Raw genomic sequence first — 144,179 nt, 5'->3', positions numbered from 1 at the left:
ACACATATTTGTCTTTGAGTGCAGCTCATTTTTTCTTCTCCTATTAGTGTGCATCCATCCGTATCCATCAACATTGGTTGGTTGCAAACACTATATAGGAGTAGATAGAGGAGCCTTTTTTTCTGGCTTGTGCCCTGCCGGCGCAGCCAGATTAGTATTACCCAATTTTTTTGGAGCCTCATCTTTTGCATTGTAGGTTACCTGCCTGCATTGTAATAGCTCCAAAAAGTTGGTGATACTATCAGTTTCAATTCTTTGTTCACATACTTTGAGTTTGTTTCCAAAAAAGAAACCACAAAAAAAGTTCACCAAACACTACATTTGGAACTTGTGTAGGCCACATCAGCTCCTATTAAAGTGTAGTCCACACACACACACTTCATAAAATTAGTGTTTCTTGTACCTGTAACCAGCTGTTCAGGAATAAGCACACTAAGGCCCCCCTTTGTACTTTTCTGCCTATCTTAAGCAGTCTTGCAAGATGAAGAAGGCAGGGAGTAAGGTGCGTGGGCGTGGGCGTGGAGTTTCAGCAGGGAGAGGACGTGGGGATTCTACAGGTAGAGGACGTGGGGATTCTGGGCCTGCTGCGGGCACCAGTGGATCAGCATCCCCCAGTTTTAGCAGGCAACAGTCCTTTATGCGCAGCTTTGTAGGACCTCAACGTACCCCACTGCTGCGGGAGGAACAAATTGAAGCCGTTGTCGGATGGATGGCAGCTAACGCATCGACTTCAATTACTTCCGCATCCTCTCAGGGTCAGAGCACCGAAGAGCAACCATCTGTCTCTTCACCACCTGCCAAAGTGCCCAGGCAGTCAGAGAGACATGGACAGGAGCCATCACAGTCTCTACTTCTGTTCTCGGAATCTGTTGGCTTGGAAAGAGGGGGCCAGCCAAGCAGCATTCCTGAATGTGAAGAAGAGGGAGTATGCAGTGATGCGCAACTTCTTTGTCCCTCTGAATCTGAAGAGGCGAGTGGGCCAGTGCCTATGGTCAGCACACCTCAGTACGCATCAGATGATGACGAGACTCAGTTGCCACTTTCTGGTGCGTACGGTGCTGGCGAGACAACCCCGGAGAAGCAGCTGTTTGAAGAGGGGAGGGAAGATGATGAGGTCCTTGACCCATCATGGCGTGAGGAACAGGAAGGTGGTGGGAGCAGCTCGGAGGAAGAGATTCCCCTACCGGCCAAAACAGGAGGCAGAGGGAGGGGGAAGACTTGGTTGCCTGTACCCTCCACTTCGGCACCCGTTAGGAGCATTCCTCATTCCAAAGGCAAACCGGGCGCTCCCAAGAGTTGCAGTGCGTGGTCCTTTTTTGACACAGTTGCAGATGACATTTGCTTTGTCAAATGCAAGCTGTGTCATCAGAGAGTCAAAAGAGGGAGAAATGTCAGCAACCTCAATACCACAAATATGTGGAAACATGTGCGCACCAAGCACGAGTTGGAGTTGCAGAGACACCCTGAAGACGTAGGCCAACGTACAGCACCACCTACCACCTCTTCAGTTCGTGTTGGGGCCTCTTCCTCCAGCTCACACACTGCTGGTTCGGCTTCCTCACAGGATCGCCAAGGAAGAACCTCTGCCACTGTTGTCCGGAGACCCTGTCAGATTACACCCATAGCAGCACGTTCCCATCCATCACAGCCATCGGTAGCACAGGCATGGGATAAAAGGCGCCCTTACTCGGCAAACCATCCCCGAGCACAGTCTCTGAATGCTGGCATTGCCAAACTTCTGGCAGTTGAAATGCTGTCATTCAGGCTGGTGGACACTGACACCTTCCGGGACTTAATGGCATTGGCAGTCCCCCAATACAACGTGCCCAGCCGCTTTTATTTCAGCAGGCGAGCCGTCCCTGCCCTGCAGAAACATGTTGAGGGCAAAATAAAACATGCGCTACTAAACGCCGTTAGTAGCAAGGTCCACCTGACCACCGATGCGTGGACCAGTAACCATGGACAGGGACGATACCTTTCCCTCACTGCCCACTGGGTCAATGTTGTGGAGCCGGGTACGGATCTGGAGAGTGGCGCTGTACGTGTTCTTCCAACGCCACGGATTGCAGGACTCCAGTCTGTACACATAGACTCCTCCTCCTACTCAAGTTTCTCAGAAACAGCAGAGCAGGAGCCTGTTACGACCGATATGAGCACAGCCATGGCCAAACGTCAACAGGCTGTACTCAAATTAATTTCTTTGGGGAATCGAAGCCACACAGCGCAGGAGCTCTGGAATGCTATCAAGCTGGAGAGCGATGTGTGGTTTGGGCCAGCGAATCTCCAGCCGGGCTTGGTAGTGTGTGACAATGGCCGAAATCTGGTGGCAGCTCTTGGCCTAGGCAACCTCACACACATCCCATGTCTGGCACATGTTCTTAACTTGGTCGTGCAGAGCTTTCTGAGGGACTATCCAGATCTTGATGCACTGTTGCACAAGGTCCGCATAGAGTGCGCTCACTTGCGACGTTCCAGCACGGCAAGATCGCGCCTCGCTGCTCTGCAGCGACGATTTGGCCTTCCGGAACATCGCATCATATGTGACCTACCCACCCGGTGGAATTCAACGTTACATATGTTGGAGCGGTTGTGTGAGCAGCAGGCAGCAGTCATGGAGTACCAGCTGCATCAGGCGCAAACAAGTCGCACTGTGCGCCGTTCACACTTCAGCACCATTGAGTGGGCCTCTATGAAGGACATCTGCCTCGTTTTGCGTGCCTTCGATGAATCCACGCGGATGGCGAGTGCAGATGATGCACTAGTCAGCATGACTGTCACCCTTATCTGCCTGCTTCAACAAACACTGCAAGCACTAAGGGATGAGGTTTCGGAAGAGGTGGAGGATGAGGAGTCCCAAATGCCATCTGCTTCTGGACAGTCTGCGCTACGTGTTTCCTCACAAAGGCCTAGGCAGGGGACACTTTGTGAGGAGGATGAGGAGGAGTCGATGGAGGAGGAAGACATCTCTCCAGAGGAGGGAGGTACACAAACCTCTACTCAGTATGTACAGCGAGGGTGGGGTGATGCAGAGCAGGCCGAGGTCACGCCTCAAACAGGGGACAGCGGTTCTTTGGCAGTTGGGAGTCTGCAGCACATGGTTGATTTCATGCTGCAGTGCCTGAGAAACGACCGCCGCATCGCCCACATTCTCGTCTCGGCTGATTATTGGGTGTACACCCTCCTAGATCCTCGCTACCGGGACAGCGTACAAAGGCTCATACCAACGTTGAACCGGGAGCGTAAAATGCGGGAGTACGAAGAGTCACTGGTGCAGTCCATAATGTTTTCCATTCCACCCGACAGCATTGTTGCTAGTGCTTTAAAAAGCAGCTCTGTGCGTCGAGGCAGTGGAGGAAACTCTGCACAAAGAGGGAGCAGAGGCAGTGCCGCAGCACAAGGCAAGACCACTATGGCCCAAATGTGGCAAAGTTTTGTGTGTCCACCACAATTGTCTACACCATCAGCGACGCCTCGAGTCAGCAGGAGGCAACGCTTCCGTCAGATGGTGTCAGACTACATGTCTTGCCCTGTCGCTGTACTCCCAGATGGCTCTTCCCCCTTCAAGTTTTGGGTCTCTAAGCTGGATACATGGCCAGAGCTTAGCCAGTATGCATTGGAGGTGCTGGCTTGCCCTGCTGCCAGTGTATTATCGGAACGTGTCTTTAGTGCCGCAGGTGGTGTACTAACAGACCGTCGCACGCGACTATCTTCCGATAATGTTGACCGGCTGACTTTTCTGAAAATGAACAAGGCCTGGATCTCCAAAGACTTTGCCATTCCTCTTACAGACTAAATTAGTGGTTGGCAACTGTATCCAGGTCTGCTGGTGTGTTCATTTTTCTACCACCTGAACTATAATCCCTGTGCTTCAACACAGCCAGTTGTCGCTCAGATGTGTCGTCTGCACAGAGAAACACACTAGCTCCTGTGTTAGTGGGGTTCAGTAATGCCAGCTGATCCCCTGCTGTGTGGACGGCAAAGTCACCAGCTCCATCAACATTCAAACCACTACTGATTTTTAACCGTGCCCAACTTAGGTCTCTGGCTCCACTGTCTCTACTATTTCCCCTGACCTCCAACCCCGCCATCTACATCTCTGAAGTGGCGTCAGCACAATCTACACTTGTTCCTGTGTTCCTGTGGCTCAGTCCCATCAGTTTATCCCCTGATGTGTGTCCGGCAAGGTCTCCTGCTCTGTCCACATTCCCATAACCAGTAGTGGGAATGAGGACAGAGCTGGCGAACTTGCCGGACAAACATCAGGGGATCAACTGACGGGACTGAGCACCAGTAACACAGGAACAAGTGTAGATTGTGCTGACGCCACTTCAGAGATGTAGCTGGCGGGGTTGGAGGCCAGGGTAAATAGTAGAGACAGTGGAGCCAGAGGCCTAAGTGGAGCATGGTTAGAATCAGTAGTAGTCCAGAACCTCCATAAAAACCGCTGCCCATTGGCCTCTGCATGCGGCATGCGTAATCCTGGGCTCCAACAGTGTCAGTTGGTGTTCAGAAGTGTCGTCTCCACAGAGCCAAACACATTCGTTCGAGTGTTAGTGGGTTTTAGCACTGCCAGCTGTTCCCCTGCTGTGGAGATGGCAAGTCTCCTGCTGCCTTCACCTGCCAAAAACAACAGGCCCCAGCCTGCTCCTCGCCTAATCCTGGGCTCCAACAGCGTCAGTTGGTGTTCAGAAGTGTCGTCTCCACAGAGCCAAACACATTCGTTCAAGTGTTAGTGGGGTTCAGCACTGCCAGCTGTTCCCCTGCTGTGGAGATGGCAAGTCTCCTGCTGCCTTCACCTGCCAAAATCCAGTAGGCCCCAGCCTGCTCCACGCCTAATCCTGGGCTCCAACAGCGTCAGTTGGTGTTCAAAAGTGTCGTCTCCACAGAGCCAAACACATTCGTTCGAGTGTTAGTGGGTTTCAGCACTGCCAGCTGTTCCCCTGCTGTGGAGATGGCAAGTCTCCTGCTGCCTTCACCTGCCAAAAACAACAGGCCCCAGCCTGCTCCTCGCCTAATCCTGCGCTCCAACAGCGTCAGTTGGTGTTCAGAAGTGTCGTCTCCACAGAGCCAAACACATTCGTTCAAGTGTTAGTGGGGTTCAGCACTGCCAGCTGTTCCCCTGCTGTGGAGATGGCAAGTCTCCTGCTGCCTTCACCTGCCAAAATCCAGTAGGCCCCAGCCTGCTCCTCGCCTAATCCTGGGCTCCAACAGCGTCAGTTGGTGTTCAGAAGTGTCGTCTCCACAGAGCCAAACACATTTGTTCAAGTGTTAGTGGGGTTCAGCAATGCCAGCTGTTCCCCTGCTGTGGAGATGGCAAGTCTCCTGCTGCCTTCACCTGCCAAAAACAACAGGCCCCAGCCTGCTCCTCGCCTAATCCTGGGCTCCAACAGCGTCAGTTGGTGTTCAGAAGTGTCGTCTCCACAGAGCCAAACACATTCGTTCAAGTGTTAGTGGGGTTCAGCACTGCCAGCTGTTCCCCTGCTGTGGAGATGGCAAGTCTCCTGCTGCCTTCACCTGCCAAAATCCAGTAGGCCCCAGCCTGCTCCTCGCCTAATCCTGGGCTCCAACAGCGTCAGTTGGTGTTCAGAAGTGTCGTCTCCACAGAGCCAAACACATTCGTTCAAGTGTTAGTGGGGTTCAGCACTGCCAGCTGTTCCCCTGCTGTGGAGATGGCAAGTCTCCTGCTGCCTTCACCTGCCAAAATCCAGTAGGCCCCAGCCTGCTCCTCGCCTAATCCTGGGCTCCAACAGCGTCAGTTGGTGTTCAGAAGTGTCGTCTCCACAGAGCCAAACACATTCGTTCAAGTGTTAGTGGGGTTCAGCAATGCCAGCTGTTCCCCTGCTGTGGAGATGGCAGTCTCTCCTGCTGTCTCCGCATTCCAAAGACAGTAGGCCTCTGCCTACACCCTCCTATTTCCTGGGCTTCAACTCAGCCAGTTGTAGCTCGGAAGTGCCGTCCACATGGAAAGAGATACTTGCTCCCGTGTCTCAGTGGGGTTCAGTAACGTCAGCTGATCCCCTGCTGTGTGGATGGCAGTCTCTCCTGCTGTCACCTCATTCAAAATACAGTAGGCCTCTGCCTACACCCTCCAATTTCCTGGGCTTCAACACAGCCAGTTGTAGTTCGGAAGTGCCGTCCACACGGAAAGAGATACTTGCTCCCGTGTCTCAGTGGGGTTCAGTAACGTCAGCTGATCCCCTGCTGTGTGGATGGCAGTCTCTCCTGCTGTCACCTCATTCAAAATACAGTAGGCCTCTGCCTACACCCTCCAATTTCCTGGGCTTCAACACAGCCAGTTGTAGTTCGGAAGTGCCGTCCACACGGAAAGAGATACTTGCTCCCGTGTCTCAGTGGGGTTCAGTAACGTCAGCTGATCCCCTGCTGTGTGGATGGCAGTCTCTCCTGCTGTCACCTCATTCAAAATACAGTAGGCCTCTGCCTACACCCTCCAATTTCCTGGGCTTCAACACAGCCAGTTGTAGTTCGGAAGTGCCGTCCACACGGAAAGAGATACTTGCTCCCGTGTGTCAGTGGGGTTCAGTAACATCAGCTGATCCCCTGCTGTGTGGATGGCAGTCTCTCCTGCTGTCACCTCATTCAAAATACAGTAGGCCTCTGCCTACACCCTCCAATTTCCTGGGCTTCAACACAGCCAGTTGTAGTTCGGAAGTGCCGTCCACACGGAAAGAGATACTTGCTCCCGTGTCTCAGTGGGGTTCAGTAACGTCAGCTGATCCCCTGCTGTGTGGATGGCAGTCTCTCCTGCTGTCACCTCATTCAAAATACAGTAGGCCTCTGCCTACACCCTCCAATTTCCTGGGCTTCAACACAGCCAGTTGTAGTTCGGAAGTGCCGTCCACACGGAAAGAGACACTTGCTCCCGTGTCTCAGTGGGGTTCAGTAACGTCAGCTGATCCCCTGCTGTGTAGATGGCAAAGTCTCCTGCTGCCTACACAGTCGTACCACTACTGATTTTTAACCGTGCTCCAATTAGGCCTGTGGCTCCACTGTCTCTCGTATTTCCCCTGTCCTCCAACCCTGCCAGTTACAGCTCCGAAGTGGCGTCTGCACAATCCACACTTGTTCCTGTGTTACAGGTGTTCAGTCCGGTCAGTTAATCCCCTGATGTGTGTCCGGCAATGTCGCCTGCTCTGTCCACATTCCCATTATGGGAATGTGGACAGAGCAGGCGACATTGCCGGACACACATCAGGGGATTAACTGACCGGACTGAACACCTGTAACACAGGAACAAGTGTGGATTGTGCAGACGCCACTTCGGAGCTGTAACTGGCGGGGTTGGAGGACAGGGGAAATACGAAAATCAGTGAAGCCACAGGCCTAAGTGGAGCTTGGTTAAAATTAGTAGTCTACAACCGATCTTAAAATTTCTCCAATGCAGCCTCAGCCTGCTCCGTGCTTGTCCCTGGGCTTCAACACAGCCAGTTGTTGCTCGGAAGTGCCGTCTTCACAGAGTAAAACACTAGCTCCTGTGTTTGTGGGGTTCAGTAACGTCAGCTGTTCCCCTGCTGTTTTGATGGCAATCTGTCCTGCTGCCTCCCAATTGACAGCACATCAGGCCTCAGCCTGCTAAGTGCTTGTCCTGGGCTCCAACATCGCCAGTTGCTGCTCATAACTGACTTTGGCACGGGTACTCCCTCCTGCCCAGCTTGGTTCCAGCCCTGCCTGCTGTTTCCGGGAAGTGTCAATGTCAGTTTGCCACCCCAAGTTGCCATGTCGTGTGTGTTGCGGTTGGGTTAGCCGAGGCTAGGGTGCCAGCAGTTTAGGTGCTTCCTATGTGGACTGCGGGTTCTGGTAAGAAAGGCTTGTTCCATAGTGCCAGTAGGACAAGCACCCCCTGTAGGACTGTGTGATTCGGTAACTGCGGCCAGCTTGCGGCATGCCAACTTTGCTTTTCAGGGGTAACTTCTGATACCCCTCCGGGTTCCAGCACCGTCAGCTGGTTCTCGTCAGAGCCTTTGGCCTAGGTGCCTCTATCTCGGTATCCGAGTTCCGGCAACGTCTGCTGGTCCTTGGTAGTGCTTTGTAGCACAGGTACCTCCTGCTTAGTAACCGGGTTCCAGCACCGTCAGCTGGTCCTCGGTTGTGCCATTGGCTCTTATTCCTTCTGCTGCCCCTCCGGGTGCCAGCACTGTCAGCTGGTCCTCGCTATTTCCATTTGCTCTTGCAGCTTATGCTACCCCTCCGGGTGCCAGTACCGTCAGCTGGTTCAAGAGGACAAAGAACAGGAAGACAACCACCAAGATGCAGAACAACAAGAGAGAGAAGACAAAGAAGCATAAAAAAACAAAGCAGAAGAACATTAAGCATAAGACTAATACTCTGAGCAAATGATATTATCTTATTTATAAGCAGAAGAAGACTAAGCAGTGTATGGGGGTGAGTCCGTTCCTCCTCGTGGTGCCCCTGGAAAAGGCCTGCTGCTGCAGGCCAAACTGAACGCGGACAAATCCTGTTGTAAATCTTTTGTGACAGGCAGAACGGAAGGTGTAAACTTCTAACTTTTCTAGATAACAACTACAGGAATGCCTGACACAAACAAGAATATGATGAAGAAGAATAGGAAGAAGATGAAGAAGTTGAATATGTAGAATAATAATTGTTGAATAAGAAGAATATGAAGAATGTAAGAAAAGGAAGAAGAAGAAGAATGTAAAAAAAGGAAGTAGAAGAATTTAAAAAAGGAAGAAGAAGAAGAATGTAAAAAAAGGAATAAGAAGAAGAATGTAAAAAAAGGAAGAAGAAGAATGTAAAAAAAGGAAGTAGAAGAATGTAAAAAAAGGAAGAAGAAGAAGAAGAATGTAAAAAAAGGAATAAGAAGAAGAAGAAGAAGAAGGTAAAAAAGGGAAGAAGAAAAAGAAGAAGAAAGAAGAAGAAGACATACATGTCTGGCAAAATATAAATGAGGCTAACATAGTCAATATCTTTGTAACTCCTAACGTCTTTAAAAAAAAAGTTTAATTCCTGCTATTCCTTTTGATTGGGCTAAAACTCTATGGCTTTAATGTCTCCTCCACCTCCCACAATACATTCTACATTATTCTTAGTTGTTTTTCTTCATGTAGAATTAACCTACAAGGAAAGAAAGGGTTTTTTTTAATTCCGATATTTTGGCCCCATTGACTTGCATTGGTTCCCGGTATCGGAATCGGCGATACCGATATTTTTTTTTAAGATCGGCCGATCCATTCCGATCCGATATTTTCAAGTATCGGCTGGTATCGCTCAACTCTACTCGTGACTGTTGTGCTGCAAGATGCCTGTAGCAGTGTGCACGCGCGCTTCATCTCATGGCTGCCTGCCAGTGCGCATGTGTATTTTACCTCATGGCTACATGCCATTGCTGTGTGACCAGCCGTCTCTGCTCTGCCTGCAGCAATCCTCTATGTGGTCCTGCCCCTGATCATGTGACCTTCCCTGTGCTCCAGCACTGTCTGATCCAGCTAACCTCTCAGTGTTTCTGGAGCCCCTGATCATGTGACCTTCTCTATGGTCCAGCCCAGTCTGATCTAGCAATGCTCTCTATGATCCTGGAGGATCTGAACCGGAAGTCTTTCCCTGGTTCTGACCTGGAAGTGCAGGTGCTATGGTGCTATATCAAACCACCCCTTCCTATGGTCGGGGACTGAGTATCATGTTGCTTTCCTGCATGGCTGCTTGGTCTGCTCAGTCACTCCCCGTATTCTGTGCCCCTGCACTCTGCCCTGTAGTGCTTCTCTGCACACGCTCTGTGCTTGTATTCTGCCTCTTGTCTCGTGCCATGTCTTGTGTTGTCTTTTGTGCCATGTTTTGTCTCTGCTATCCTTGGACTTGTAGTACTTCCTATGTTCTTTGCCTTTGCTTGTTTTCGCCATGCCTTGTCCTTGCTATGCTTTGCCTTGTAGTACTTCCTATGTTCTCTGCCTTGCCTGTTTCGCCATGTCTGGCCTTTGCTATTCTGAGTCTTGTAGTACTTCCACGTTCTCTGTCTCTGCCTGGTTTTCCGTACTGTCTTACGGTGCTCTCTTGCACGTTCCATGTCTATTCCCAAGGTTCTGCCTTGACCCGGCTCTGGGCTTCGGCCTACGCTCTGCTGCTAGACTCTATCCTATGGTGCTCTCTAGCACATTTCCTGTCTAGTCTCAAGGTTCTGCCTTGACCCGGCTGTGGGCTTCGGCCTGCGCTCTGCTGCTAGACTCTGTCCTATCGTGCTCTCTAGCACATTTCCTGTCTAGTCTCAAGGTTCTGCCTTGACCCGGCTGTGGGCTTCGGCCTGCGCTCTGCTGCTAGACTCTGTCCTATCGTGCTCTCTAGCACATTTCATGGCTAGTCTCAAGGTTCTCCCTTGACCTGGCTCTGGGCTTCGGCCTACGCTCAGCTGCTAGTCCTTTACTCTCTCTGACCCCGCTCTGAGCTTCTGCCTACGTTCCGCTCCTTGTTCCGTACCTTGTCTAGCTTTGCCTTGTTTCTTGCCTTGCCTTGTTTCTTCGTGTGCCCTTTGCATGCGCCTAGCCTTCCAAGCCTCCTGTCTGTGCCTCAGCCATGCCCACCCTAGCCATGCCGTGCTTGTCGGCCAGTGACAGCTGTGTCGCCTGTTATGCCCCAGCCGGGTTCGCCAGAGTCTTGCCCGTCTGTCTATGCCTCAGCCCGACCAGCTAGCCAGTGCCCCAGCAGTGCTCTCTGTGCTTCCTTGCACCCACGCTGTCTCTGCACTGTGCTCTGCGTGCTTTTCTAATAGCTCCTTGGCATACCTCCCCTGTAAAAGTACGCACAGGTCTTGCCATGTACCCTGTCGTGCCCTCTTGCATGCACAGGCCCTAGCCTGTACCCTGTCGTGCCCTCTTGCATGGACAGGCCCTTGCCTGAACTCTGGCGTGTCTCTTAGCACGCACCCTGACTTGAACCTGATCCTGGTGTGTCCCTCGGCACGCGCAGGACCTTGCCTTGAACCCTGACCCTGGCATGTCCCTCGGCACGCGCAGGACCTTGCCTTGAACCCTGACCCTGGCGTGTCCCTCGGCACGCGCTGGACCTTGCCTTGAACCCTGACCCTGGCATGTCCCTCGGCACGTGCAGGACCTTGCCTTGGACCTTGAACTCTGGCGTTTCCCTACACACGCACCGTGTCTCGTATTTTGAACTTTGAACCCTGGCGTGTCCCCTACACATGCACCATGTCTTGTAGTTTGAACCTGGCGTGTCCCCTACACACGCACCTTGCCCTGGACCCTGGTGTGCTCCTAGCACGCACCCTGCCTGGAACCTTGCCTTGGACCTTGGCACGTTCCCTAACACGCACCATGTCTGGAGATCTGTCGTGCCTCGTTGCCTGAACCCTGGTTTGCCTGCCGAATGCCCGGAACCTGCCGATCGCTGCCAGAGATTGTAAGCCTGATGACTGCGGCCTGATGTCCGGAGCTGATGTCCGCAGCCTGATGCCCTGATCCTGTCGATCATTGCCAGTTGTCCGGAGTCCGATGCCATTGAGCCCTTGCCTGTACCCAGGCGTGCCACCTGGCACGCACCATGCCATGGACCTTGGTGTGCCACGCACGCACCTTGCTGTGTTTTGCCTGTTATCACGTTTTGCACCTGATGTCACCTTGAGTTTGCCTTAATGAAGATACCTTGAATTCACGTCTTGTCTTGTCTTGTTTCCTGCACGTCATTTGTCGTCAGACACTCGTACTTAGTGTTTACCTGGTCCCAGCTGTCGTGGTGGCTCACCCCCTTGGTCTTGCCCCTGACACTCGCCGGAATAGGGGGTGGTTCCTCACAAGGTCAGCTCGCCCTAGGTGGGTGGGTGCCACGACCCAGAGGGTCCACTCTAAAGAAAACGACTCAGCGTAAGCTGACTCCGTCACAATTACATGTGCCACACATGGTGTAATATACTGCATGAAATGCCCTTGCGGCAAATTATATGTAGGGCCTACTAAATGCCCATTGCATGCCAGAATAAGTGAACATTTGCAGAACATCAATAAGAAATTCATTGCTCATCCACTATCTAACCATTTTCTGATCCACCATGGAGGTTCAATCAAAGGCATTGTAAATACTAGCCTCCAAATAGTTAGAAAAGGTTGGAGGAAAGGTAATTATATTCATCAAATGTCCCGAGAGGAGAGCAGGTGGATCTTTGAACTGGACACTTTGATACCAATGGGCCTCAATAGTGAGATCGAGTTGTTTGCTTTTAATATATAATTTATGGTCACATGATATGTGTTTTAGTTATAAAGGTACTCAGGACACCCACTGGACCATCCCTGATGAAGGAATCAGAATTCCGAAACACGTTGGATTGTTGGTCCAGATCGCGCTCCATAGCCAGTCATGTGATTTATCACGTGACCGTGACGTCACGCAAGGTCCTGCAGTGGACACTGTTTATTCATTGGACACATTCACCTTCAAAAAGGTGAAACTATTTATGTAGAAATGTGGCTCCATTGATTCATCAGATTTTATATTAGCATGCAGCTTTTTAATCACGCAGCTTGGCTTGTTTTCATGTTTGCTATTACCTAAGAGTCGTGTCTTGACTAAAGCCAATTTTGGCATTCTAGGATACACATCAGCGCAAACAACATTTATATATGGTTCAACTGATTGCCTATAAAAGGGCTACCATGGTGCCACACAAGAAACATCTCATGATGAATAAAACTAGTGAACTGTCTCAAGAACATCGCAACCTTATTGTTGCCAAACATACTGATGGCATTGGTTTCAGAAGGATTTCTAAACTACTGAAGGTTCCTGTGAGCACTGTGGGGGTCATAATGTGGAAGTAGAAAGAACAACATTTCACCATAAACCGGCCATGGCCAGGTGCTCCCTTCAAAATTTCAAATAGAGTGAAACGAATTATCAGAAGAGTTGTCCAACAGCCAAGGACCACCTGTGGAGAGCTGCAGAAAGACCTGGAATCAGCAGGTTCAATTGTTTCAAAGAAAACTATAAGTAATGCACTCAACCTCCATGGCATGCATGCACGCTCACCATGCAAGACTCCATTGCTAAACAAAAAGAATGTTCAAAGGCGTTTAAAGTTTGCCCAACAACATTTAGACAAATCTGTGAAATACTGGTAGAATATAGTGTGGTCAGATGTGACCAAAATCTTTGGATGCCATAATACATACCATCTTTGGAGACCAAAAGGCACTGTATATCACCCCAAAAATGCCATACCAACAGTGAAGATTGGAGCAGGGGATATCAAGGTATAGGGCTGTTTTTAAACATACGGCACTGGCAAACTTCTTATAATTGAAATAAGAATGAAAGGACAAATGTACAGAGATAGCAGCAGATTTTTTTTCAAGACTATCTACAAGGATGATGAAGATGAAACAAGGGTGGATATTTCAGCAAGACAAAGCTCCCAAACACACTGCCAGTTGCGTTCTTAATTTCTTAATTGCTTTCAGAGAAAGAAAATATAGCTGTAGAATGACCCTCACCTGAATGGGCCAAAATCACACCTGAGCAATGCATGCAACTAGTTTCTCCATACAGGAGGTGACTTTAATCGTCATCACCAACAAAGGCTTTTGTACAAAGTATTAAATAAATTTCAGTACATGTGTTCAGTACTTTCCCTGTGTCATTTTTCACTATTACACATAACAATTTATGGACATCTGTGGTTTGATTTATTTGCCTGGGTCGACTGGATGCATCATTATTACCGGCTTCTCGTGAGAATTTCATGTCAGTAGCACCTTAAGAAATATATTTACTTAGAAAATTGGTAACGTGTTCAATACTCATTTCAACCATTGTACTTATAATTAAATGCTAAAAAAATAAATATATTAAATATATAGCAATGCTTTCTGGCTGATGCTTTGGTCACTTTTGAATGTTGGTTGTGCTTTCACACTCGTGGTAGCATGAGACGGACTCTACAACCCACACAAGTGGCTCAGGTAGTGCAGCTCACCCAGAATGGCACATCAATGCGAGCTGTGGCAAGAAGGTTTGCTGTGTTTCAGCGTAGTGTCCAGAGGTTGGATGCGCTACCAGGAGATAGGCCAGTACACCAGGAGACATGGAGGGGGCCATAGGAGGGCAACAACCCAGCAGCAGGACTGCTACCTCTGCCTTTATGCAAGGAGGAACAGGAGGAGCACTGCCAGAGCCCTGCAAAATGATCTCCAGCAGGCCACAAATGTGTATGTGTCTGCACAAACGGTTAGAAACTGACTCCATGAGGATGGTCTGAGTGCCCGACATCCACAGATGGGGGTTGTGCTCACAGCCCAACACTGTGCGGCCCTCCAAAGAAATGCCACCCCACACCATTACTGACCCACTGCCAAACTGGTCATGCTGAAGGATATTGCAGGCAGCAGATCGCTCTCCAAGGTATCTCCAGACTCTGTCACGTCTGTCACATGTGCTTAGTGTGAACCTGCTTTCATCTGTGAAGAGTACATGGCACCAGTGGCGAATTTGCCAATCCTGGTTTTCTGTGGCAAATGCCAAGCGTCCTATTCGGGAGAAGTCTTGGAGGCGGTTGGGTGAGGAGCGAATAAGTGTGGAGGAGAGAAGGAGGTCTTGGGAGGATTACGTGAGGGAAGATATCGGGAGATTAGTTCAGAGATATATGGAGGAGACAGGTTATGGATGGTCTTGTAGGTCAGTATTAGTAATTTGAAATGGATATGCTGAGGGAATGGGAGCCAGTGAAGAGATTTGAACAGGGGAGAAGCGGAGGAGTAGGGAGGTGAGAGATGAATTAGTCGGGCAGCAGAGCTAAGGATGGACTGGAGAGGTGCGAGGGTGTTAGCAGGGAGGCCACAGAAAAGATTGCAGTTGTCGAGACAGGAGATGATGAGGGCATGCACAAGCATTTTAGTAGAATGAGGGTTGAGGAAGGGACGGATTCTGGAAATATTTTTGAGCTGGAGGCGACAGGAGGTGGAGAGAGCTTGGATGTGCGGTGTGAAGGACAGGGCAGAGTCAAGGGTTACTCCAAGGCAGCGGACCTCCGGTACAGGGGAAAGCGTGATGTCGTCAATTGATATAGATTGGTCAGGTAAGGAAGATCTGTGAGATGGGGGAAAGATGATCAGTTCAGATTTGTCCACATTCAGTTTGATGAAGCAGGAGGAGAAGAAAGAGGATATGGATGACACTCCGGGATTCTGGACAGCAGAGAGGTAACGTCTGGGCCAGAGAGGTAGATCTAAGTATCATCGGCATAAAGGTAGTACTGGAATCCGTGGGACTTTATGAGTTGCCCCAGGCCAAGTACATAGATTGAGAAGAGTAGGGGTCCCAGAACAGAGCCTTGGGGGACTCCAACAGAGAGAGGGTGGGATGAGGAGGTAGTGTGGGAGTGGGAGACGCTGAATGTGCGGTTGCAGAGGTATGAGGAGATCCAGGATAGGGCGAGGTCTTTGATGCCAAAGGAAGAGAGGATCTGTAGTAGGAGGCAGTGGTCAACTGTATCGAAGGCAGAGGACAGGTCTAGAAGGAGGAGTATATAGTATTATCTGTTCACTTTGGCTGTAAGTAGGTCGTTAGTAATTTTGGTCAGGGCTGTCTCAGTGGAGTGATGGGGGCGGAAACCAGATTGTTGATTGTCAAAGAGCAGGTTAGATGAGAGATGGGAGGAAAGTTCAGCGTGGACGTGCTGCTCCAGGAATTTGGAAGCGAGTGGGAGCAGCGATATTGGGCGATAGCTGGACATATCGGTTGGGTCAAGGGTTGGCTTTTTGAGAATAGGCATGATTGTGGCATATTTGAAAGCAGAAGGGAAGGTACTGGAAGTTAGTGATAGGTTAAAGAGGTGGGTTAGAGATGGGATAAGAGTGGTGGTGAGGTTGGGGAGGAGGTGGGATGGGATGGGGTCGAGTGCACAAGTGGTGAGGTGTGAATTGGAGAGAAGATAAGCAAGCTCCCCTTCAGTGATGTTGGATAAGGAGGTTAAGGGGTTTGGGCATTGGTCTGGTATACAAAGGGGTTGTGGTGGTTGAATAATAAAGACTTGCCGTGTTTGGTCTATCTTGTTTTTGATGTGCGTGGCAAAGTCCTCAGCAGATATTAGGGAAGTCGGAGGTGGGCAGTGGTGGGCGGAGGAGGGAGTTAAAAGTATTGAACAACTGTTTGGGGTTGTGGGATAAGGAAGATACAAGGGATGTAAAGTAGGCCTGTTTAGCAGAGGTGAGGGCAGATTTGAATGCAAGTGTTGCTTGTTTGAGTGCAGTGAAGTCGTCTTGGGAATGCGTTTTCTTCCAGCGCCGTTCAGCAATTCTAGATGCTTGCTGAAGCTTTTTAGTGGTGTTATTGTGCCAGGGTTGTTCACTGACAAACTTCAGACAGGCCTGCACATGTGCCTTCTTGAGCATGGAGACCTTGTGGACGCTGCAGGACTTTAAACCTTTACGGCGTAATGTGTTTGTTACCAATGGTTTTCTTGGTGACTGTGGTCCCAGCTGCCTTGAGATCATTAACAAGTTCCCCCCATGTAGTTTTAGGCAGATCTCTCACCTTCCTCATGATCACGGATACCCCACGAGGTAAGATTTTGCATGGTGCCAATTTCTTCCATTTTCTTACTACTAGCTTGGCCCGTGCGAAAGTTTCACACATTGGTCGTCGGGGGTGCAGGCAATTTCAGAAAAAGCAAGTTGGTCAAATGTAAATGCATTTCATGAGCTGATGAACACAGACAGGTATTTATATATGTAGATTGGTAATACAATAAACTGTTTTGATAAGTAGAGGCCAAAAAATGTTTTCCGTTTGAGTGCCACCTGCAGATCATAGTGTCTTTCTGCAGGTTTATGAAAATGAATGTTTAAACTGTATTTAGTGATAAAATCGTGAATGTGTGGTTTGTTTGGCTGTTTTCTTGCTGAAGGGAACAAGTTTACCTATCAAATGGTGTATCATGTGTGTGTGTAGGGCGAAGTAATCAGCGAAAAGGCAGTGCATGTTTACAAATGTGTCGGTAGTGTGCTTTGGGGTACTGTGGTGCCACCTGCAGGTCATTTTTCCTTACTGCAGGTTTATGAAAATGAATGTTTCAACTGTATTTTATGATCAAATCGTGGATGTGTGGTTTGTTTGGCTATTTTCTTGCTGAAGGGGGCAAGTTTACCTTTCAAATGGTGTATGGGTGCAGTATGAACGGGGATACAAAGGAATCACCAAAAAACAGTGTTTAGAAATAATAGAATAGATTGCACCAACACTTGCCTCCTTCTAATCCAGCATCTTATTTATGGTTTTGTAGCCCATTCCAGCTTTGTGCAGGTCTATGATCTTGTCCCTGACATCCTTATAAAGTCTGTGGATAGGAGTCTTTTATAAAGGTGACTATGTAAGACAGCTGTCTTTAATGCAGGTAACAAATTGATTAGGAGCGTCTAATTGGTCTGTAGGAGCCAGAACTCTAATGGTTGGTAGGGGATCAAATACTTATTTCTCACTGCAAAATCGAAAGAAATTTATATAATTTATAGAAATTGATTTTCTGGATTTTATTTTTGATATTCTATATCTCAAAGTTAAAATTAACCTACCCTTAAAAGATAAGTGGCAGTTTTCAATCACAGTGTCGATTTTTTACCTTACAATGAACTGAGAACTGGGAAAAGTGCTGTCATGGGTTTACACAACAGAAAGGAGCCAGAAGACTGCAGCATCTGATTTCTCCTACTCCTGCACTGTTTAGAAGCACTTCCTCTTCATATTAAATGGTTCAGGGTTATTTTAGCAGTGCAAGGGTTAATCTGCTCAGTTGAGAGCTCTTGGAAGCTTTCCTGCATTAAGACTCTTTGCTGTTCACTGTTAGCCACTCCCCTCTCCTTTATAATCTGGGCCCTGGCTAGCACTCAGAAATAGCTTCTTGCTGCATGGTGATGGATGGTGGTTTGTTGTTGCTGTTTGAGATGTTTCTGCGACTGTTGCAAGGTTTTGGTTATGTGCTAATTTCCTTCCTTCTACTACTTTGGTTTTCCCTATCCTCCACTCCTTGATGTTTACCTCTGTTGTTTTTGTGAGTATAGTTGTATGATTAGTATTTTCCTTTATCTCTGTTTGTATTACCTTGTTCGTCTGGTTGGTGTATTACAGTACACTACTACTTCCCTCTTCCCTGGGTGGGGGAAGGATACAGACTGAGGGTGGATTCAGGATCTAAGGAAAGGTACGTGGCCATGGCGTCTTCACCATCAGAAGTAATCAGGGGAACAGGGTTAGCTAGGGTGCCCTTAGCGTTAGAGACCAGGAAGGAGCCCCTGGTCCCGAGACACCCAACAACAGAATCGTGACAATGGTGTTACGCCCAACGGTGGCGCATGTGGATTTGTGGACCCATTGTGACACAGGACCTAGGAATTAAACAAATTTCATCTATTTGAACACCTTGACTTTATATCAATATCGTCAGCGCAGACTATATCCACAAAATCCTCTATCTTGTCATATAGGACCTAGGAAAGGGTGTAGCTAAGCGGCTACCAAGTGTTCACTGGAGCTCCTGATGGTGGAGACAGACTGGGCTGTGCAGATAGCTGCAGGTACCATTCCTAGGTAGAACCCAGTACTGCAGCCGCTGACCCCAGGGGTAAGGTTCGATAACACCGATAAGGGCTATGTTCAAACACTATGATCAAGGATACTGGATCAGGGACTGGCCGCACATGGACTGGGGAAAATGTTGGGCGCTGGCCACACTGGGACCAGAGGACTTTGGAACATGACTGGCTGCATCGGGAATAGGGAACTTTGCAAATAGGACTGACCGCACCAGGAATAGGGGACCATGTTCAGACACTGGCCGCACCGTGACCAGGGGACTTCGGGAACAGGACTAGCCACACCAGGACCAGGGGACAACATTCAGGCACTGACCGCACCGGGACCTGGGATTTGGGTTCACGAACAGGCTGCATCGGGACCAGGGATTCGGGTTTAGGACAGTGGCCGCACTGGGACCAGGGGACCTCACAACTGCCCTGGTAGAGTACCAACTACCTAATGACACAACTCATTGCTTGGTGACTCCCTAAGGGAGAGGGAGTCTTTTATGCAGGATGACTAACAGCAATTGGCTGGGAGCCATCTTGCAGGTGTACACATTATACTAAATGCCTCTCAGCAACAAGCTGAGGGAATTTACTACTGTATATGCATGCTGCCCCTTTAAGAGCAGGGGAGCACGCACACTACACTGTGTTCCAAATTATTATGCAAATTGGATTTAAGTGTCATAAAGATGTAATTTTTTGTTTATCAAATAAACTCATAGATGGTATTGTGTATCAGGGCTCTTTGGATCACTGAAATCAATCTCAAATGCCTGTGATAATTAGTTTACCCGGTGAGCTCAATTAAAGGAAAGCCACTTAAGAATGATGTTCCACATTATTAAGCAGGGCACAGGTTTCAAGGAATTTAGGAAATAAAAAGGATCTCTCTGCTGCTGAAAAGCATCAAATAGTGCAATGCCTTGGTCAAGAGATGAAAATATTAGATATTTCCCAAAAACTTAAACGTGATCACTGTACCGTTAAGAGATTTGTGGTTGATTCTGAGCACAGACATGTTTGTGCTGATAAAGGCAGAATGAGGAAGGTTTCTGCCAGGCAAGTTCATCGGATTAAGAGAGTGGCTGCTAAAAAGCCATTACAAACCAGCAAATAGATATTTAAAGCTGCTGGTGCCTCTGGAGTCCCTCGAACCTCAAGGTGTAGGATCCTTCAAAGGCTTGCTGTGGTGCATAAATCTACTATTCGGCCACCCCTAAACAGTGTTCACAAGCAGAAATGGTTGCAGTGGCCCCAGACATACATGAAGACTAATTTTCAAACAGTCTTGTTTACTGATGAGTGTCCAGCAACCCTGGATGGACCAGATGGATGGAGTAGTGGATGGTTGGTGGATGGCCACTATGTCCCAACAAGGCTGCGACGTCAGCAAGGAGGTGGAGGAGTCATGTTTTGGGCCGGAATCATGGGGAAACAGCTGGTAGGGCCCTTTAAGGTTCCTGAAGGTGTGAAAATGACCTCTGCAAAGTATATAGAGTTTCTGACTGACAGCTGTCTTCCATGGTATAAAAAGCAGAAATGTGCCTTCAGGAGCAAAATCCTCTTCATGCATGACAATGCACCATCTCATGCTGCAAAGAATACCTCTGAGTCATTGACTGCTATGGGCATAAAAGGAGATAAACTCATGGTGTGGCCACCATCTTCCCCTGACCTCAACCCTGTAGAGAACCTTTGGAGTATCATCAAGCAAAAGATCTATGAGGGTGGGAGGCAGCTCACATCAAGACAGCAACTCTGGGAGGCTATTCTGACTTCATGCAAAGAAATACAAGCAGAAACTCTCCAAAAACTCACAATTTCAATGGATGCAAGAATTGTGAAGGTGACATCAAAGTAGGGTTCCTATGCTAACATGTAACTTGGCCTGTTAAGCTATTTAACTCCAAAACATCCTTTTTGTTCAGTGAATGTGACCTCCTAATGCTGCAAATTCCAGAAATGAACATTTTCAGTTCTTTAAAACATATCAAATTTAAGAAATTCTACTGTGCCTAATAATTTGGAACAGTGCAATTTGAGTTTTTATTCATTTTGGAGATTATACTGTTATTATTGGGAGGTCTCTTCAATAAAATTTGATGTATACTCTAACCGGTGATGACTTTTATTAGACTGACTGTCATTTGTACCGACTATTTAGGAAAATCAGAGAAAAATATCATTTGCATAATAGTTTGGAACACAGTGTAGACGCACCGCTGGTAATTACGGAATGCACACCAGGAAGTAGCAGGAGCACGCCAAGGAACTACACCATGGGGCCAGGGTGTGAGTAAGCCGGCGTCTGCATGGAGGAAGAAGTGGACACCATGCAGGGGAGCCGGCAATTGCACCACAAATTTTTCTTGCATTCATTGTGCAGCAAAAAATGAGCTCACAATGACCAGGTTTTTCCCACACTGAAATCTGTGGCCTGGTTTTCGCCAGCTAATCTGACAGGTGCATGATGTAGTGATGCAGACCCCAAATTCACCAGTGTGTCACTTACTGGTCTGATTGGTGCAGTTTTGGTAAAATCTTGGACATGTCCTGACATACAGCAGGAATAAAGATATGTCACATGGCGTAGTAAAATATACAGGGATGCAAAGCTCAGTTTCCATCATTTATTCATAAAGTTGCAAATGCTGCAGCTTTCTTACATGCAAAGCCAAATATTAGAAAACTACAATGTAATTCTGCATCTATCCACTAGGGGGCAGTGTTTGAGCACTGTATTCTGCAGCTCTAGACCTGCAATGTTAAATTTTAATTTAGTGTCTCAGGATGAACACACACACTGCTCAAAAAAATAAAGGGAACACTTAAACAACAGAATATAACTCCAAGTAAATCAAACTTCTGTGAAATCAAACTGTCCACTTAGGAAGCAACACTGATTGACAATCAATTTCACTTGCTGTTGTGCAAATGGAATAGACAACAGATAGAAATCATTGGCAATTATCAAGACACCCTCAATAAAGGAGTGGTTCTGCAGGTGGGGACCACAGACCACATCTCAGTACCAATGCTTTCTGGCTGATGTTTTGGACACTTTTGAATGTTGGTTGTTCTTTCACACTCGTGGTAGCATGAGACGAACACTACAACCCATACAAGTGGCTCAGGTAGTGCAGCTCATCCAGGATGGCACATCAATGCGGGAAGAGGAAAGAAGGTTTGCTGTGTCTGTCAGCGTAGTGTCCAGAGGCTAGAGGCGCTACCAGGAGACAGGCCAGTACACCAGGAGATGTGGAGAGAACAACTCAACAGCAGGACCGCTACCTCGGCCTTTGTGCAAGGAGGAACAGGAGGAGCACTGCCAGAGCCCTGCAAAATGACCTCCTCCAGCAGGCCACAAATGTGCATGTGTCTGCACAAACGGTTAGAAACCGACTCCATGAGGATGGTGTGAGTGCCCGATGTCCACAGATGGAGGTTGTGCTCACAGCCCAACATCGTGCAGGATGGTTGGCATTTGCCACAGAACACAAGGATTGGCAAAGTCGCCACTGGTGCCCTGTGCTCTTCACAGATGGAAGCAGGTTCACACTGAGCACATGTGACAGACATGACAGAGTCTGGAGATGCCGTGGAGAGCGATCTGCTGCTTGCAACATCCTTCAGCATCACCGGTTTGGCAGTGGGTCAGTAATGGTGTGGGGTGGCATTTCTTTGGAGGGCTTTACAGCTCTCCATGTGCTCGCCAGAGGTAGCCTGACTGCCATTAGGTACCGAGATGAGATCCTCGGTCCCCTTGTGAGACCATATGCTGGTGCGGTTGGCCCTGGGTTCCTCCTAATGCAGGACAGTGCCAGACCTGACGTGGCTGGAGTGTGTTAGCAGTTCCTGCAAGATGAAGGCATTGAAGCTATGGACTGGCCCGCCCGTTCCCCAGACCTGAATCCGATTGAGCACATCTGGGACATCATGTCTCTCTCAATACACCAATGTCACATTGCACTACAGACTGTCCAGGAGTTGGCGGATGCTTTAGTCCAGGTCTGGGAGGAGATCACACAGGAGACCATCTGCCCCCTCATCAGGAGCATGCCCAGGTGTTGTACAGTGGGGAGGTCATACAGGCACTTGGAGGCCACACACAATACTGAGTATCTTTTCCTTGTCATGAGGCATTTCCACTGAAGTTGGATCAGCCTGTAATTTGATTTTCCACTTTGATTTTGAGTATCATTCCAAATCCAGACCTCCATGGGATATTAATTTTGATGTACAATGATAATTGTTATGTTTTATTGTTCTGAACACATTCCACTATGCAATGAATAAAAATTTTGCAAATGGAATATTTCATTCAGAGATATCTAGGATGTGGTATTTTAGTATTCCCTTTATTTTTTGAGCAGTATATATATATATACACTCACTGGCCACTTTATTAGGTACACCATGCTAGTAAGGGGTTGGACCCCCTTTTGCCTTCAGAACTGCCTCAATTCTTCGTGGCAGAGATTCAACAAGGTGCTGGAAGCATTCCTCAGAGATTTTGGACCATATTGACATGATGGCATCACACAGTTGGCGCAGATTTGTCGGCTGCACATCCCTGATGCGAATCTCCCGTTCCACCACATCCCAAAGATGCTCTATTGGATTGAGATCTGGTGACTGAGGAGGCCATTTGAGTACAGTAAACTCATTGTCATGTTCAAGAAACCAATCTGAGATGATTCGAGCTTTATGACATGGCGCATTATCCTGCTGAAAGTAGCCATCAGATGTTGGGTACATTGTGGTCATAAAGGGATGGACATGGTCAGCAACAATACTCAGGTAGGCTGTGGCGTTGCAACGATGCTCAATTGGTACCAAGGGGCCCAAAGAGTGCCCAGAAAAAATTCCCCACACCATGACACCACCACCACCAGCCTGAACCGTTGATACAAGGCAGGATGGATCCATGCTTTCATGTTGTTTACGCCAAATTCTGACCCTACCATCCGAATGTCGCAGCAGAAATCGAGACTCATCAGACCAGGCAACGTTTTTCCAATCTTCTACTGTCCAATTTCGATGAGCTTGTGCAAATTGTAGCCTCAGTTTCCTGTTCTTAGCTGAGAGGAGTGGTACCCAGTGTGGTCTTCTGCTGCTGTAGCCCATCTGCCTCAAAGTTCGACGCACTGTGCGTTCAGAGATGCTCTTCTGCCTACCTTGGTTGTAATGGGTGGCAATTTGAGTCACTGTTGCCTTTCTATCAGCTCGAACCAGTCTGCCCATTCTCCTCTGACCTCTGGCATCAACATGGCATTTCCGGCCACAGAACTGCCGCTCACTGGATTTTTTTTCTTTTTCGGACCATTCTCTGTAAACCCTAGAGATGGTTGTGCGTGAAAATCCCAGTAGATCAGCAGTTTCTGAAATTCTCAGACCAGCCCTTCTGGCACCAACAATCATGCCACGTTCAAAGGCACTCAAATCACCTTTCTTCCCCATACTGATGCTCGGTTTGAACTGCAGGAGATTGTCTTGACCATGTCTACATGCCTAAATGCACTGAGTTGCCGCCATGTGATTGGCTGATTAGAAATTAAGTCTTAACACACAGTTGGACAGGTGTACCTAATAAAGTGGCCAGTGAGTGTATATATATATACATATGTGTATATATATATATATATATATATATATATATAGTGAGAATCATGTGGGAATAGTGGATGAGGGCAGGTATATCTCGCCCAGATTCCTTTCCTATGTGGCCTAGTCTGGTCAGTATCGCACCTGCTTACTAATGGATAACGGGAGGTGGATATAAAAGGATGCAAGGTGGTTGTGTGAGTGTCTCAGCCTGGGAACACAGAGAGCCTGTCTGTGTGAGAGACACACGTGAGTGGAAGCAGTGCCCACTGCAACTGAGGTTTGGCTGGATGGGAGAAGCCCGCCAGTTGGTAGTTAGGTTGTACTTTGTTTAGTTAGTGCCGGACAGGCAAGGATTTGTTTTATGTTTTATTTCCTTTTGCATTGCTTTCACCGTTAATAAACCTGACCCAGGGTCAGTTATACACGAATCCCAGCTCTGCGCCTGAGTTTCATGCTGAATGCACGTGACCTTTGACCCCAGCAAAGGCGATCCCGGAGTGTTTTATCACATTGTGGTGGAGAACGCGGGCATCACGTTGCAAGCATGAGCATGGAGGACGTGGTGAAAGCGCTGGTACAGTCCACCGCCATCCAGCAAGAAGCTAATCGGGTGATGATGGCCCAGCTGAAGGAGTTGGTGGACATGACAGTTACCGATCGTTCGCTTCTCCAGCAGGTGGCGCAGCGCTTGGCAAGCCTACAGGAGGTTAACCTGGAAGCCGAGTCGAGAGTGATTCACGTGAGTCGGTACTGGCAGAAAATGACGACCGAAGATGACATCGAGGCATACCTGACCACGTTTGAACGGACGGCGGTGCGAGAAATATGGCCGAAGGCACGATGGGCCGGCCTGATTGCCCCGTTTCTTTCCGGTGAGGCCCAAAAGGCTTATTATGACTTAGAGCCTGAAGCCGCGCAGGACTTTGACAAATTGAAAGCCGAGATCTTGGCCCGGCTGGGAGTGACGACCGCTGTCCGTGCACAGAGAGTGCATCAATGGACTTATTAGCCGGATAAACCACCGCAGTCACAGATGTTCGACCTGATCCACGTGACGAAGAAGTGGCTACAACCCGAGGTGTTGACAGCGCCAGAGATAATCCAGAGAGTCGTCATGGACAAGTACCTGAGAGCTCTACCGCCAGCCCTGAGGAAGTGGGTAAGCCATGGAAATCCTACGACGGCAGATCAACTGGTGGATCTGGTTGAACGTTACTCCGTGGCGGAAGGACTCCGAGACGACGCTACCCCACCTCGTTCTTCATCATCTCCACGTGGAACCGGTAAGACTGTTCCAGGGAGTAGGGGAGATGGAAAAATCCCTAAGACAGTGGGGGAGGAAAACAGGACTGCCCGCACTGCGAGGCCGAGAGTAACGAACTATGGTCTAAGCAAGGGGCCCGTTAGGTGTTTCCGCTGCCAAGAGATGGGACATATTGCTGCGAACTGTCCGGTCACTACTGAACCCATGCAGTGCGACATCACTGACTCTAAAAACCGCATGTCTATGGTTGCACGGGTAGTGAGTGTGAATGCCGGTCAAAAGGATGTGGAAAAACACTTGTGTGATTTAACTGTTGATGGCAAAAATGTGGTGGCATTGTTAGACTCGGGAAGTGTGGTGACTCTGGTGAAGGCCAGTCTGGTGTCAGCCCCGACTGGACCATCAGACAAATTTTCTGTAACGTGTGTGCATGGAGACACCTGTTCGTACCTCACCACGGTCATATGCATTACTACTTCCTATGGGTCTGTGCAAGATAAAGTGGGACTCGTCCCGGCGTTATTGCATGATGTTATCCTGGGCTGGGATTTTCCCCACTTCTGGCAATTGTGGGAGAATCAGTTGATGCCCTGGGGTAATAGTGTACATGATTCTTCTCCCAGGGCGCGTGTGGGTCCCGAACCCCTGGAAGAGGTCTCCCCGGAAGACTCGGGGGAAGAGTCTGCTGGAAATGACCTACAGTTCCCGTTTTCAGTCATGGCGGGTGATACGGAGGAGACCGGGGAAGAGGAGGAGGCCGACAGCCGTCCACCTCCCCGTTTGCCGGATTTGGAAGTTCAGAAAGATGACTTCCAAAGTGAGCAAATAAAGGATCCTACCCTTTCTCAGGCGAGGACAAATGTAAAAGTGATAAATGGGGTACCCGTTGAACCTGGCTCTAGGCTGGCATATCCTTACATGGTTCTGGAGAATGATTTACTCTATCAGATAGAGAAAAAGGGGGAAGATACGGTGCAACTATTAGTCGTGCCAAAACCCTACCGGCGGCAGGTGCTGGACCTGGCCCACGGACATGTGATGGGAGGTCACCTGGGAGTCCAGAAAACCACCGAAAGGATATTACACTGTTTTGTTTGGCCAGGCATGCATCACGATATTTGAGTATATTGTGAGTCTTGTCCTGACTGCCAAGCCTCTGCACCTAAGCCCCGGTTCTGTAGCCCTTTGGTACCCCTACCTATTATTGAAGTCCCGTTTGAGAGGATTGGGATGGATTTAGTTGGGCCCCTTCCACGGTCTGCACGTGGACACCAACATATCCTGGTCATCTTGGATTATGCCACTCGTTACCCGGAGGCCATCCCTTTGCGTAACACGGCCACCAAGACGATTGCCAAGGAACTGGTGCATGTGTTTAGTCGGGTCGGTATACCAAAACAGATACTCACCGACCAGGGGACCCCCTTTATGTCCAGGGTAATGAAGGAGCTCTGCCGATTGTTACAAGTTGAACCATTACGCACATCCGTGTATCACCCTCAAACAGACGGGTTGGTCGAACGGTTCAATAAAACTCTGAAGCAGATGCTGAGAAAGGTGATCGACAAGGATGGGAAGAACTGGGACTATTTACTTCCGTATTTGCTTTTTGCCATCAGGGAAGTACCCCAGTCTTCCACGGGATTCTCGCCTTTTCGAGTTATTGTACGCCCGACGTCCTCGCGGACTGTTAGACGTTGCAAAAGAAACCTGGGAGGGTCAGGTCACTCAGTTTAAAACAGTGATAGATCACGTCACACAAATGCAGGACCGTATTGCGGCTGTTATGCCTATCGTCAAAGAACACATGATACAGGCTCAAGGAGCCCAAAAAAGAATCTATGATAGGGGCGCCAAGATCTGTACGTTTGCACCCGGAGATAGGGTGTTGATCCTGGTCCCCACGGTGGACAGTAAGTTCCTGGCAAAGTGGCAGGGCCCCTTTGAGATCAAGGAAAGAGTTGGTGAAGTAAACTACAAAGTATACCAGGCAGGTAAACGGAAACCTGAACAGATTTATCATGTAAATCTGATAAAGCCCTGGAAGGATCGGTCTGCCTTGTCAGCGGAGCTGGCCCGTCCTGTCTACTCGCATACCGTACCGGAGTTACGGGTTGCAGAGACTCTCTCGGAGCGGCAAAAGACGGAAGTCAGGCAGTTTCTACTTCACAACCAAAAGTTTTTCTCAGAAAAACCCGGGCAGACTATGCTAATGAAACATGACATCGTAACAGAACCTGGTGTCACAGTTCACGTAAAGCCCTACCGAATCCCGGAAGCGCGCCGTGAAGCCGTTTCCCGAGATGTGAAGGCAATGTTAGAGTTAAGAGTCATTGAGGAATCGCACAGTGCGTGGTCCAGCCCGATTGTGCTAATTCCTAAACCGGACGGCACCATCCGGTTCTGCAATGACTTCAGGAAACTGAATGCGGTCTCAAAATTTGATGCCTACCCCATGCCCCGGGTCGACGAGTTAATAGATCGGTTAGGAAAAGCCCGGTATATTACGACCCTAGACCTAACAAAGGGGTATTGGCAGATCCCTCTGGTGGAGGCTGCCAGAGAAAAGACAGCATTTGCTACGCCGGAAGGTTTATTTCAGTATGTGTATATGCCGTTTGGACTGCACGGGGCACCGGCGACCTTCCAGAGACTGATGGATCGAGTCTTGAGGCCACATAGGCGGTATGCATCGGCCTATTTGGATGACATTGTCATTTACAGCTTGGACTGGGAGACTCATCTCCAGAAAGTACAAGCTGTGATTGAAGACCTGTGGGAGGCAGGTCTAACCGCGAACCCCAAGAAATGTCACATCGGGCTAGAAGAAGCCCGGTATTTGGGGTATGTAATTGGGAGGGGTGTTGTTAAACCCCAGGTTGATAAGATTCAGGCGGTTCAGGACTGGCCACAACCTGTCAACAAGAAGCAGGTGCAAGCCTTCCTGGGGATCGCCGGTTATTATCGCCGGTTCATACCCAATTTTGCAGCCATCGCTACCCCCCTGACGGATCTTACAAAAGGGAAAGACTCCGTCATGATTAAATGGAGTTTAGCGGCTGAAGAAGCCTTCCATAGCCTAAAACGGGCACTTTGCTCTCAGCCCGTACTGGTGACTCTGGACTTCCGCAGTGAGTTTGTGGTACAAACGGATGCCTCTGATACCGGTATCGGGGCTGTACTCTCACAAGTGAGGAACGGAGTGGAACACCCAGTCCTCTATCTCAGCAGGAAGCTGAATAAACACGAGCAAAGGTATGCAGTCGTAGAAAAAGAGTGCCTCGCCATTAAGTGGGCTCTAGAGGCCCTCAAATATTACCTGGTGGGCCGAAAGTTCAGGCTGATCACTGACCATGCCCCTCTCAAGTGGATGCACTTGAACAAGGAACGGAATAGCCGGGTGACCCGGTGGTTCCTTGCCCTGCAGGCCTACACTTTTACGGTGGAGCACCACCCAGGGGTACAGATGGGAAATGCAGATGCCCTGTCCCGAGTGCACTGTTTGGCGGGTGTCATTGCTCGACCGGAGTGGTCTGAGCAGAAGGGGGGGATATGTGAGAATCATGTGGGAATAGTGGATGAGGGCAGGTATATCTCGCCCAGATTCCTTTCCTATGTGGCCAATCTGGTCAGTATCGCACCTGCTTACTAATGGATAATGGGAGGTGGATATAAAAGGATGCAAGGTGGTTGTGTGAGTGTCTCAGCCTGGGAACACAGAGAGCCTGTCTGTGTGAGAGACACACGTGAGTGGAAGCAGTGCCCGCTGCAACAGTGGTTTGGCTGGACGAGAGAAGCCCGCCAGTTGGTAGTTAGGTTGTCCATTGTTTAGTTAGTGCCGGACAGGCAAGGATTTGTTTTATGTTTTATTTCCTTTTGCATTGCTTTCACCGTTAATAAACCTGACCCAGGGTCAGTTATACACGAATCCCAGCTCTGCGCCTGAGTTTCATGCTGAATGCACATGACCTTTGACCCCAGCAAAGGCGATCCCGAAGTGTTTTATCACAAGTATTGATAGTATTTTATTTTCAACTCAGCACTGGTACACGGAACACAATCGGTGCCATTTTGTTGAAGCAAATTTTTTTTTTACACAATATTAACCCCCTTAACGACTGCTGATACGACCTGTAACGGCGGCAGTTCACACGTTATTTGGTCAGTATTTTTACCTCAGTATTTGTAAGCTAAAACTTGGAGTAAAACAATTAGAGGAAAAGTATATTAGAAACACATCACCACTTCTGTACTTTTCTCCCACTCGTGGCTTAGGCCAGAGCCAGCTTCAGGTTTTTGAGGGCCCCGGGTGAGAGAGTCTCAGTGGGCCCCCTTTTAACACATACCACGATTCATACCGTGTGGCATCCGTGGTGCCGGCCAAAAACGGACTCGTCTCTGTGTGGATCACACGGACACACATGTGTTCACTCTGTGGAAAAACACATTCATGTGAAGGAGGCTATTGATTAGTAGTGTACGTATGAAAGAAAGATGAGAAAGAATAGAGAGAGAGAAAGAAAGAACAGAGAGAGCAGAAAGAGATAAAGAAAGAACAGAGAGAAAGAAAGAAGGGAAAGAACGAACAGAGAAAGAAATGAAGAACAGAGAGAGAAAGAACAGAGAGAGAGATAAAGAAAGATTAGAGCGAGAAAGAAAGAGGGGAAAGAAAGAGAAAGACAGAACAGAGCAAAAGAAAGAACAGAGAGAAAACAGAAAGAAAAAGGGGAAAGAAAGAACAGAGAGAGAGAAAGAAAGAAAGAGGGGAAAGAAAGAACAGAGAGGGAAAAAGAAAAAGAACAGAGAGAAAGAAAGAGTGGACAGAAAAAAGAAGAGAGAAAGAAAAAGGGAAAAAAGAATAGAGAGGGAGAGAGAAAGAAAGAGGGGAAAGAAATAAAGAAAGAACAGAGAAAGAAAGAACAGAGAGAGAAAGAAAGAGTGGACAGAAAAAAGAACAGAGAGAGAAAAAAGAAAGAGGGGAAGAAAGAAAGAACACAGAGGTAGAGAGAAAGAGAGAGAGGAAGGAACAGAGAGAAAGAACACAGAGAGAGAAAGAAAGAAAGAAAGAACAGAGAGAGAGAGAAAGAGAGGGTAAAGAAAGAACAGAGAGAAAAAGAAAAAGAACAGAGAAAGAAAGAGTGGGCAGAAAAAAAGAACAGAGAGAGAGAAAAAGAAAGAAAGAGGGGAAAAAAAGAACAGAGAGGGAGAGATTAAGAGGGGAAAGAAATAAAGAAAGAACAGAGAAAGAAAGAATAGAGAGAGAAAGAAAGAGTGGACAGAAAAAACAACAGAGAGAGAGAGAAAAAGAAAGAGGGGAAAGAAAGAGAGAAAGAGGGGAAGGAAAGAAAGAAAGAACAGAGAGAGAAAGAAAAATGGGAAAGAAAGATGGAAAAGAAAGAACAGAGAGAGAGACAAAGAAAGAGAAAGAAAGATCAGAGAGGGAGAAAGAACAGAGAAAGAAAGAAATAAAGAAGGGAAAGAAAGAGAACAGAGAGAAAGAACAGAGAGAGCGAGTGAAAGAAACAACAGAGAGAGAGAAAGAACAGAAAGAAAGAAAGAAAGAGAGGAAAGAAAGAACAGAGAGAGAGCGTGAAAGAAAGAACAGCGAGAGAAAGAAAAAAAAAAGATTAGAAAGAAAGAACAGAGAGAGAAAGAAACAGAGAGAGAAAGAAATATTCTATAAAGATACCATAGCAGCCAGGCTCCCATTGTAGTGCCCAACTGAGCCTCCCGATGCAGGACATATCATGATCTGCTCACATGGCCGGCATCCCCGATTCCAAGGCGATCCCGCTGTCGGAGGAGGACACGGTGATGGATCTGAAGCATTCCTTGAAGTGCCTCCATGTTTCTGTCAAAATCTCCTCCCGAAATTACCTCATTTCCGGTCAGCTTCCAGCACGTCACTTCTGGTAGAACGTCACGTGCAAGTTTTAAAGTGCTCCTTGGGGCTCCGCCGTGTACTCCTGTATCCGTGGGAAAAGTAAGCTCCCGGCTGGGGCAGTCTCTCTCTCAAAATCGGGACTGTCCTGCTGGATCCGGGACGGTTGGGAGGTTTAAAAGCTTCCTACCATACACCTTGTGCATGCAGTTTGTATGCCTTGTACACACACAGCTCCGCTCCGTACACACACGGCTCCGCTCCATACACACGTGGCTTCACTCCGTACACCCTGTACACACCCGGCTCTGCTCCGTAAACACACGGCTCCACTCCATACACACGTGGCTTCACTCCGTACACCCTGTACACACCCGGCTCTGACCGGAAACACACGGCTCAGCTCCGTACACTTTGTACACACAGGGCTCCGTTCTGTACACCTCGAACACCTGCGGCTCCACTCCATACACCTCGTACACACACGACTCCGCTCCGTACACCTCGTACACATCAGTCTTCGCCCCATACACCTTGTACAGACGCGGCTCCGCTCCGTACACCTCGTACACACATGGCTCTGCTTTGTACACACACAGCTCTGCTCCATACACACACAGAGCTCTGCTACATCCACCCTGTAAACCCCTCCTGACCCCACACATAAATTTTCCTCGTCCAGCACCATGACGACCACCAGCACAGCAGAGTCCTGCAGACACAAGGCTTCTGACTATGTGACCCCTGACTCCTCCCCTCCTGTTACCTCATCACAGGTCCTGTGCCAGAGGAGAACACAGCCTAGCGATGACTCATTGCTGACTGCGGTGGGTTTCAGGGAGGGCGAGGATGGGGTCGGTGCATGGGGGGCGCGGTGGACAGCGTGAGTGGGCCCCCCGTCGCGCCAGGGCCCTGGCACATGCCCAGGTGCGCCGAGTGCTGACTCCAGCCCTGGTTTTGGCTTATAAATAGTGAGGTAAAATACTGACCAAATACTGAACGTGTGAATGTGGCCTTATACACAGCCTCCACCTGCAGCGCCTTATTTTCTCTATACATAGCTGTTGTGAGTTCATTTTTCCCTTCACGGTTGAGGTCTGATGAACTCCCTCCTCTGGTGAAGGAAGGTAGTGAGGCTGATTACCAAACACCTGGTCAGCTAGATGATGACTGGGTGGCTGGAATTGAGGACTGGATATAAGGCAGCCGACGCCCTTCTGCCTTGCTGGTGATCCTGCTGGATTCTTGGAGACCAGTCTGATTCCTGCATCTCAAAGCTAAGTTTTTCTGCTCTGCTTTGTACACTTCAGTTTTGTTTTTGTTTTGCCTTGTTTTTTGGGAGTTCTGCCATTCCCGGCCGGGGGTGAGCTGTATTCCATTTTTGTCTCTGATCTTTTGATCTTTGCTCTGTCTTCAGAATATACCTGAGTGCTGATATAGTCTTTTGAAGCCTAGCGACTTCAGGGCCTGTTTTTCCTATCAGTCGGTTGGCACATTTTGGATAGGGTTTTTGCGGATGGCAGACAGCAGCTTTCCTATACTGTCCTATTTTAGTTAGCTTGGGCCCCATCATTTGCTCAACCTATCTTTCTATCTGTGTTAGTGTTTTCATCTTGCTTCACCGTCATTATATGTTGGGGGCTGCCTATTGCTTTGGGGTCTGCTCTGGGGCAGTTTAGTTTTTCCCCTTTTCTGTCTTTAGGCTATGTAGTTCTCCGGCTGTGATCGAGGGGTCTAGGGCACCGTAGGAACCCCCCACGGCTACTGCTAGTTGTTGTGGATAGGTTCAGGGGTCTGCAATCCGATAGCTGCCAACCTCTCTGGTTTTTCTGGACTTAGCTAGTATTTTGTTTTTTCCTCCTTCGGTGACTCATAATAACACACAGCCTCATACTGCAGCAGCACCTCACTTCTCTCATTTTCCCATCACACCTCCCATTTTCCCCCTCACAGCTCTCATTTTCCCTCACTCCTCTCTTTCCCTCACATGTGCACAGCAACTTCTTGTTATGAGCACAGCAGTGTATTCCATGAGGCTCCACCCTTTCCCTTGACATCATGCCTCACAGAAGCAACTCCATTCTAGACACGATGGAGCTAGATGTGGCCTGTGCCTGCCGCGCACTGATACTCTGAAGGTGGCGGCCCTGATTGTAGCTCGCAGTGGCTCGGATGTCGCAGCTGGTGAGTTTTGCAGGGTGGCTTTCGAGGTGAATGTGTCTTCAACCGTGTGCACTAACAACGTGGGCCGTAGGGACGGGGCTTAGCGTGTGGAGTGAGTTTGGCTAGGCAGAGTGGGTGGGATTGTGTGAAGTGGCCGTGGCTTTATACATACACACACACATACATACACTCAGCTTTATATATATACTGTATTTCAGTAGAAAGCAGCAATAAAAAGTCACCCCCACTTACTTAATCACACTGCCTAGAAAGGCAGCGTAGAGTTAAATACACTGCCTATAGTGGATCACAATAGTTCTGCCATTATATTCATCAACCAGGAGGTGTTTAGAAGATTATCTCATATCATTGACAACTAAATTGGAGCATGGAAAATGCATTAGACCTGATGGTACTGACATTGGGGTTTTGTGGAAAGAGGGAATTGGTTTGCATGGTACAGTGATGTTGGCACTTTGACTATTCATCGCAGTTACAAAGGCACTGCGATTCGCACTGTTAAAGGGGTACCCTGGTTATGCTATGGGGTAACAGTGTCTGGCTCGGGACCAACATACCATACGTGCAACTTCTGCAGCTGTTAAGTTATTGAAGGCAAAGAGGTCTCCAATAACTTAGATGTTTGTGCCCGCCTTTGGTGTCATCTCATAGGGGCATCACGGCTATCTCTTGGTCTCATGTGGCACTGTGCTGTTTGGTAATATGGGAGCACTGCAGCTAAATAGAATTACACTACAGTAGCAGTCAAAAGTGTGGATACACCTGCTCATGCAATGGTTTTCCTTGTTCTTATTGGAACGTGCACATTGTAGATCCAGACTGAAGGCAGAAAAACCACAAACATATGGAAACTAGGAGTAAAGAGACGTGTGACAAGAAGCATACCAGAATCTATGTTACAACTTAGCTTCCTCGCAATACCCCATTTAAGTCTGTTGACGGCTTAACACGCTCTTGGCATTGTCTCAAGAAGCTTCATCAGGTCATCACCTGGAATGGCTTCCAACAGTCTTGAAGGATTTCCCAGAGGTGCTGAGCACTTGTCGGCTGCTTTGCCTTCACTCTGCATCCAACTCATTCCCAAAAATTTCAATTGAGTTGAGGTCAAAGAATTGTGGCGGTCATGTGAGCTCACGCAGCCTCCATCATTCTCCTACTTGGTCACAGCTCTTACATAGCCTAGAGTTCAGTTTCGGGTTATTGTCCTGTTACACAAATAATGGTCCCAATGGATGCAAACCAGATAGGATGGCGATTGTAGCAGAATGCTGTGGTAACCGTGCTGGGAAATGTGCCTTGAATTTGGAATAAATCATCAATGCCCGGGACACCATCATACCTCACCCTCCATGCTTCTCAGTGAATACTCCACATCTACAAGTAGATACCATCTGCTCACATTTTCTGTGTTTCATAGAGGCATAGCAGTTGGTATAAAAAAAATCCCACATTTTGACTCAACAGACCATGGAACAGATTTCTACTGATCTAATGTCAAATCCTTGTGTTGCTTGGCCACCAAAAAGTATCTTGGTTGTTTGCAGTCCTCAGTACTGACTTTTTGCAGCAATTTGATCATAAAGATCACTTCTTCCAGTCTTCTTGAACAGTTGATGTTAAGATGTGGCTGCTACTTCATGTCTGTGCATCATTTATGAAGGGTATTTTCTGAAGTGCTGTTAATTTATGTTTTCTGAGATGAGTTCGGTAATTCTGATGAACTTATCCTCTGCAGCAGAGGACATTTTTGATCTTGCTTTCCTGGTGTGGTCCTCAAGAGACACAGTTTCATAATAGTGATTCATGGTTTTCATGATTACACTTGAGGATACCTTCAAGATTCTAGCTATTTTCCAGATTAACTGACCATTGTGTGTTAAAGTAATGATGGATTGTCATTTTTAGTCACTTAGTTGAGTGCCACATTGCAGAATTGGGCTCAACACTGTATGGAACTATGTACAAACTTTGCCTCTGCAAAACTTACCTGATGGCCCAAACACTTTCTGAAGTCCGGCGATCCCACAAATGAACTCTGCTCATAGGAGCCATTCAAGCTGAGGACCCGATGAAGCTGCTTGAGAGATGCCAAGTGGGTGTAATGCTGTCATCAGAGTAAGAGAATGGGGGACAATTTGAGGAATCTAACGTGTAACATAATCTGGTTTGTTTCACACTTTTCTTAACTTATCATTTCCATATGTCCCCCTCTGTCAATCCCTGCACTGGCTCCCCATTATCCAAAGACTCCAGTTCTAAACCCAAACCATGACATACAAAAAGCCATCCACAACCTCCATACATCTGTGACCTTGTCTCCCGGTACTTACCTGCACGAAACCTCCGATCCTCACAAGATCTCCTTCTGTACTCCCCTCTTATCTCCTCTTCCCACAATCGCATACAAGACTTCTCCCGTGCATCACCCCTACTCTGGAACTCTCTACCACAACATATCAGACTCTCGCCTACCATGCAAACCTTCAAAAACAACCTGAAGACCTACCTCTTCCGACAAGCCTACAACCTGCAGTAACCACCGATCCACCAAACCACTGCATGACCAGCTCTACCCTCGCCTACTGTATCCTCACCCATCCCTTGTAGCTTGTGAGCCTTCACGGGCAGGGTCCTCTCTCATCCTGTACCAGTCGTGACTTGTTTTGTTTAAGATTACTGTACTTGTATGTATTATGTATACCCCTCATCACATGTAAAAGCGCCATGGAATAAATGGCGCTATAATAATAAATAATAATAATAATACATGCTTCTCCTGTGGTTTTGCTGCCTTCAGCCTGAATCTACAATGTGCACATTCCAATAAGAACAAGGAAACCATTGCATTAACATGTATGTCCAATCATTTAGCTGGTACTATAGGTGCAGGTTACAACTGGTCGCTGGCTGGGAGGCAAACTTAAAAGGCAAGTTGGCACTAAAGCTGGGTATGTTAAGAGAGCTGTATGGCTACCACTGTTAAGAAGGCACCTGTGGCTTGTGCTTCTTCTAATTGTGACAGCAGGAGCATAACTACAGTAGCTGCTGGAGTTGCAGTTGTGCCAGGGCCCTGGAGCCTAGGAGGGCCTAAAAGGTCTTTTTCAAATATATCAGAAGAACATGATAGTAAGGGGCCCTGTTGGAAATTTAGCATTGAGTCTAGCAAGCTTTATATTATACCTCTATGGCTACAGTCAGAATTATAAGGATAGTATATGGGAATCCCGTCATTATCATGGCCGATATGTGACTATTGTGACTAACAAGGACTGTTATGGGGGCACTGTAGTTGGTTGGACTTGGCATGGGCAATATGGGTGGCACGACTATGAAAGTATCGTTGTTATGAACTGGCACAGAACAGAACAGGAGCAGATGGCATCATGGAAAGTGGGGCAGAGATTCTATTTGTTCTTTGTTGCAACTACATATGGACAGCAGTGGACAAAGCCAAGGACCATTTACATTACATCAAAAGGAAGGCGGCTTCCAAACTTCTGCTTTCTTATATACTGACGCTTTCCATCGCCCACTGATGAACCTTACCTTAGTTATATCCATATGCCATCCCCCAGGGAAGCCGCTCAGAGAAGTCATTCCTCCCTACCCTGATGAGTTCCTGATTCTTTCTTATTTGATTTCTTATCTCCCCAGGGTGGGGAAATCCAATTTGGAACGACTGAATATATTGATTTTTGCCATAGAAATGCCAACACACTTATCTGCACTGAGGGCAGAGATATCCTAAAACTCATCTAATTTCTCTATTTTTCATGTTCTAATTAAAAGGTCTATTCCACCAAGTAGTAATAGGTGCAAAGACGCGACTATTATAGACGAACAGATACATGATGATGTTCAGGACAAGACTGTTAGACACTCAGCCAAAGCCAAGAAGGTCTGAGCCAGTCCAGCACTATGTCAATAATATCATGCCTATTCTTGTACATAGGGGCAGTATTATAGCAGTTATATTCTTGTACATAGGGGCAGTATTATAGTAGTTATATTCTTGTACATAGGAGCAGTATTATAGTAGTTATATTCTTCTACATAGGAGCAGTATTATAGTAGTTATATTCTTGTACATAGGGGCAGTTTTATAGCAGTTATATTCTTGTACATAGGGGCAGTATTATAGTAGTTATATTCTTGTACATAGGGAGCAGTATTATAGTAGTTATATGCTTGTACATAGGGGCAGTATTATAGTAGTTATATTCTTCTACATAGGAGCAGTATTATAGTAGTTATATTCTTGTACATAGGGGGCAGTATTATAGCAGTTATATTCTTGTACATAGGAGCAGTATTATAGTAGTTATATTCTTGTACATAGTAGCAGTATTATAGTAGTTATATTCTTGTACATGGGGGCAGTGTTATAGTAGTTATATTCTTCTACATAGGGGCAGTATTATAGTAGTTATATGCTTGTACATAGGGGCAGTATTATGGTAGTTATATTCTTCTACATAGGAGCAGTATTATAGTAGTTATATTCTTGTACATAGGGGCAGTTTTATAGCAGTTATATTCTTGTACATAGGGGCAGTATTATAGTAGTTATATTCTTGTACATAGGGGGCAGTATTATAGTAGTTATATTCTTGTACATAGGGGGCAGTATTATAGTAGTTATATGCTTGTACATAGGGGCAGTATTATAGTAGTTATATTCTTCTACATAGGAGCAGTATTATAGTAGTTATATTCTTGTACATAGGGGCAGTTTTATAGCAGTTATATTCTTGTACATAGGGGCAGTATTATAGTAGTTATATTCTTGTACATAGGGAGCAGTATTATAGTAGTCATATTCTTGTACATAGTAGCAGTATTATAGTAGTTATATTCTTGTACATAGGGGACAGTATTATAGTAGTTATATTCTTGTACATAGGAGCAGTATTACAGCAGCTATATTCTTGTACATAGTAGGAGTATTATAGCAGTTATATTCTTGTACATAGTAGCAATATTATAGTAGTTATATTCTTGTACATAGGGAGCAGTATTATAGTAGTTATATTATTCTACATAGGGGCAGTATTATAGTAGTTATATTCTTCTACATAGGGGCAGTATTATAGCAGTTATATTCTTGTACATAGTAGCAGTATTATAGTAGTTATATTCTTGTACATAGGAGCAGTATTATAGTAGTTATATTCTTGTACATAGGGAGCAGCATTATAGTAGTTATATTCTTGTACATAGGTAGCAGTATTATAGTAGTTATATTCTTGTCCATAGTAGCAGTATTATAGTAGTTATATTCTTGTACATAAGGTGCAGTATTATAGTAGTTATATTCGTGTACATAGGGAGCAGTATTATAGTAGTTATATTCTTGTACATAGTAGCAGTATTATAGTAGTTATATTATTGTACATAGGGGACAGTATTATAGTAGTTATATTATTCTACATAGGGGCAGTATTATAGTAGTCATATTCTTCTACATAGGGGCAGTATTATAGCAGTTATATTCTTGTACATAGGAGCAGTATTATAGCAGTTATATTCTTGTACATAGTAGCAGTATTATAGTAGTTATATTCTTGTACATAGTAGCAGTATTATAGTAGTTATATTCCTGTACATAGGGAGCAGTATTATAGTAGTTATATTATTCTACATAGGGGCAGTATTATAGTAGTTATATTCTTCTACATAGGGGCAGTATTGTAGCAGTTATATTCTTGTACATAGGAGCAGTATTATAGTAGTTCTTGTACATAGGGAGCAGTATTATAGTAGTTATATTCTTCTACATAGGGGCAGTATTATAGTAGTTATATGCTTGTACATAAGGGCAGTATTATAGTAGTTATATTCTTCTACATAGGAGCAGTATTATAGTAGTTATATTCTTGTACATAGGGGCAGTTTTATAGCAGTTATATTCTTGTACATAGGGGCAGTATTATAGTAGTTATATTCTTGTACATAGGGAGCAGTATTATAGTAGTTATATGCTTGTACATAGGGGCAGTATTATAGTAGTTATATTCTTCTACATAGGAGCAGTATTATAGTAGTTATATTCTTGTACATAGGGGGCAGTATTATAGCAGTTATATTCTTGTACATAGTAGCAGTATTATAGTAGTTATATTCTTGTACATAGGGGGCAGTATTATAGTAGTTATATTCTTGTACATAGGGGGCAGTATTATAGTAGTTATATTCTTGTACATAGGGGGCAGTATTATAGTAGTTATATGCTTGTACATAGGGGCAGTATTATAGTAGTTATATTCTTCTACATAGGAGCAGTATTATAGTAGTTATATTCTTCTACATAGGAGCAGTATTATAGTAGTTATATTCTTGTACATAGGGGCAGTTTTATAGCAGTTATATTCTTGTACATAGGGGCAGTATTATAGTAGTTATATTCTTGTACATAGGGAGCAGTATTATAGTAGTTATATGCTTGTACATAGGGGCAGTATTATAGTAGTTATATTCTTCTACATAGGAGCAGTATTATAGTAGTTATATTCTTGTACATAGGGGGCAGTATTATAGCAGTTATATTCTTGTACATAGGAGCAGTATTATAGTAGTTATATTCTTGTACATAGTAGCAGTATTATAGTAGTTATATTCTTGTACATAGGGGGCAGTGTTACAGTAGTTTTAGTCTTCTACATAGGGGCAGTATTATAGTAGTTATATGCTTGTACATAGGGGCAGTATTATGGTAGTTATATTCTTGTACATAGGAGCAGTATTATAGTAGTTATATTCTTGTACATAGGGGCAGTATTATAGTAGTTATATTCTTGTACATAGGGGCAGTATTATGGTAGTTATATTCTTCTACATAGGAGCAGTATTATAGTAGTTATATTCTTGTACATAGGGGCAGTTTTATAGCAGTTATATTCTTCTACATAGGGGCAGTATTATAGTAGTTATATTCTTGTACATAGGAGCAGTAATATAGTAGTTATATTCTTGTACATAGGGGGCAGTATTATATTAGTTATTTTCTTGTACATAGGAGCAGCATTATAGTAGTTATATTCTTGCACATAGGGGGCAGTATTATAGTAGTTATATTCTTGTACATAGGGGCAGTTTTATAGTAGTTATATTCTTGTACATAGGAGCAGTATTATAGTAGTTATATTCTTGTACATAGTAGCAGTATTATAGTAGTTATATTCTTGTACCCATATATAGCTATAGAAGAATGCTGGATCTCACTTGCTTGTGCTACTCGCTGAATGGTATGCAATATCTGTCCATGCACCTGCTCCAAAGGTGAGCTAGCCGTTTTCTTGATTTGTTGGCTGGGCTCTTGCCTGTTGATGGTTTTTATCATGGCTCATGAAAGGTCCACTAATCCAACAGTACCAGACCCTGCCCCTATCTGCTTTAAATCAATATTTAAATCGACAAGAACACCAATCTTGAGCGGCTAGAGTCAGGTAATACTCGAGATTTTTTACATTTAAAAATGATTAAGACAAACCCTGGAGAAATTAATTATTCAAGAATTGCATCAGAAGATGGTATGTGCCGCCGAGAACGCTGATCTTTTGGGCTTTGCAAAATTTCATTTCGCCCTATGAACTAACGGTTTATTCTAATGATGGTATATTGGCTTGGATATCTGCAGTCAGGATCAAAACTAAAACAAATGTTTCTAATCCTACACTGAAAGCATTCATGAATGAGCGTATAGCGGGTGAGCATGGTGTGCTAATAGTGTATTGTTAGAAACAGCCTGATTGACTTTACACAATCACTGTGTGGTCGGTCTTTTCTCAGCCCTGATTTCTTCCCTACTTTCATGGGAAGGGTTTCCTTCACATCAATAGATATTGGAGATAGGGATAATTTATTGTAGCAAGGGCAGCTTTTCTTCAACATCAAAAACAGGATAAACCCCCCCCCACCTATAGTTTTAATCTGGACCTACCTATACATTTCTAAAATGCAAAAACAAATTCTTATAGGGTGATGGGTTATTAAAGGGAGAAAAATTTAGGAATAGGGCTTCAGATGATCTCTATGAATCTTTTTCAACCATCATGTGACTCTTCTCCCGAGAATGAGAAGCAGCACTGAACAAACCCTGGTCGCCATAGCAATAGAATCTTCCGTAGCGACCTTTGTACATTGAAACGCTGCTTGCTTTTACCCAGTACTAAATTAATCGAGTAATCGCTGCGTGGCTGGCTCCATTTTTTTTTTTCCTACATACACCACATACAGGAATGGCGGTCTGGTAACGTTATTTTCTGTGCGAAGGCCAAATTTGCATACTTTAGGACACATTTCGACTAGATGTAATTCAGTCAGCAAGTGACCGCATGTAGACAACCTGCATACTTGCGGTCACACGCCTGCACGCTCCCGCAGAATCCTGGCAGCGGATATACCTACATTATATTAATAATGTTCAGGGAGCGGTACGGTGATTAAAGGGGTTGTCCAGGTTTGGGAGCTCAAGTCTGCAGTCACTCTATGCGACTGCAGATTTGGGAATCCTCAGAGCGTGGACAGTGTGCGCTGTCAGGATTCTCCGGCGCCAGGAACGTGACTGCATGTATGTGAATTGTATACATGCGGTTACATGCAAATTCAATACAAGTAACTTAAACAAGGCTGGATATGTCTGGTCAGAATGTGGACAGAGGTATGAAATTTGCATGACCGCCCGCTCAGTCATCAGAGAATTTCTGACAGCGCACCCTGTGCGCGCTGCGAGGTTTCACAAATCTGCAGTCATATGAAGTGACCACAAACTTTAACCCCAAGACTGGACAACCACTTTAAATCACCCAACTTTCCCTTAACACTATTAATATATATATATATTATTGGTATCGCCAAGTGTGTAACTGTGTGACTTCATAATATATTGTAAAGTTCATCCCATATGGAGAATGCCAAAATAGAAAAAATAACTAATCAAATGGCTGAATCACTGTTTTCAAACCACTTTGACTTAGGGCAGTTTCACACGTCAGTGTCTCCGGTACGTGTAGTGACAGTTTTCTCACATACCGGAGACACTGACACACGTAGATACATTCTTATGAATGTGTCTATGCAGATGTCAGCGTGTTTTCATGGACCGTGTGTAAAACACGCTGACATGTTCGTTTTTGTGCAGCAGTACGTATCACACACAGACCCATACAAGTCAATGGGTCTGTGTAAACATGTACTGCACACGGATGCTGTCCGTGTGCGATCCGTGTGTGTTTTTAAAAGTCAAAGGGTTAACATTGAAACTAATTTTTCCAATACACGGACACGAACACCCGGACAGCATAAGGACAGCACACGGATGGCCTACGTATTCACACGAACACACGGACAGCTCCGGGACCGGTTTTTCCGGTACCGGAATTATCTGGACGTCTGAAACTGCCCTTCCCAAAACAAATGTAATAAAAAGGGATCAGAACGTCATAATGCCCCCAACTGGTGCCAATAAAGAAATGCAAAAAAAAGCCCTTATACAGCTTCATCATCTTAAAAGAAAAAAAGTTATAGCTGTTGGAAGGCGAAAGAAACATAATGAAAATAAGCAAAAAAAACAAGCAAGTACCCCCCAAGCGTCTCAGAATATGCGGGACAGTCCGGAAGTCGGGGAGTTTTGCCAAGTGGTTGGGGGCATGTCCTGTCTTCAACTGAAGCAGAATGGTGGAGCAAGTAACCAGCAGATCCCTGCTACATCAGACCGCCGAGACCCGAACCAACCAACAGAAGCTCCTATGCAATGACTGACACCACAACCATCAACTTGAAACTCTTAATTTTCTTTAACATCAGTAAACCAGACTTAGGCTGGTTTCACATTAGCGTTCTTGTGCGCAGCGTTTGCTGTGCATCCATGCGCATGCGTCCCTATGTTTAACATGGGGGCGCATGGTCTTGCGTTTGCACACGTCCGTATGCGTTTTCGTGCGCATGTGTTTTTTAGTCGTGTGCGCCTTTGCACTCCAGACGCAACATGTTGCATTTTTGGGTGCGCCGAAATTTGTCAAAAAATTGCATGCGCACGCTTGCACACGGAATGCGACAAAAAAACGCATTACAGTCTATGGGAACGCAGGCGTGCCCATGGAAATGGGCACGCCTGCATTTTGATAAACATGTGTTTTTGTTGTAAAAATGTGTAGACACTGGGTTTACCCATAAAGAACGAATGCGCCTAAAAAACGGAAACAAAAGCAAAAACGCATGATGCGTTTTTTGCATGCGTTACTATTGCGCACGATGCGCTGCGCACAAAAGCGCTAATGTGAAACCAGCCTTAGTTATCTTTTTTGGCAGGGGTCGGTCACAGCTTTAAACATACGGCCCGAGGGGCCTATAAACTTGCCATGAAGCACTTTGCATCGGCAGATATAACCGATGTGCCCCACATTCTACATAGTTGGAAACTAAGGACATTTAGGTCACGTAACATTCTCAGATCACATGAATGGGCAGCAGAGAACTGCTATGCAGGCAAGGGCAATGCTTGTGTGAGGGCCACTATGGGGACTTCATTCTCTGTGTGTGGAGGGCATCATACTTTGTTGGGGAGCCACGGGGGAGTTATACTTTTTTGGGTGCCTATGGAGGGCGTCATACAGTCTTGGGGACTGTAGGGACCCTATAATGTGTGTGGGGGTATCATACTATATTTGGAGGTTAGGGGATCATTATATTGTCTGGGAGTGTTATGAGGGCATTATACTGTCTGGGGGTGCCTTGGTGACAACATACTGCGTATCGGCCTCGTTAGATTTACCATCAGTGTTTGGTCAGTGTGTCAGTTTTCACCATCAGTGTTTGGTCAGTGTGTCGGTTTTTACCATCAGTGTTTGGTCAGTGTGTCAGTTTTTACCATCATTTGGAAGTGCATTGAGCAGCAGGATGGTGTGCTGGTAAAAGGGAAAAAAAAAACAACCTCTTTTAAATCTTCTGTCTGAGCTAGTGTGAACGAGTTGAGTGTGACCTGAGCGTAAGTGCGAACTGTGGTAAGTGTGTGACTTGTGATTCAGTGACTTTGGATTCAGGGAGTTTCCAAGGAAGGTATTACTGAATTGCTGTTATATTATATTAATACTTTTTATTTTATTTTTGCTTATCTTTTCTGTCTGGTGCAATCCCCATTAGGATGTGCTCCACTATTGCCAATGCCATCCAGTGCACGTCTTGCCGCATGTATGAAATCCTTGAACAGCCGGTCGAGGGTGCATACTGCTGTGCGAGATGTGAGCACGTTGTGCATTTGGAAGCCCAGATACTGGATCTAAATGTGCAGCTGGCAACACTGAGATCCATAGACAATATGGAAAGGAGTCTTCTGCTCACTGAGCAGACGCTCAATGGGACAGATGAGGTGCAGGACAATAAAGCAGCTAGCTGGGTGACAGAAGGCGGGGTAGAGGGAAGAGCACCAGGGAGGCTAGTCCTGATCTGGCACACCCCAATAAGTTTGCTAAGTTGGCAGATGAGGGGAGTGTTAGTGCAGGGGTAGCACTGCTGCAGCAAGGCATGTCCTCTGAAATCCGGAGGAGTGTCTGCTCCAGTAAGGGAGGAAATAGGAGAGCAGGGCAGGCCAGACAGGTTCTGGTAGTGGGAGACTCAATTATTAGGGGAACAGATAGGGAAATCTGTCACAAAGACAGGGATCGTCGAACGGTGTGCTGCCTACCTGGCGCTCGAGTCCGACACATCGCTGATCGGGTTGACAGATTACTGGGAGGGATTGGTGAGGATCCAGCGGTCATGGTGCACATTGGCACAAATGACAAAGTCAGAGGTAGGTGGAAGGTCCTTAAAGATGATTTCAGGGAATTAGGCTGCAAGCTTAAAGCAAAGACCTCCAAGGTGGTATTTTCGGAAATACTTCCTGTACCACGTGCCATGCCAGAGAGGCAACGGGAGATTAGGGAGGTTAATAAGTGGCTCAGGAACTGGTGTAGGAAGGAGGGGTTTGGGTTCGTGGAGAACTGGGCCGACTTCTCAGTTGGCTACAGGTTCTACGCTAGGGACGGGCTGCACCTCAATGGGGAGAGTGCAGCTGTGCTGGGGGAGAAAATGGCTAGAAGGTTGGAGGAGTGTTTAAACTAGGGACGGGGGGGGAGGGTATTCATTTTATAGGAGGGGAAGACAGTGCAGATAGAGACCTGGGCACAAATAAGGAAAAATGGGGGGTGGAATTAGAACAGTTAATAATTTAAGAAAGAATAGAGGTACAGAGAGATACATAAAGTGCATGTATACTAATGCCAGAAGCCTCGCCAACAAAATGGAGGAATTGGAGTTAATGTTGTTGGAGCATAATTCTGCCATGGTGGGGATATCTGAGACATGGCTGGACGAGAACCACGACTGGGCGGTTAATTTACAGGGCTATAGTCTGTTCAGAAATGACCGTACAAATAAGCGAGGGGGAGGCGTGTGTTTATATGTAAAATCATCCTTAAAACCCATCCTGCGTGATAATATATATGAATCTAATGAAAATGTAGAGTCCCTGTGGGTAGAGATAAGGGGAGGGGGGAAAAATAATAAATTACTGATAGGGGTTTGTTATAAGTCTCCAAAAATAATGGAAGCAACAGAGAATATCCTCATAAAGCAAATAGATGAAGCGGCGACTCAAGGAGAAGTCATTATTTTGGGGGACTTCAACTACCCTGAAATACATTGGGGAACCGAAACTTGCAGCTCCAGCAAAGGTGATAGGTTTCTGACAACGATGAGAGACAATCACCTTTCACAACTGGTTCAGGACCCAACAAGAGGGGGGGCACTGCTGGACCTAATATTAACCAACAGGCCAGACCGCAGATCAGATGTAAGGGTTGGGGGTCACTTGGGTAATAGTGATCACAAATTAATAAGTTTTCATGTATCCTTTAATAAGATGTGTAGTAGAGGGGTAACAAGGACACTAAACTTCTGGAAGGCAAATTTCCAACGGATGAGAGATGATCTTGGTGCAATTAACTGGGAAGATATCCTGAGACATAAAAATACACAAAGAAAATGGGAGACGTTTATTAGCATCCTGAATAGGACCTGTGCACAAAATATACCGTATGGGAATAAACATGCGAGAAATAGGAGGAAACCACTATGGCTAAATAGAGCTGTAAGGGGTGCAATAAGAGATAAAAATAAAGAATTTAGAGAATTAAAGCAAGTAGGTAGTGATGAGGCATTAACTAAATACAGAAGATTAAATAAATTCTGTAAAAAGCAAATCAAGACAGCAAAGATTGAGACAGAGAGACTCATTGCCAGAGAAAGTAAAAATAATCCCAAAATATTCTTTAACTACATAAATAGTAAGAAACTAAAAAATGATAGTGTTGGTCCCCTTAAAAATAGTCTGGGTGAAATGGTGGATGAGGATGAGGAAAAAGCCAATATGCTAAATGACTTTTTTCAACAGTATTTACACAAGAAAATCCCATGACGGATAACATGATCAGGGATAAAAATTCTCCATTAAATGTCACCTGCTTAACTCAGCAGGAAGTACGGCGGCGTCTAAAAAATCACTAAAATTCACAAATCCCCGGGCCCGGATGGGATACACCCCCGAGTACTGCAGGAATTTAGCACAGTCATAGATAGACCATTATTTTTAATCTTTAATGATTCCATAATAACAGGGTCAGTACCACAGGACTGGTGTATAGCAAAAGTGGTGCCAATATTCAAAAAGGGGACAAAAACTGAACTTAGAAATTATAGGCCAGAAAGTTTAGCCTCAACTGTGGGTAAAATCCTGGAGGGTTTTCTAAGAGATACTATACTGGAGTATCTGGAGAAGAATAACCTCATGACCCAATATCAACATGGGTTTACAAGGGACCGTTCCTGTCAGACTAATCTGATAAGCTTTTATGAAGAGGTAAGTTCTGGACTGGACCAAGGGAATGCAGTGGACGTGGTGTACATGGACTTTTCAAAAGCTTTTGAAATGGTGCCACACAAAAGGTTGCTACATAAAATGAGAACAATGGGGATAGGGGAAAATATGTGTATGTGGGTTAAGAGCTGGCTCAGGGATAGGAAACAAAGGGTGGTTATTAATGGAGCACTGTTATGGTCGGCGGAACTCACCAGATATAAAATAATAGGAGGTGCGTTCGCCGCCCAGGGTCCACCGTGCAGTAGATGGTAAGACCGCTGATGGGTAATGGCAGATGCACCAGAAGGTGAAGTAGTGTGCACGGGTTAACGGCAGAAATAAATGTAAAGACGCTGGCCCTGTTAACGTCACAGGAGCCGGCATGTGGAGTCGCAGCCACGTACACCAATAGCTGCTGTTAATGCAGCGCTGCGGCAACTATAGCCGCAAGCGTCGGCGCCGAGAACCGGGCACCGACGGACGCTAGTGCTGGCGTGGAAAGCACAGTGGCGTGTAGCTTGCCACAATCTGGAGCTGACTAACCCAACACATAGTCACCATTCGTAGTATCCAAGGGAAGTGGTTTCATAATAAGTCAGTCACCAGTCCATGCATCCATCACCATACATACACAGCATAATATGCTACACTAGCGCATGGTGGAACGGCCATGCGCACTTTTTATAGCGCATGGGACCTTCCGGAAATCTCCAGGAGTCCAGGATGAGCCAATAGGATCCGGAGCAGGACCTAAACACCTGACTCCCGAAGTCCAATAGGAGCTCGTCTCGTGAGCATGGCCAATAGATGGAATAAACGACTTAGCCTCTGGAGACAGTTGTTGTGAGACAATCTCCTCAGCAATCCCTTCTGCTGCAGCAAATGGGCAAGAGACTGCAGCATGTGAGAATCTGGGTTTCTGTATAGACATGTCAGAAACCAGATTCCTAACAAGCACACTCGGACTGGGTCACGGTTAGCAGTGGGGTACCACAGGGGTCAGTTTTGGGCCCGCTTCTTTTTAACATATTTATTAATGACCTTGTAGGGGGCATAGAGAGTACAATTTCAATATTGCAGATGACACTAAACTCTGCAGGGTAATCAATACAGAGGAGGACAATTTTAGATTACAGGAGGATTTATGTAAACTAGAAGCTTGGGCTGATAAATGGCAAATGAACTTTAATGGGGATAAATGTAAAGTCATGCCTTGGGTAGAACGAACAAGATGCTTATATAATTATGTGCTTAATTGTAAAACACTGGGCAAAGCTGTCACTGAAAAAGACCTGGGTGTATGGGTGGACGACAAACTCACATTTAGCGGCCAGTGTCAGGCAGCTGCTGCAAAGGCAAATAAAGTAATGGGATGCATTAAAAGAGGCATAGATGCTCATGAGGAGAACATAATTTTACCTCTGTATAAGTCACTAGTGCGACCACACTGTGTACAGTTCTGGTCTCCGGTGTATAAGAAAGACATAGCTGAACTGGAGCGGGTGCAGAGAAGAGCGACCAAGGTTATTAGGGAACTAGGGGGTCTGCAGTACCAAGACTGGTTATTACACTTGGGGTTATTTAGTTTGGAGAATCGAAGGCTTAGGGGTGATCTTATTACAATGTATAAATATATGCGGGGACAAGACCAAGACCTTTCTAATGATCTTTTTACTCTTAGACCTGTGACGGGGACAAGGGGGCATCCTCTACGTCTGGAGGAAAGAAGGTTTAAGCATACTCACAGATGCGGATTCTTTACTGTTAGAGCAGTGAGACTATGGAACTCTCTGCCATATGATGTTGCAATGAGTGATTCCCTACTAAAATTTAAGAGGGGACTGGATGCCTTTCTTGAAAAGTGTAATATTACAGGGTATATACACTAGTTTCCTTAATATTGCGTTGATCCAGGGAGCTAGTCTGATTGCCGTATGTGGAGTCGGGAAGGAATTTTTTTCCCCAATGTGAAGCTTACTGTTTGCTACATGGGTTTTTTTTGCCTTCCTCTGGATCAACATGTTAGGGCAAGTTAGGATAGGATATGGGTTGAACTAGATGGACTTAAAGTCTCCCTTCAACCTTAATAACTATGTTACTGTTTAGTCAATGTGTCAGTGTTTACCATCATTGTTTAGTCAAGTGTGTCAGTGTTTACCAACAGTGTTTGGTCAGTGTGTCAGTTTTTACCAACAGTGTTTGGTCAGTGTGTAGGTTTTTACCATCAGTATTTGTCAGTGTGTAGGTTTTTACCATCAGTGTTCGGTCAGTGTGTCGGTTTTTATCATCAAAGTGTCTCCTATTCACTATCAATCACGGACAGCACGCGGATTGCAGACTGATGCTATCCACTTGCTACTTGCTGTTTGTGATTTTCATGCACCCATGGACTTCTATGGAAAATTTTGATCCAATATTCCAATTAAAAGCAAACACCAGATGAGTAAAAAACACGGATTTGGGGATAACACTGCAGACTTTAATGGGTAAAAACAGGGATAGAACACGTACGTGAAAAATGGATGTCTGAATGTTGCCTTAAAAAAGGATAAAAATGCAGTTTATTAACATGTTGCAGTCATGTAAGGCCATGCTATGACAGCGGGATAAACTAAAGTATACTTCAGCAGTCTGCTCTGAATATTAAGGAGTTTTATGCATTATCCCCTTTATTGTTGCTGATTTTACACGTTTTTAAATGCATTTTTTAGGGTAGAAACAGTAGATTCTGCACTTAAACATGCAATTGCATTTTTTTTACTTTTTTTGGGGGGGGGGCTCCGAATCAAAGTCAATACTCACCAAAAATGCACAGTTCATTTTAAAAGCAAATTGGGCACAGGTTTTTCATGAAATCACCTGCACTTTGCCTAAAGTGTTAGGCCACATTTACACGTTCAGTATTTGGTCAGTATTTTATATCAGTATTTGTAAACCAGAATCAGGAGAGGAACAATCAGAGGAAAAGAATAATAGAAACACGTCACCACCTGGATTTATCACCCTCTCCTGGTTTTAGCTTACAAATACTGAACATGTGGATTACATATCAGGAAGACACATTTTTTTTTCCGGTATCATGGATGAAAAGTGCCAATAAAAGTCTATGGGTCCGTGAAGAACAGGTAGAGCACATCTGTGTGCTGTCCGTATTTAACACTGCAAGGAACAGGAGAAGTGTTGTAATTTATTTATGCATTCATGAAAAACACTGATGACACTGGCGGAAAAAACAGAAACACGGACCGTACACTGATGACACACTGATCCAAAACACTGATGTAAAAACAGAAACATGGAACGTACACTGATTCAAAACACTGATAGCACACTGGTGATAAAAAACAGAAATGCAGACTGTACACTGATGACACACTGATCCAAAGCACTGATGGTAAAAACAAAACCACGGACCGTACACTGATGACACACTGATCCAAAGCACTGATGTAAAAACAGAAACACGGACCGTACACTGATGACACAGATGTAAAAACAGAAACACGGACCGTACACTGATGATACACTGATCCAAAACACTGATGTAAAAACAGAAACACGGACCGTACACTGATGACACACTGATCCAAAACACTGATGTAAAAACAGAAACACGGACCGTACACTGATGACACACTGATCCAAAACACTGATGTAAAAACAGAAACACGGACCGTACACTGATGACACACTGATCCAAAACACTGATGTAAAAACAGAAACACGGACCGTACACTGATGACACACTGATCCAAAACACTGATGTAAAAACAGAAACACGGACCGTACACTGATGACACACTGATCCAAAACACTGATGTAAAAACAGAAACACGGACCGTACACTGATGACACACTGATCCAAAACACTGATGTAAAAACAGAAACACGGACCGTACACTGATGACACACTGATCCAAAACACTGATGTAAAAACAGAAACACGGACCGTACACTGATGACACACTGATCCAAAACACTGATGTAAAAACAGAAACACGGACCGTACACTGATGACACACTGATCCAAAACACTGATGTAAAAACAGAAACACGGACCGTACACTGATGACACACTGATCCAAAACACTGATGTAAAAACAGAAACACGGACCGTACACTGATGACACACTGATCCAAAACACTGATGTAAAAACAGAAACACGGACCGTACACTGATGACACACTGATCCAAAACACTGATGTAAAAACAGAAACACGGACCGTACACTGATGACACACTGATCCAAAACACTGATGTAAAAACAGAAACATGGACCGTTCACTGATCCAAAACACTGATGACACACTGGTGATAAAAAACAGAAATGCAGACCGTACAACGATGACATACTGATGGTAAAAACAGAAACACAGACCGTACACTGATGACACACTGATCTAAAACACTGATGTAAAAACAGAAACACGGACCGTACACTGATGACACACTGATCTAAAACAATGATGTAAAAACAGAAACACGGACTGTACACTGATGACACACTGATCCAAAACACTGATGACAACAATGGTAAAAACGGAAATGCAGACTGTACACTGATGAAACAGTGATCCAAAACATTAATGAACACACTGGTGGTAAAAAACTGAAACACGGACCGTACACTGATGACACACTGATCCAAAACACTGATGTAAAAACAGAAACACGGACCGTACACTGATGACACACTGATCCAAAGCACTGATGGTAAAAACAGAAACACGGACCGTACACTGATGATACACTGATCCAAAACACTGATGTAAAAACAGAAACACGGACCGTACACTGATGACACACTGATCCAAAACACTGATGACGCAGGTAGAATTTTTTGTGTGCGTGACAAATACTGATGTGTGAATGAGGCATAGAATGCAGCGGAGAGATAAATGTAACGTTTATGCTTTGTGAGAAACATGGCCTTGCACTTTTGTATCAATTTTGGAAAAACGCAGACAAAACCAAGATGTTTCAGAAAACCCCTTTGAATCCCCTAAATATCTGAGGCCTAATCTGCGCAGATTGCGAAGCCTTTTTGTGTAGAAACCTGAGTGGCCCTGCCAGATCATGTTTCCCGGTCATGGCTGCAGAGGTATAGCTCATTATTCCAGGGATGGCCTGCAGGCAGCACAGCTCCTTTGTGTCAGCCCAGGCCTGGGCTTCCTTCCTCCACATGCCCAGGACTCCCTCCCTTCCATGACTGCCTCAGCCAGCAGTGTATATAGCCCTTCTCCTGGAGAGATCTGCAGGTAGGTGGTTGGAACCTGAGCATTTACTATGTCGCCATTAATCCCATATTATTATTTTAGGAATCACAAGGCCACATTCTTATTTATTAGTGGGGAAGGATGGAGTGAAAGACTTTTAGATTTGTAAATTTGAATGCAGAAAGAAATAAATGTCATCTACGTGCAGAGTCGGTGGCTAGATGACAGGCTGCACGATCTGTAACCATTTGTGCACCATTCTCCTTATTTTAGGGGCTTTGATTACGGCTGATCTCAATCGTTGCACTTTCATATTTTAATCCGTCGTATTGGCGCCTTCGCGCCAATGTATCGGATTTGGCAACATATAATTGTTTTATATGCAATTGCACATATTGACAATGTCCCCTTCCCCCCCTTCCCATGCAGAATCATCCCTCCCTGCCCCCCATCCCCTGGGGATTTGCTCCTGCATGTGAATGAGCTTCTTAGGGCTGCAGTTTTTCCTGTTCTCTTTAAATAGAGCTGAAGATGGCGAACCCATACAATGGAGCAAATGGCCGGGTTCTTCTCAGGCTCCCTTTTTTTTGAGAGGCCTAGGCTCCATAGGATCATCACACCGTCAGATCACGGTATCCTGTCCATTGCTTATATTGCATGTGAATGTGCAACGAATCTAGCGGCCCACATGGTAAAATGGCACCATGGAGCTGGACCAAGTGCCTCTTTGGGACCGTTTAACCTCTTAGATGCCACTGTCAATCATGACAAGGGCATTTCAATGGAATGCCCCTTTCGGTAAAATGTTTCCTATAACCTCTGTTGGTTGTAAAACCAAAAAAAAAAAACTAAACTCTGCTTTACTCCCCCTTCCCAGGTCCAACGCTGAGACTCCACCACTGCTCCGAGGGCCAGTCGCCTGCAGAGCTGACATCTTGTTGACAGACAACTGAGCTAAGCCAATGCAGATGGCACGAGCCGACTTTTATAATTAGCTGCAATGACATCAGCGCTGGGAGCAGAGGTGGAGACTCAGCGATGGACCGGGGAAGGGTTAGTAAAGCCCATGGTTGTTGTTTTTTTTACTCTTATGTTAAAAACTTTTCAGAAAAGGGACAAGCCCTTTAACTTGCTGCCAGTGGAGGAAGGAGTCCCTTACAACACTCATGTATACTGCCCCTTCCCGAGCAACATGATCGTGGATTTGTGGGGCCTACGTTCTGCCATGTCTGATCAGTAATTTTACAATACACTGCCATAATACAGTATTGCAATCACGGGTCACCTGAGGAGCGAATAAAAAAAAAAAATGCGGAAAAAAGTGATTATTACAAAAAATATTATTAAATATATGAAAAAAAAAACATATAAATTACACAGCGGTGTTATTTGGTATCACCACTTGCAGAATTGTCCTACTGATAAAATGTCAGAATAATATTTACCCAATACAGTCAATGCCAAAATGGGTAATAGTGAAAAATAGCGCAATCACTGTTATGTAGTCCCTTCTCCTCCCTAAAAAAAAAATGGAAAAAAAAAGATCAGAAATGTATTAAAGAAAAAGAATAAAAATGACTCAACAGAAAGACAAGCATACAACTCTATCCACCCCTAAAAAATTTTAAAAAAAAAGGTTTTAGCTCCTGGAAGACTTGGAGGAAGAATTGAAAAGGAAGAAGGACCCCAATATAAACAAGGAGCCGGGCCGGCATAGAGGCTTGGCCTAAATCTGTTTATAATGAAGGCCATGATGCTGAAACCGATTGCGAAGGCGATCTGTGCGTCCTATTGACTTATACTATAGTTCCTCCATTTTGAAGGCTGCGTCCCTTGTGTTTGTAAGTGATGCAACACAGATGGCATCCACGTGCCGCCCGTTCTCATCACAGACCCATTCACTGAGTTTGGGCCGCACACCTGGCCTATCTTTGTCACGCCCCGCTTGGGACACAGCCATGGCCTATAACATGTCTGGGGGGGATATGTGGAATAGTAACAGCATACGGACGAGAAAAATGGGGCCTTAGGAGAATAACATCTGGACCGTGGATTAGCAAATGACCCTAGAACAGAAAATGGAGGCGGAAAATGAAATAGATTTGAATACAGTGATCAGTTTCATTACACTCCCAGCTGGAAACATGTGCCGAATTAATGGAATTTCTGGACTATTAAATGCCGGGAATGTTAACGCACAGGAACAAGAGCTGCACCTTGTCTGTCACAGGACTTGATTTATTTATTTCATTTTTTTTTTGCGGCTACACAGTCCGCAAAAAAGCACAGACATGTGAACAGCTCCATAGAGTATAGCGGGTATATATTCTATCCGTGGAAAACGGATGTCTGACTGAGGCCTAGTGCTAACTACAGCTTATAAATCTGGGCCTACTTGTAGTAAATCTGTTTCACAGTTGCCCATAGCAACCAATCGGAGCTCAGCTTTCATTTATTAAACAGCTCTGAAACAATGAAAGCTGCGCTGTGATTGGTTGCTATGGGAAACAAGGCCCGTGTTACTTTCTAGTATTTAGGGGTCTTGTCTAGTTGTGAATATGCTTTTATGTAAGGGGAAAAGGTCTGGGTTTGGGGTCTATATGTGTTTAGGGGATCTGATCTGTCTTTGTTCAAGGGTCTGAATTGATTTAGGGTGTGAGGGGGGTCTGTATTTATTTAGCAGATTCGGTCTTGTTTTATTCAGGGGTCTGTATTGATTATGGGAGGTCAAGGGACTTTATTAGGTTTGATATACCGTATCTGTATTGCTTTTGGTGGTCTAGGGGCTATATTCGTTTATGGGGTCTCTTAGAGGCCTATTTTGGTTGGGGGGGGGGGGTCTGTATTTGTTTTACTGGATCTGGTCTGTATTTGTTCAGGGGTCTGAATTATTTGGTGGTTTTGGGGCCCATATTTGATTAGGAAGTCTGTAGTTAGGAGGTCTAGTCTTAGGTCTGCATTGGTTTGGGGGTGGAATTAGGCATCTGTATTGATTTTGGGGGTATTAGAGGTCTGTATTTATTCACAGGATCTGATTTGTGATTTGGGGGGGGGTCTTTGCCGATTTTTGGATTCTGGGCTTGGGTTGGGAATAAATAAAAAAAAAAATAAATGTGTGTCTCCACCTTGTCTCCCCAGCTTTCACAACACTGTGGCCATCAGGGCCTGTTGAGAGTTGTAGTTCTGCAACAACTAGAGAGCTGCTGGTATGTAAAGTATCAGTATTCTGTCTGGATTATTAAAAATTAATTTATTTTTAATTTGCACAATGAATATAAACACAAGCGGCATCATCCGGCCTTATAATCACCCCCCCCCCCCTTATAAATTTCCCCCCTGCTGTAACAGGAGCCATACACACTGCAGTGAGCTCTGGTGATGAGGGGGCCTGCTCCATTCTGCTCCATCCTTCCCTTCAAAACTTATCAATGCATGATAAATGGTTAATACTCCTGTGGAGGAGGAGGGTTAATAATGCAAAAATATTGCTGGAATTAGCTAAGCGAGGCCTATGATTTTGGGACTAATGGCTTGTATCCCAGGGATGCCATAGCCCCTTTTATGTACGGTGTCCAGATCCAGCTGGAACTGGTTTCAGGCAGATCAGATTCATGAACAATGCAGTGACTGAGCTGAGTTGGGATGGATCCTACATGGCAGAGAGGAGAGATTGCAACAAGGTACCTCTTCTACTGAGTATGCATTTTAACTGTAAGACACACAGCGCTGGTACGTGACATTTGCAATAATAAAAAAACACGTTATCATGCGTGCTTTCGCTGGGCAGGGGTGGGCGACATTTTATATTCCGCTGCAATAAACCTCAGGATTTTTCTAAATGCAGAAAAAAAAAATATTGAAATTAGCAGCAAATTGCACAGGGGAAAAAAAAAAAACGAGGTTGGGTAGACCCGGGGCGTAAAAAAATATAATAATTCAAATTGCATGTTTTGTAAATAATGTGCATGTTGTACTTGTGCTGGTTAATGGCGCCATACAAATAAATGACTGCTATCGTGTCACATACTAAATGCACTATGGCCTACAATGCCTGAATTTAACTCCTTAGCCACTGCAGAGCCATATTGAAAGGTCAAAGGGCGAGATTCTTTTTTAACCAGTTATGTATGTAGCACAAATACGCGTGTGTCCGTGTATGTGTCTTCACAGAGTTAGCAGAGCTGAATTTGTCAGGATTGCACAAGGATAAAAATTCTGAGCTGAGCTGCAGTCCTACGTAAAACTATGTCTAACCCTAGGTAATAAAACCTTTGTGATGTTGTAGGGCCAGATGACAAACTCTGCTGTGCTATGTCTGATCGCACTGGAGTATCATATGTTACATATGATATATTATGTATAATAACATCGCCTCTTATAAATATATTACTTTTTATTAGTTCCAATGTTATTACATACACATAATCTGCTACATTATTTATCAGATTGCTATATTTTATCCCCATAGTGCACATTATACCATTTAGACTTTATTTGGCATTTTACAGTTGCATAAAGATTGCAAAAACATACATAGTATAGTATACTATTTAGATTTTGTTTGTCACTTTAGTGTCTAAAAAAAAAAAAGGCAACTCTTTGAATTCTCAATCCTTTGGTTGCTTTCGATTACGGTATACGTTCCCTTTTGCGACGCCAATGTGTCGTCGATGTAACAATCGCTTATTCTTCACTTATTCCCCCCCCCCCCCCCCCCCCCCCCTCTGTTATCAGGTCCAATTTAATCAAGACTGCCTGGAATGAGTAACAACTTGTGTCCGAATTACGTGCAATTTCCAAAGCTCCAAATTAAAAGGTGCCGGTCTTGTTAAAAGAAAAGAAAAAAAAAAAAAAGTGTGCATGCATTCATGAGAGCCGGCTTGTGCATCTTGTCTATAAGCTGGAGGCCTGTGGGAGATACAAGAGAAGGGAGCGAGCGTGGCAGACGAGGGACGCACAAGAGACAGCTGGAATGAATGACAAAAAGACCGGAACAAAGGCTTTTGACCGGCTACTAAGAAATGGACCTTTCACACATTCTATCTCTTATTGAAATGGACCTCTGACACATTCCGCCATCTCTTATTACTTCCTAGAACTGGAAAAAAAAATCGCATCCCCCCCCCCCCCCTTTTTTTTTTTTGAGTTGACGTTTAAGTCCTATTGTCCAGTCCCAGGTCTCTGAATCAAGAAAAAATGGAGAACAATAGTGAAAAATGTCTCCACAATGTGAAACCAGGCTCCTCACCATAAGGCAGCCTTGGGGATATTTGCACTGGGTAAGTGGTTAATGATAACACCAGGGTCACTGCGGCCACTCATTGTTTCTGTTGACCACCATGTCTCGGGTTTGAACTCACTTTTTGTTTTTCACGTGATTTTGGAATAGAACATTCCATACATTCTTGTTTTTTATTTTGTTTTTCCAATGCAATCCTTTGTTTTGTTCGGATCTTTACATACCCTTTTACCGTGGACTGTAGGTAGGTTGTGTATGTGTGATTTTTTTTATTTATTTATTTATTTTTCCCATCGACATGTCTTTCCGCGTTTCCTAGGCTGATTGCATACACCACAGGGGGAGGATTGACGAGAAGGCCTCTGCTTTTGTCGTTTGCGTTGCTGCTGCAAGCCCTTCTGCATTTACATTCACGTCCCTTATGTGTGCGTGCGTGGAGCTGGGCTTTTCATGAATTACTCTGCGGATGGGTTCCTTATTAAACCTACCCCCACCACCTCCTTTTAAGCTTCCACTGGGGAACCCGTGTAGCTATAATTGGAGACACATGCATGTAGGTGGCTTCACTAAAAAGGACACTGGATTGAGATTTCAGGGCCTCTTGTTGACTGCCGGCTCTGCAGAGAACAGGCCCTGCCTGGATTTTTTTCGTCCCCCCTCTTTTTCTCTTCTTTACTGTGATTGCCAACAGCTGTATTGGAGCAGGAACCCACGTCGGCCCCCATGAAATCTGTAGAGGTGACCAGATGACACGAATAATTAAAAAAGAACATGTAAGTGCCGTCCTTACAAAGTAATCACCTTTTCTTTTTTTTTTTTGCATTTTTCATTTTAAATGATGGGTTAAATGCAGGAATCAGGGACTGAATGCTCCTTGTGTTGTGCACGGCCTGGTGGGGAGTAGGCCTTGTTTGGAAAATTCAGGCCTTGTGAGGAGGCTGCGGAGGTCTTTGTTGTTTGACAGAGGGGCCTATGTATAGTCATGAGATCCCATAGCCTTAAAGGGGGGTTGCATGGAGACTAGATATGCATGAGTTAAGTTAGGGGAGATCAGGGGTTGCTGACGGATTCTTTTTTGGCAGGTTTATCTTAAGACATTTACATACCAGGGGTGCCAGGATTGAGGGCTGTGATTGTCTAAATCCATAGCAAACACACCATTGTGCACCACTTTATCCTCTAATCATTCTTAAATCTGGATTGTCACAATGTAGATTTGCAGCTATCATGTGCGGGTTCATGGAAATCCAAAATGCCTGAATCTTTCCCCCAGGTTTCTCTATGGTAAAAAAAATGCATGATTCCAATATGGCACAAATGCGTTGGCGGAAACACAACCTGATGGTGCCAATATACACTAGAGCTGTTCCTCTAAGGTTTATTGGCATCTTTAGGTTGTGTTTCATGACTCCTCCAAACGTGTACACCTGACAGCTGATCTCTCTTTACTTTTCAATGGGGAGGGAGTACAGTCCGCGATTTCCAGGCTGGCCACGTACAGTCCGCGATTTCCAGGCTGGCCACGTACAGTCCGCGATTTCCAGGCTGGCCACGTACAGTCCGCGATTTCCAGGCTGGCCACGTACAGTCCGCGATTTCCAGGCTGGCCACGTACAGCCCGCGATTTCCAGACTGGCCACGTACAGACTGGCCACGTACAGTCCATGATTTCCAGACTGGCCACGTACAGCCCGCGATTTCCAGACTGGCCACGTACAGACTGGCTACGTACAGTCCATGATTTCCAGACTGGCTACGTACAGTCCATGATTTCCAGACTGGCCACTGGCCTCCTGACCCAAACTAATAGCCTCATTGTTACATATGAAGCTATTGGTTCTTGTCAAGAGACCCACTGATCTGAGCCAGACTGGCCACGTGCAGTGTGCGACTTCCAGACTGGCCACTGGCCTCCTGATCCAAACGAATAGCTTCATTATTATATATGAAGCTATTGGTTCAGGTCAGGAGACCCCCCCTCCCGGTCCAGAAATCACAATCTGTACACCAGCAATGAATGGATGTGTGAATCCGTGCTACAGCTGTTTTTTACCTCCAAAATATGGATATTTTTGCGGCCAAATTACGGTCACAACAGCTAACTTCCCTGTTGTCCAACTCAACTGACCTTAGATGGGTTTGGTTGGAGTAGTAGACCCGGTGTAAGGGTGTGTGCCCACGGTGCGGATTGTCCTGCGGATTTTTCCTCGTGGATTTGGCTAAATGCGCAGGTAAATCCCCAGGTAAAATGACCTGCGTATTACCTGTGGATTTAGTGCGTATTAGCCTGTGGATTTCCCCTGCGTTTTGACACCTACGGATTTCTATAATGGAGCAAAACGCTCAAACACACCAAGAAGTGACATGCTGCGGATTTCAAATCTGCAGCATGTGCACTGCGTTTCCCATTTTCCATAGACTTTAATGCTACGGTACAACGCAGCAGAATCCGCAACAGGTGCACACACCCTAACAGGCCAGATTAACCCCCCGCCCAGAATATATCCGGGGTTAAAGTGGCCTAGGCCAGATTATACCCCTCCGGGTCAGAATATACCCCAGCTGCTGATGTACTCATTAACGGGGCCCCAGGCAGCGACGAGGGGGCCCCAGGCAGCACACGGTGCCCCAGGCAGCACATGGAGCCCAGACATCGCACAGGGGGGCAGAGACAGCACAAGGGGCCCCAGACATGGCACAGGGGCCCAAGACATTGCACAGGATTGAGTGATATACTCAAGAACGGGGCCCCAAGCAGTGCACGGGGGGGGCCTAGACAGCACACGGGGCCCCAGGCAGCAACGAGGGGGGCCGAGTCAGCGAACGGGGCCCCAGGCAGCACACAGGGGGGGGCGGGACAGCGAACGGGGCCCCGGGCAGCACACGGGGGGGGGGGGGGCAGAGACAGTGAACAGGGCCCCAGGCAGCACACGGGGGGGCCCCAGGCAGCACACAGGGGCCCCAGGCAGCACACAGGACTGACTGATATACTCAAGAACAGGGCCCCAAGCAGCGCACAGGGGGGCAGAGACAGCGCAAGGGGCCCCAAACATGGCACAGTGGCCCCAGACATGGCACAGGATCCGAAGACATTGCACAGGATTGAGTGATATACTCAAGAACGGGGTCCCAAGTAGCGCACAGGGGGGCAGAGACAGCGCATGGTGCCCCAGACAGCGCAAGGGGCCACAGACATGGCACAGGGGCCCCAGACATCGCACAGTATTGAGTGATATACTCAAGAACAGGGCCCCAGACAGAGCACAGGGGGGAAGAGACAGCGCGCAAGGGGGGAAGAGACAGCGCGCAAGGGGGGAAGAGACAGCGCGCAAGGGGGGAAGAGACAGCGCGCAAGGGGGGAAGAGACAGCGCGCAAGGGGGGAAGAGACAGCGCGAAGGGCCCCTCTGCGCTGTCTCTTCCCCCCTGTGCGCTGTCGGGGACCCCCTGTGTGCTGTCTGGGACCCCCTGTGCGATGTTTGGGGCCCTGTTCTTGAGTATATTACTCAATCCTGTGTGGTGCCTGGGGCCCTGTGTGCTGCCTGGGGCCCCATGTGCTGCCTGGTACCCCGTTCAATGTCTCTGCCCCCCCGTGTGCTGCCTGGGACCCCGTTTGCTGTCTGTGCCACTCGTGTGCTGCCTGGGGCCCTGTGCAATGTTTGGGGCCCGTGCGCTGTCTCTGCGTCCCTGTGTGATGCCTGGGGCCCCATGTGCTGCCTCCGACCCCGTTCGGTGTCTCTGCCCCCCCGTGTGCTGCTTGGGACCCCGTTCGCTGTCTGTGCCTCCGTGTGCTGCCTGGGGCCCTGTGCGCTGTCTCTGCCTCCCTGTGCATTGACTGGGGCCCCGTTATGTATATCACTCAATGGTTCTCAAAAGCGTGAGAAATCAGATCTACAGCAACTGGGGTATATTCTGACCCAGAGGGGTATAATCTGGCCTAGGCCAATTTATACCCCGGGGTATAGTTTGGCCTAGGCCAGAATATACCCGGGGCATAATCTGGCCTAGGCCACTTTTAACCCTGGGTATATTCTGGGTGGCGGGGGGGGAGGTGTTAATCTGGTTAGCTATTTAGAACAATCCCTTTTTCTTAGAAGGGTCTCCAATGGGTAACTCAATCACTTGATCGCCAGTTTTTTTTTTTTTTAAATCTCTGGGGCTAACTTGTCAGCTAATGTACAATTTCCCTACAGCACTCCCATAGGTCAAATTTAGTATTACATAGTACAAATTAAAAATGGTGGGCTGTGTCTTTTATCCATTGGTTTGCCAAGTCATCCAGGGGACTAAGGACATTAGATAGCTGTCAGCTAAACTCATTTAGAGGCCCCCCATACTCATTAGATTAATGTCGGCTGAACCTACCGGTATGAACAGGTACGGCCGACGGTCTAATGTGTTTGGCTGATTGATGGTTGAAAAAAATGTTGATCAGGCATGCCAATTGCATTGTTCTCCCTTTCCCAGGCGCTCCTGTGTATGGGAGTGTCGGATGTGATGGCTGTTGGTCAAAAGATGAGTCGAAGCATCGTTCGACCAACAGTCAATCTATTGTGAATGGCCAGGCTAACTCTCCGGGGTCCCCCATACTTAAGAACGCTCAACTAGGCCTAGCATTCATGCTTCTTTAATTGGGAAAGGGGAGAACAAAAGATTGGTCCTTTCTTATTCAAAATGCCTGATTCTTTTCTCCCCTGACATCAGGGGAAACTCGCCTACACATTACATGGCCGGACGATTCAACCTTCAGTCTAACTTGTATGATGAATGTGTCATCAGAAAATGACCTATTGTTTAAATCAAATTTTTATGCATTGCAATCCTGTCTCTGATGATGATAATAATAATAATAATCTTTATTTATATAGCGCCAACATATTCCGCAGCGCTTTACAGTTGAACAGTTTTAAACACAATAGTCATAAGTAACAACGTTAACAATACAATAATTAAAGCGAAATAAGATGACCCTGCTTGTGGGAGCTTACAATCTACAATGAGGTAGGGGCGATACAAAGCACAGGTTTGTAATTACAATGATGTATTTACAATGATGGTCCAGCCATCTTCAGGGGGTGGGGGTTAGATTGAGATAGTGAATGGGCTACACACACACACACAAACATAACATGACTTTGATTACTGAATGTGATAGGCCGCTCTGAACAGATGTGTTTTGAGCGAGCGCCTAAAACTATGCAAATTGTGGATGGTCCTAATATCTTGGGGTAGAGCATTCCAGAGAATTGGCGCAGCACGGGAGAAGTCTTGGAGTCGGGAGTGGGAGGTACGGATTAGGGCAGAAAGTCATTTGCAGAGCGCAGCGGTCAGTTAGGCCGATAGACAGAAATGAGGGAGGAGATGTAAGGGGGTGCCGCACTGTGGAGCGCTTTGTGGGTGAGAACAAGTACTTTGAATTGTACCCTGTAATGAATTGGCAGCCAGTGTAACGACTGGCGAAGAGCGGACGCGTCTGAGTAACGATTAGCCAGATGGACAACCCTGGCTGCTGCATTAAGGATAGACTGGAGAGGGGAGAGTCGAGTGAGAGGGAGGCCAATTAATAGAGCATTACAGTAGTCCAGGCGGGAGTGGATCAGGGCGACAGTGAGAGTTTTTGTTGTTTCCATGGTGAGAAAAGGGCAGATTCTAGAGATGTTCTTTAGGTGTAAGCGGGCAAGAGATTGTATATGGGAGGTGAAGGAGAGATTGGAGTCAAACATAACACTCAGACAGCGCGCCTGCTGTCGGGGTGTTATTATGGTGCCACCCACAGAGAGGGAAATGTCAGATTTAGAAATGTCTGATGATAATGAGACTGCTGAAAAATTGTAGGATTTATAAATTAAGAGTCTAAAATAGCTCTGGCGGCTAGCGTGAAACTTACAAGATTACTAATATATATATATATATATATATATATATATATATATATATATATATATATTTTTTTTTTTATAAAAATTGGAATATAATAAAAAAAAAAGCAAGAAAAAGTTTGCCTAACTTTTTAAAAACAAAAATACATTGGTTATTTCCTGGTAACACATTCCCATCAAAATACTCTTTGTAACCAAAAAAAATGGTAAGGGTCCTAATTATTCACTCAAATTCCTAAATTAGTTATTTTTGTCCATTAGAAATGAGCATTTTTCTTAAATAATAATAATGTTGCCCTCCGAAAAAAAGGAATTAATTTTTTTTTTCCTTTTTTATGCCTAAATGTATTGGGAAATTTTAGTGAATGGGTCAGCTAAGATACCTTTTTTGGATAGTGTGGCACGATATAAAAGAAAAAAAAAAAAGAAAAATAGTCACTGACAAGGTGGCAAAGTTTCTGCCACACTGACAGACGGACTTTCTGGGTAGAAAAATTAGCATAGTTCAGCTGCGACAGTAATGCCACTAGCCACACCATTTTATGTGCACACTACCCGGTTGTGCTGGACAAACTGGACCCATGTGCCAACGATTACTGACCCCTTTTGTTAATTTTATGTCTTTTTACCAAACCTCAATATCCATTCTCTGCTCCCAGGTTAAAGTGCGCGTGTCCTGAGTAAAACAAACGTCGCTCAAAGATACCTGTGGAGTGGGGCAGCAGCGGTGAAGATGCGTGCTTCAGACAAACAGGACCTGAAGCACCTGACTGCCAAGGGGCAGAGCCAGCCACAGGTCTCTCAGAGGAAGCAGGAGCAGAGAGATTGCTTCAGGCCAGCTAGGACCTGAATCACCTGACTGCTGGGGGTGTGGCCTAAGCTCCAGAGAGCTAGGAGCTGAAGGAAAACTCCTAGAAGGGTAACTACGGGACAAAGTTACCAAGGAGCATAGACAGGGATGTAAACCAGATCAGGCCCGGGTCAAAGCACGAGATAGCAGAACAGTACCAAAGGATTAGACAGAATGGATAGTCAGGACGTAGCAATAGATCAGAAAACCAGAACAGGCAATAGACGGTACAATAGAGACAAACTGTAATGGAGTAACAATAGCCAAACCAGGAGGTCAGAACCGGAGAAGACAATAGTACCAAAACGAGAGACAGAGAACAGAGTGAGCGGGCAGACCAGGTCATACACGGGAGGCAATTAAGCAAAGCAGAATACACGCACACCAGGGGTCAGACACACAGCCAGAACAACAGTATAGCTGACAGGGAATCCTAGTCTGGAGAGGGTATAAATACCCCTCCCAGATCCAAAGGGAGGCCAGCAAAAGTTAACCCTGAGAGAGCAGGACATTAACCATGACACATGATGAATCAGCCCCAAACTGTGTCAAAGTCACATAAATTAACATTCATCTCTCGGCATGTCACAAGAATAAATCAATCGGTCAAGGTCCGAACATTGGAATCCCAACTAATCCCAAAGATAAAGGGGTATTTGCATTCCACACTGTTCTCAGTTCTTCACTGCATTCTGTGCTCCTTTAACCCGACTGTTCTCCGAGCGACCCGACTGTGCTGCCAGCGACCATACTGTGCTGCTAGCGTCCCGACTGTGCCCTCCGAGCGTCCCGACTGTGCCCTCCGAGCGTCCCGACTGTGCCCTCCGAGCGTCCCGACTGTGCCCTCCGAGCGTCCCGACTGTGCCCTCCGAGCGACCTGACTTTTCTGCAAGCAACCTGACTTTTCTGCGAGTGACCCGACTGTGCTGCGAGCGTCCCTACTTTGCTCTGAACGTCCCTTAAACATGCACCAACCTAGTTTATACAAAACATCTAGTAAAGTAGTGAACAATATGGGGCCCTTCGGCGTGCCATGATAAATGACTGCTTTAAGGTCATGTTCGGAGATGTAGTTTTTATAACAGCTGGAGGACAGAGTCGGCTTTACTGGGAGACAGACTGGCTTATTGCCGAGGGACACCATCCCAAAAATGGCCCCCAGCAAGACCCTACAAAGCCCAAGGTTCAATCTGCCAATCGGTATGTGATTCCCCCAGTCTTTACAGACCACAAACTGGTATAAAACGTTTTGAATAGCTGTAATTTTTTTTTTTTTTGGTTATGTTTCGTGCAGCTCCACCAAGATGGGGACTAGCCCGGATAGGGCTAGTTAAATTCATCAAAAGTGTCAGTGTCTCTTACACCAGGGATATTACTCCAGTCCCTGACTGCGAGGCACACACCAATGATAGCATGCACCAAACACAAGTGGTGTGACTCCAGTCTTAAGAAATCGGGGTCTATGCTTTTAACATGCAGTGTGTGTAATGTAAGGTGTGACGGTAGAGTGTAACCAGCAGTGTGTTCGTGCAGCATGGAGTGTGCATGTAGCATGGCGTGTGCAACAATATGTGTGTGGAATAGAGTGTATAACATCCATATTTACAAATATTATAATTCATTGGTTGATTGTAGCACATCAAACGGAACATGTGCTGCCGATAGATATCATGATACTGTGTGACGACAGAGCGATTGTATTTTTGATCATCCATCATTCTTCGTCAGCCTGGGCACAGAGGCCGGTAATCAAACGCCAAACTACTTAAATACTGTCGATCAGTGGGTGTAAATGCAGCATAAATGTTTGTGTGATGTGTAATATGTTACCATTTTGTCTAGGGTAAATTTTGTCTAAAACCGTCCCCTCTGGAGAAGCCGGAGATGTTTTACACCAGTGACTTGAGATTTACTGCTCTGCATTGCAGCCATGTTCCTTCTGACCGTTCATCATTTTTCTGTCCCCATTCATCCAGTGCTGCTTTGTCTTGGGTGGGGTCGTGCTGCACATCAGTCTCTGACCTCCGTGCTTTAAGGATTATTAATAGCTAAATTCTGCACCAGATCTTTACACCCCTTTACTAAACATATTATATACCTAACTGTGTAGCTGCAGTGTAAAGTATAGAGGGCAGAGGAAGACTAATGACTCATGCCTTAGGCTTTTGACTACTCTTAGATATATGGTATTAGGGCACATTTTGCCTCTCCTACCCTCTTTTCAGCACTTGTGTTCCCAATTAACAGTGTGAGCCACAGGAGCCTACAGTTGTCAGCAGCAGGTGCCCATGGGAGTGTCAGGTGTAAGGTGCCAAAAAGTTTAATCGGCAGGTGCCCACAGCAGTGTCAGCGGCAGGTGCCCACAGCGGTGTTAGCCGTTCACTAAATGAAGTCTGATTTTACAAGAAGATATGAATATTTGATGCCATGCATGACTCACGCATGTGGTCTAAAGCCGGCCATACACATTAGATGGCTATAAGCCGAACATTGCTTTGGGAGATCGTTCCGCTGACAGCCATCTTAGCCGTCTATCCTATACATAGGAACATTAATTCGGCTGAGCATTCCTGTCTTCTAGATGAGAAAGACGCAGGTTGACATGTTGTTTGGGGGCTTATCGCCGAGAGAACAATGCAAAAGGAAGTCTGAAATCGGACATGTGCGGCCGACATCTCTGCCAGCCATCCGTTGACCGGTGCCCCCATTATACCGTGAGCCAAACCCATACATATTGAGGGGGGGGGGGCTCATCTGACATTAGTCTAATGTGTATGGGGACCTTCAGGAGCCAAACAATCTGTCTACAGACCCTCGACATGTAAATCCCCTAAAACCGATAGCTGTGGGATTTCATGCAGAACCTTCTCATGCCACTTATTAATGGTAGTTTATGTTTATTCCTCACTGTTTTCAAGATCTCCACTTGATATCAATGATTGGAAATATTCTTGTTCACATCCAGAAGATGAAAACCTACAGACCTAAGGCTATGTGCACACGTAGTTGGAAGTGCTGTGGATTTTTCCGTGCAGATTTTGAAAAATCTGCAGGTCAAAATACCTGCGGTTTACCTGCGGATTAGCCTGCGGTTTCACACCTCACAGTGGAGAAGGTGTGAAACCGCAGCGGAATCCGCACAAAGACTTGACATGCTGCGGATTGTAACCCGCAGCAAATTTGCAGCATGTGCACAGCGATTTTGGTATTACCGTTGAAAACAATGGTACTGTACAACGCAGCAGAAACTGCTGCGGACCCGCAGGGCCAGAAACGCTGCGGATCCGCAGTAGAATCCGCAACGTGTGCACATAGCCTAATAATAATAAATTTTATTTTTATAGCGCCGACATATTCCGCAGCACTTTACATTTCAGAGGGGATTTGTACAGACTATAGACATTACAGCATAACAATAATCACATACAGTAGATTATAACAAATACCAAGAGGAGTGAGGGCCCTGCTCGCAAGCTTACAGTCTATGAGGAAAGAGGTAGACACAAAAGGTGGGTGGTAACAGTTGCCCTGATTGTATGGACCAGCCATAATGTTAAGTGTGTAACAGTACAGACACAGAGGGCTAATGGATGCATAAAGCATGTGGGAACATGATGCTGGGAACCTGGTTATGGTAAAACTTTTGGCTCTGCCACACAGGGATAGGTTAGGTTAATGTGTTGAGGCGATAGGCCAGTCTGAATAAATGCGTTTTCAGGACACGCTTAAAATTGTGGGGATTGGGGACTAATCGTATTGACCTGGGAAGTGCATTCCAAAGAATTGGCGCGGCACGTGTAAAGTCTTGGAGACGGGAGTGGGAGGTTCTGACTATTGAGGATACTAACCTCAGGTCATCAGCAGAACGGAGGGCGCGGGTAGGGTGGTATACTGAAACAAGGGAGGAGATGTAGGGTGGTGCTGAGCCATGGAGGGCTTTGTGGGTGAGGGTAATAAGTTTATACTGAATTCTGGAGTGGATGGGTAGCCAGTGTAATGACTGGCACAAGGTAGAGGCATCGGTGTAACGATTGGTGAGGAATATGATCCTGGCTGCAGCATTCAAGACAGATTGGAGAGGGGAGAATTTTGTAAGAGGGAGACCGATTAGAAGAGAGTTACAATAGTCGAGACGAGAATGAATAAGAGAAACAGTAAGAGTTTTTGCAGAGTCAAAAGTAAGAAAAGGTCGAATTCTAGAAATGTTTTTGAGGTGCAGATGACAAGAGCGAGCCAGTGATCGAATGTGGGGGGCAAAGGAAAGCTCGGAATCAAGTATGACCCCAAGACAGCGGGCATGTTGCTGGGGAGTAACAGTGGAACCACAGACGGAAATGGCAATGTCGGGTGTAGGTACATTAGTAGCGGGAGGAAACACAAGGAGTTCAGTCTTTGACAGGTTCAGTTTCAGATATAGTGAGGACATGATATTAGACACAGCGTTTAGACAATCGCCAGTGTTTTCTAGAAAGGCTGGCGTGATGTCAGGAGAAGAAGCGTATAATTGGGTGTCATCAGCATAGAGATGGTAATGGAAACCAAATCTACTGATTGTTTGACCAATAGGGGCAGTGTACAAGGAGAAGAGGAGGGGGCCTAGAACCGATCCTTGAGGAACCCCAACAGTAAGGGGAAGGTGAGAGGAGGAGGAACCGGCAAAAGAAACAGTAAAGGAGCGGTCGGAGAGATAGGAGGAGAACCAGGAGAGAACGGTGTCCTTGAGGCCAATGGAACGGAGCATAGTGAGGAGGAGCTGATGATCCACAGTGTCGAATGCTGCAGAGAGATCCAAGAGAATTAGCATGGAGTAATGACCATTTGATTTAGCTGTTAGCAGATCATTAGAGACTTTAGTGAGGGCAGTTTCAGTGGAGTGTAAAGAGCGGAAACCGGATTGGAGAGGGTCGAGAAGAGAGTTATCAGAGAGATAGCGGATAAGACGGGAGTGGACCAGGCGTTCCAGGAGTTTAGAGATGAAGGGAAGATTAGAGACAGGTCTATAGTTAGCGGCACAGTTTTGGTCGAGGGATGGTTTTTTAAGTAGTGGATGTATGATGGCATGCTTAAATGAGGAGGGAAAAATACCAGAAGAGAGAGAGAGGTTAAATATTTTAGTTAGGTGAGGGGTGACAGCAGGGGAAAGGGACTGGAGGAGATGTGACGGAAATGGGTCACTGGTGCAAGTAGTTGGGCGAGAAGATGCAAGGAGCCTGCTTACTTCTTCTTCTGTGACTGGTTCAAAATCAGAGAGTGAGTTAGATGCAGTGGGGGAGGGAGGACAGTGCATGGTATGAGGGGATTTGGAGATAATTTCCTGTCGGATCTGGTCAATTTTTTCTTTGAAGTAATTGGCCAGATCGTCAGCTCGGAGCTCCGTGGTTGGGGCCTGTACTCTTGGATTGAGTAGAGAATGAAAAGTGTCAAAGAGACGTTTCGGGTTATTGGACAGTGAGATGATGAGGGTGTTGAAATAGGTTTGTTTGGAGAGGTGAAGGGCGTGTTGTATGTTCTAAGCATAAACTTAAAATGGATGAAATCTTCGTGTAGATTGGATTTTCTCCACAGACGTTCGGCGCACCTGGAGCACCGCTGCAGGAAACGTGTTTGCACCGTGTGCCAGGGTTGTCGCCGTCTGCGTTGTGGTGTTCTATTTATAGGGGGTGCAAATTCATCCAGGGCAGTTTGAAGTGTTTCATTGTAATGACCCGCAGGGCCAGAAACGCTGCGGATCCGCAGTAGAATCCGCAACGTGTGCACATAGCCTAATACTTCTCGCTGCTGATAGTTTGTTACAATTGTAGCCAGTATAGAAATAAACAGCTTGGACCCCAGACTGATACATTCTGTTTGCAAACTTGTAAAGAGAGAACTTTGTGCTGCTGATGTGTTTATTGTCAAAACTGGGTAGAGTTGTAGCAAACCCTCAGCTGTGAAAAGTAATCGTTTTTTGTGATTTGTAAGAGAAATCCCATCCACTGACAGCAAATGGAGAATTTGAACAAAGTTGGAAACTGAAACACAAATTTAGCTTGATATATAGCCTCCGCAACAACTACCAGTGGGGTCATTCACATTTCCGTGATTTTTTATTTTTGCAGACTTAGCGGTCTGTGCAAAATTGCAGAGATATGTCCGATTTTTGATCCGAGTGTCAGATCAAAATCGGCAGCGCAAATCTATGGGTTCGTGAAAAAAATCGGACCACGATTGGATGCCATTCTAGGGCGAACCAGTTTTCATGGACTGTCAGAAAGGTGAAGGTGGAGAAAAGCTAATGACCTTTGGACTATTGACATTTCATGAATCTTGGTCCTTTCTTTCTGTGCTTGAAAAAAACTGAAAAACTGATGCGTGAATGAGGCCTTAAGGTGGCCACACACATTAGACTTATGTTAGCTGAACCCACCCATGAGTTCGTCCGGCGGTGTGTGGGGGCGCTGGGCAAATGATGGTCAGGAGTGATGTCGATCAGGCATGTCTGATTTCGTACTGCCAATCTCCCTGTTCGAAGTGTCAGTCAGCTGCTTTCTCATAGAGCGCTCCTGTTTTTGGGAGAGGCGGCCGAGATGTCTTGTCAGATCTTTTGGCTATCTAATGTTTATGGTGAGGCCTTAATCTGCGCTGAGGATCTGTGAGAACATCTGTCCGCCTTTGCTGAGCCACAGCGGAATTCGCAACAAACTCTGGCAAAATTCCGCAAATTAAAAAAATGCAACAAAAAAAAAATCTGAAAAATTCTGCAGCTTTTAGATGTGATTTGTATAAATTCCAGCCATGCATGTTTTCTCAGTACAGGTAAAAGCTGCAACTCTGGGGCCCATACCGGGGCTTTATCGACTACGTTTGGTGGTATAAAGAAGGAGGGGTGGATATCTCCGTATGCAGAGTGATGAAGCCTGTACATCAGGGCCGTCTACACCGGATTCGGGTGCCGCTTGTTCTTGTGCAGGAGGCCATAAAACCTCGTTAAAGTGGCAATTATAGTTAATTAACCTAATTAAATTAGTTTTCTATTTTCAGCGCACAATGAAGGGCGTGCCATGCACCTGGTCATCACTCATCCTGCGAGCTGGAGGAACCTGCCGATAGAGGTTACCGCTGTCCATCTGTCAGGATGCATTAAATCCACAGATGTGTACAAGAAGACGGTGATAAATAAGTTACAGTAAGTAGCGAGAGCCTCACATGCCACGTTACCCGTAAAGTGTTCCAGGTCCTTTTGGCAGTAGCAATAAGGGGGTAACCCAGCTCCACTCACTTCCTCATGCAGAAGACCGATGGAGCACGAGCAGTAGGTATGGCGCGCCTGTCCTACTATTATTCGCACTCTCGATCCAATAGATGTCGTAGATACATCGCCATCAGCCCGCTCGGGAAGTGAGTAAAGCCAGATTACCCCTTTAATACCGTAAAGGACAAAACCATTTCCATTTTTTAAACCCATTATGATTCCCGATTCATTAAACCGTTTTTACCCGAATGCTGGCGTAAAACTGTTTGTCAAGTCACCGACTTTTTGTGCAACTTTTGGCGTTTTACTGGCAGTCCCGGCCAGCGCCGCTAACTCTCTGAGAAGGGTGAAGGTCAAGCATGGCCAACAAATTCACCATAAATTTACGCGTAGGTTACAAGACTGGAGTACAGCTCTTGTGGTGAGGCATGGAGGCTGAAAGATGCGCCAAATTCGTGATGAGGCACATGCCTCTTAAAGGGTTGTTTTTTTATCTACTATCTTCAGGAGTCCATGCTCTCCAGCTTCCCGCTTGAAGGTGGGCGGTGCGCTCCTGAAGATGGCCAGTGTCATGGATGAGCCGCTGCGACCAAACTGTGTACTCACACACATGCTGCAAGCCGGGTCAGTTTCGCCTCTGCAGCATAGGAAATTCACACGAACACTGAAGATAACCTCAGGGCAAACATTGGGGATAGGCAAACTAGTTAATTGCCCTGGACCCCCTATCCACAAAAGGGCCTCCAGCCTTTACAAGTCAGTAACTACACTGATAATGCCAGTCCTGCCTTACCAGTGCAGTTTCCAAGGTTGGATGTATAGAAGGACCTTTGTTGACTTCATGGTCATATGACCAAAGGTCCAACACCCTGCAGGAGTATGAAGGAAATGAAGAGGAGGAGAGCGCCTCGTATGTAGAGGACAGTGTGTATGTGTGTCTGCGCCTCTGCAGACCTATGTGTATCCATGGGTACAGGTTACACGAAAACCCTACGTAGTCTGATCCACTGCAACTGACCCCTCTTCTGGCTGAAACTTTGCAAAAACAGGGACTAGCCGGCCATTTAATATGTTGATCTCACGGGTTCGGGATAAGCTGAGTGCGGCTGGTCACACATGCTCAATCACTCCCCCCTATAGCCAGGATACCGCACACCAATCCTCCATTCACTGCACAGCAGCTAATAGATATAGCGTTCTGCCTGCGTTGTCAGGGAAGAGCACAAGCTTCACAGCAGAATAGGACTGACTAGGGAAATTGCAGTATACAGCTTCTAGAGGGGGAAGGAGAGTGACTGAGCCAATACTCGAGACAAGAAGGAAATTTGTCAAGGATGGCATTTCATATGCCCACTGTTATAAGATGCCCCAAACTTATCATATTTAATACATTTTGTTGCATTTTGGGGGCTGTCCGTTCACCAGAAAATGAAATCTATACTAGTTAGATATTAATGATAATGTATGCCAGTTTTGTGCCAGACACCATGGTAAAATTGTAGCCCCGCAACGTGTGTGGGATAATGACTGGGAACCTACTGGGTATTATATTTATTGCTGCCTGAGGGGGAAAGAGACTGACTAAGCAAATGAGGGGACCATATTAACAGAGGGAAGGAGACTGATTAAGGAACTTATTGGGGAATACTCTTCAGTTTGCAGATGGAAAAGGAGACTAACTGTGGTAGACTATATTTAGGCTTTTAAAGATGATTGTAGTCTGGGTGGGGAATTTACAGGGGACTATATTAACAGCTGCGACACTGGAAAGGAGTCTGACTGGGGAATTTATTGTACACTACATAAACAATTTCCAGAGTGGGAAGAAGACAAACTGGAGAATTTATTTGCGACTAGATGCACAACTTCCAGAGGGAGGAGGAGACTAACTGGTGAACTTTTTGGGGGCTACATTCACAACTATCAGTTGGGAAAGAAGGCTAACTAGATACTTTTTGGTGACTAAGTTCACAACTTCCATTGGAGAAGAAGACAAACCGGGGAACGTATTGGTGACTACTTTCACAGCTTCTAGAGGGGTAACTTATTTGGGACTACCTTTAAAACTTCCAGAAGGGGAAGAAGACTGACTGGGGAACTTATTCGGAACTACATTCTCAGCTTCCAGAGGGGAAAGGAGACTAACTGGAGAACTTACTGGTGACTAAATTCACAGGTTTCAGAGGGTAAGAGAGGAGTGGCCATTTTAAGTATGAGGAGGTGAAATATACAGAGTGCTTGGAAGAGGTTTTGGGACTTGTAGTCATAAAACAAAGCGGGTGAAGTGACCAGACCCAGCAGCTTGTCCACCGCAGTAAAAATTAGCAGTGATCCTGACAGGGAACACAAAGAAGGAAAAGAATAACACAGATTTATTTTTGAGTGAAAACCGTGCAAATTGGTTTAAAAGTGCTGTTAGTAGTTGTTTTTTAAAGAATTGTTATTTATGGGATAACCCTTTTATAGGTTAAATAGTGCAGGAAACATCACATAACATAACAAACACAAAAATGAAAATAACAGTGCATTGTGCTTAATTGGTCCAAGGTCTCCACTGTTCTTCAGTCTTTACAAGAAGAGTCTTGTACTCCCCCCAGGGTATCGAAATGTGTAATGTCTTTGGTATTCAGGAGGAGCATAGCAGACCCTGGCAGACAGTCTGGCCTCCTTCCTGTGGAGGATGAGTGGGGGATGGCGCTCTACCTATTCACTGACACATTCCCTGCTTCTGTGAGTAACTAGGCCAAAGATCCCCCATTAGCTTGTCACCCAGCTTTCCCGGTAACAGATACGAGAATTGGTTTAATGTTAATAGTAATCAGCTCGCCATAAACTCGCCTTGTCGTAAGCTTGGCCTTTTGCAAAGTAAATAAGCAGAGCTGCAGTGTAAAGCATTGTGCAGGAAACTTCTAAATGCTCCTGCTTTCAGATTTATGCGAATATCATTAAATTCAATAATCTGTCATCATTAAAGGGGTTTTCCAGTCTTATTATATTGATCACCTATGTTTTAGGATAGGTGATGAATATCAGATTGGTGTGGGTCCGCCACCCTCACCAATCAGCTTTTTTTCATTTTTAGAACTGAACCAGCACTGCTCAGTACACAAACTAGTGGCTGGTATCAGGTACTGCATCTTGGTGAATAAGCCAGAGCTGCAATACCCCGGTGCGGCCCCTTCACAGTGTACACAGCTGTGCTTTTTCGGCTCCATTGAAAGATACCATTTGGACAGAGCTGCAACCTGTCCCGATCTCACCCACCTGACACTGGCGCACAATTCTTATTACAAACCCTGTACTTGGACACGAAAAAGTCTCAGATGGAGGGAATTTACTAATATTGGGGTTCCACCTAAAGTGCCGAAGAATAATAAGATATTGATTTAAAAAAACAGACCTAATAAAACCCTCCTGGTCCTCGACACTGATGACAGTCTTTGGAAGAAATAGTCTTTGAGATCTCTCTTCCAGCTTTATCGGCAATAGACCGCTTGCAGCCGATCAGTGGCCATAATCATCACTTGACACCCTTCACAGAGGGAGCAAGGAGGCTGAAACAGGCAGGGGACCAGTAGAAGAGTGTTGTTTTTTTTTTTTTTTTTTTTATTGTAAGGCCATAATGGGCCCAATCTTAAAGTACCGTAATAAATAATAGTGGACAATCCCATTAAGAGGCAAACTAGATCCACAGGAAACGAAAATTGCAATGAATATATAATTTTTTTTTTTTTTTTTTTTTACACAAAGATCCTGATGTGCAATAAAGAAATAAATAATTCACAAAAAGGGATTGCTCTTAGAACACTTTTGGCCTTTTGGGCATAAATGTATTTACCTAATACCCCAAAAATCCTGAAATATCAGCTTGTTAGCCATTGTAATTAATCCCTCTCTTCTTTTTTCTGTATGACAGGATTGAATGAATACTAGCGTATGATCATGGGAGATATGAAGACCCCGGACTTTGACGACCTTCTTGCAGCCTTTGACATTCCTGACATGGTAGATCCGAAAGCAGCTATTGAGTCTGGACACGACGAGCACGATAATCACATTAAGCAAAATGCCCAGGGAGATGACGACGCTCACGTCCCATCCTCTTCTGACGTTGGTGTAAGTGTCATAGTTAAAAATGTAAGGACCATCGAATCCTCGGAAGCTTCAGAGAAGGACACTCATCACTCCGCAGGTAATGGCTTACACAATGGCTTTCTTACCATCTCAAATCTGGAACGTTTTAATAAGGAAAGCCTTAAATCTCTCAAAGAGAAAGCAATGATCTCTGGAAATGTTCAAAAGGACTCAGTTTTCAACCAGTTCAGCCCCATTTCCAGCGCTGAAGAATTTGACGAAGATGAAAAAATTGAAGTTGACGATCCGCCCGATCGCATTGATTTAACCACGGGTTTTGGTGTCAACCTTTTGCCTGCTACTGCATTCGAAAGAGATAAAATACAGATGGTGGAGCACTTGATAAAATCTGCAAATGTCGTTCCCAGTAATGGAAGCAAAAGCAAAGAGTGCCAAAAAGGTGTCTACGATGTAAAGTTAAAAAAAGATGAAAAACTCAAAGATGGCGCTCATGGAAAAGTGCAATCGGAGAAAGGGGAAGTCAATGGAGAAAGCCTATCACAGTTGAAGTTGAAGTCTTCTGCAAAACTTTCTTCGTGCATTGCTGCAATCGCTGCGTTGAGTGCTAAGAAGACGGCATACGATCCGAAAGATATGCAGTCCAATACGGAAGAGTCGACTCGAGTGCCTAAAGAAATTAGCAACAGTCCGTTGGCAAATGTCAAGTGTCCTGATGCTCAATTGACTGTACAAAACCTCATTGATGGAACAAAGAAGACGCCCGTGAAGCCAAGCGATAGCCCAAGGAGCGTCTCCAGTGAAAATAGCAGTAAAGGTTCACCATCGTCTGGCGGTTCAACCCCGGCTATCCCAAAAGTGAGAATAAAGACCATTAAGACATCATCTGGTGAAATCAAGAGGACTGTTACAAGGGTGTTGCCAGACTTTGATGCAGAAGGGACCAAACAACCTTCTGATCAATCACCCTCTACGGTGGCTTCACCAGTTTTGTCATCTCCTACATCGGCCGCGGCTATGCTTTCTTCTCCTTCAAGACCCTCTGTGCAAACCATTCCTACTACCAACCCAGCATCTTCAACAGATGGTACTCCAAAACAGGTCACTATCAAACCTGTGGTCACTGCCTTCCTACCGGTATCTGCAGTTAAAACGGCAGGCTCGCAAGTGATAAACTTGAAGTTCGGTAACAACACTACAGTGAAAGCAACGGTCATATCTGCTGCATCAGTCCAAAGCGCCAGCAATGCCATCATTAAAGCTGCCAATGCCATTCAGCAGCAGACGGTGGTGGTTCCAGCTTCGAGCCTTGCCAATGCCAAACTTGTGCCAAAGACGGTGCATTTTGCCAACCTCAACCTGCTGCCTCAAGGCTCTCAAACGACGACAGAGCTTCGACAAGTGTTGACTAAGCCTCAGCAGCAAATCAAGCAAACCCTTGTGCCCACCACAGTGGTGACGCCAACCAAAAAGGTGTCCAGAGTCCAAGTGGTAGCGTCCTCACAAAGTTCTGTGGTGGAAGCCTTTAATAAAGTATTGAGCAGTGTTAACCCCGTTCCTGTCTACATTCCCAATCTCAGTCCTCCGACCAATGCGGGAATTAGCTTGCCGGCCCGTGGATATAAGTGTTTAGAGTGCGGCGATGCGTTCGCCCTAGAAAAGAGTCTTCTGCAACATTATGACCGTCGCAGTGTTCGCATCGAAGTCACCTGCAACCATTGCACAAAAAACTTAGTTTTTTATAACAAATGCAGTCTTCTGTCACACGCACGTGGACATAAAGAAAAAGGGGTCGTCATGCAATGTTCGCACCTTATCCTAAAGCCGGTCCCAGTCGATCAGATGATTGCGTCTTCATCCCAGAATAGTGTTTCCACTCTGACGACACCAGCGCCTCGACAAGGCCCCGCTGTGGTGGTGGCACATACTTTAGCAAAGGTGCCAGCTGGAGCTTCCAGCCCGGTAATATCGGCTCCAATCAATGCCCCAATCACTCCCGCTATGCCTTTAGATGAAGATTCCTCCAAGTTGTGCCGACACAGTCTGAAGTGCTTGGAATGCAATGAAGCTTTCCCAGACGAAACTTCCCTAGCGACCCACTATCAGCAAGTGGTGTACACCAGTGGGCAAGTATGTAAAGTGTATACTTGCCTATTTGTTGTGATGATTACAGCCACAAATTGCTGCATTGAAGTTCATACAATGAGTTATGGACCCTGCATGTTTTTTGCTGTGCAAAAAAAACGCAAAGTCTTACAGTTCCAGCAAAATGGATGGGATTTATAGAAATCTCATGCCCACTATGATTTTTTTTCCCCTCTTAAACTGAATTGCAGTGAGTTTTTCAAATCCACAGCATGTCAATTTCTTTTGTAGGTACGCTGAGCTTTAAGTGCGGATTTCCCCCATAGATGAGGACAATGCACACATAAATGAAAAAAAAAGTGTATGCAAACGCTTAGAATCATAGAATCATAGAATCGTAGAGTTGGAAGGGACCTCCTGGGCCATCTGGTCCAACCCCCTGCTCAAAGCAGGATTCGCTAAATCATCCCAGTCAGATGTCTGTCCAGCCTCTGTTTGAAGACTTCCATTGAAGGAGAACTCACCACTTCTCGTGGCAGCCTGTTCCACTCATTGATCACTCTAACTGTCAAAAAGTTTTTTCTAATATCTAATCTGTGTCTCCTCCCATTCAGTTTCATCCCATTGCTTCTAGTCTTTCCTTGTGCAAATGAGAATAAAGTTGATCCTTCTACAATGTGACAGCCCTTTAGATATTTGTAGACAGCTATTAAGTCTCCTCTCAGTCTTCTCTTTTGCAAACTAAACATTCCCAAATCCTGCAACCTTTCCTCATAAGACAGGGTTTGCAGACCGGTCACCATTCTGGTCGCTCTTTTCTGAACTTGCTCCAGTTTGTTGATGTCTTTTTTAAAATGTGGTGCCCAAAACTGGACACAATATTCCAGATGAGGTCTGACCAAAGAGGAGTAGAGGGAAATAATGACTTCACGTGATCTAGACTGTATGCTTCTGTTAATACATCCTAGAATTGCATTTGCCTTTTTTGCTGCTGCATCACACTGTTGACTCATATTCAGTCTGTGATCTATTAGTATACCCAAGTCTTTTTCACATGTGCTGTCACTTAGCCCTATTCCTCCCATTCTATATATGCTTTTTCCATTTTTATTGCCCAGATGTAGTACTTTGCATTTCTCCCTGTTAAAAACCATTCTGTTAGTTGCTGCCCACTTCTCCAGTTTATTTAAATCTTTTTGAATCCTCTCTCTCTCTTCTCTAGTATTAGCTATCCCTCCTAGCTTTGTGTCATCAGCAAATTTAATCAGTTTACCCTCAATTCCTTCATCTAAATCGTTGATAAAGATGTTGAACAATACAGGGCCCAGGACAGAGCCCTGTGGTACCCCACTTGAGACATTCTTCCAACTGGATGTGCAGCCATTTACGACCACTCTTTGGGTCCGATCACTAAGCCAGTTATGAATCCACCTAACAGTTGCCTTGTCCATTCCATACTTAATCATTTTTTCAATAAGGATTGTATGAGAGACTTTGTCAAATGCTTTGCTGAAGTCAAGATATACTATATCTACAGCATTTCCTTGATCCAACCAATCAGTGATACCGTCATAGAAGGAAATTAAGTTAGTCTGACATGACTTATTAGTTACAAACCCATGCTGACACTGTTTAATCACTTCATTCTTATCCAGGTATTGACATACATGTTGTTTAATAATTTGTTCAAAGATCTTTCCTGGTATAGAAGTCAGACTCACCGGCCTATAGTTACCTGGGTCCACCTTCTTCCCCTTTTTGAAGATAGGAACAACATTTGCTCTTCTCCAGTCTTCTGGCACTTCTCCTGTTCTCCAAGAATTTTCAAAGATTATAGAGAGGGGTTCAAAAATTTCTTCTGCTATCTCCTTCAGTACTCTGGGGTGTAATTCATCTGGACCTGGAGACTTGAATTCATTTAGGCTAGCTAAGTGTTTCCTCACTATCTTTCTGTTTATAGATATCCTGGATTCTTCTATTCCCTTAATAGGACAGTGAATAACAGTTGATGTTACATTTCCTTTCTGAGAGAAAACAGATGCAAAATAGGAATTTAAAAGTTCAGCCTTCTCAACATCCTGTCTTACCATTTCATCATTTTCATCCTGTAAAAATCCTATAGCATCTTTGACTTTTCTTTTACTTTTGACATATCCCCAAAATCCTTTATTATTGCTTTTGACATCTCTTGCAAGCCTCAATTCATTTTCAGCTTTAGCTAATCTGATTTGTGCCCTGCAGGTTCTGCAGACAGCATTATATTCTTCTTTAGATATGCCTCCCTCTTTCCATTTTATAAACATTTTTTTCTTCCTTTTTAGCATGTGCTTAAGTTCTGTGTTCATCCATCCTGGTTTCCTTAACTGCTTCCTATTCTTCCCTCTTTTCGGAATTGTTAACAACTGTGCTTTGAGAATTTCATTTTTCAAGATTTCCCATCCTTCCTGGACATTTTTGTCTTTAAGGATATCCAGCCATTGGATCCCTCCAATTCTCTTTCTGAATCCCTTAAAATCTGCCTTTCTGAAATCTAACCTTGACGTCTGAGTCTTCACAGGTCTTCCGCCTCTAGTTATCCAAAATTCTAAAATAGCATGGTCGCTACCTCCTAGGGTCCCAGCCACTTTTACCTCCTCAACCATTTCCTCCCTGTTTATAAGGATTAGATCCAAGGTAGCAGTTCCCCTTGTTTTCTCCCTTACCTTTTGGAAGATAAAGTTGTCAGCAAGAGAGGATAAGAATTTCCTTGACCTGTTAGTTTTGCCTTAGAAGAGTAACGAGTGGGCTCGCTTACGAGTGCACCGTCCAAGGTGGGCGTGCTTGTGAGTGCACCGTCCAAGGCGGGCGCGCTTACAAGGGTACATTATTATTATCATTATTTATTATAGCACCATTTATTCCATGGCGCTTTACATTTGAGGAGGGGTATACATAATAAAAGCAAGTGCAGTAATCTTAAACAATACAAGTCAGGACAAGTACAGGAGGAAAGAGGACCCTGCCCACGAGGGCTCACAATCTGCAAGGGATGGGTGAGGATACTGTAGGCGAGGGTAGAGCTGGTCATGCAGCGGTTAGGTCGATCGGTGGTTACTGCAGGTTATAGGCTTGTCGGAAGAGGTAGGTCTTCAGGTTCTTTTTGAAAGTTTCCATGGTAGGAGAGAGTCTGATATGTTGTGGTAGAGAGTTCCAGAGTAGAGGGGATGCGTGGGAGAAGTCTTGTATGCGATTGTGGGAAGAGGAGATAAGAGGGGAGTACAGAAGGAGATCTTGTGAGGATCGGCGGTTGCATGTAAGTAAGTACTGGGAGACGAGGTCACGGATGTATGGAGGACACAGGTTGTTGATGGCTTTGTATGTCATGGTTAGGGTTTTGCACTGGAGTCTTTGGGTAATGGGCAGCCAGCGCAGGGATTGACAGAGGGGAGAGGCCGGGCAATAGTGGGGGGACAGGTGGATTAATCTGGCAGCAGAGTTGAGAATAGATTGGAGGAGTGCGAGTGTGTTAGAGGGGAGGCCACAGAGCAGGAGGTTGTAGTAGTCAAGGTGGGAGATGATGAGGGCATGGACCTGGGTTTTTGCAGATTCTTGGTTGAGGAATGTAGAGATCCGAGAAATATTTTTGAGTTGAAGTGGAAAGGGCTTGGATATGTGGTTTGAAAGCGAGATCAGTGTCAAGGATTACCCCTTCTGAGGCAGGTGCACTTACGAGCGCATATCTGAGGCGTGCACTTACTGGGTCACCATCTGAACCCAGCTTGCTTACGAGAGCACTGTCTGAGGCAGGTGTGATTACGAGGGCACTGTCTGAGGCTGCCATCCTTACGATGGCCTCACCTGTGGCCACCGCTCACGAGGGGCTTCGCCGTGGAGCAGCCGCTCACAAGGGCCTCGCCGTGGGGCAGCCGCTTACGAGGGCTTCGCCGTGGGGCAGCCGCTCACGAGGGGCTCGCCGTGGGGCTGCCGCTCGCGAGGGCCTCGCCTGGGACAGCCGCTCGCGAGGTCCTCGCCTGGGACAGCCGCTCGCGAGGTCCTCGCCTGGGACAGCCGCTCGCGACGGCCTCGCCTGGGACAGCCGCTCGCGAGGTCCTCTCTTGGTGGATGTTTAGTCTCAGTGGTCACTCGTGGCTATGTTGGTGCAACATGTAATGAAATTGCTCAATATAATTCTTCCTGTCCTTTAATAACTGGGAATATCTGAGCTCTGACCCCGGGATTTATAGTTATAGCCGAATATAAGCACAAGGAATATCCAGGCCTTAGAGGAATGGCAACTGCTCCACCTGCTGGTCACAATTGGTATTTCAGTTCTGTTTGTTTTGTTACTTATATTACCCTTCGTGATATAACGTGTAAACTTTCTGACCAACCCCTTGAGTCAGGTGAATATGATGCTTGAGTCAGGTGAATATGATGAGAACAGGTGCAAAAAAATCAAACAACAAAACCCTGTAATTGTGCCCTTTAAAGTGGTTGTCACCTACATTAATAATTAAAATAAAAAACGTAATGCGTGGTGTAAGAAAGTAAAAATACCCGCACTCCCCTCCTATATCAGTGCTGCTCCTGACATCAACATGATACCTCTTTTTGGAGGAAATAATAACGACCAATTGTTTCTCTTGCTGCAAAACATCATATTTTTCTGGTCAGAATTACTCAACAATTTGCAGGTACTACTGTGCATTATATACAGTTAGGTCCATATATATTTGGACAGAGACAAGATTTTTCTAATTTTGGTTCTAGACATTACCACAATGAATTTTAAACAAAACAATTCAGATGCAGTTGAAGTTCAGACTTTCAGCTTTCATTTGAGGGTATCCACATTTAAATTGGATGAAGGGTTTAGGAGTTTCAGCTCCTTAACATGTGCCACCCTGTTTTTAAAGGGACCAAAAGTAATTGGACAGATTAAATAATTGTAAATAAAATGTTCATTTCTAGTACTTGGTTGAAAACCCTTTGTTGGCAATGACTGCCTGAAGTCTTGAACTCATGGACATCACCAGACGCTGTGTTTCCTCCTTTTTGATGCTCTGCCTTCACTGCGGTGGTTTTCAGTTGCTGTTTGTTTGTTGGCCTTTCTGTCTGAAGTTTAGTCTTTAACAAGTGAAATGCATGCTCAATTGGGTTGAGATCAGGTGACTGACTTGGCCATTCAAGAATATTCCACTTCTTTGCTTTAATAAACTCCTGGGTTGCTTTGGCTTTATGTTTTGGGTCATTGTCCATCTGTAGTATGAAACGACGACCAATCAGTTTGGCCGCATTTGGCTGGATCTGAGCGCACAGTATGGCTCTGAATACCTCAGAATTCCTTCGGCTGCTTCTGTCCTGTGTCACATCATCAATAAACACTAGTGACCCAGTGTCACTGGCAGCCATGCATGCCCAAGCCATCACACTGCCTCCGCCGTGTTTTACAGTGGATGTGGTATGCTTTGGGTCACACCTTCGCCATACTTTTCTCTTTCCATTATTCTGGTAGAGGTTGATCTTGGTTTCATCTGTCCAAAGAATGTTCTTCCAGAACTGTGCTGGCTTTTTTAGATGTTTTTTAGCAGAGTCAAGTCTAGCCTTTTGATTCTTGATGCTTATGAGTGGCTTACACCGTGCAGTGAACCCTCTGTATTTACTTTCATGCAGTCTTCTCTTTATGGTAGATTTGGATATTGATACGCCAACCTCCTGGAGAGTGTTGTTCACTTGGTTGGCTGTTGTGAAGGGGTTTCTCTTCACCATGGAGATTATTCTGGGATCATCCACCACTGTTGTCTTCCATGGGCGCCCAGATCTTTTTGCATTGATGAGTTCACCCGTGCTTTCTTTCTTTCTCAGGATGTAACTGTAGATTTTGCCACTCCTAAAGATGTAGCAATTTCTCGGATGGGTTACTTCTGTTTTTGCAGCTTAAGGATGGCTTGTTTCACCTGCATGGAGAGCTCCTTTGACCGCATGTTTCCTTCACAGCAAAACCTTCCAAATGCAAGCACCACACCTCAAATCAGCTCCAGGCCTTTTATCTGCTTAATTGAGAATGACATAACGAAGGGATTGCCCACACCTGTCCTTGAAATAGCCTTGGAGCCAATTGTCCAATTACTTTTGGTCCCTTTAAAAACAGGGTGGCACATGTTAAGGAGCTGAAACTCCTAAACCCTTCATCCAATTTTATTGTGGATACCCTCAAATGAAAGCTGAAAGTCTGAACTTCAACTGCATCTGAATTGTTTTGTTTAAAATTCATTGTGGTAATGTCTAGAACCAAAATTAGAAAAATGCTGTCTCTGTCCAAATATATATGGACCTAACTGTAGTAATAGCAATCAGATGATCACAGATTCAAGACTAATGAAATAAAGTGACAAACACACACACACACACACATATATATATATATATATATATATATATATATATATATATATATATATATATACACTCACTGGCCACTTTATTAGGTACACCTGTCCAACTGTGTGTTAAGACTTAATTTCTAATCAGCCAATCACATGGCGGCAACTCAGTGCATTTAGGCATGTAGACATGGTCAAGACAATCTCCTGCAGTTCAAACCGAGCATCAGTATGGGGAAGAAAGGTGATTTGAGTGCCTTTGAACGTGGCATGATTGTTGGTGCCAGAAGGGCTGGTCTAAGTATTTCAGAAACTGCTGATCTACTGGGATTTTCACGCACAACCATCTCTAGGGTTTACAGAGAATGGTCCGAAAAAGAAAAAAAATCCAATGAGCGGCAGTTCTGTGGCCGGAAATGCCTTGTTGATGCCAGAGGTCAGAGGAGAATGGGCAGACTGGTTCGAGCTGATAGAAAGGCAACAGTGACTCAAATTGCCACCCGTTACAACCAAGGTAGGCAGAAGAGCATCTCTGAACGCACAGTGCGTCGAACTTTGAGGCAGATGGGCTACAGCAGCAGAAGACCACACCGGGTACCACTCCTCTCAGCTAAGAACAGGAAACTGAGGCTACAATTTGCACAAGCTCATCGAAATTGGACAGTAGAAGATTGGAAAAACGTTGCCTGGTCTGATGAGTCTCGATTTCTGCTGCGACATTCGGATGGTAGGGTCAGAATTTGGCGTAAACAACATGAAAGCATGGATCCATCCTGCCTTGTATCAACGGTTCAGGCTGGTGGTGGTGGTGTCATGGTGTGGGGAATTTTTTCTTGGCACTCTTTGGGCCCCTTGGTACCAATTGAGCATCGTTGCAACGCCACAGCCTACCTGAGTATTGTTGCTGACCATGTCCATCCCTTTATGACCACAATGTACCCAACATCTGATGGCTACTTTCAGCAGGATAATGCGCCATGTCATAAAGCTCGAATCATCTCAGATTGGTTTCTTGAACATGACAATGAGTTCACTGTACTCAAATGGCCTCCTCAGTCACCAGATCTCAATCCAATAGAGCATCTTTGGGATGTGGTGGAACGGGAGATTCGCATCAGGGATGTGCAGCCGACAAATCTGCGCCAACTGTGTGATGCCATCATGTCAATATGGTCCAAAATCTCTGAGGAATGCTTCCAGCACCTTGTTGAATCTCTGCCACGAAGAATTGAGGCAGTTCTGAAGGCAAAAGGGGGTCCAACCCGTTACTAGCATGGTGTACCTAATAAAGTGGCCAGTGAGTGTATATGTGTATATATATATATATATATATATATATATATATATATATATATATATATATATAATGTGTAAAAAGCATATAAACATTTGACTCGACCGCCTTTTTCTCCCAATAAAAAAAAAATTAAAATAAAAAAAACTGGTATCGCCACATCCATAAGTCTGGTATTTATAATAATATAACAATACAAGTAATGAGGGTGTAAAAAATCAAAACATCGGAATTGTTATTCCTTTTTTTTTTTTGGTCACCACACGTCCTTAAAAAAACAAATATAAGAAAGATCAAAGAGTCATTTGTACCCCCAAATTGGTATCACTAAAACTGTAAAGTCGCCACACAATTTAAAAAGACGGAAAGAAAAAAGCAAACCTTATCGGCGACACAAATGTACGTTTTTTTTTTACAAACTTCTGAATTTCTTTTCATGGGCCACCGAAAGAGTGCCTGAACACTGTGTGAAAGCACCCTAATAAAAATAATAAGTTATTTCCCGTTAAAAGCGGATATCTAAGCATTAGTTCTTGGTGGTTTTGTTTTGTAGAAGGTGTGCAGTGTCTGTATGATGATGTTACCGAACCAGTGCAGTTTTTCGTGTCACCAGCGCATCCATCAGCACAAGTCCCCATTCACCTGCCCCGAGTGCGGCGCCATCTGCAGGTCGGCACATTATCAGACTCACATCACCAAGAACTGCCTGCACTACACTCGCAAGATCGGCATCCGGTAAGTTCAGTTTTCTAGAAAGAAAGGTAATCTTAGAGAGTGACGCTCCTTTCTAACTCATAACATTTTTTCTCCCTTTTTTTTTTCCCTTTCAGGTGTATTCATTGCAATGTGGTGTATTCAGAGCTCACTGCTCTGAAGAGTCACATTCAAGGCTCCCATTGTGAAGTCTTCTACAAATGTCCTATCTGCCCCATGGCTTTTAAATCGGATCCCAGCACCCAGTCCCATGCAAACACCCAGCACCCAGGGGTAAAGATCGGAAGCCCTAAGTATGTATTTTTGTATCTTTTTTTTTTTTTTGTAAATCTACATAGATGAAGCTGAGTTGACCATGCCATGATCCGATTGCTTTTCACTAAAGTCAACATGGCAATGATGAACCGACAAAAAAAGGTTGATCGTCAGCTGATCGCATTTTTTTTTCCAGCATAGAAATAATGTTTCTGATCCGCTCATCTTCCCGTGTAAACAGCAGGGATCTGCTATAGACAGTATGTAATTTGTGTGATCAATACCAAAAAAATTACCTGGAACACATGTAGATATAAATGCAATATGTAGATGCACGTTCACACTGTGGCCAGTAACAAACATAACCTATGATCTGTATGATCATATTAGCCTTTGTTCTTCCCCTTCAGATTGCAGTTGCCATTTGAAACCGGTCTTTAAAGGGAATCTGTCAGCCTTTTTTTGGCCATTCAGCTGCCGGCATAGACATCGGGGGCTTATCTACAGAATTCTGTAATGCTGTAGATAAGCCCCCGATGTAACCTGAAAGAGAAGAAAAACACATTATATTATACTCACCAGTTGGGCGGTCCGGTCCGACGCCTCCCTTCTTCTTGCGATGACGTCCTCTTCTCCCGTCCTGAAATGGCTCCGGCGCAGGCGCACTGCTCTGCCCTGATGAGGGCAGAGCAGAATTCTGCAGTGCACAGGCGCCAGACCTCTCCTGACGCCTGCGCACTGCAGGACTCTGCTCTGCCCTCAACAGGGCAGAACAGTGCGCTTGCGCCGGAGCCATTACAGGACGGGAGAAGAGGACATCACCGCATGAAGAAGGGAGGCGTCGGACCGGACCGCAACACCCATCGGACCGGACCGCCCACCTCGGTGAGTAAAATATAATGTGTTTTTCTTCTCTTTCAGGTTACATCGGGGGCTTATCTACAGCATTACAGAATGTCTATGCCGGAAGCCAATAGGGCAAAGAAAAGGGTGACAGATTCCCTTTAAATGAGATTGACACTTGTTATAGACAGAAATCTGCCTGATTAAACCTGCCTTAAAGGGGTTTCCAGGCTTTCCATACTAATGTCTGATCCTTGGGGAGATCATCAACATCAGGTTGGTGGAGCTACAAACCCCGGCATCCCCAACGATCAGCTGTTATCAACAATAATAGACGTGACCAGACAAACATCACAGCTCAATAGTCCATGTAGTGGCTGTTCTCAAATGCTGCAGATCAGATTCAGTGAACCTGTCATCTATTTTTTTCATATCGAATTGGACACAGGATATAAGAGTGGCTGCTGAGCAGAATACAACATTATTTTTATCTTTTTATTTCACCTCTCCACTGAGGAAATATTAGCAAGGCAAGTATTTGCCACAAAACAAGTTTATTTATTTATTTTTTTAAATCCAATTGGGTGTTATCAGACTGTTTTCTCTGGGGGCGTGTAGTTATTCTCCCTGTATGAGGCTGATCAATCATAAGCAGGCAGCAACACAGCAGGAAAAAAAAGCCCCCACTATAGCTTAGGTTTCTCAGTGTGCAAGATGTAATGACACAGCTCTGATCTGCTGGTCTAACCTCCTGCATGATTACAAAGTGCATCTGAGTTTAGCTTTGTCACATTACAAAACCTTATATAAGCTCTCCTTCTCTACTAGCACACTCAGCTTTGCTGTACTGCCCCTTCTCAAACACTGCCCACTTTTGTCTGTTGTACTCCAAGCATCTTGTTGTTACTCTGTAGTGAGAGCAGGACTGGGTGTCATTACATTTCTCACAGGAGTAGCTTGTTGTATTCTCATTGAAGAGTGATTACGAGTTAGAACGGTTTTTAATGTGACACAGCCAAACTCTTCTGTACTTCGCTTGCCCCCCCCCACTGAAACCTTATCTGAATTGTGTGAGTCATCTGTGCTTTATTCTCCCAGCACCTCCTAATCATTCAGGAGGTTAGACCAGGAGATCAAAGCTATCCTTAAATATTACACAGTGAGAAACCTACAGTAAGCTATAGTGGGGGCTTTTTTTTTCTTCTGTGTTGCTGCCTGCTTCTGATTGGCCAGTGTCATACAGGGAGAAGAAGTACACGTCCCCAGTGAAAACTGTCTCATAACACCCTCTTGGTCTTTTTTAACTCATTAGTTTCATTAGGTGCCAGATACCTTGATTGTTAATATCTCCACAACTGAGAGTCAAAATAAAAAAAACAACTCCACGCTTTATTCCACTCTGCAACCACTATTACATTCTGTGTCCAGTTCAAAATAAAATATTGGGTTTTTGTTTTGGGGGAAGGGGATTTTTTTGTACATAGCATCTGTATTAAAATTAAAAAAAAATAGGGATTTTGCAATTTTCACTCTGGGGCTTATTTTAAACTCTAACCTCCTTTTATTTTGGGAAATAACAAATGTACATTAGGCACAATGGTCAGATCCCGACCCTATCTTTTTGCTTTGAAGCGTCTAATGAGCGTGAGAAAAGGTCATTGCGAAAAGAGTGAGAACAGGAATATAACCTATTGTAATTGATGAATCCTTTGTTACCAGCTGTGTATAGAGGTGTTACCTATGATTATAATCCTGTTTCTGATAAGGAGCCTGCTGAAAAGTTTTCCTGAAAGTAGGAGTCTAAAAAAAAAAAACACCGATGGCCAGCGTGAAAATAATTTTATGTAATAAAGATTAAAAAAAAGATTATCGTACATAAAGAAAATACATGTAGCACAAAAAAAGCTTAAACAATAGGTTATTTTCTGATAACATCCCTTTAAATAGAAGCTGAACTGCAGTTACCGAGAATGGCTTGCAGCGTATGGAGCCGTGGTTTTCTGGCTTTGTACACTATTTACTGTTAGGCGTCGGATTTCTGCGTTTACACTGCAGGGATCCAGATCAGATTCTGCACTCTCCTCCTATTTATCCACTGCAGAGGAGATTGCCTTGCAGCATATCTCTCCTGAGGCTAAGTCCTTCTGTCCTCCTACTGAGCATGTTCATGGGACGATCTCCCGTTGGAGATCGGGAGTCATGTGCTCAGGTCCTGCTCCAGATCTCATTGGTCCATCTCAGAGATCTGGAAGCTTGCGGAAGGTCCCGGCTGCTATAAAAGGCGCGCATGGCTGTTCCGCCATGCGCTAGTATAGACTTGCTGCTGTGTGTATGAGGACGGATGTATGATTCTGGTGAATGACTCATTATGAAACCCCTTCCCTCTGATATTACGTATGTGGTCAGGGACTGAGTTTAGAATCAGCGCCAGCGCTCCTCTGCTGCAACATCCACAGCTGCTAGCGTCCGACATTGCGCTTGCGCCTTAGCCTTGTCGTTTAGCGGCAGTGTCCACGCCGCGCTGCAGTAGCAGCTCTCCTTAGCGTCCACAGCTGCGCCGCCGCACACACGGTAGGTCTAGACGGATGTAGTGCCGCCGTCTAGAGCTACTCCTGTGACCTGATACCGTGTGTGTATTTATACTGAGTTCTGTGATCTCAACAGGCTCAGTCTGTGTATTTGTATTTATTTGGCATTCCTGCGACTTAACTGAGAGTGCTCTGCGCACCTGGGTGACGTTTAACCCTGTGTGCATTACCGCCATATTGCTCCTGCCACCACTTGTCAGCGGTTATACAACCTACTGCACGGTGGACCCCGAGCAGCGAACGCACTTTATTATTATTTATATTTAGTGCGTTCCGCCATTCCTAACAGTTTACACGCGATCATTACTGGAGCTGCAAATAGCTAATCAGTGGGGGTGACGACTGTAACACCTCCTTGCCTTAAGAGAGGGTTTCCCTTTTAAAGGTGACTTATCCACAGTCCTAAAGTGTCCACTTTTTGCTTTTATTTTATTCCTGCTGCTCTCCTAAGTTTTGTTTTTGAAAATCTGACATATTGGTCTTTAGCTCACAGGTTAATTATTTATGCAGAGCACTCTAAATTCACACCCCTGAGGATCCTGTGAGCCACACCCCCTTAGCAAACACCATAAAAATTATAACTAAGCAAAAAGGCATTATTTCTGGAACCGTATGATTTAAAAAAAACAAAACAAGAAATTACTGTACATGAATATTCAGAGGAGCAGATGGAATAAAATAAGAGTAAACCCTGGCCACTTTTGTCTTGGTGACTGGTCCTCTATAAGGCGTCCTTCCCATAAGATAGCTTACACTAGGACCGGGGAGACATTGCAGACTCTGTCGTTCCAGGTTATATGAGGGATGGTGAGGATTGGGCTCATCCATCATTAATTGTTCCTCTCCTTTATAAAAAATGCAAAACTCTTAAGAAAATGTTCTGTATAGGAGAAAATACTTGCAGATTTAATAGGAGGAAAAAAAAAAGCAGATTTATTTTCTTCAGGAGGCAAAAACATTGTTCTGCTTTTAACTAAGATGTAAAATGGTTATTGATTTTGCGTTTCGCCATAATTGTCATTTTTACAACCTCAATTACACTTGATTTCACCTGGGACCAGAGGAGAAACTTTACAGCTTTACTAAGCAAACTTGTTTTTTTTGTTGTTTTTTTAAAGGGTTATTCTAGGGCTTTTATATAGTGCTGTCCTATCCTTAGGATAAGCCATCAATATTTTATTAGCAGCAATCTTATCCTAACAGCCCTGACAATCTACTAAATAGAGAGCACTAAGGCTCCTTTAAAGGGGATGTCCAAGAATAAGATATATTGACGACCAATCAGTAAGAAAGATCAAACATATCAGATCAATGGGGGTTTGACGGTACTGATCAGCTTTTTACAGCTTCAGATATACATACGGTAATATAAAGAGTCAGAATAGCTCCATACGCTGTCTAGTGGTCATTATTGGTACTGCAGCTGAGATCACATTCACTTCAGTAACAGCTGAGCTGCATTACTCGTGAACGGCCACTACACAATGTACGGAGCTGCATTATTCTCACTCTATATACTTTATACATTCAATCAGTACTGCAAACAGCTAATGGGAGGGGAGCAGGTGTCGGACTGCTACCGATTCCATACTGATGCAAAGCGCTGACTGCAAGCATGGGTAGAGGATGACACTTATAGAATTCATGGCATGTGTGCGTGTCTGTTGTGGAAGATCTGCCCACTTAGCTGCTCCCCGAGGCAGACACAGGAACACGTTTGGTTAAATTCTCTTGGTGGTTTATTGCGTCATAAACCAAAAAGCCCAGACTGTAATAGAAAACAGCCTTTCTGGCTCAAATGAAAGTAAAAGTTCATATAACGTCCTTCCCAGTGCGGCTTCTGCCTTCTGGGACAACACATATGGCACCTCTCGCAGGAGCTTCAGTCTGGAGACTTCCTTCGTCCACACAACACAGATGGGGGGAAAAAACTGGCTGCACATTTATCTCTCTCCCGCCACACCCTCAGAGGGGGAGATATGGAGATATGGTGGGTAGGTGTCCTGCCAATCTCTGACCTACCCATCATGAAAGCCAGACCCATAGAGCGACTGGATTGCTCTCGGCACATATCATACAGGAGGAAAAACTTATGGCTTTCACATCACGCAGGAAAGCAACCTCTGTGATGCATATCTCCCCTCACGTACGGCACCAGTGACCCTGTCACATATTCCCCTCCTCTGCCCAAAGCCGGGGGCTTTGGCACCTTCAGACACCAAACAGGGAATTCTGGTGAGGGCATCTGCTTTCCGTGTAACTTCCCGGGCCTGTGTTCTACATGGAACCTGAAATCCTGGAAGCCTAAAAACCACCTAGCCACCCGGGCATTCTTATCCTTTTTCTCCCTTAACCATCTCAGAGGGACACAAGTTTGAATCTCCGGCCTAGTAGATAATACCTCATTGTATCCACAGCCCAATTTATGGCTAGACACTCCTTCTCAACGATGGTGTAGTTCTTCTCACATGATAAAAGCTTCCAGCTCAAATTCAGGATAGTATGTTCTTCTCCATTTATTTCTTGAGACAGCACGGCTCCCAAGCCAACTTCTGATGCATCTGTCTGAACCACAAACTCTTTGCTGAAATCTGGTGCAACCACAACCGGATGTTTACACAGAGCACACTTGAGCTCCTGGAGCGCCATCTCTGTGTCATCAGTTCATTTAACTATTGTCGAGTTGGTGCCTTTTAATAAGATCTGTCGAAATCTGGAATTAATCGTCGATAATATCCCACAATTCCCTGAAACACCCGCACTTACTTCTTGGAAAGCGGTTGCGGCCAGTCTTGAATCAGCTCGACCTTGTTTATTTGTGGCTTAATTTGGCCCCCCCTGACGACATAGCCTAGGTACTTGGCCTCTTCCTTCCCTATGGCACACTTTTATGGATTTATGGTGAACCCCGCATTTCTTAAAGCATCCAGAATCGCCTGTACCTTTGGCAGGTGACTTGCAAATTCAAGGCTAAAGATCCAAATGTCATAGAATCATAGAATCGTAGAGTTGGAAGGGACCTCCTGGGCCATCTGGTCCAACCCCCTGCTCAAAGCAGGATTCACTAAATCATCCCAGACAGATGTCTGTCCAGCCTCTGTTTGAAGACTTCTTTTGAAGGAGAACTCGCCACCTCTCGTGGCAGCCTGTTCCACTCATTGATCACTCTGTCAAAAAGTTTTTTCTAATATCTAATCTGTGGCTCCTCCCATTCAGTTTCATCCCATTGCTTCTAGTCTTTCCTTGTGCAAATGAGAATAAAGATGATCCTTCCACAATGTGACAGCCCTTGAGATATTTGTAGACAGCTATTAAGTCTCCTCTCAGTCTTCTCTTTTGCAAGCTAAACATTCCAAAATCCTGCAACCTTTCCTCATAAGACAGGGTTTGCAGACCGGTCACCATTCTGGTCGCTCTTTTCTGAACTTGCTCCAGTTTGTTGATGTGTTTTTTTTTAAATGTGGCGCCCAAAACTGGACACAGTATTCCAGATGAGGTCTGACCAAAGAGGAGTAGAGGGCAATAATGACTTCACGTGATCTAGACTGTATGCTTCTGTTAATACATCCTAGAATTGCATTTGCCTTTTTTGCTGCTGCATCACACTGTTGACTCATATTCAGTCTGTGATCTATTAGTATACCCAAGTCTTTTTCATATGTGATGTTGCTTAGCCCTATTCATCCCATTCTGTATATGCTTTTTTCATTTTTATTGCCCAGATGTAGTACTTTGCATTTTTCCCTGTTAAAAACCATTCTGTTAGTTGCTGCCCACTGCTCCAGTTTATTTATATCTTTTTGAATCCTCTGTCTCTCTTCTCTAGTATTAGCTATCCCTCCTAGCTTTGTGTCATCAGTAAGTTTAATCAGTTTACCCGCAATACCTTCATCTAAATCGTTGACTAAGATGTTGAACAATACAGGGCCCAGGACAGAGCCCTGTGGTACCCCACTTGAGACATTCTTCCAACTGGACGTGCAGCCATTTACGACCACTCTTTGGGTCCGATCACTAAGCCAGTTATAAATCCACCTAACAGTAGCCTTGTTCATTCCATACTGAGTCATTTTTTCAATAAGGATTGTGGGAGATACTTTGTCAAATGCTTTGCTGAAGTCAAGATATACTATATCTACAGCATTTCCCTGATCCACTCAATCAGTGATTAAGTTAGTCTGATATGACTTATTAGTTACAAACCCATGCTGACTCTGTTTAATCACTTCATTCTTATCCAGGTACTGACATACATGTTGTTTAATAATTTGTTCAAAGATCTTTCCTAGTATAGAAGTCAGACTCACTGGCCTATAGTTGCCTGGGTCCACCTTCTTCCCCTTTTTGAAGATAGGAACAACATTTGCTCTTCTCCAGTCTTCTGGGACTTCTCTTGTTCTCTAAGAATTTTCAAAGATTTTGGAGAGGGGTTCAAAAATGTCTTCTGCTATCTCCTTCAGTACTCTGGGGTGTAATTCATCTGGACCTGGAGACTTGAATTCATTTAGGTTAGCTAAGTGTTTCCTCACTAGCTTTCTGTTTATAGATATCCTGGATTCTTCTATTCCCTTAATAGGACAGTGAAGAATAGGTGATGTTACATTTCCTTTCTGAGAGAAAATAGATGCAAAATAGGAATTTAAAAGTTCGGCCTTTTCAACATCCTGTCTTACCATTTCATCATTTTCATCCTGTAAAAATCCTATAGCATCTTTGACTTTTCTTTTACTTTTGACATATCCCCAAAATCCTTTATTATTGCTTTTGACGTCTCTTGCAAGCCTCAATTCATTGTCAGCTTTAGCTAATCTGATTTGTGCCCTGCAGGTTCTGCAGACAGCATTATATTCTTCTTTAGATATTCCTCCCTCTTTCCATTTTATAAACAATTATTTCTTCCTTTTTAGTATGTGCTTAAGTTCTGTGTTCATTCATCCTGGTTTCCTTACATGCTTCCTATTCTACCCTCTTTTCAAAATTGTTAACAATTGTGCTTTGAGAATTTCATTTTTCAAGATTTCCCATCCTTCCTGTACATTTTTGTCTTTAAGGATATCCAGCCATCGGATCCCTCCAATTCTCTTTCTGAATCCCTTAAAATCTGCCTTTCTGAAATCTAACCTTGACGTCTGAGTCTTCACAGGTCTTCTTCCTCTAGTTATCCAAAATTCTAAAATAGCATGGTCGCTACCTCCTAGGGTCCCAGCCACTTTTACCTCCTCAACCATTTCCTCCCTGTTTATAAGGATTAGATCCAAGGTAGCAGTTCCCCTTTTTTTTTCTCCCCTACCTTTTGGAAGATAAAGTTGTCAGCAAGAGAGGATAAGAATTTCCTTGACCTGTTAGTTTTGCCTGAGAAAGATTCCCAACAAATGTCTGGATAGTTGAAATCTCCCATGACAACTATGTCATATTTTTTGGAGAACTGGGCCATTTGATGCATAAAGAGTTCATTCGTATCTTCAGCTTGCACAGGCGGCCTGTAGTAAATGCCTACAATGGTGTCTTTTCCATTGTTCTGTCCTTGTATTCTTACCCAAACAGTTTCCACAGAACTCCCAGTCTCTGAAGCTTCAATCTCTGTGCAGATATACGCGTTTCTAACATACAATGCGACACCTCCTCCTCGTTTATCAAGTCTGTTTCTTGCAAATAAGTTGTGTCCTTCTAGCCTTGTATTCCAATCATGTGTATTGTCCCACCAAGTTTCAGTGATTACAATGACATCATATTTCTTCTCCTGTGTTAGTAGTTCCAATTCTCCTTGTTTGTTGCCCATGCTTTGTGCATTAGTATAGAAACATTTTAGTTTGTGATTGGTTTCTCTTTCTCCAATATTTTTATTATTTAGATTTTTTTTTTTGTCTTTGTTCTTTCCTCCCACTTCTAATAGCAGAGTTCTCAATAGCATTTTTCAGGTGTATGGCTTTTTCTGGCCTTTTGCTTCCCTGTATCATCGAGATACGCTGCAACATACTTCTTTTGTGGAGCCAGGATCTCTGGAAGGTTGCCGGAGCCCCCTTCAGACTGAAGGGCATTCTGGTGTATTGAAAATACCCTTCAGGTGTTGAAAAGGTCGTCTTTTCCTTGGCACTCTGGGACATATGGATTTGCCAATAGCCAGCCCTTTGCCAGGTTGAGGGTTGTAATGTATCTCGCAGGACCAAGTCTCTCAAGGAGTTCGTCCACACGCGGCATAAGGTACGCATCAAATCTTGAGACTTCATTCAGCTTGCGGTAGTCGTTACAGAACCACCACTTACCGTCGGGCTTTCGCACGAGGACAATTGGACTCAGCCATCCACTTTTTGACTTCTCTATCACCCCGAAATCTACCATCCTCTTCACCTCTTTGAAATCACTTCCCGACTTGCTTCTGTAACTCTATAGGGCTTAAGGTTCACCCTTACGTGCGGTTCTGTCAACACATCATGCTCTACCACCTGAGTACACCCTGGCAGCTCCGAGAACAGGTTATGGTAACACTGCAACAGCTGCTGATACTGTTGCCTCTGGGCTGGAGTTAGTCTCCGCAATGGTAACATCATCCACTGTGGCTTTGGGACTGGCACGGGGTGTCCAGCGATTCACAGTCTCGCCAGGCTTTGAGCAAGTTGACATGATAGATCTGGTGCGGCTTCCTTCGCCCCGGCTGGTTTACCTTGTATTTAACTTCACCCAGTTTATCCACTACCTCACATGGACCTTGCCACTTGGCTAGGATTTTGCCCTACACCGTGGGGATAAGCACTAGCACATGGTCCCGGGCTGCAACTGCCTCAGCCTTGCTGATCGGTTATACACTCTTGCCTGTGCCTCCTATGCCAGGAGAAGGTGCTCCTTCACAATAGGCATTACTTTCACTATTCTCTCCTGCAACTGGGCAACATGCTCTATGATGCTCCTGTGTGGCATGACCTCAGCTTCCCAGGTTTCCATGGCGATGTCCAGGAGCCCTTGCGCATGTCGACCATGCAGAAGCTTGAACGGCGAGAAGCCAGTAGAGGCTTGGGGAACTTCCCTGACTGAGAAGTGCAGAAATGGAAGCAGGTAGTCCCAGTCTCGACCGTCCTTCTCAATGACCTTTTTGAGCATGGCTTTCAAAGTTTTATTGAAGCACTCTACTAAGCCGTTGGTCTGTGGATGGTACACTGAGGTTCGCAGATGGGCAATCTGGAGGACCCTACACAGTTCTTTCATTACCTTGCTCATAAAGGGGGTTCCATGGTCTGTCAAAATCTCCTTCAGCAGGCCCGTCCTTGAAAAAATATGGACATGTTCCCGGGTGATACTCTTAGCCGAAGAGTTCCTTAGGGGTACTTCTTCAGGGTACCGGGTCGTATAGTCCTTGACCACAAGGATATATTGGTGCGCTCATGCAAATTTAACTACAGGACCTACTAGGTCCATGGCAATTCACTCGAACGCGATCTCTATTACCGGTATTGGGACTAGGGGACTTTGAAAGTGAGAAGAAGGAGTGTTTATCTGGCAGGTGGGGCAGAACCTCTGAAATATTCTCTCCTGCGTTTTTTCTACCTCCAGATGTCCGCCCAAAATATGCGAATGTGCCATGTCCAAAACCCTCTGCCGGTAGGATCCTGGAATCAACAACTGCTCTACTAAGTCACTTCCCCTCAGTGTAGTCACTCGATACAACAATTTGATATTGACTGCAAAGTGTGGGTACCTGGTATCAGGCCCTGGCTCTTGAGCAACCCCACCAATCACAGACTAATTTTCAAAGGTCCCTTTTAGGGTCAGATCCCGCATTTGAGCAGTTCCAAAATTTTCCCCAGAAACCCGCAGTTAAGGAACCTCAGCATCACTAATCACCGTTTCATCCTCATCACCAGTTAGGGCACTGGGGTTCCGCATATCCATTGATGCGATGCGGTGGCCTCCGTTAAAATGGCCGCCGGGGGTGGCGCATGCTCAGATTGAGATCTCGGCAACGAGATCTCAATCTGAGCTTGTGCAGCCCCTGTTGGCCATTTTCCCGGAGGCCACCGCATCGCAGCAATGGATATGCGGGGCCTCTGGGCTTTCACAAAATGCTGGTGGAGCCCTCTCCCGCACCACAGAGCACCACCGCGGTACCTGATGCACCAGCCTGGGATGGGATTTCCCGGAGGCCACCGCATCGCAGCAATGGATATGCGGGGCCTCCGGGATTTCATAAGATGCTGGCAGAGCCCCGAGCACCACTGCCGCACCTGGCACACCAGCCTGGGATGGGATTTCCCGGAGGCTGGCGCACCAGTCTGGGAAGGGAGTCATAGCGCCAGACCACCGAACATCTCCTGTGACTCCGCTCCACCAGCGCTGCTGCGCCCTTCCCCGGGTAAACTGATTTCAGATTGTAAGATGGACCCCCATTTGACACAATTATTTTTCCCTATTTTCCTTCTGGAAATTTGGGGTGCATCTTATGGTCCGGTGCGTCTTATAGTCGGAAAAATACAGTAACTAATGTAAGAAGGCCCTGTATGCCATCTATACTCTTGTATATATGAGGGGCCTTCAGGCTACCTATATGGTCACTTTCACTTCAGTAAACTTTGTATAAATCCATAGTACAAACGAATATAAGAAACTTTTGTAATATATCTTGGCATAGAGAAATATATGCATCTTTATCCACTTATAACTCCCTTCTCCTTCCACTACCTCTCTATTCCCAGCTTTCTGAACCCATCATCCACTTTGAAAATGCATCTCAAAACAGTCTTCTCAGAGTAAAATGGATTTGCCAGCACAGTGAGGCGTCAGGTTACACCTCCTATTTTAACAAGGAACACTCATTGAAGAGTCTGCAGCTGTTTTAGTTCATGCCAAAGGAAGATTCACAGCTACACTGCTTAGTACTGTTATATAATATCCGTTGCTGGTTTCTAGTGTTTCTCGCCCCAGTGCTTGTTTCACAGCTACACTGCTCAGTACTGCTGTATAATGTCCTCCATATTGCTGTTTCCTAGTGTTTATATCACACCAGTGCTGGATTCACAGCTACAATGCTCAAAACTGCTGTATAATATTCATGTTGCTGTTTTCTAACGTTTATATTACACCAGTGCTGGATTTACTACTACACTGCTCAGTCTTGCTGTATAATGTCCCCCATGCTCCTTTTCTTTTTATTCTGTATAGACATGGGAGTAGGAATCCCTCATGTCTGTGTGTGCGTTCCATGCTGGGCTCTGTACCAGCTCTATGGTACATCGTCCATTCCTCAGGCCTTGTATTGTCCCATTTATCCCCTGTATGATGTAGAGTGAATGTCTGAAATTGATGGTATTAATCTTGAACTTTCCTTCTGTCTCTTGATTGTTTTTTTTTCTCAGAATTATCTACAAATGCTCCATGTGTGACACAGTGTTCACGATGAAACCGCTGCTCTACCGTCACTTTGATCAACATCTTGAGCACCAAAAAGTCCCCGTATTTAAGTGTCCAGACTGTTCCCTCCTCTACGCACAGAAGCAGCTGATGATGGATCACATCAAGGTATGAGAAAAAGGCCGTTAGTGTGGGAATGTACTGTAATCCCTCATGAGTGAGACAGTTCCCTTGAATGCTAGATTTCCAAAGTTGTCCATCCCCTGGTGGCAATTTTTTTATTTTGTTTATTTGCTTAAACCTATGTATTTAGAGCTAAAAAATATAAAAAATATTTTTTTAAAATTTTGTTTAATCATAAATTTGTTTTTAGACTGTCTAAATATACAACTTTGATGTGGTCCGCTGTCATAAATCAGCTGAGACGAGCTCAGAAAAGGATAAGTTCCAAACTCTCACATTGGACTGTCTGTATGCTGTCCTCATACACGCTAGCACGGTGTGTAGTGAGGCATGTAGCTAAACCCCCTGTCTTCTTTAATAAAAAGGAGGCTGTAAGTTGTAACCTTCTTTTATTGATTGCATATGGGACAGGAAAGGGTGAAACTATAAGATGCAACAACAGGAGCATTTCAGAATATATAACTGCACAGAGCATAAAATATAGATAGTCTGCAATACAAAGTAATATGATGTAATACACAGGTAACATGAGGTAATACAAACTGATTACCTACTTAGTACAGCAAACGTATTGATAAACACAGGACTGTAACACATAGATGGTGCTTACCAACTATGCTTAGAGCATGCAGAAAACGAATGGTGAGGTTTCTCCTCAGACGCATGGAGGAACAATGGCTGCTGTTTCCTTCACAGTGTCATAATAAGACCACAGTGTAACAGGAACAATCCCACAATGCCCTAGGAACTTCCCATAATAAATTGCAAATTAAACTAGAATCTATACATTAAACCGCCAGCAGATGGTGCTGTTTCCTTACAATATAAAATATAGGAAGGATTAATACACACAAAATATACAATGTCTGTAATAACGGAGGCATAAAAAATATGAGTAACCTTTCTAGACAGCAATTTTATGGCTGGATAGAACAGTCTGAATGAGTTCACTGACGGATTCACGGTTAACTCACTCTGCAGCCAGCAATTGAAAGCCAAAAATTCATGTTTCCTTTAAACTTTTTGCATCATTTGCCTGTTACTGACTGCATAGTGAGTTATTTTAAAATCAGTCGGTGATCTCGTTTTGATGGAAAGTTTCTTATTCTCTTATCTGTCTTTTTCTGAGCTCTTATGACCACAGAACACAACAAAGTTAAGCTGAACTTTGTGGTCCTAAATCAGCTGAGAGGAGCTTGGAAAAAAAAAAGATAAGACTAAGAAACCCCCTGTCAGAGCAAGCTCACTGACTAATTCTTAGTTACCGTATATACTCGTGTATAAGCCGACCCGTGTATAAACCGACCCCCTGTAATTTTGCCACAAAAAACTGGGAAAACTTATTGACTCGCGTATAGGCCTAGGGAGGAAAATGCAGCAGCTACTGGTAAACTTCAAAAATAAAATGGATACCAATAAAAGTAAAATTATTTGAGACATCAGTAGGTTAAATGTTTTTGAATATCCATATTGAGTCAGGAGCCTCATATAATGCTCCATACAGTTCATGACGGCCCCATAAGATTCTCCATACAAAATACACCCCATATAATGCTCCATAAAGGTTAATAATGGCCCCATAAGATGATCCATAGAATATGCCCCATATGCTGCTCCATAAAGGTTATGGCCCCATAAGATGCTCCATAGATTATGCCCCATATGCTGCCCCATAGATTATGCCCTCTTAAGACGCTCCATAGATTATGCCCCCATAAGAGTCTCCATAGAATATGCCCCATAAAATGCTCCATACATTATACCCCTATAAAATGCTCCATAGATTATGCCCCCATAAGATGCTCCATAGATTATGCCCCATATGCTGCTGCAAATAAAAAAAAAAAAAAAGACATACTCACCTCTCGTTGCTGGGGGCCAGGTGTCGGTGTGTTGAGCAGGCGGGGACAGCGGCGCGCTATGGGGGACAGGTGCTGGTGTCGCTGCTGGCTCATTGCCCCAGCACCTGAGATATTCACCTGTCCATGGTCCAACACTGCTCGCCGCTGTCTGCCGGGTCCCTCTGTCAGTGACTGTTCAGGCAGAGGGCGCGGCGCGCACTAACTAAATCATCGCGCCTTCTTCTGTCTGAATGTCACTGACAGAGGACACAACAGACAGCGGCGAACAGCGTTGGACTGGGGAGAGGTGAATACTGCATATACTTACCCCCTCCTGGCGTGGTCTCTGCAGCCCCGCTTCTCCCACAGTCTCCCTTCCTTCCTTCAGCGGTCACGTGGTACCGCTCATTAAAGTCATGAATATGCACATATTCATGACTTTAATGAGTGGTACCACGTGACTGCTGAAGGAAGGGAGACCCCGTGAGAAAAGCAGGGAGGCTGCAGAGACCGCGCCGGGGGGGTCAGTATGATCTGACACCCCCGCCCTCCCCTCCCCCACCAACCCCCTGGCATATATGACTCGCGTATAAGCTGAGAGGGGGACTTTCAGCCCCCAAAAAATGGGCTGAAAAATCTCGGCTTATACGCGAGTATATACGGTAACTCATTCTGCAGCCAATCTTGTAGATAACAACAGGAATATGACATGAAGTGCAGGTTTTTTTTTTTTAATGAAACCCAGTTTTAAAAGAATTTAGATAAACAAAAATTTCCCGTAGGTGTCTCTATTCTTTTAAAGAGATTTCCAGTTTTAAGAAAACCCCGTCCCCAGGCACTGTTTGTTTTTAAAAAAGTAGACAGCATGAGTTTACTGATTGGCTGCAGTGTTGTCAATGTGGTGTCAGAGCTTCAGACCATAATGGAAACCGGGACTAGCAGCGGAGACTCAGCGCTTGACCCAGGGAGTAAAGCTATAGTTTTATTTTAAAGCAAACTATGGCCGAGGAAGAGAGGATTTCAGAAAACCCCTTTAAGCTCATTTGTGGGATTATACATTTATCTGGAGAATCCCTGCTTTTTATAATGTTTAACTTTGGCTTCATTTGCCTTGTAGTCTGTGCATGGGACATTGAAGAGCATGGAGGGTCCTCTGAAAATTGGAACTAATTTACCTCTGAGCACCAAGCCCACCACCCAGAACTCCAACAGCACCAACAAGGAAGACACGAAGCCTGTGAATGGGACTGAGAAACCGGAAAAGAAAGCCACTGTCCCAGAGAAGAAGACCAACCAATTGGTGAAAAAAAGTGCAAAACGGGGCTGGACCTGCAGGGAGTGCGATCAACTATTCAACCAGAGAGACTTGTATATATCACACATGAGGAAGGAGCACGGAAAGGTAAGAACCACCCCGTTTGCCGAGGACTCGAGCCACTGATCTCATCCTACATGTTCATGAGCTCTAGTAGTGATCATAAAGTCCTTCCCATCAGTCGAACCCCAGAGTGACCCCACCTGCCAAGGACTCGAGCCACTGATCTCAACCTCCACATTCATGAGCTCTAGCAGTGATCATAAAGTCCTCCCATCAGTCGAACCCCAGAGCGATCCCATCTGCCAAGGACTCGAGCCACTGATCTCATCCTACACGTTCATGAGCTCTAGTAGTGATCATAAAGTCCTCCCATCAGTCGAACCCCAGAGTGACCCCATCTGCCAAGGACTCGAGCCACTGATCTCATCCTACACATTCATGAGCTCTAGTAGTGATCATAAAGTCCTCCAATCAGTCGAACCCCAGAGCGACCCCCATCTGCCAAGGACTCGAGCCACTGATCTCATCCTACACATTCATGAGCTCTAGTAGTGATCATAAAGTCCTCCCATCAGTCGAACCCCAGAGTGACCCCATCTGCCAAGGACTCGAGCCACTGATCTCATCCTACACATTCATGAGCTCTAGTAGTGATCATAAAGTCCTCCCATCAGTCGAACCCCAGAGTGACCCCATCTGCCAAGGACTTGAGCCACTGATCTCATCCTACACATTCATGAGCTCTAGTAGTGATCATAAAGTCCTCCCATCAGTCGAACCCCAGAGTGACCCCATCTGCCAAGGACTCGAGCCACTGATCTCATCCTACACATTCATGAGCTCTAGCAGTGATCATAAAGTCCTCCCATCAGTCGAACCCCAGAGCGACCCCATCTGCCAAGGACTTGAGCCACTGATCTCATCCTACACATTCATGAGCTCTAGCAGTGATCATAAAGTCCTCCCATCAGTCGAACCCCAGAGCGACCCCATCTGCCAAGGACTTGAGCCACTGATCTCATCCTACACATTCATGAGCTCTAGCAGTGATCATAAAGTCCTCCCATCAGTCGAACCCCAGAGTGACCCCATCTGCCAAGGACTCGAGCCACTGATCTCATCCTACACATTCATGAGCTCTAGTAGTGATCATAAAGTCCTCCCATCAGTCGAACCCCAGAGTGACCCCATCTGCCAAGGACTCGAGCCACTGATCTCATCCTACACATTCATGAGCTCTAGCAGTGATCATAAAGTCCTCCCATCAGTCGAACCCCAGAGCGACCCCATCTGCCAAGGACTTGAGCCACTGATCTCATCCTACACATTCATGAGCTCTAGCAGTGATCATAAAGTCCTCCCATCAGTCGAACCCCAGAGTGACCCCATCTGCCAAGGACTCGAGCCACTGATCTCATCCTACACATTCATGACCTCTAGTAGTGATCATAAAGTCCTCCAATCAGTCGAACCCCAGAGCGACCCCATCTGCCAAGGACTCGAGCCACTGATCTCATCCTACACATTCATGACCTCTAGTAGTGATCATAAAGTCCTCCAATCAGTCGAACCCCAGAGCGACCTCATCTGCCAAGGACTTGAGCCACTGATATCATCCTACACATTCATGACCTCTAGTAGTGATCATAAAGTTCTCCAATCAGTCGAACCCCAGCTTGCAATAGTTCATAACAGAGAATGATAGAAGTGAACAGCCATAGCATTGGTTGAGTTTGTGCCAAGAGCGATTGTAACCTAGGAAGCAATGATGTATCACCACATCGCTGCTATCAGGACTTTGTGTTGCTAAATAACCTGCTCCCTTGCCTGGCGTGCGTCCTCTTCTCCCAAGATTAGCCGAAATCAGGAGACTTAGCATGGAACGGGCTCACACGTCGAACCTCCTCCATTCTTATTGGTGGCTGCCGGCTGTGAAAAACAGTCAGCACCCACTAACTGCTACAGCAGATAAACCCCTTAGATGCCGCCATAAATAATGATTATTCCATTAACAGAGGGAGTAACCATTGGGCTCCCAAGACGTGATCGTGGAAACCTGATGGGTTGTTTAATGGTACAGGAGGCCCAATTTGGACCCTCGCTATACAGCCCCCTGCCCCAGATTTTTTTTTTATGCCACTGAAAAGAGGATAGGAAGAGTAAAATTTAAAATATATCATGGTGCCGACCATTTAAAGGGATATACACACCTCGTCTAGTGATGACATGCCACAATCGCCCAATGATGTGAAAATGAAGGGGCTACAGCCTTGGCCTCCTGCTCTGCCTCAGCTCTATGCAAGTAAATCAGTCCTGGCTGTAGATCCGTGTGCAGCCGGGTGGCCAGGAATGCTGTTGCGCACGGGGGAAAAAAATGAAGGGGCCACTGATTAATACCTCCCTATGTGCAGAGATGATCCAGTTCCTCCAGAATAAGAGACATTCCTGCCAGTGCTAAGAGGACTATAGTGCTCTGTTCACATATGCACTGTGGCTTGGGTTCATAAGGGAAGGCACAATGCTGGGCTGGACGTGCCCTGCAATAATGGACCTTATAATTTGGGTTTATCTGTGTTTCCAGCATTTTATTGCCATGAATAGCGATGCATGCAGTGTCGCTCCTGACATTGAATCTGACAGAAACTCCGATAGGAACCTTTAAAGGGAAAATGTCAGTAGGTTTTTGCAATGTTATCCGACAGCATCAATGATGTAGGGACAGAGACACTGATTCCAGCAGAGCTCTGAATGTTGAGCTGTGTATAACCCCACCAACACCTCTGATTGGCTGCTTTCTGTGTACACTCTACATTGACAGAAAGCTATTAGTCAGTGCTGGGAGTTTGGCCAAGGGGGAACAAGACACCTAGTCCTGTAATGATAATCTCCTGCTGATAAAACATTGATTTTAATGAAACAGTAAAGCACAGCCTAGTAAGTGATACATCGCTGAAATCAGGGTCTCTGCCCCTACATCATAGAGCTGTCAGATTACATATCAACAACCTGCTGACAGATTCACTTTATCTCGAATGTGAACATAGCCTTATTGACTTGACTTGTAGACATGTTAGACTATATTTTTAGATGTCTAGGAACATGAACCCCATCAAATTCCCATACTGATATCCCATGTAGAGAGCTCATACCCTGTACATTATGCTTATTCACACAGACCGGCATTGCTGACGCTTCAGTCACATTCACGAGAAGAAGTTTTTGAAACTGCTTAAGGGGGCCATGGGAAAGAAAGCATTAAATCTACCTATCCGGAGCAGCCTCCAGGGTCTTCTGGCTTCTCCCATTACTCAAATGCAGGCTTGTGTGACTGGGGGTCCAAGGGGGAATATTTATTACTAGTGGAGAGCGCCAAGATGGCGTAAGGAGACTTACAGGCCATTCAGTGCTCCTCTGGGAATTTAAATATGCAAATAGCCTCTTTAGAGAGGAAGAGAACTTGATTTCTAGTGCCACCTATTGGACATGGAAATTCTAAAAGTCAATATCGACCCCTTAACAAGTGGAGCGCCTGGGGGGGCGCGGCGTGAGTGGGTGCGCGCGCGGTGCAGGAGGGCCGTGGGGTACTCTGTACTGGGCCCGTCTACTTCAATGGGGGATGGTGTCATGGCGGCGGTGACCCGGTCCGTGGCCCTGGGGCATCCATTAAATAATAAAATAGGGGGGAAAGTTGTTTGTGATGTTGTTAGATGTGGTAAAAATGAAGATAAAGTTTATAGATGGTTAAATACGTGACGCCACCTGTGGTATTCTGATCAGAGGTGACCAGCGCTGCGGTGTTGTTCCCCTGAGACTGTTGGTGTGTCGCAGCTGGGGTGAAAATAGCTCTCCACAGGTAGAGCAATAGTCCCAGGGCAAAGATGTTAGATTAATAGTCAAAATGGCTGTGAATGTTGGGGTGCAGAGAAATGAGAGAGGGACACAAAGGTGCAGTTTCTTTACCTTTTACTGGCAATTGGTTGCAATCCGGAGTACCACATACAGGTCATGGAATGAGTCCGGCTCGCATGGAGGCATTCAGGGTATCCACCTTGCCAGGTGGGGGTTTAGGACCTTCCTTCTGTGCTTTGTGTGTGGGTCTCCGCTGTTTATAACTATGCTGCGACCCTCAATTGCGTGATGATTTCACTAACCTGTACGGCTGTCAGCATGAGCCTATTCCATGGGTACCGTCCTTTTCTCTGTTAGCCCCGGGCTCCTTATCTGCTGCCGTGCCCTCAGGTGTGCAATGTCGCACAAGAATTTACAATCCCCTGAACTTTCAGATTCGGCGATCAGGACATACAGCTCCTGACCACCAAGGACTCTGACGTCCCTTTTCTCTCTATTAGCGCTTCACTCTGGGGTCTGCTATATGCAGTTTTTTAGCTTCCCTAGAGCCTCTCCATCTCCGCTCGTGTCCTTTTCCTCTTCATAGATCAGCTCCTTCTCCTGAACTGACTGGACCTTCCAGAAAGATCTCTTTACCTCTCGTTTAACTGTCTTGTCATTTTCTCTCAGCTCACTGCTGCTCTCGTTTCCATGACAACTCCATCAGCTGATTTCTAGCTGACTCACCAACCCCCTCTGCTGGCCAGAATTTATAAGGCAGCTCCCTTTTCTGACCTGCAGCAGGAATTGTGATTTAATCTATCTTACCTGGCATGGGGGTCCCTTTCTGCCTCCAAGCATGGCTTCACCTCTTAGAGGGAGGCATTGTCACTGTGACAACCGGACTGTGGGGTGTCCCATTCCCCCCAGTTAAGTTCAGTACTCCTGTACTGAGGAAAACATAACAAGAATTGTTAACAACAATCAATGAAAATCTACAAAGTCTTAAAAATGTAAAAATTATCAAAAACCAGACAAGAAAAAGTAACAATAACACAGTTACTGCAGCGACCAGTCCTTAAGCTGCTATCCAGGAATTGTCTTTGTGCTTGTACCTGGAGCTTGGTTGGTGGGAACCGCCTTAACCCACTTTGTGTGTCGTCTCTGGGCTTGGCTACAGGGCACTCTGTAGAGGAGCCTGTTTTTTAGCCACGCCGGCGGCTTATTTTCAAGGCCAAGTTGGAGTAACTATTTACAAATAAAAGTTCTGACCACACATAGTCCTGTGGCCCAATTGTCCTTTAACTGGTTATTACGAATGCTTAAAAAGGTTCATACAGTAAGTCTCTGTAGGCTTTCATGCTTAACGGTTACTACTATACATTCTTACTACTTTATTTACATTATGTAATCTCTGTAACGGGCAGGGATCTGACCTCTAGTACTACAAGTGGATCTACGCAGTATAGGTATTTCTGATGACCTGACCTGTTCTCTGATGTCAACTGTTGGTGCACTAGTCACTACGCTATAAGTAGACTTGTGTAAGATGGGTATTCTAGACTGCCTTCTCTCTACTCCTAGACTCACCATGAGATTGTCAGATTCGCTGTTAGCAGGGGACAGATTTCTGCATTCCTCTGCAGATGTGGTATCTGTTACTGGAGCCATTTCATTTAGAGTCTCTACTTCATCTGGTGCAGTAGGCTGATGAAAGGTTAGGACTGGCACTACTATTGCCTGATTTACTTGTGTCCACGTCCAAGGAAATTCCAAGTATAGTTTCTATCTTTTCTTCCACCTCTACTATGGGCTGTGGAGTGTCTTGGACTTCTTTCTTGTACTTCAACTGATCAGGGCACACCTTTTAGATGATCTCTTGAGACTGCTTCGAAGGTTTCTCCTCCATCTTTGCTTATGATGCATACTTTGGTGTTATTAAAGTCTGAAGGTATCACGGAGTATGGCTCTGCCTCCCACTGGTCATCTAGTTTGTGAACACGTCTCTTTCTTTTGAGTACTTGTTCTCCCGGTGTCAAGGGAACTGCAGGGGCGTTTTGATTGTAATTTCTTTCCTGCCTCTGTCTTGCTTGGGACAAAATTTTCTCCACACATTCTTGCACTTTGCGGTATTGTTGCTGCCGCTCTGTATCCCAGTCTGCATCTGGTGATGTTGTCTCAGGTGTTAAGACTCTCATGTCCAAATCAATGGGTAACTTGCCAGGTCTTTCTCTCATCAAGTAGGCCGGAGTGAAATTTGTGAAGTTTACTGGTATATGATTATATAGATCTACCAGATCTGGCAAATTCTCTGGCCACTGGTTCCATTCTTCCAGAGGTAAGGTCTTCAATAAGTCAATGACCACTTGTTTCATCTTTTCTCACATGCCATTTGTCTGTGGATGGTACGGCGTCGTTCTGACTTTCTTGCAACCGTACATGTTACAGAACTCCTGGAACACTTCTGCCTCAAAGCCAGGACCTTGGTCGGTGAGCACTTGTTCAGGATATCTGTGCGGTTGACAAAAGTGTTGCTGAAATGCCTTGGCTGCTGTCTTCGCTGTTTGGTCTTTAACAGGTACGTCTACCAAGAACCTTGAGTAATGGTCCACGATGGTCAAAGCATAAGTGTAGCCATTCCTACTCGGAGTTAACTTCACGTAATCCAAGGCTACCAGTTCAAGTGGCTGTTTTGTAATGATTGGCTGTAATGGGGCTTGCTGGCTGTTGCGGTCTTTTCTGCGCAGGTTGCATGGGCCACATTCTCGGCACCACTTCTGAATGGAACTCCTCATGCCAACTAAGTAGAATCTTTCTCAAAGTAGGACCTCCAACTTCTTAGAGCCGAAGTGTCCTGCTCCATTGTGGTACGCCTCTAAGACCATTGGCGCATCCCTCTTCGGGACTACCACCTGCCGGACCAGTTCTTGTGTGCGCAAGTTGATGGTTCCTCCGACACAGTTTACCCTCGTAGATGAACAGCTTGCCTCTCTCCTTCCATAACTGCTGTGCTTCCTGTAGGTCATCTGGACCAGGGTGTGCATCAGCTTGTGCCAGCCACTCCTTTACTAGGCGAACAGCTTGATCACTGTCTTGTGTCTCTGCCCACTCATGATGGGGTAATGGGTTCAACGTTACCTCTCGTACGACAAAGCGCTTATTCCTTACTCCTAGGGAGCGCTGGACTGCAACTGGATGGTGGAAGGCTGGTAACTCGATTTCTTCGAGTTCTTTTGGATCTTCTCCCCCCGTCTGGTGAATTGGGCATCCTGGACAACGCATCCGCATTAGCATTCTTATGTTCTGCTCGGTACTTGATGGTGAACTCGTAGTTGGACAGTCGGGACATCCATCGCTGCTCAAGTGTCCCAAGCTTTGCCGTTTCAAGGTGGGTTAGCGGATTATTGTCCGTGTAGATGGTGAACTTGGCTGATGCCAAGTAGTGCTTGAAGCGCTCTGTTACCGCCCAGACTATGGTGAGGAACTCCAGCTTAAAGGAACTGTAGTTGTCGGGGTTCCTCTCAGTGGGACAAAGCTTCCTGCTGGCGTAGGCAATCACTCTCTCTCTGCCTTTCTGCACTTGTGACAGCACTGCTCCCAATCCCACGTTGCTGGCGTCAGTGTAAAGTACAAATGGTTGGTCATAGTCAGGGTAGGCCAGGACCTCATTAACATGAGGGCCAATTTCAACTTGGTGAAGGACTCTTCTATCCTTTTATTCCACTCGAACGGAAGATTTTTGCCCTTGGCCTTCTTGGATTGGCCCACTAGAAGATCTTGCTGCGGTGCTGCTATCTTGGTGAAGTCCTTGATAAATCTTCAGTAGTCGCCTACTAACCCAAGAAATTGCCTCACTTCATGAATAGTGCTGGGTCTTTGCTAGTCCCGGATAACGGTGACTTTGTCAGGATCGGGTGCCACACCTTCCGCGCTCACCACATGGCCTAGGTACTGCACCTTGGGTTTCAAAAGGTGACATTTGGACGGTTTTATTTTCATGCCAAAGTTTGACAGGGCTTCAAATACCTCGGCCAGGTGCTTCAAATGGTCTTCGTAGGTTTTGGAGAAGACGATGATGTTGTCCAGGTACAGCAGAACAGTTTCAAAGTTTTTATGTCCAAGGCAGCATTCCATTAACCGCTGAAATGTTCCTGGCGCATTGCTGAGCCCAAACAGCATGTAGTTAAACTCGCAGAGGCCCATTGGTGTTGTAAACGCTGTCTTCTCTTTGTCTGCCTCTGCCACAGGAACCTGCCAATACCCACTGGTGAGATCTAAGGTAGAGAAATAATTAGAAGTTCTCATTGCAGCTAGTGATTCCTCAATTCTAGGCAATGGGTAAGCGTCTTTATGTGTAATTCTGTTAATCCGCCTGTAGTCTACACACATTCTCATAGTACCATCTTTCTTCTTAACGAGGACTAATGGAGCTGCCCAGGGGCTACAACTATCTCTGATTACCCCAGCCTCCTTCATCTCCCGTAACATACTCTTGGCACATTGATAGTGTGCTGGGGGTACAGGCCGGTGTCTCTCTTTAATGGATGGATGATCTCCAGTGGGGATGTGATGTTGGACCCCTTTTGCCTGTCCAAAGTCTAGAGGATGCTTGCTGAAGACCCGTTCAAATTCTCGAGCCACCCGGTAAGCCCCATGCTTTTGGTGCGAAGGGGTGGAGTCAGTACCTACGTGTAGCTGCTGACACCAATCCTCCTGCTGCCCTTCAGAGCCATTCTCTTCCACCTTGTCAGATGGAAGCAAGGGTTCTAGTGCTTCTATTGCATTGTTACTGACAGTGAACAATTTAGCAAGGGTGGCATACCGGGGTAACGACCTCTCTCTCCCCTAATTTAAGATGCGTATTGGTACTGTCCCCTTGCGGACATCAACTACCCCTCTGGCTGTCAGGATAGTGGGCCTACTATCAGAGTACATGGGTTCCACCCGGGCTTCGTAATCTTGACCCCTTAGGCCTATTGCTGCCCGACACCAAATTAACATTTCACTTCTGGGAGGTACTGCAATGGGAAAAGGATCACTTACTCTGACACTGCCAACTTCTCCACCAGACCGCTCTATCTGTTGTCGCTGCATCAGGGCTCTGATCTCCTTTTGCAGGACCCGTTGCTGACTTGGAGCTGGTGGTCTCGGCTACCTGTTGTAACAAAGCAATAATTTCTCCAAGACAATTTTCAATTACATTAGTGCCTAAAGTGATCAAAGGATGGCATTCTCGTCTGTCAATATCAACTATTATCAAACCTTGCGATTGCAATTCTACTCGGCCAATCTTGATGGTCACCTCTTTATATCCCATCTGAGGCAAGGGCTGACCATTGCTGGCAAAAATGGCAAGGTCTTTATCTGGGCTATGAGTAATGTCTGAATCAGCCCAGTACTGCTTAAAAAGAACATATGGTATCGTTGTCACCTGGGAGCCGGTGTCCAGTAAAGCGTTCATCGGAAAACCGTCAATCACGACAGGCAGGACTGGTCGTGCTCCTACGTACTTGTCTCGCCAATTTGACTGGCCTGGTCATCTTACTCCTGGGGGTTGGCTCTTTGCCCCAGGGGTTGCTTGTTTAAATGACAGGATCTTGCTAGGTGTCCCGCCTTGTTGCAGCGGCGACAGATGGGCTGTCCGTCCTCGTCGTAACGATTGCTGTCTCTCCCTCTGGTCGGTGGGCTACTCCTCTGTTGTTGCCACGGGACATCATCGGGACTGGAGGCCAGCTGGATCTTCTTCTTTGGAGTCACTTGCAGGGACTGCACAGTTGTTGTGAGTGTAGCTACACTTTTGGTTAGTTCCTTGACTTGGAGACGTAAGTCTGCAGCAGAATCATCATCTTGGGACGGCTTGTCAGTCTCAACAGAGGTCTTTGGAAAGGATGCTGTCTCCTGCTGGTATGTACAGTAATTGCAGGATGCTTAGAGGGCTCTGTGCTGTTAGGGTTAGGTTCACGCAGCACTCGGATGGCTCTATCCTTGAAGTGTGCAAAGTCCAATTCAGGATTTTGTAGGGCCATTATGCGCAGCTGTGTCCTTTGATTGTTAGACTGGAGTCCCTCTATGAACTGCCCTGTTAGTAATCTATCTTCATCTTGCACGCTCTCAGGGTCAACCTGCTTTACGGTCCGTAGTGCCTCCTGACGATTAAGAGCATAGTCCCGTATACTGTCCTGCACTCTCTGTTTGCACCTGGAAACCATCTGCAGAGACTTTGAAGACTTAGGCAAGAAAGTGAAAGAACTGGGAGCGCAGGTGGTCTTCTCTTCCATCCTCCCAGTGGATGGCCATGGAACAAGGAGGTGGAATAAGATTCTGCAGGTGAACAACTGGCTACGTCGATGGTGCCGTCAGCAACGATTTGGATTTCTGGATCACGGAGTGAACTACTTATACGATGGACTACTTGCTAGAGATGGGGTGCACCTTACAAAGAATGGTAAGCATGTATTTGGAAGTCGCCTTGCTACACTTGTAAGGAGAGCTTTAAACTAGAACAACATGGGAAGGGAAGCAAAAGACCAGAAAAAGCCATACACCTGACAAATGCTATTGAGAACTCTGCTATTAGAAGTGGAAAGGAAGAACAAAGACGAAAGAATCTAATTAATAAAAATATTGGAGAAAGAGAAACCAATCACAAACTAAAATGTTTCTATACTAATGCACAAAGCATGGGCAACAAACAAGGAGAATTGGAACTACTAACACAGGAAAAGAAATATGATGTCATTGGAATCACTGAAACTTGGTGGGACAATACACATGATTGGAATACAAGACTAGAAGGATACAACTTATTTGCAAGAAACAGACTTGATAAACGAGGAGGGGGTGTCGCATTGTATGTTAGAAACGCGTATATCTGCACAGAGATTGAAGCTTCAGAGACTGGGAGTTCTGTGGAAACTGTTTGGGTAAGAATACAAGGACAGAACAATGGAAAGGACACCATTGTAGGCATTTACTACAGGCCGCCTGTGCAAGCTGAAGCTATGGATGAACTCTTTATGCATCAAATGGCCAAGTTCTCCAAAAAATATGACATAGTTGTCATGGGAGATTTCAACTATCCAGACATTTGTTGGGAATCTCTCTCAGGCAAAACTAACAGGTCAAGGAAATTCTTATCCTCTCTTGCTGACAACTTTATCTTCCAAAAGGTAAGGGAGAAAACAAGGGGAACTGCTACCTTGGATCTAATCCTTATAAACAGGGAGGAAATGGTTGAGGAGGTAAAAGTGGCTGGGACCCTAGGAGGTAGCGACCATGCTATTTTAGAATTTTGGATAACTAGAGGCGGAAGACCTGTGAAGACTCAGACGTCAAGGTTAGATTTCAGAAAGGCAGATTTTAAGGGATTCAGAAAGAGAATTGGAGGGATCCAATGGCTGGATATCCTTAAAGACAAAAATGTCCAGGAAGGATGGGAAATCTTGAAAAATGAAATTCTCAAAGCACAGTTGTTAACAATTCCGAAAAGAGGGAAGAATAGGAAGCAGTTAAGGAAACCAGGATGGATGAACACAGAACTTAAGCACATGCTAAAAAGGAAGAAAAAAATGTTTATAAAATGGAAAGAGGGAGGCATATCTAAAGAAGAATATAATGCTGTCTGCAGAACCTGCAGGGCACAAATCAGATTAGCTAAAGCTGAAAATGAATTGAGGCTTGCAAGAGATGTCAAAAGCAATAATAAAGGATTTGGGGATATGTCAAAAGTAAAAGAAAAGTCAAAGATGCTATAGGATTTTTACAGGATGAAAATGATGAAATGGTAAGACAGGATGTTGAGAAGGCTGAACTTTTAAATTCCTATTTTGCATCTGGTTTCTCTCAGAAAGGAAATGTAACATCAACTGTTATTCACTGTCCTATTAAGGGAATAGAAGAATCCATGATATCTATAAACAGAAAGATAGTGAGGAAACACTTAGCTAGCCTAAATGAATTCAAGTCTCCAGGTCCAGATGAATTACACCCCAGAGTACTGAAGGAGATAGCAGAAGAAATTTTTGAACCCCTCTCTATAATCTTTGAAAATTCTTGGAGAACAGGAGAAGTGCCAGAAGACTGGAGAAGAGCAAATGTTGTTCCTATCTTCAAAAAGGGGAAGAAGGTGGACCCAGGTAACTATAGGCCAGTGAGTCTGACTTCTATACCAGGAAAGATCTTTGAACAAATTATTAAACAACATGTATGTCAATACCTGGATAAGAATGAAGTGATTAAACGGAGTCAGCATGGGTTTGTAACTAATAAGTCATGTCAGACTAACTTAATTTCCTTCTATGACGGTATCACTGATTGGGTGGATCAAGGAAATGCTGTAGATATAGTATATCTTGACTTCAGCAAAGCATTTGACAAAGTCTCTCATACAATCCTTATTAAAAAAATGATTAAGTATGGAATGGACAAGGCAACTGTTAGGTGGATTCATAACTGGCTTAGTGATCGGACCCAAAGAGTGGTCGTAAATGGCTGCACATCCAGTTGGAAGAATGTCTCAAGTGGGGTACCACAGGGCTCTGTCCTGGGCCCTGTATTGTTCAACATCTTTATCAACGATTTAGATGAAGGAATTGAGGGTAAACTGATTAAATTTGCTGATGACACAAAGCTAGGAGGGATAGCTAATACTAGAGAAGAGAGAGAGAGGATTCAAAAAGATTTAAATAAACTGGAGAAGTGGGCAGCAACTAACAGAATGGTTTTTAACAGGGAGAAATGCAAAGTACTACATCTGGGCAATAAAAATGGAAAAAGCATATATAGAATGGGAGGAATAGGGCTAAGTGACAGCACATGTGAAAAAGACTTGGGTATACTAATAGATCACAGACTGAATATGAGTCAACAGTGTGATGCAGCAGCAAAAAAGGCAAATGCAATTCTAGGATGTATTAACAGAAGCATACAGTCTAGATCACGTGAAGTCATTATTTCCCTCTACTCCTCTTTGGTCAGACCTCATCTGGAATATTGTGTCCAGTTTTGGGCACCACATTTTAAAAAAGACATCAACAAACTGGAGCAAGTTCAGAAAAGAGCGACCAGAATGGTGACCGGTCTGCAAACCCTGTCTTATGAGGAAAGGTTGCAGGATTTGGGAATGTTTAGTTTGCAAAAGAGAAGACTGAGAGGAGACTTAATAGCTGTCTACAAATATCTAAAGGGCTGTCACATTGTAGAAGGATCAACTTTATTCTCATTTGCACAAGGAAAGACTAGAAGCAATGGGATGAAACTGAATGGGAGGAGACACAGATTAGATATTAGAAAAAACTTTTTGACAGTTAGAGTGATCAATGAGTGGAACAGGCTGCCACGAGAAGTGGTGAGTTCTCCTTCAATGGAAGTCTTCAAACAGAGGCTGGACAGACATCTGACTGGGATGATTTAGCGAATCCTGCTTTGAGCAGGGGGTTGGACCAGATGGCCCAGGAGGTCCCTTCCAACTCTACGATTCTATGATTCTATGATTCACCCAAAGAATCTCATTTTTATCTCTGTTGCAGTGCGGGTATCAAAAGTGTTCTTCAGTCTGGCCAGGATTTGTTGGACAGTCCCTTTATCAGTGTCTGGCCAGGACTTTACTTCCCTCTGGGCTGCACCAGTTAACTGACCAATGAGGATACTGACTTTTCGGCTCTCTGACAGGGGGTAGACTTTCAACAAACTACATAGTCTTTCTTTAAAATCGCTCAGGGTGTGCGACTCCCCTGAGTTCTGTGGTAACCAGGCTGCTCCTGGTATATATGGCATTGATAGCGGCATTATGGGAACTGCGGCTGCGACCGTCGCTGAATCTTCACCCGCGTTGGGCATTTTCTTCCTGTTTTTCACTTGCTCACAATAGAGCGCAGCTCCAGCTTCACTGGCACGCCCCTCTCTGCTCGCACACACTGTGTGACGCAGTTATGGTGGTTATATGAAAGCTCATTAAAGTCTTTAGCACTCAATTTAATAAAGTCTATGGCGCACAGTACCCAGCTTTGCTAGGCTCGCTAAATCCTGTTCGTGACGCCAGTTGAAGCACCCGGGCGCGCGCGGCGTGAGGGCGTGAGAGGGCGCTCGTGCACGGTGCAGGAGGGCCATGGGGTACTCGGTACCATGGCGGCGTTGTGACCTGGTCCGTGGCCCTGGGGCGTCCATTAAATAAAATAGGGGAGAAAGTTGTTTGTGATGTTGTTAGATGTGGTAAAAATGAAGATAAAGTTTATAGATGGTTAAATACGTGACGCCACCTGTGGTATTCTGGTCAGAGGTGACCAGCGCTGCGGTGTTGTTCCCCTGAGACTGTTGGTGTGTCGCAGCTGGGGTGAAAATAGCTCTCCACAGGTAGAGCAATAGTCTCAGGGCAAAGATGTTAGATTAATAGTCAAAATGGCTGTGAAAGTTGGGGTGCAGAGAAATGAGAGAGGGACACAGAGAGGTGCAGTTTCTTTACCTTTTACTGGCAATTGGTTGTAGTCCGGAGTACCACATACAGGTGATGGGATGAGTCCGGCTGGCCTGGAGGCATTCAGGGTATCCACCTTGCCAGGTGGGGTTGGGGACCTTCCTTCTGTGCTTTGTGGGTGGGTCTCCGCTGTTTATAACTATGCTGCGACCCTCAATTGTGTGATGATTTCACTAACCTGTACGGCTGTCAGCGTGAGCCTATTCCACGGGTACCGTCCTTTTCTCTGTTATCCCCGGGCTCCTTATCTGCTGTCGTGCCCTCAGGTGTGCAATGTCGCACAGGAATTTACAGTCCCCTGTACATTCAGATTCGGCGATCAGGACATACAGCTCCTGACCACCAAGGACTCTGACGTCCCTTTTCTCTCTATTAGCGCTTCGCTCTGGGGTCTGCTATATGCAGTTTTTTAGCTTCCCCAGAGCCTCTCCGTCTTTGCTCGTGTCCTTTTCCTCTTCATAGATCAGCTCCTTCTCCTGAACTGACTGGACCTTCCAGAAAGATCTCTTTACCTCACGTTTAACTGTCTTGTCATTTTCTCTCAGCTCACAGCTGCTCTCGTTTCCATGACAACTCCCTCAGCTGATTTCTCGCTGACTCACCAACCCCCTCTGCTGGCCAGAATTTATAAGGCAGCTCCCTTTTCTGACCTGCAGCAGGAATTGTGATTTAATCTATCTTACCTGGCTTGGGGGTCCCCCTTTCTGCCTCCAAGCATGACTTCACCTCTTAGAGGGAGGTAATGTCACTGTGACAACCGGACTCTGGGGTGTCACACAAGCCTTGCCACAGGACTTGGGATAAGAATGCAAACCAGAAACTCCATTTGCAGACACGTGTTTCAGGGTGTTGCCCCTCCACGGTGCAAAGCAGGAAATCTGATTTGGCTCGGTGGGAGGCCTTGGCACTCTATACAAGAAGAAACGTTTCCCCTTAAAGCCCCTTCAGAGGCCTCTCACCCAGCCAAATCCGATCTCCTGCTTTGCACTGAGGAAGGGCAACACCCTGAAACAAGTGTCTGCAAATGGAGTTTCTAGCTTAGCTTCTTATCCTTAGTCATGTGGCTTGGCTCGTTAAAGAGTCGATATTAACTTTTAGGGTTGCCAAGTTCTCTTCCTCTCTGGAGAGAATATTTGCATACCTTGTGTGACATCATTTATTTTGGTGACATCATGGTGCACAACCATGAATGCAAAAAAGGAGTCGAATGGCAAACGTTCCCAATAGAGTGGAGATGTGGAGCTGAACTTGGTGAAAACCTTGTTACGGAGCATCGTATTTTCTGTCTTTGGAGTAAAGCTTTGATCCACATTCTGCTCGCCACTCGCCGCATTCATCTTACTTTCGTGAATTAGACGTGAAGAACACAAAACATCATATAAAGCAACAAAGCGCTATTCCTGGATGTGACAGGTGTGCGTGGCGCTCGTTCCTTCCTGCGCCCTACTCTTTCAAGGCAAAGAAAAGAAAGAGTTGTCACATCCGTACTTCTGTAACATGCCCGGCCGCAGCGGCTGTCGCAACTTTGCACAATTATGCAAATTGCCTCTTCAAAGAGGAAGAGGACTAGAACTCTAGTGCCACCTATTGGAAGTAGCAATCCTAGAAGTCAAAATTGACCCTTTAACAAGCCTTGTTACATGACTTAGGATAAAAGCCAAGAGAGAATCTCAATTTGCAGACACTGTGTTTCGGGGTACTGCCCTTCCTCAGTACAAAGGGTGAGATCTGGTTTGGCTGTGAGAGAGGCGTCTGACCGATATCCAAGAAGTATCGTTTCTCCTTGCGGAGAATGACATGCTTTGCACAAATCACACATCATCGCTAACTAGGGGTCCGCATCACAGAAAGTTTTCTCTGTACTCCTTATTAGACACATAGAGTTAATATAAAGGGGGGTCTCCTCTGTTGGGATGCTGCTAACAGTGGCTCTCGCTTTGGAATACCACCCCCATTCTTTATACAGAAGGCTTGCTAACTCTTTTTGGGTGCGGCTCGGTCTCCGGTGGCTTTTCAGAGTCCTATATACCTGGCTGAAATCACGCAGCCAGTGTCTGATACAAGTTAGATCGGGCAGCTTGTATAAGATGTCAGGTTCCCTTTTTAAGTGTTTTTTCGTCTTGCGATATTTGTGGGCTTTTTTTTTATTTTTTCACCAAATTTTTCAAACTGGCGCGTTTTTCATGAATCTTATGCAAAATAATAATAAAAAAAGCTTTTTTAATTTTATCTTTTAACCTTTTTTTTGCTACTGTTTAGCTAAAAGAAAAGCTGCAAAATTTGATCAGAAATTTTCAGTGGCAGCTGATCTTTGGGACCCCAAGCAATCTCATATTCCTGACTTATTCTAAGGATAAGCCATCAATAGTAAAGTCTTGGACAACCTGCTATTTTTATTTTATATTTATTTTTTTTGCAAGCCTTTAATTTCAACTCTGTAGTTTACCTTATGGGACCCTACTGGACTAAATTAAAGTCCTATGGATTTTTCTGAAAGGTGATTCAGAGTCGCTGGTGTTAATAACCAAAGGAGCAGAAGTAAACTTGCTAAAAAAAAGTAAAGGATTTACATGTAGCCCTGCGAGTTTAGAGACATCACGCAGGATATAACAGCTGCAGCGCTAAAGTGCTGCTTAATCTTTTATGGAATACCTTTATTCGCCATCTAAAAGCCAATAGAGATCTAAGTGCCGGCGAGAAAGAGAGAGGTGAGACATGAGCTCACCGCCGAGCTACAAAGCAAAGTCTTAGATGATGTCTTCCAAGTCTCTCGTTCCACGGACAGACTTCAGACGGAGACTCGCGGCTTGTAAAGAAGTACCGCCGCCGTGCCACCGTTTCCAATCCAAAAGTACAAAACCTAGGAAAGCAGTGCGATTCTCAGAGGGTGGCGGGGGTTTATAGACTATAAAGAAGCCTGAGGGTAGAAAGTAGACTCTGACCTACATCTTACGAGGCCAGACGAAAACAGAATTAACGAGATGCATCAAGTACCATCTAAAGTAACCAATCCTCCATAGCAGGCCCCCTGCTGGGGCTGAAAAACAGAGGGGGGTAAGTAAAAAAACCAAACAATTCAGCTGAGGATGGAAAAGGGGTCATATAGAACAATGTATAACTGGAGCCATCACTTCTACACATTCACTGTAACTAGAGGAAAATGAGGCATTTTCTCATCTTTCAGCTTTAAAGGGAATCTGTCAGCAGGATTTCACCCCCCCGAACTATTTATATGAACCTATAGCTCTTTCAAAGACAAGTCCAGCAATACCTTTACATGGCCGGTGCGTTCCCCACTTACTGATAAATCAGCGTTTGAATTAATATGCAAATGTGGCTGAAGAGCTATGGTAGATCTGAAGCCTCTGTCACCCCAGCTCTATTCCCCACCCAGCGTCGTTGGCTCCTGCTTGACTGACTTCTTTGCCTTAAGTCACGCAGCATAGAGGCTGTCAGTCATGCAAGAAGAGGTAGCAGTAGGTAGGGAATAGAGCAAGAATGACAGAGGCTTCAGATCTACCATAGCTCTTCAGCCATATTTGCATATTAATCCAAATGCTGATTTCTAACGAGGGGGGAGGAACGGGTCGGCCATGTAAGGAATTGGCTTTGCAAGAGCTACATGTGCATAGAAATAGGGGTGTGAAATCCTTCTGTCAGATTTCCTTTTAATACTTGTCAGTTCGAGATCAATTTTTCATTCAACATTTCCATATCCAGGTTCAGACGTTGGGCTCCCATATACTCATATCTTTATACACTATAACATGTACGGCACATATCGCCCAACGCTCTGTAATAGTTACAGTAAAGGCCCCTTTACGTTTAGCGATGCACCAGCAATCCCGACCACGATACGACCCGGTCAGGATCGCTGGTGCACCGCTAAATGGTCGCTAGTGAGCTGCCACACAGGCAGATCTTACCAGCGATGCAGCAGCGGTCGTTACTTACCTTTCAGACGCGGCGATCCTGACGTCTTCCCGCCCGCATCCACGCCTCGCTCGTCGGCGCCAGCAGGAAGCGCCCGACGAGAAATGGAGCTGCATGATCTTGCGCGATCAGCGACAGACAGCGGGGGAGCCGGTCGGAGGTAAATATCACACATGACGCTGCTGCGTCACCAAATCGGTGATGCTTTAGCGTTATTGCTAGTGATATCGCTATGTGTAAAACCCCTTAAGGCCACGTTCACACATTCAGTATTTTACATCAGTATTTGTAAGCCAAAACCAGGAGTGGGTGATAAATCCAGAAGTGGTGACGTGTTTCTATTATACTTCCCTCCCGATTTTGACTTTTACAGTGCCTTGCAAAAGTATTCGGCCCCCTGTAACTTTTCAACTTTTTCCCACATATCATGCTTCAAACCTACAAATACCAAATGTAAATTTTTGGTGAAGAATCAACAACAAGTGGGACACAATTGTGAAGTAGAACGAAATTTGTTGGTTATTTTAAATTTTTGTGGAAATTCAAAAACTGAAAAGTGGGGCGTGCAATATTATTCAGCCCCTTTAACTTAATACTTTGTTGCGCCACCTTTTGCTGTGATTACAGCTGCAAGTCGCTTGGGGTATGTCTCTATCAGTTTTGTACATCGAGGGACTGAAATTCTTGCCCATTCTTCCTTGGCAAACAACTCGAGCTCAGTGAGGTTTGATGGAGATCGTTTGTGAACAGCAGTTTTCAGCTCTTTCCACAGATTCTCGATTGGATTCAGGTCTGAACTTTAACTTGGCCATTCTAACACCTGGATACGTTTATTTGTGAACCATTCCTTTGTAGATTTTGCTTTATGTTTGGGATCATTGTGTTGTTGGAAGACAAATCTCCGTCCCAGTCTCAGGTCTTTTGCAAACTCCAACAGGTTTTCTTCAAGAATGGTCCTGTATTTGGCTCCATCCATCTTCCCATCAATTTTAACCATCTTCCCTTTCCCTGCTGAAGAAAAGCAGGCCCAAACCATGATGCTACCACCACCATGTTTGACAGTGGGGATGGTGTGTTCAGGGTGATGAGCTGTGTTGCCTTTACGCCAAACATATCATTTGGCATTGTTGCCAAAAAGTTCAATTTTGGCTTCATCTGACCAGAGCACCTTCTTCCACATGTTTGGTGTGTCTCCCAGGTGGCTTGTTGCAAACTTTAAACGACACTCTTTATGGATATCTTTGAGAAATGGCTTTCTTCTTGCCAATCTTCCATAAAGGTCAGATTTGTGCAGTGTACGACTGATTGTTGTCCTATGGACAGACTGTCGCACCTCAGCTGTAGATCTCTGCAGTTCATTCAGAGTGATCATGGGCCTCTTGGCTGCATCTCTGATCAGTCTTCTCCTTGTTTGAGATGAAAGTTTAGAGGGATGGCCGGGTCTTGGTAGATTTGCAGTGGTATGATACTCCTTCCATTTCAAGATGATTGCTTGCACAGTGTTCCGTGGGATGTTTAACGTTTTGGAAATTTTGTATCCAAATCCGGCTTTAAACTTCTCCACAACAGTATCACAGACCTGCCTGTTGTGTTCCTTGGTCTTCATGATGCGCTCTGTGCATCAAACAGAACCCTGAGACTATCACAGAGCAGGTGCATTTATACGGAGACTTGATTACACACAGGTGGATTATATTTATCATCATTAGTCATTTAGGACAACATTGGATCATTCAGATATCCACAATGAACTTCTGGAGTGAGTTTGCTGCACTGAAAGTAAAGGGGCTGAATAATATTGCATGCCCCACTTTTCAGTTTTTGAATTTCCACACAAATTTAAAATAACCAATAAATTTAGTTCAACTTCACAATTGTGTCCCATTTGTTGATTCTTCACCAAAAATGTACATTTGGTATCTTTATGTTTGAAGTATGATATGTGGGAAAAGGTTAAAAAGTTCTAGGGGGCCGAATACTTTTGCAATGCACTGTACATGTAAAATACTGAACATGTTAACGTGGCCTAAATGATAAAGTAGCAATGCAACTGTGCCTTAGATGACCTCTATCATCCTTTCTCCTATGCTCTTATTCATTGTCTGCTACAGATGCCCTAATACATAGTCTGTTAAATGGAACCTGTCAGCAGGATTGTGCACAGTAACTACAGACAGTGTCAGGTCAGCGCCGTTATACTGATTACAATGATACCTGGTGATGAAATCCATTTTGTTGTTGTGTAATCTTTATTTTCAGTCTTGAGTTAATGATATGCTCGTGCTCCAGGGCGGCCTGTGTGGGGTCTTCATGTGGTGCTCTGATTAGGTATTTATATGGGTTCTGACAGGTCACTGATCCCTCAATTGTCTCCACTGAGATGCACTCTTTTATAGAGCTTGTAAGGGCTGCTCTGAAGCCAGCCGGATCTCTGAGGAACATATCAACACTACAGTACATGCACAAGTTTAGGGGAAAAAAAAAAGTTTGTGGGAGGAATTCTTTAAAGCAAACTCTTTTTAACTGTCCATATGGAATGTTTTGCAGCTATGGTCCCGATTACTGGGCGCTTCCATAGTCCTCATTACTGGGCGCTTCCATAGTCCTCATTGCTGGGCACTTCCATAGTCCCGATTACTGGACACTTCCATAGTCCCGATTACTGGACACTTCTATAGCTTTGATTCCTTAGCGCTTCCGTAGTCTCGATAGTTCAGATTACTGGATGCTTCCTAAGTGTTATGGTCGGCGGAACGCACCTAATAAAAATAATACCAGGTGCGTTCGCCGCCCGGGGTCCACCGTGCGTAGATGACAAGACCGCTGCTGGACAATGGCAGATACTCCAATGAGTGAAGTAGTGCGCTCGGGTTAACGTCACCCGAGCAGCTAATGCCGGCTCTGTTCACGCACAGAAAACCTTTTAACAAATAAATATAGAAACGCTGGCCTTGTTAAACGCACAAGGTAACCAGCGGGGGCATCGCAACCGCGAACGCCAGTGGACTGCTAAGCACAGCGCGGCAGAACTGCTAAGCGCAGGCGCGGCGGTAACTCACGCTGCTAGACGACGGTGCCGACAGGCAGACACCGACGGGCGCTAGTGCTAGGTGCAGTTGCACAGTGGCAAATAGCTAGCCACTACCTGGAGCTGACTATACACACTCTGTCACCACTCGTAATATCAGAGGGTAGGGGTTTCATAATAAGTCATCCACCAGAACATGCATCCATCACCATTCACACATAGCATAGTAGGTCTACACTAGCGCATGGCCGAGCCGCCATGCGGGCTTTTTATAGCCATGCGCTTCCGGGACCTTCCAGTAACCTGGGAAGAACCAATCAGATCCGACGCAGGACCTGGACATGTGACCCCTGCTCTCCACTGAGAGGACAAGTTGCGGGCATGCCCAGTAGCAGGGCACGAGGACTTAGCCTCTGGAGCGGTTCTCTGCAGAGCAGGTTGCGCTACCATTGCTGCACCAGAGGTGGCAGCAACATCCAGGCTCACAGAACGAGTCTGGGCAGAATGCCTGGCTCGCCGTGATTGCTGAGCAGGAGTCCGATCGGTCGGAGCGGAATGGGGGACCACCGGATGTCTGGCTCTGGATTCCCGCTGTCCAGCGTCAGGAATCCGACGCCTAACACTAAGTCCCAGTTACTGAGCGCCTCCATAGTCCCTATTATTGAGCGCCTCCATAGTCCCTATTATTGAGCGCCTCCATAGTCCCTATTATTGAGCGCCTCCATAGTCCCTATTACTGAGCGCCTCCGTAGTCCCGATTTACTGGGCGCCTCCGTAGTCGCGATTACTGGGCGCCTCCGTAGTGCCGATTACTGAGCGCTTCCATAGCTCTGATTGCTGGGAACATCCGCCTTCTTGAAGAAGGTACATGTCTGTGTCTGTTTGTCAGAGTTAATGGAAATCAACATATCTGGATACTCTTTACTCAAGGAGGAGAAATTCTAAGGAAAGGACAGTCCTAAATTATTATTGATCCGGGCTATTAAGAGTACTGTACAGAACCCAATATATCGGTTTAGTGTCAGAAGGTGTGAAACCCCTTGTTTATCCATATAGAAGGGAGTTAAAGAAGACCTTCCATTTGAGTCATTCCATGCCTGCCACATTCCTATGATGATGGGCATACTGGTTGGCACAGATTTTGATAGAATAGCCCGGTGGCTTCGTGTTTGCACTCCTTACTACCTTTTGTGTAATCTATTTGCTTTCCTCCTTTATCAGTAATGGTTTTATGTTGGTGTCTTTTCTCTTCCACAGCACATGAAGAAACATCCGTGTCGGCAGTGTGACAAGTCTTTCAGTTCATCCCACAGTCTATGCCGACACAACCGCATCAAACACAAAGGCATCCGCAAAGTTTACACGTGCCCGTAAGTATCGGGCCATTGAGCTTCCAAGTGACTCATAACTGTAGCGACTCCGTGGAGATTATATATAAGCCTTTTAGGATATTATTTGTATATACGATATCTCTAGGTACAAGCCCTGTGAAATATCCGACATATTAGGTTGGCATTTAGGCTACAGGTGACCGGGGCATCACAATAACCGGCCCCATATAAAATGTGTATGGAACACAGTGGAATATATATGCATGTACCTCAATGTGCAAAATTTTAGGCAGGTGTGATATAAATGCTGCAAAGTAAAACTGCTTTCAAAAATAGAAGTGTTAACCTTTTGGCGAAAAAAATTGCCTTCTGTTACAACCGAATATTTCACACTTTGACTCATCAGTCCAGAACCAGCTGCTGTCAATTTTATGCACATCAGTTCCTATATTTTCATGCATGGTTGAGTCACTTAATTTTGTTTCAATGTTGGATGTCTAGTTTTTGGCTACAATTCTTCCATGAAGACCTTTTCTGGCCAGAGTTCTCCGAACAGTAAATGTTAGTAGCTGTGTCCTACTGGTTTCTACCTGTTCTGAGTTGATGGCACTGCTTGACATCTTCCGATTTCAAAGGGAATTAAAGGGAACCTTTCCACAGGATTGCGCTCAGTAACCTACAGACAGTGTCAGGTCGGCGCTGTTGTACTGATTATAATGATTTCTTGGTGTCCTCAATACGGAAAAATACAGGCATATACTTATCCATTACGTAATACAATCAAGTAAGCATCTGATTGGCTGCAAATTTATTCTGCAGCAGAAAAACAACCACAAACATACAGCCACTGTCATTAAGAACCATCTCCAAACTAAAGAACAAGGAGTCCTGGAAGTGATGACTAGCCACACAGAGTCTGATCTCACATCATCCCCGTCTAGCTGGGATTACATGAAGAGACAGAAGGATTTACACAAGCGACATCCACAGAAGATCTGTGGTCAGTTCTCCAAGATGTTTGGAATAACCTTCCAACCAAGTTCTTTAACATTTATATTTTTAAAAGCATCCTTAATATGCAGCATATTTTCCAGACAGGCCAAATACTATTTTACAAAGCTACCTCTTTACTCTTCATAATCCTGGTTACATGATCCAATTGTTGCTGCTTTGTAGTCACCACTAGAGGGAGCTCTAATTGTCTTATCCTATGACGGAAGTTTCTAGATATATTACATTTTTATTATTGGGTAATCTATGCACGCTCTTCTGCACAGGCATTGTCCTGATTCTTTCACCACGCGTCTAATGCTAGAAAAACACAACCGGCTCATGCACGGCATTAATGAATGTGAAGTGAAAGCTGAGGAAGATGAATCGGAAGAAGAAAAGTCTGTGGAAATGTCAGACGACAAAGAAGACTCAGAGGTAGGATATACAAAGGGCATATTCTATTAATACACAGCAGCCGGATCAGCGGGAGGGAAAAAGTCATATCCAGTGTTCATGCTGATTCTAATATACAATCCTCAACCCTGGAATTCCAACACCAAGAAGGAAAAGTCATGGAGTTATGGAGACACGTGTTGCTAATCGGCAAATGAGGAAAAAAATGGAAACAAAATTTTTTATTCGCTTTGGAGTATGAACCACGTGCAGAAATTGCTGCGCTTTGAGCCTCGGCTGCTATGGTTGTTGGAGGAAGGTTCTGCCAATGAATGTACTTGGGCAAATCATCAAGATCAGCTGCTGGCAGCTCCTCACCGACCAATGACATCCCAGATGTGTTCGAGCACGTTTAGGCCACGTAGGCTGCTCACAGTAGAATGAGCAACATTTGGCCTGGTGTTGTCATGTTGAATAATGGCTCCTGGGACACTTTTTCAAAATGTCTGTTCTACTAGTTCCACCACCAAATCAATGTAATGCCGAGCTGTTGGTGCACCTGGAATGGAGTTGGAGTGTATGCCTACCATACATTATGCCGCCGTGCACCATAATCCCTGGCTTAGGACTGGTGTGATGTTCCCTCGTGAAGGCCTCTTCATAGCATTGCCCACTTGTTGTCGTCGGATTGTAAGAATAGCGCGCAGTGATCTATTCTGTACATCAAATGAAATTAGATGTCACATACCAAGCATAAGGGATCAATCTACAACTGCACAAACCATCAGATGGCATTGGCACAACATTAGGTTACAGATACAGGTGTCCACTGACCTCTCACCGCCGCTCTTAATATTTATTATGGTGCTGAGCAAGACGGGAATGGAGGTTTGTCCACTTCAGCTATCATCGCATCCAAGACAAAAGCGGGACTCCTGACCGGAGATTGGTCTGGACCCCATGTGGGTGACACCATGAAGTGACCTTCACCAGAAAATGTGAGTGTGTCCCAGGAATCATTTTTTCAATATGACAACTCCAGGCCACATGTTGTTTGTGCTACTGTGAGCAGCTTGCATGGCCTAAACGTGCTCCCAAGTCTGCAGCGTCTCCGAACTTGTCTCCCATCGAGCACATCTGGGACGTCATTGGTCGGTGATTACTAGGGTGACCGGATCTCATATGGGGGGGAAAAAATGTCAGAATCTTGTTCGTCTGGACCCCACAAAACGATTCCCCTTTCCAGATATTGAGATAGCCAAAATTTGAGCTCGATCAAACGACGTTAACCCGTGCCGCTCGTCGCTCAAAGTTTGAAAAAAATCCAAATTGAGGTATTTTAAGATTTAGGTATTTTGCATAGTCTGTTAGACTATAAAGAATGTGACAACAACATTGCAGAAATAGCCCTGACCAAATTTTCGAACCATTTGTGGTATTTGAATGCAGAGTTGGTGGGATTATCGTTTTTTGATCCCACCATTACAGACAATGAAAAGTTGTTAATGGCTAATAAATTGCTCAGTAGCACAGATGAACCATCAGAGCACGCTAACCTACATGAGTTGATAATTTTACATAGTTATCTAATCTATTCTAGAGCTTTTGTTAAAGTAGTTTTTGAAACGTCAGAATATAATGCTCGGCATTTGCTTACAACTTGCAGGACATATTGCTTTTGTTCTTCATCTTTTATCAGAAGGTCGTTAAAGTCGGTTACTTCCTACCTCTTTTAATTTTTCTTTCCTAACTTTTGGATTTACAACCCTAGCGTGCTCTGATGGTTCATCTGTGCTACTGAGCAATTTATTAGCCATTAACAACTTTTCACTGTCTGTAATGGTGGGATCAAAAAACGATAATCCCACCAACTCTGCATTCAAATACCACAAATGGTTCGAAAATTTGGTCAGGGCTATTTCTGCAATGTTGTTGTCACATTCTTTATAGTCTAACAGACTATGCAAAATACCTAAATCTTAAAATACCTCAATTTGGATTTTTTCAAACTTTGAGCGACGAGCGGCACGGGTTAACGTCGTTTGATCGAGCTCAAATTTTGGCTATCTCAATATCTGGAAAGGGGAATCGTTTTGTGGGGTCCAGACGAACAAGATTCTGACATCGATTTTTTGCGGTCACCCTAGTGATTACACAGGAGCTGCCAGCAGCAGATCTTGATGATTTGCCCAAGTGCATTCAGCGGCAGAACCTTCCTCAGACGACCATTAATAACCTCACTGATAGCAGCCGAGGCTGTAAGTGCCGGGATTTCTGCACGTGGTTCATACTGCAGACTGAATCAATGCAGATGTTTGGAAATTTTACTTCCATCTTTCCATCATTTGCAGAGCAGTAACACAGCTATCCATCCTGTGATTTCATCATTCCACCACTTCTCCTTCTTGGTGCTGTAGTTTCAGTGTTGAAGAGTGCATTTCCTTTGTACAGGATACGTTCTAATCCTAGTTTATAATCTTTGCTTTTTTTTATTCCTCTTTTCATGTGACTTTTTCCTTCTCTTTTCATTCTTCCTTCCGTTCCTCCTTACCATACCCTCTTTTTATACTTCTACTCTTTCCTTTTCTTCCATTTATTTCCATCATTTATTTCTCTTTCTTAGTTCCCAGTGATTTCCCATTTGTCTCCCATTTATTGATTTTCCTCCTCTTAATTTTTTTTCCTTCTTTCTTTCTTGATTAATAATAATAATAATTATTGATATAGCACCAACATGTTTTGCAGCAATGCACAATTTTCCTTCTCGCTTCCTCTGTTTTCCAATTTACTCATTTTATTCGCTTAGATAATGCTATCATATTCCACATCGCTGTACAGACATTATCACTGCCAATATTTTGCTTTCTTTCTTTCTTTCTTTCTTTCTTTCGCTTTCTTTCTTTTTCTTTCTTTCTTTCTTTTTCTTTCTTTCTTTCTTTCTTTTTTCTTTCTTTCTTTCTTTCTTTCTTTCTCTTTCTTTTTCTTTTTCTTTCTTTCTCTTTCTTTTTCTTTTTCTTTCTTTCTTTCTTTCTTTCTTTCTCTTTCTTTTTCTTTCTTTCTTTCTCTTTCTTTTTCTTTTTCTTTCTTTCTTTCTTTCTTTCTCTTTCTTTTTCTTTTTCTTTCTTTCTTTCTTTCTTTCTTTCTTTCTCTTTCTTTTTCTTTTTCTTTCTTTCTTTCTTTCTTTTTCTCTTTCTCTTTCCCCCTTTATTTCCCTTCTTTCTCTTTCCCCCTTTATTTCCCTTCTTTCTCTTTCCCCTCCTTCTTTATTTTCTTTCTTTCTTTCTTTCTCTTTCCCCCTTTATTTCCCCTCCTTTCTTTCTTTCTTTTTCTTTCTTTCTTTCTCTTTCTTTCTTTCTCTTTCCCCTCCTTCTTTATTTTCTTTTTCTTTCTTTCTTTCTTTCTTTCTTTCTTTCTTTTTCTTTCTTTCTCTTTCTTTTTCTTTCTTTCTCTTTCTTTTTCTTTCTTTTTCTTTCTTTCTCTTTCTTTTTCTTTCTTTCTTTCTTTCTTTCTTTCTCTTTCTTTTTCTTTCTTTCTTTCTTTCTTTCTTTCTTTCTTTCTTTCTCTTTCTCTTTCTCTTTCTCTTTCCCCCTTTCTCTTTCCCCCTTTATTTCCCTTCTTTCTTTCTTTCTCTTTCCCCCTTTATTTCCCTTCTTTCTCTTTCCCCTCCTTCTTTATTTTCTTTCTTTCTTTCTTTCTTTCTTTCTTTCTTTCTTTCTTTCTTTCTTTCTTTCTCTTTCCCCCTTTATTTCCCCTCCTTCTTTCTTTCTTTCTTTCTTTCTTTCTTTCTTTCTTTCTTTCTTTCTTTCTTTCTTTCTTTCTTTCTCTTTCCCCCTTTATTTCCCCTCCTTCTTTCTTTCTTTCTTTCTTTTTTTCTCCTTCCTTCCATTCTTGTATTTCCTCTTTCTTTGTTTCTTCCCTGCTGATGTGAATATTATGTGCAGCACAGCGAAACATCTTCCCGTTGCTTCCCCCTTTCCTCTCTTTTCTTACTTTTTTGTCCACTCCTTTTTTATGCCTAAGATTTCCCCTTTCCGCCTTCATCCTTTCCTTCCCTTTCTACACCTTGTCTTTTCTTCCTATCACTTTTTTCCTTGCTTCTTTCCCTCTGTTCCCCTCCTTCTGTGATTGATCATAACCTATAACACTATATAATATGTTTCCGTCGTATTCAATGGAAAATAAACCCTTGATTTTGATCTCATTAGGAGCAGACACCTAAGCGGAAGCTGGAAGAGCCGGTTATGGAGTTCCGATCGTCAAGAGGAGCAATTACCCAACCCCTGAAGAAACTCAAGATCAACGTCTTCAAGGTCCACAAGTGCGCGGTCTGTGGCTTCACAACCGAAAACCTTCTCCAGTTCCACGAACACATCCCTCAACACAAGTCCGATGGCTCCTCTTATCAGTGCCAAGAATGCGGCCTTTGCTACACCTCTCACGTCTCCCTTTCCAGGCACCTCTTCATCGTTCACAAGCTTAAGGAACCTCAAGGATCCACCAAGCAGAATGGATCAGGAGAGGACAATCAACAGGAAAACAAACTGAGCATTGGGAACCTGGCAGCCGATAATGTATCCTCGGGCAAGACGTGTAAAGTCTGTTCTAAGACCTTCGAAACCGAAGCCGCATTAAACACCCACATGAGGACTCACGGGATGGCTTTCATTAAGTCGAAAAGGATGACCTCCACCGAGAAGTGATGAGACCACCGCTCCTTAACTGAGGAACTATGGTGAACGTTCTCTGATCAAATCGAGGCGTTTCATAGTGTTTTACTTGTGGAAAAACAGAACAATTACAAGGATCGATTCGAAAGAAGGAAAAAAAAATAATTTGTGGCAATATTTAGTTGTATCTTACCGGCGTTTCTGATCCCTTCACACCACACGACGATAGCAGTATTCATGTAAAGCAGATGTAAATAGTGAAGAATTTTTGATACTCTGTGACTATATCGATGTAGATTTTTTTTTTTTTTTTTTTTTAATATATGTGATATCTCCTAGATGAGAAGGATATTTATCCCCCTGCCAGTCTGCTTTCCGTGATAGATGAATATTGGCAGTGTAACGGAAGTACGGGTATGTGCTGCCGAGGCTATTTCTGAATGCTTCAGAAGGAATATAGAAGGGACAAAGTTATATATAATTATATACATGCCAGGACTAGAGATACAGGGCAAAGAATACGGATAATGGGATCATGGGAAGACATTGCTGGATCCAGTGGGGAGAGGGAGCTGTCACTTTTCTAGTTTTGAACCAGTATTTGCTCGTCATCCCGATAGAATAATGTGCTGCTCTTTGGTGCTCCGGCGGAATGGCGCCATATTTTTTTATAATTTTTTTTATATATATTATTTTTTGTAATTTTCCAGATGTATAATTTAATTAGCATCGACACAAGTAACCAGCGCACTCGCAATCTGGTTTGAAAGTAATTGCAAAAACCTTGGGCTGAAAAACAAAAATGTTTTAGGCCGGGTGGTCTCCTGGTGCTTGAGTTGAACATTAGGAGGTTATGTCAGGTGATTGTATGGGGTACATCAATTATGGGCATAGCTGTGGTACATAAGGAAGAAGCAGCTGTACCCTAGTGGGGGGCAGAAGCCCCCAGATCCCTCACTGTTAGAGGGTTATTCCCTAAATGTTGTATGGAGACCCCTTGCCGATCAATGGAGGTCTTACCAATCCCGAAAATAAGGCAAAGAATGCCGGCTATAAGGGCGTGCTGGGAGTTATATTTTTCGCAGAAGCTCACAAGCAAAATATTGTGGCAACCATTGATCTGTACGGTTTAAAAAGTTTGTAAAGTTCAAAGATGTATTTTTTCGGGGAGGACTGTATTCGTTTTAATAATTCCCTTCCTCTCTCACCTTCACGACTATGAAATCTTCGCAGTGCATTTTTAGTAACACTGTCGGTCCGACCACCATTACGGATGAGGCTTTCCAAGATCTCAATCACACTCTGTGGATAATATATTTGATAGGTTCCTGCTAATACACCGTTTGCACCCACAGCATTTCCACAACGAAATCTGCAACATAATCCTCGCCATCTTCCAATTAAGCTGTGGAATTTCCGCTGTGGAAGATCATCATCCTATCCGACTTTTGACAACGAACCCCTAAATTATATTCACCCCACCATTTCTGCCTAATGGCATAGGAAAGCTACTACAAATATTCATTCCCGAACAAAATACATAAGTCAACGTGTGGCCAACCGAGGTGATTCAAAATGACCAGCATTTTAATGTTAATTTTTTAAAATTGAATTTTAATTTTTTATATATTGATTATGCCACTTTAGTCCATTGACCAGTCCTTTCCGGTGTGTCTCATTCTTCTTTAAAAGGGAAATTGTAGCTAAACATGTCCTTAAAGGGTATGTCCACTTTTTTCAACTAATGTTTCTGTATCGCTTCAATATGTTTATTTAATAAACTTAACAGTACAAATAAACAGTACAAGGTTTTTAATAAACACTCTTCACTGATATATATATATAAAGCTGAGTGTATGTGTGTATGTATCAAGCCATGCCCACTCCACATAGCCCTGCCCACTGGCGGCTGGAGAGCGGAGCTGCGAGAGAGAGAGTGGGACACGGATGAAGACCGGGGCTGCGGAGGGATAGAGCGGGACGGCGCGTTGAGAGCGGGGCTGTGGAGGGAGAGCGAGACACGGATGGAGAGTCGGGCTGCAGAGGGATAGAACGGGATGGCGCATGGAGAGTGGGGCTGCAGAGTGAGTGGGACGACGGGTGGAAAGCGGGGATGCGGAAGGAGAGAGCGTGATGGCGGGTAGAGAGCGGGGCTGTTAAGGGAGAGAGCGGGACCCACAGTTAGTTAATATTCCCGGGCAACACTGGGCTCTTCAGCTAGTATAATATATATCAATATGTGTGTGTATATATATAATCAGCAGATAGTGTTTATTCAAAACCTTCTACTCTTTTGAGTATGCAGCTTCTATGCAAATTCATGTGTCTCAATGACAGACTGCAAACAAACTTTGAGCAGTCTGATCTTGCAGCCGTACGCTTTTCAGACCTGTCCTGGATATGGAGCAGGTGGAAAGGCATTTTTAAGGCAGGACCTAACTACTAAGTTGCATTTGCAGCTTGTAACCCATAAAGATACCTGGGTCTGCAGAGGAACTGTATACACAAAGCGACAATCTATTTAATCACAGTGAAATTGGTTGCAATATTTAGTGATACCCTTAAACATCCCATATGCATCTCTAATGTCCATGTTCAATGTGCGTGCAGTGAAATACCTAAAGTATCTGTAACATTTGGCCTTTTTTTTGTTTTACCTCTGTTGTCAGATATCTGCTCCAAAGTACAGGAAAAAGTCAGGCGTTCAGATTATAGGAACCATAGAATCATCCAGTATGTACATAGGGGATGTCTGGAGGACATTTTCTGTGTTTTATTTCTTGGAATGGATTTTTGTAAAAAAATTTCTAAAATGTTAAAGGTCTATTCTGATAAAGAACCCTTCTGACAAACCCTTACCTACTGTACAACAAGACCTGTGGGCTTATCACAAGATCATTGTGGGTCTGGCAGTTGAAATCCCTAATGATCGGCGCTCCTTGCCTTGGAGGTGACCACACATCCCTCCCACAGTGGCCTCTGCAGGTGAAATGTGGTATTACAATGCTCCTATCCAAATTAATGGGGAACTGAGTACTCCAAAATAGTAGCCACTCTTTGCTGTTGGTTTTGGTTAATATAGGTGGTCTACACCCCCTTTTTTACATATTGAAGACATTTTGGCCACCTTCACGCACAAAAATGACGGCCATCAATATAGAAGACAGTAGGAAAGCATTTATTTTGTGTAAATTCCAAATGACCATAACACTCAACCCTAGAAGTCCAAATGACTGGAGCTCCAACTAGTGACATACTGAGTAATGCAAAAGAACAGGCACATTCATGGAGGGGCGATTCACTACAATGGGGCTCGTAGGCACTTTAAAAATTACTGGAATACCCCTTTAAACTCCCAGTGTGTTATCTCTGCATCCAACGCTGCAAAATGTCCTACCTTTATCAGAAAGACCTCATACTGATGATTCAAAGGCTCTGCATCGCCTTCCTATAAGGGCTCATTCACACGACTGATTTTCATGTACGAGCGCAATTTGTGTTTTCACGGACAGCACCTAATCTATGGGGCCACTCACGTGTCTGGGATTTTTCACGGGAAATTGCGTGGACATGTCCGATTTTTGTTCTGAGGGTCGGATCACAATCATCAATGGGTCCGTGCAAAAAATCGAACCGCACTTCGGGTACGATCTGATTTTCACAGACTCTCAGGAATGAGAAGATGGAGAAACAGATGACGCTCGAATCTCTCTGTGCTGAAATTCTGATCAGAATAATCGGTCCTTTTTTTGGAAGTGGAAAAATCGGACGTAGGAATGATCCCAAAGGCTGCATTTGCACATAGGATCATTGTGGCAAAAAGAGTTGTACACTGCAACAAAAGCACAACGCGACCACACAGCCTGTGTCTATGTTCATGCATTTTTTTTTATTATTTGTCCTTTGACGTGGATCCACTCTCTAATCCTATTCATTTCTATACGAAATACACTTTCTTTATTCTACCTGGGGAAAAAAAAAATATAAAAGTACAAGTCACTTTTTTGAAGCAGATTCTGATAGAAACTTTTCCAAACTAGGCACTGTCCAATCAAAACCTTCTGGGAATAAACTCTTCCAAAACTCTTCAAAACTCCTCCCAAAAAACTCCCCAGAAAAGAAGTGTTTCCTGAAGCACTTGAAAAACTAGGTGTGAATGTCGCCTTATGGTGTCCAACCACCAACAAGGTTACAAGGTTCTTTTTCTCATTTGCACAGTTACTTGTGAAGTTGCTCTAACTTATTTCAAGGTGTGTTCTTGGTGGGGCGGGGGCACCGACATGTGCGGTATTTTCCTTTTCCTGTTTTTCTTTTCTACCTGTCGTACCTCTGTCTCCGTTTTGTATCCTTTTCTATCTCTGTACCGTGTGTATATACCAGCGGTGCATGCTTCCGTCCCGTGCTCGTCCCGTCTTGCTGCTGTTCTCCGCCTGTACATTCGGTGTCTTTACAAAACGTATTGAAGATATTTCACATGTAAATAAACATGGAGTATTTGACTCGGTAAAAGTGGTATTTTTTGTCATTGGAGGCGACCGGTCAGTGACACGGAGAGTGACGGTAATATGGTGGAGATTTTGGTTGTGCGCGTTGCTGCATTTGCGTCACGAAGAAGGGAAACCTGAGCCGCTTCCTATTCACAGGTAAAGCCGGGAGGTAATTGATTTTTTGATGCAGAATGATTTTAGCTTTCGCTCCACAGCTGCTTTGGAAAACATGAATAGTCCCTGTGATTAGTCGCTGACGCCGCGACCATGAGATCTATAAAAGCCGAACTCCAGGAAATCGCCGCACTCTGCGCCATGTTCACACACGGGATCCTCGCACTGATTTATGGCCTCGCTGCCATCTCCGCAGCTCCGGCAAATCTGTCCGCAAAGTGCTTAAAGGACACAATGGATTATATGTCCGACCTGAACTCTGCGGAGCCCAAAATCTACGCCAGGCTCAGTAAGTACAACTGCTCGCTTTCCCCTATGCCAGCCTCACTAAGTACCACTGCTCGCTTTATCCTATGCCAGGCTCAGTAAGTACAACTGCTCGCTTTCCCCTATGCCAGGCTCAGTAAGTACAATTGCTCGCTTTTCCCTATACCAGGCTCAGTAAGCGCAACTGCTCGCTTTCCCCTATGCCAGCCTCACTAAGTACCACTGCTCGCTTTATCCTATGCCAGGCTCAGTAAGTACAACTGCTCGCTTTCCCCTATGCCAGGCTCAGTAAGTACAATTGCTCGCTTTTCCCTATACCAGGCTCAGTAAGCGCAACTGCTCGCTTTCCCCTATGCCAGGCTCAGTAATTACAGCTGCTCGCTTTCCCCTATGCCAGACTCAGTAAGTACAACTTCTCACTTTCTCCTATGCCAGGCTCAGTAAGTACAACAGCTCGCTTTCCCCTATGCCAGGCTCAGTAAGTACAACTGCTTGCTTTCCCCTATGCCAGGCTCACTAAGTACCACTGCTCGCTTTCCCCTATGCCAGGCTCAGTAAGTACAACTGCTCGCTTTTCCCTATGCCAGGCTCAGTAAGTACAACTGCTCGCTTTCTCCTATGCCAGGCTCAGTAAGTACAACAGCTCGCTTTCCCCTATGCCAGGCTCAGTAAGTACAACTGCTCGCTTTCCCCTATACCAGGCTCAGTAAGTACAACTGCTTGCTTTCCCCTATGCCAGGCTAAGTAAGTACAACTGCTCGCTTTCCCCTATGCCAGGCTCAGTAAGTGCAACTGCTCGCTTTCTCCTATGCCAGGCTCAGTAAGTGCAACTGCTCGCTTTCCCCTATGCCAGGCTCAGTAAGTACAACTGCTCGCTTTCTCCTATGCCAGGCTCAGTAAGTACAACAGCTCGCTTTCCCCTATGCCAGGCTCAGTAAGTACAACTGCTCGCTTTCCCCTATGCCAGGCTCAGTAAGTACAACAGCTCGCTTTCCCCTATGCCAGGCTAAGTACAACTGCTCGCTTTCCCCTATGCCAGGCTCAGTAAGTACAACTGCTCGCTTTCTCCTATGCCAGGCTCAGTAAGTGCAACTGCTCGCTTTCCCCTATGCCAGGCTCAGTAAGTGCAACTGCTCGCTTTCCCCTATGCCAGGCTCAGTAAGTACAACTGCTCGCTTTCCCCTATGCCAGGCTCAGTAAGTACAACTGCTCGCTTTCTCCTATGCCAGGCTCAGTAAGTGCAACTGCTCGCTTTCCCCTATGCCAGGCTCAGTAAGTACAACTGCTCGCTTTCCCCTATGCCAGGCTCAGTAAGTACAACTGCTTGCTTTCCCCTATGCCAGGCTCAGTAAGTACAACAGATCGCTTTCCCCTAAGCCAGGCTAAGTAAGTACAACTGCTCGCTTTCCCCTATGCCAGGCTCAGTAAGTACAACTGCTCGCTTTCTCCTATGCCAGGCTCAGTAAGTGCAACTGCTCGCTTTCCCCTATGCCAGGCTCAGTAAGTACAACTGCTCGCTTTCTCCTATGCCAGGCTCAGTAAGTACCACTGCTCGCTTTCTCCTATGCCAGGCTCTGTGTCATGGTTAGGACATGGTTAATGTCCTATTCTCATAGGGTAAACTTTTGCCAGTCTCTCTTTGGATCTGGGAGGGGTATTTATACTCACTCCAGACTTGCATTCTCTGTCAGTTATACTGCTGTTCTTGTGTGTCTGACCAACCCCCCTGGTGTGCGTGTATTCTGCATTGCTTGTTTGATTCCCGTGTATGACCCGGCCTGTTCCCTCACTCTGTACTCTGTCTCTCGTTTTGGTATTATTGTCTTTTCTGGTTCTGATCTCCTGGCTTGGCTATTGTTACTCCATTGCAGTTTGTCCCTATTGTACCGTCCATTGCCCGTTCTGGTTTTCTGATCTATTGCTACGTCCTGACTATTCGCTCTGTCTAACCCTTTGGTACTGTCCTGCAATCTCGTGCTTTGACCCGGCTTGATCTGGTTTCTGTCTCTGTCTATGCCACTTGGTAACATTGTACTGTAGTTACCTTTCTAGGAGTTTCCCTGCAGCTCCTAGCTCCGTGGAGCTTAGGCCATGCCCCCAGCAGTCACGTGATTCAGGTCCTGGAGCACGCATCGTCACCACTACTGCCTGCTCCACAGGTATCTTTGAGCACTGTTTTTGTACTCAGGACACGTGCACTGGCTCAGTGAGCAAGTGCAGTGCGGTGTTCCTGACACTCAGTAAGTACAACAGCTCGCTTTCCCCTATGCCAGGCTCAGTAAGTTTGCAGAGCATTTTTCCTCAAAGTGGCAAAATTCGGTCACAGTTTGGTAAATGATCGCATTTCCACTAATGATTTTGTGATGACTTTTGACTAGGATAGCGGTGCTGTATAATGACAGGTGAGGATGTGTTTGATAAGGAGAGGGGTGTGGAGAGGTCAGAGGAGCTGCGGAGTATATATTTTTTTTTTCATTATTTTTTCTTTAATAACTTTGTGTGTTGATTCCGGCAACCAATCGCAGAAACCATCCACAATGTAATGACACAAGGTCTTCTGTGACTGGCTGCTGAAGTCACATGTCCCTCTTGATATAAAAAGCGGACATCTTGTTTTGCTGTCGCCATTTTCTTAGTGTCACAGTGCAGAGAAGCTGCTCTTGATAGTGCTGCTGAAAGTGAACTTGTCAGCTACATAGGACCCTGTACTGTATGAACAGGGGTGAACCTAACCTCTCTGCTGCCTGAGGCGAACTGCAAAATGACACCCCCCCCGCACACAAAGTAAACTTTTATATCTATATTGTAAAACTGAGTACAATAGTGGACATTTTGATTTAGATAAATAGAAAAAAAAGGTGTCCAAACACAAGGATGTCAGCGCCATCACACGCACATACGAGAACAACACAGAAGTATCCAGGACAAGGGTCATTAATGGCAATAAAAGGCCTGGCACAGGGCCGGACTGGGACAAAAATGCAGCCCTGCCACACAAATCCCACCAGCCCACAAACTATAACACTCATCAGCCCCGATCAGTGAATTTTTGCTATACTTTGTCATCTCCTCATCACTCTCTTAAAGAAGTTATTTGAAGAGCCACATGTGAATGGCGCCACTGTGTGTATGATTGACCACAACTCCATTTACATGGTGCTCTTCAAAGCTACGTTTCCCAGGATCATGGGGGTCCCAGCGGTCAGATCCACAACAAACAGAAAGTCATCCCCTATCCCCACATAATGCTCCATACAGTATTATGGGCCTCATATATTACTGCATACAGTATTATGGGCCCCATATAATGCTCCATACAGTATATTGGGCCCCATATATTACTTCATACAGCATAATGGGCCCCATATATTACTTTATACAGTATAATGGGCACCATATATTACTTCATACAGCATAATGGGCCCCATATAATTCTTCTCACCATACCACGCTGCTCTGGTCTCCTCAGTGTATTCTGATCCTCCGCACTGCTTGGCACAGGGACATCATTAACTTTACATATATAAATGTCCACTTGGACTGATAGTAATAGTGATTTGTTTGTACCCTGTTGTCTGGGGCTGGCCCACTTTATGGGGGTGCTCAGGGCATATGATTATACACCAGTAAAAAGTATGAAAGGCTCAATGTGACCAGTGCCACCTAGTTTCCTACCCCTTTTATTCTACCGGTACTGTGGGCACACTGACTGGTTGGTACTGAGGAAAATAAAGAGAGAACAGAGAGAAAAAAGAAAACCGAGAGAGAAAGAAAGAAGAGAGAGAGAAAGAAAGGGGAAAGAAAGAAGAGAGAAAGAGGGGAAAGAAAGAAAAAGGAGAGCAAAAGAAAGAGGGGACAGAAAAAAGAACAGAAAGAAAGAGGGGACAGAAAGAAAGAACAGAGAGGGATAGAGAAAGAAAGAGGGGAAAGAAAGAACGAACAGAGAGAGAAAAAGAAAGAGGGGAAAGAAAGAACAGAGAGAAAGAAAGAGGGGAAAGAAAGGGGAAAGAAAGAACAGAGAAAGAAAGAAGGAGGGGACATAAAAAAAGAAAGGGGGAAAAAAAGAAGAGAGAAAGAAAGAGGGGAAGAAAGAACACAGAGAGAGAGAATGAGGGGAAAGAAAGAACAGAGAAAGAAAGGTAGAACAGAGAGAGAGAAAGATTAGAGAGAGAAAGAAAAAGATTACAGAGAGAAAGAAAGGGGAAAGAGAGAGAAAGAACAGAGCGAAAGAAAGAACAGAGAAGGAGGGGAAAGATAGAACAGAGAACTAGAAAGAGGGGAAAGAAAAGAGAGAAAAAGAAAGGGGAAAGAAAGAACAGAGAGAAAGAAAGTGTGGACAGAAAAAAAACACAGAGAAAACAAAGAGGAGAAAGAAAAGAGAGGGAGAGAGAAAGAGAGGGGAAATAAATAAAAAACAGAGCGAAAGAAAGAGGGGAAAGAGAACAGAGAGAGAGAAAGAAATAGAGGAAAGAAAGAACAGAGAAAGAGAAAGAAAGATGGGAAAGAGAGAACAGAGAGAAAGAACAGAGAGAGAGGAAAGAAAGAGAGAAGAGAGAGCGAAAGAGAGAATGAGGGGAAAGAAAGAGAATAGAGAAAGAAAGAACAGGGAAAGAGAAAGAACTGAGAGAGAAAGGAAGAACCGAGAAAGAAAGAAAAAGAGGGAGAAAGAAAGATTAGAGAGAGAAATAAAGAGGGGAAAGAAAGAACAGAGAGAGATAAAGGAAGAGGGTGAAAGAACAGAGAGAGAGAGAGGAAAGAAAGAACAGAGAGAGAAAGAAAAAAAAAAGATTAGAGAGAGAGAGATTCTATAAAGATACTATAGCAGCCCGGCTCCCATTGTAGTGCCCACCTGAGCCTCCCGATGCAGGAGATATCATGATCCGCTCACATGGCCGGCATCCCCGAGTCCAAGGCGATCCCGCTGTCCGCACTGTCGGAGGACACGGTGATGGATCTGAAGCATACCCTGAAGTGCCTCCATGGTTCCGTCACAATCTCCTCCCGAAATTACCTAATTTCCGGTCAGCTTTTAGCAAGTCACTTCTGGTGGAACTTCATGTGCAAATTTTAAAGTGCTCCTCGGGGCTCCAAAGTGTACTCCTGTGCCCGCGGGAAAAGTAAGCTCCCGGCCAAGGCAGACTCTCTCAAAATCGGGACTGTCCCGCTGGGAGGTATGGATGCTCCCCACCATATACCTTGTACACATATGGCTCCGCACACCTCATACACACAGTTCCGCTTTTTATGCCTCGCACACACATGGCTCCACTCCGTAAACCTCGTACACATGCGACTCTGCTCCGTACACCTTTTACACACGTGGCCACGCTCTGTACACCTTGTACACACATGGCTCCACTCCGTAAACATTGTACACATGCAGCTTTGCTCCATACACCTCGAACATACGCGGTTCCACTCCATACACACGTGGCTCCACTCCGTGCACACATGGCTCTGCTCCGCTCCATGCACACACAGCTCTGCTCCATACACTTCGTACACACAGGGCTCCGTTTTGTACGCCCCATACACACAGCTCTCTCCGTACACACGCTGCTCCGCTCCGTACAGACGCGGCTCCGCTCTGTACACCTCACACACACACGGCTCCGCTCAGTGCACACATGGCTCCACTCCGTAAACCTCGTACACATGCGGTTCTGCCCCGTACACCTTTTACACGCGTAGCCACGCTCTGTACACCTTGTACACACATGGCTCCACTCAGAAAACCTTGTACACATGCGGCTTTGCTCCGTACACCTCGCACACACACGGCTCCGCTCCATACACATGCGACTCCACTCCATACACACACACACGGCTCAGCTCTGTACACTTCGTACACACAGGGCTCTGTTTTGTATGCTCCATACACACACATCTCCACTCCGTACACCTCGCACCTGCGCGGCTCCGCTCCGTACACCTCGCACCTGCGCGGCTCCGCTCCAAACAACTTGTACACATGGGTCTGCTCCGTACACCTCGCACACGCACGGCTCCACTCCATACACTTCGCACACACATGGCTCTACTCCATACACCTCGCACATGTGGCTCCGCTCCGTACACCTCACACACACATGGCTCTGCTCCGTACACCTCGCACACACATGGCTCCACTCCGTACACTTCGTACACACACGGCTCTGCTCCGTACACCTCCTACACACAGCTTTGCTACATCCACCCTGCAAACCCCTCCTGACCCCACACACAACCAGCACAGCAGAGTCTTGCTTAGGCTATGTGCACACGCTGCGGTTTTTGCTGCGGTTTTGACTGCAGCAGAACTGCAGCAGTTCTGCAGACAGTGTACAGCAGCATGTTATCCTATGGGATTAACATTCTGCTGTGCACATGCTGTGGATTTTTAACTGCGGAAAAGCTGCGGTTTTCAATCCGCAGAAACAATTGACATGTCAATTATTTCTGCGGATTCTGCTTCGGTTTGCCACCTATTCCATTGTCCAGGTGGCAAACCGCAGGCCAAACCGCAGGTATTTTACCTGCGGTTTTACCTGCGGTTCTGCAGATAAAAATCCGCAGACCAATCTGCAGTGTGTGCACTTAGCCTAACACTGAGGCCCCTGATCATGTGACCTCGACTCCTCCCCTCCTGTGGCCTCATCACAGGTCCTGTCACTGTGGCAGAGACTAGAACATAGGGGCAGAGCAGGGATGGAGATGATCGGTCGACTGATGGCTGATGCCCACAGGACCTGTGATGAGGTCACAGGAGGGTAGGAGTCAGGGGTCACATGATCGGGGGCCCTGACTCTTTCCCTCCTGTGACCTCATCAATTACAAGCCTTAGAACGCTTCTAGCAGCAACAGCGTGCAGGCTAAATTGTAGGTGCTGCTGGTCACCTTGTGACTTGACGGACAGACTTGACTGAAGGAAGAAGGGACGGTTTGTGCACTATAGATGGATATTGGCAATGTTAGAAGGGAAACAGCTGGGGAAGATAGAAAAGCAGTGCAATACCTAGATTTGACCACAAGATGGCAGGGGGAGCATAGAACAGGACTTGACAGCAGATTAGGGCTACGAAACCGCTTAGTCATGGGGTGCAGAGAGATAGGAACCCAGGAGGGGATTTCCCGAGGAGGGGGATAAATAGGACAGGACAGGGTTCCAGGCAGGACTAGTCCCGGGAGGAGCTCAGGAGGACAAGACTCAGTACGGAGGACTGTTGTGAGTTCATTTTCCCCTTCACCATTGAGGTCTGATGAACTCCCTCTTCTGGTGAAGGCAGGTAGTGAGGCTGATTACCAAGCACCTGACCTGAATGATGATGACTGGGTGACTGGAATTACTGACTGGATATAAGGCAGCTGACGCCCTTCTGCCTTGCGGGTGATTTCTCTGAGGGATTCTTGGAGACCAGTCTGATTCCTGCTCCTCAAAAGCTAAGTTTTCTGCTCTGCTCTTTGCATTTGTGTTTTGGTTTTGTTTTCATTGTTTTTCTGGATTTCTGCCATTCCCTGCTGGGGTGAGCTGAATTCCTTTTTGCTCTGTCTTTAGAATATACCTGAGTACTGATATAGTCTTTTTGAAGCCTAGCGTCTTCAGGGCCTTTTTCCCTATCAGTCTGTTGGCTCTTGTTTTTGATAGGGTTTTGGCGGATCGCAGACAGCAGCTTTTCTATCCTGTCCTATTTAGTTAGCTTGGGCCCCATCATTTGCTCAGCCTATCTTTCTATCTGTGTGAGTGTTTTTTCATCTTGCTTCACCGTCATTATATGTTGGGGGCTGCCTATTGCTTTGGGGTCTGCTCTGGGGCAGTTTAGATTTCCCTTTCTGTCTTTAGGCTATGTAGTTCTCCAGCTGTGATCGAGGGGTCTAGGGCACCGTAGGAACCCCCCACGGCTACTGCTAGTTGTTGT

At 45.2% G+C, this 144,179-nt stretch overlaps 1 protein-coding gene across 3 annotated transcripts; it reads left to right on the top strand.

Annotated features, from left to right (window-relative positions):
• The first annotated feature begins 52,459 nt into the window (after positions 1 to 52,459).
• Positions 52,460 to 133,155, top strand: ZNF532 (zinc finger protein 532). 3 transcript variants are annotated; one of them, XM_073584797.1, is made up of 10 exons: positions 52,460 to 52,643; positions 71,588 to 71,732; positions 75,715 to 78,020; positions 86,185 to 86,366; positions 86,462 to 86,638; positions 99,376 to 99,538; positions 102,512 to 102,796; positions 125,230 to 125,342; positions 126,581 to 126,731; positions 130,895 to 133,155. In XM_073584797.1, exons 3-10 carry the CDS (start codon positions 75,735 to 75,737, stop codon positions 131,387 to 131,389), a joined length of 3,852 nt encoding a protein of 1,283 aa, XP_073440898.1. In that variant the 5' UTR covers positions 52,460 to 52,643; positions 71,588 to 71,732; positions 75,715 to 75,734; the 3' UTR covers positions 131,390 to 133,155. The 3 variants fall into 3 exon arrangements, with proteins under 3 accessions (XP_073440898.1, XP_073440899.1, XP_073440900.1); XM_073584798.1 differs by lacking the exon at positions 52,460 to 52,643 and adding an exon at positions 57,750 to 57,880; XM_073584799.1 differs by lacking the exon at positions 52,460 to 52,643 and adding an exon at positions 58,183 to 58,613.
• The last annotated feature ends 11,024 nt before the right edge of the window (positions 133,156 to 144,179 follow it).

The sequence above is a fragment of the Dendrobates tinctorius genome, unplaced genomic scaffold, assembly GCF_039654945.1.
Source record: "Dendrobates tinctorius isolate UK_male_01 unplaced genomic scaffold, ASM3965494v1 ptg000085l, whole genome shotgun sequence".
Lineage (NCBI taxonomy): Eukaryota > Metazoa > Chordata > Amphibia > Anura > Dendrobatidae > Dendrobates > Dendrobates tinctorius.
This window is presented reverse-complemented; position numbering and strand designations above follow the sequence as displayed.

Excerpts from the sequence above, each read along its gene's own strand:
- ZNF532 (XM_073584797.1), top strand. The coding sequence starts at position 75,735 with ATGATCATGGGAGATATGAAGACCCCGGACTTTGACGACCTTCTTGCA. Across the intron at positions 86,367-86,461 it reads ACTCGCAAGATCGGCATCCG|GTGTATTCATTGCAATGTGG; the intron begins GTAAGTTCAGTT and ends TTTCCCTTTCAG. Across the intron at positions 86,639-99,375 it reads GTAAAGATCGGAAGCCCTAA|AATTATCTACAAATGCTCCA; the intron begins GTATGTATTTTT and ends TTTTTTTCTCAG.